This window comes from Hirundo rustica, chromosome 5, assembly GCF_015227805.2.
Source record: "Hirundo rustica isolate bHirRus1 chromosome 5, bHirRus1.pri.v3, whole genome shotgun sequence".
NCBI classification, from domain to species: domain Eukaryota; kingdom Metazoa; phylum Chordata; class Aves; order Passeriformes; family Hirundinidae; genus Hirundo; species Hirundo rustica.
In genome coordinates, this window is record NC_053454.1 from 32643003 (window position 1) to 32767990 (window position 124988).

Below are 124988 nucleotides of genomic sequence, written 5' to 3' on the forward strand. Positions count from 1 at the left end.
TGCTCTTCGTTATTAATACTCCTGTCTGAGCACAGATGTGTTTTCGTAGGATGTGTTTGGGTGCTACGTATGTGCTGATGACCAGTGCACCCAGGATCTTGCTGGGCACACTCAATTCTTAAGAGCATCATGTCCTAAAAACTTGATTGTACACCAAGATGTGAAGCCCTTCCATGTTTCCAAATGCCCTGGTAGAGTGGTGTTAGGAGCAATAGCAAGCAGGCTTTTCTGTAGGTGAACGTAGTGTATGGATTGAAGAGCAACAGTGTTGGTTGAGCCCATGGGATGTGTACAGCTCCATTTTCGGAGGCATGCATGTCCTGTGGGTCTAGCAGTGGGCATGAGGTTACAAACCAGGCACAGAGAAGAGGAGATGTGTTTGTCAAAGCAATTGAATTAGGCTTTCTTCACATTCAGGCATGTATTGCTGTGTTTGGTGATCTAAAACTGAAAGCACTGATTTGGATGAAATTGCAGGATTCCATAAGCTGGCATTCTAGGCATGAATCTACTCTGCCTGTACTATCAGCCCGCTGCTTTTATTTGCTGGTAAGGAAAGGAACAACGCTTGATTCTTTCCAGATGTGATGAAATTAATATTTTGCTAGACTAAAATATATTTGTGTGTATTTGCTACAATCTGAAGGGACCTGTTATCTTCCATCAGATGGCGAGGCAGTAAATTTCATTGATTCAAATTGTTTCTCACTGCTGGCAGCCTTCTGTGCCTTACAGATCTGTTTTTGCTGAGACCATTTCTAATGTTCAAAAGTTGGAAGCAGTTTTAATCTGCTTGTTTAAAAGCTGTCAGAGAGCTGACAGAATGAATGTTTACTTGAAGTAGCCCCAGGCTTCCCATCTGATCATGGGCTGTGCTTCTGGTAGGAATGGGGACCCAACTTATGACGAGAGAAAGTTGAGGCAAGTGTTCCTACTCTAGCACAGCATCTAGTTTTATTGTGCACTGGTTGGAGTCCCAGTGAACTTTGGCAATATTAAATGTGGCTTTTTCATCAGGCCCTCAGGGAAGCTATTACAGGAGACTTTAATATATTAATTTTTTTTTTAAGTCCTTAGGGTCAGGCACTAACGCTTTGTATGCTGTCGTAGCATGTCAAAGCACTGCTGCATTTGTGTGTGGGATCACTGAGCAGTCATATCATGAAAGGGAAAACAAATGGTGAATTACTCTCAATTGCTTTTGGTTGTGCCAGCTGCACTAAGGTATTTGTTTAAATGAAAACTTTCAGCATAAATAGCTATGCATACAGAAAGCAATTCAAGTTTTGAGAGTTCTACCTAAAATTTCTGTTTGCTTCCGTAACAGCTGTAAAGATGAAATAAACAGAATAGTCTGACAGGAGCCATATGCCCCTTCTAATGTTAGAGCTATAACCATCAGCTCATGGCACATTATTGCACTAGCAACAAAATGTTTGCAAGCTACGTAAAAGGTGTTCAGATGTTGGTGTCTCAGATGCTGAAGTCAAGCTGCATTTAATTGAAAATCTTTGAAAACACTCAGCTCAGGTCATGACATGAGAGAAACTGTAATGTAGAAGTATAATGTTAATATCAGTTGTAACTTTCTCTGAGGTATGTAGCCATTTGGTTTGGTTTATGAATACGTATAAACTGTATCTGGAAATAGCCCCCTAACTGTCTCTTATTTAAGCAGATAGGAAACCTATTTGTAGGCAAACCACCTGGAATGGTTGTTCATCACTTTACTACTGATAGATCATAGTTCTGCAGAAATATGCCTTTACACTTTGCTTATTCAAATATGTAGTAACAGAAAACATTGGGTATGTGAATGATGTTTTTATGTGATTGGTTTAAAAGAACAAGCCCTCTTTGAGAAGAAGTAAATCTGGCTAGTCAGGGCTTGTTCATGGTATACTAAATTATTCCAGCCTTCCTGAAAATGAATATCTGGAGATGATAACAACATTAGCATAAACCCCCAATGCTACAGTTATAATAAGCTCAAAGATGTTACCGCATCTTTGCCCTTTGCAGCACAAACATTTTTAGTTTTGAACTTCTAACATAATTTAGATGACTGTCAGATCTGACTTGTAGGAATTTAGGTAATGGCAAATATAACAAATTCTAAGTTCTGTTGCCATATATGTAAGCAGAAAAGGGTTCTACTACAGCTTTACAGAAGTGAGAAAGAGGAAATAGAGACGTAGCAGGAGGTAGTTTAGTTTTGCTTCACTTGCATTTAGTTCTTCAGGCTTATGTTTCTCATTTTATCTGGCTTCTGGGTTATGCCTGGCATTGTAGCATAAGTATAAACTTTATACAATTCTCAGAGCTTGTTCCTAAGTAATCTTTTAGAGACAAGGATTTTCTTAATTGATTTTTTTTCCCCACAATCCTGTTAGGATTATAAAATGGAGGCAGCTATTCTTTACCTGAAGACATATCAACCTAGTGGCATTTGCCTTCAGATTAGGAATATAAAGTAGTAGGAAACTGATTAAAGCAAAATCTTGTATCCTTGCAAATATTACTGCTGTCATGTCCTTTTAAGTTCTGGTTTGTGTTGAAATTGACCTTGGGTGCTTCAGCAGTACCTGAGTCAGAGAGAGAGATGGCTATTACTATTATTAATCAATGCTTACAGAGGAGCATCTGGGACCAATTATGATGTACTCTAAAGGGACAATCAGGACTATGTGGAATAGAATAAATATTGGCAATATTACTTTATGGGAAGGAAGAAAGTGCAGAGTGCTTAGCCCTCTATATCTAGTTGAGATGTTGCTGCTGTAATAGAAGTTCTGATCTATTTTTTTTTTTTTCCCCTTTTTTTCCCCCTACCTGGAGATCTTGTTTACAGAGAGTGATGTTTGATGACAGGGTTACAGCTGAAGTTGACACCAAAAGGTGTAATTTCATTTGGAATTGCTTATTTTGGCACAAAAATAAAATAAAAATTAATGCAATTTTAAAAACGCAATTTTAAAAAAATCTTTAGGATTCAAAGATAGGGGATAGGTAACAATGACTGTGATTATGGGGCTTGAGATTCATAGCTCACTAGTTATTTACTCTCTGGGATGCTATTGGGATCCCAGAGCTATATATTACTGGAATTTATGGGCAAATGGCAATGTAGCAACATGCTGAGTTGTTAGAAATGTTCATATTTGCAGTGTTTTGATGGAAGACTCTGTGGAAATTAATTTTGTAATTTGGTTTGGTTTCTTTGATGCTAGCAGATTCCTTGTGAGGTTATGCAAAATAATTTTGTAGTTCCTGCTAGAAAATACAGAATGGCTAGGTACGTTGGAATGTAAGAAATTAGTATTTTTAATCTTCTGTGTGTGAGACTAAACATAGGCAGCGTAAGGGGAAAATGAATTGTCCATGAAGGTGTGTCCACCAGAGATTCTAAAAATCCAGTCCTATTATGCCACATGTTCTTTTGGAGACCTACGAGCAATAAAGCAACACATTTTTCTACAAAGTAAAAGGTATATCCTTTATATACAGATAAAATATATATATTTCTGGGATGAATCCTGTTGCATTGTGTTCTTGAAATTTGTGCACAACATAGTTTTGATTTATTAATAGGCATTGGATACCCCTCTGAGCTGACAGTGCTTGGTCAGAGATGAGTGGGAAAGATATAAGAAACAAAACACATATCCCTTGTTTTTCCTTTTTATATTTGCCTCACCTGGAATCCTGAAAAAAATCTGGCGTCAATAGGTGATCAAAACCCTAGACCATTGTATGTCTATTACGGAAAATATTTGAGCTGCTGTGTACTTTTCATCTATTCACTGGCAGTTACAGCAGGGTCACTGTTTAGATCCTTCTTGGTTTATACCCCAGATAACTTAATTTGGTACAGTTAAGTATTGAGCTATATGCTTCCTAAATTACAGATACTTGCTATCCTCGTGTAGGTTTGATTTTTTTTATTCATTAGTGGATTGTATTTGTGGCATGTTCTTGCTCTTTCTTGATTTATAATGGATCTCTTTATTGCATTATTGAGCAAAACTTTTAAATAAAACATCAAATAATTCTTTTCTACTATCAGTTCTCCTATAGTCATTAGATGTATCTACCCTTAGGACCACTTTCCTCATCAGAATACTGATACTGCTATACTTATTGCTAAATGTACTGTGCACTGAAATGTTCATCCAATATAGCCTTTTTTCTTTAGGAAGTGAAATTATTTGCCTTATAAATATGCAGAATTAGTTTTCTTCTTGTGAAAGTATTTTCTGCAGTAACTGTTTTGTTCTTTGTTCTTTGTGGCCACCTTAAATGTGCAGTAGTTTTCAAAGGTGAAGAAAAACAAAGTACTTGCAGAAAATGTAGTTAAATTGCTTCTTTAAAGTATGTCCATTATCAGAGTTAAGAAAAAGACTGGAGTTTATCTTCCAGCCATTGGTCATCTTCCATGTTCTGTTTATTACATACTGCCTTCCTTGGTCTGTAGACTCACTGAATCCAGACTGTGAATTGTGATTGTTTCTCAGCAGTCCAGTTTGTCTGGAGGTCCAGACAACTTAAATTCAGGTCTTCTCATTGCAAATTGTGTAAACTCTACTTGTTCATGCTACTTTTACTTATTTACTTATTTATATCTTTGTTTATATATGTTTATTTATATTTTTCCATGCATTAAGACTGACTTGACTTTATGCTTCTGATTTCCATTATACAATAACTTGATGCTACCTTTGAGCTTCTTGTCACTTCAATAGAAGCAGTAAGTCAGTCTTTTTGCCTGGAGGGGGATTAGTGTTTACTTTGCTCATAAATGAAGTACCAGAAGGAATATGCATGTTTATGTGGGCATTGTTTAAATATATATTTCTGTCAGCTCACTATTTTTGTGGAAGTTAGAATAGTCTTGCTAGGATATCTGAACTAGGAAGCCCTCCTATATTTTCTTCTTGTCTAATATATTTTAGTCCGTCAAAGGGAAATAAGCAGAAAAACTTATTTAGGAGCTTGTTTTAAAAGATGTTGAAGGGACCTTCACCCTTTTAACACTTCTACAGGCAAGAGTTTTTTTGTAGTGTTGGCCTGAGATAAGTTTCTTTGTAGTTAGACATGATTTCAGTAAGTGCTTGGACAGTTGATGAGCAAGCTCTTGAATGCAAAGACCTGACCTCCAGACTTAGGAAGCCCTGACCTGCATTTATATGAAAGCTGGAAAAGGTATTGAGGGTATATTATAGCATTATTTCCTTACCCTGTTGTTCTTCCAGTCCCTGACAGAAATAGGATACTGGGTAAGCAGTGCTTTGATGTATGGCTGTAATGTGTGCTCTTAATGCACCTTCTTGGGTTTGGCCCCACCCATGTGTGTCTGGGTAGCAGAAGACTTTTCTTACTGCTTGGGGCTGTCAGTATGTTTTCAGTTGAAACCCTTTGAGCTCTTGATTCTCCAACCCAAACCCTTGGTCCCCATTTAAAACCAAAGTAAAGCAAGGTACTCAGAGGCAGTTCAAGATGTAGATATAAACTGCATTATGAATCTTGTGACAACCCCCATCCTTAACTGCTTCTCATACCAATTTCTAGCACCAGTGTTTCTTTGCTTTATGATCTAATTTTTTTTTTTTTTTTCCTCCAGGGCCCTAGATATGTCTCTATAAATTAGGTTTTTATCTGCATCAGAGGTGCATGGCATTGCAGAATCTCAAGTTTTCTATATTAATTGTCTAATGCTTCATATACATAGCATTTTAAAGATGTTTTTATGCTTTAGTTTGCAGCATTTCTGTGAGGCACATTCCCAAAGACAGCTTCTTGTCCCAGTTTGCCCAGCTGATTGTAAATCTTCCTTTATTGATGAAATGTTAGTAGGCTGCTCTCAGCAGCTCTTAGCTTTCTATCAGTTATTGCTTCTTCTCTGAGCTGTTGGGAACTCCCAAATTATGCATTTGTCATTTCTGTTTCATTTCCAAGAGTCATTCATTTCTGCCTTTAATTCCTGTTCCAACTGGCAGTGGGGATTGTGGCAGTCCCAGGCTGTGCTGCAGTACCTGACACTAGATCCATCTACTGAAACTTGAGTATCTTCAATCACACTCAAAGATCTTTTTCTGTTACTGGTTGCTTAAGTCACTTACCAGGCTCTATCAGTGTATTTTTAGTCCTGCTGTTCTCTGATAGAAAGCTAAATCATGCAAAAGACAAAAGAGACAGGGTTTTTGTTATCTTTTTTTGCCATGGGAACATGAAAACTTTTCCCTGGCTCACTTCTGGTCTTGTACAAATAATGTAGCTCTGTAGTCAGTGTGTCAGAAGATCCTGTTGCATTGGGAGTTCAGGGCTGTGATGCAGCATGATTGCTGTACTCTGATAAAAGCTGTTCCCTCTTGACTGGTTTCATTGCAGCTGCTCTCCTCAGCCCTGTGAGGATTGCTGGCTTTGCAGTTTGGGCTACCCTAGATGGGTTGGAGGTAAAACCATGTTTTCCTGTGCAAGCCAGAGAAGTTTATTTGCTGTATTTTGTGGTATGCGATGGGACAACAAGAAAGGTAAATGTTCTGTGTGGTAGCTGTGAGATCATTTGAGCACATTAAGGTTTATTGTGCTCTAGAAAATAATCAAAGAGATGTGACTGCTCTGTTATTAAGTGGGAAAAAGTGCCATAGCTACACACTGATGCATCTTTTCTTCTCATAGTTACTATGCTTCACATGGGCACAGTATTTAGGAACTCAGCTCCAGATCTTTAATACGATGTTTCGAGGCTATATCTTTCCACAATTTGGACATAGTTTGATTCTGATTCAGAAGAGCCTGGCATTTGTGGAGATAAGAGTTCAACAGGGAGCTCAGTGATCAAACATTTCTAAAAGCAGGACCACTTGCAGAGGTGAGAGACAAAGGCTTTTCTGACATTGGTACATGGAAGGATACTAGCCGGGAGTAGAGGAAGGGTAATGATTGTTAGTCCCTGTCTTCCACACGTCCGCTAGGAGTTGGGAAAGGGTTTTGTCTTATCAACATCATCAGAGGATGCGAATGTGCTGCAAGAAATGGGAATATTACACAAGAACTAAAAATTACAGCAAATCATAAACTGATTATGATTTAATGGTGACAACAAAAGTTCTACTTTCTTTAATGGATTGCAACAAGATGAAAGGTGTTTGTGAGAGAGCAGACAGGCCCCATCTCTTTGACACGTGGTGTGATCCTCCGTGTTGTTCTGTGCAGGGCCAGAACCTGGACTCGATGATCCTTGTGGACATTCTTGGATATTCACCACTAGATGCTGTTGCTTAAGAAAAGAGGACCAAATGTGAGAACATGGACATAGCCTTAGGAAATACAGTCCATAATCCAGTGCTTTGTTAGAACAGGTTTCTTAGGGATGATGTGTTTATTCTGTCAGCAGACATTTCTTTTTTTAAGGAAAGCTAAGTAACTGTCTGTTAGTTGTCATTTGCTAAATTTTGTAAGACAGAGGTGGACAAAAGTGACTTCTACTGTTTCTTTGAATTTGTATGGAAGCTAGATGTGATATAATTTATATTTCTGGGGAAACTCCCCTGGTTAAAAACATTTCAGCACCCTGCTGTCAGTGGTGTTCCTGTGGGTTACAGTCTGTATAACTGGACATATGGGTCACTTGCACTCTTGGAGGGATATAATGCCCCATTTTCCCATTTACCACAATAGCAGAAAGTTCTGTTATTGTTGTCCTGTGGAGAAGTGATAATTAGATGAAGAGAAGCATAATAATATGCTGTCATATAAAGGGGTTTAAATGAGTACACATGTATTGCTCCTAACCACTGAACCTATACTTTATGAAAGTCATCACACACTTGATGCAAGGAGCACTTTCCTCATCTCACGCCATCTGTGCATCTGGCAGAATATTACAGAAAACTCATTTGTAGATTCACTTGGGAGTGTATTCCTCCCATTAAGAAAAAAACTGAGTGATTTTTAGATCATCTCTTACAATGAAAGATACTAGATTTCAAGCAGACCACTGTTGAGATTATTCACTTTTTTCCCATTTTATTTCTAGGGCTAGAGTTCTTGTTGCAAAAGTGTAGATGCCAAAAATGCTGACACCAAAAAGCCAATATACCAACAAGATCTGGTGTTCACAATATTTTCAACCTCAGGGAAGATTTTAACAAAACTTCTGTCCTAAAGTTAGGCTTAAATTCTAGACTCAGAGATTTTTACACTGTAGAATGGAGACAACAGGCAACCTATCCTTACCGTATTTCATATTCTTTTCCTGCTGGGCTAGATAAAGTTTTGCTTTATCCTAGCATTGTACTGCTGTTCTTGTATGAGTGAATGTAGCTTTGCAGGTGTATACCAAGCTCAGTAATGTCTTTGTCTTTGCACAGTCCTTTAACTCATGCAGCTACTTCCTTTTTCTACATGGACTTTTGTACAAATAATACAAAGACTTGAGTATATTTCAAAATAGTCACTTTCTCAGTATCTCTTCCTAGGTACCATGTAAATTAAAAGTAGACTCTTGTGACAGGCCAAAGAATGAGAAGCAATGTCTGCTCAAGTGAACACAAGTTATCTTCATATTGGGGAATACCAATTCTAATAATTTTCACAATTGTTTTCCCACAGTCAGAGCCTAAGCTTCTTCACTGACTTTCATTTAGGATGAAGCATTTTCTGTTTAAATATTTGAGTCCTTGGATGGAAGTAGCCCTCACCTCTATGTAAACATATTTGGAAAATGTGTGATACTTTGCAGCAGGTGCTTAGTACCTTTCCAAGATACAGTCATGACTAATTAGTAAAAGCAGAAACAACTATCACATAACCATTGCAGAGGCATGATATTAGAAGTCTCCAGGATTTCTCTCTTTTTGGGTTGATATGAAACGTGGGCAGACATTGTCTCAATCTCCCCATGCAGCATTCATTGGAACTCCTGCACTCTTGCTGGTCTCATCTATACCAAGTTTTGCAGTACATGGAACATTACACGTGCTGGTGGTTTCTGTGTATCACCCCTTTCACCTCTGGGGGCAGTTTGTGGTGTCTGAGGGTGCTACTGGGTGGCCACAATTGGTGAAGTGAAGGGAGGAAGCTGCTGTCTGCCTTCCCTCCTGTATCCATTCTTTCCTCCAGAGAAGCCATGGGCACCTTGGCTTGACCCCCTCGTCACTGCCCTGCTGAAGGAACCTGACTAGATAGTGGCCTTTCAGCTTTTCTTGATGTAAAGTAGGGAAGGTGGGAGGGAGTAGAGAGAAGGGGTGAGGATGAACATGGCAGAGGACAAAGTCAAGTGTACTTTAACTAACAGGTGTAGCTTTAACTAATACTGAAAATGTTAGTGCTTTAATTTGTTAATGACAGGATGTCATGAACTCTTTAAAGTATAGGTTTGCTTAGATTTCATTACTGGGGGGATACTTAAATTCTAATTAAATCCTGTGAGGGAAGAAAGGGAAGAATAGCTGTTTTTTTTGGTTGGTTGAGTTTTTTGGGGTATTTTTTTGACTGAAAAGGTATTGCAATGTGAGAGAAAAATTTCTTGCTATGAAAGATCTTCCCTTTCTGCATTTCCTGGCTTTCTGAACCTTAAAAGGTGAAGAGCAAAACCAATTTAATCCACTAGAATCTAACGAGCAATCATATCTCAAACAACCGTAAATTTATTCAGCTTCTTTCCTCCCTTCCCCCCAGATCCCCCCAGATCTCAATATGGAGATGCGCAAAATGCCATAGATGCCCTGCACTTTCTTCACCTACAGTTTATGTTACATTCTGGCTAGATTGCTATTAAAAGGTGTGTGCAGTCTTCTAATTTATGGCTAGCAAGTCTGCATCACCTTTGTAGTTCCAACTGTTGTGCAATAACAATTCCTATGTAGGTTCAACTGGGAACTGCAAATAATTTCTCATAAGTTTACTACTAATAAGAAACATATCTTAAGGAATGAGAGAAAGTTTATTATAATAATTGTCTGCAGATGTGAAATGAAAAGCATTATAGAAATATATATCTGTAACACTCTGTTAAGCCAGAATGTCCCAATGAGGGATGCATAGTGATAAAGAAGCCCATGCATTTCACAGCTCAGAAATTAGTTTCTTAGACTTCCATCATTCAAGGAAATCACATTCCAATCACTGCTCAAGTGACATGAGTTTTCATACTTACAGTAATCTCCTGTATTGACAGTATTTCAAAAACAGTTCCCTGAAGAAAAAGGCTAATTTTCTAACCCAGTCAACCCTCACTTTGAAGTCTGGATTGGGATGGTGATGGAAAAGTTTTGCAAAGGTTGAAGTACTGAACCTTAAAGCTTTCTTTATTCTTCCAGTATAATGATGGCAAATCTACCCTCTCTCATTTCAATGTTTTGAATAAGTCCCTAAAGCAAAAATCAGCAGTTTCAGGTTGCTGTGCTTGACTCTTTCAGTGCCTTTCCCTTCTAGATTTTGTGCAGCTACCATTATTTCTGCATGACACCCTATTTCAGGCTTTTGATTGATCTTACAGAAGTGAAACTCTTAGCAAGGTCTTTCAGTCACAGAAGTACATTTCTTTTGCACGTGTTAACAGGCTCTTACTAAAGTTGCTTAATGAATTACATCCAGTGTTTGAAGAGGGAAGGTATGCAGGCTTGGGCAGTCCCTGCAATACCTAAAAGCCCCTTTGAAATCAGGACAGTGATGGCTGTATCCTTTTCCCAGTCGAGAGGGTTCTGCAGCCCCTTCCTAGCTTTCCTGAAGGCACTGAGTCCTCAGCTTCTCCTGCTGTTCTCAGCCCAGCTCTGCCCAGCTGTCTCTGTGCTGGCCTGGCACACCTGCAGTGTGGAACTGTCTGCAGGGGCTGCACTGATGTGCTGTCCTCGCTGCCTACACTGCTGGCTGGATCAGAAGAGGTGTTGTGGCCTTTGTGATTATTTTCTTTTCTTTGTCTGCTGGACTGTCCCATTATGCTCTAACTTCTCCACAAAATATTCTGTTGTTTGGGCTTGTGATTTTGCTCTAGCAGTGTCCTAGCATTCACTGAGGGGCAGTGCCTTCAGATATAATATAGAAACAAATAACGTAGTCTTATAAATCATTACCTCTAAATATTAAGTTCTGTTTTTAATGAAAGTGTAATGACACTGTGAGCTAACTGTGTGTGTTTAAAGTTACTCTCTTTTCCCTTTTCAAGATGGAAGTTGTCATTATCTTCTTTACTGGCATACCCCTCTCCATATTGCCTCTTACCTGCTTTCAAAATGGCCTCTAAGTGCCCATAATTAAAGGTTGCTGTTGTGGATTGCATTAGAGTTCAAGAAGTGTAACAAGTGCCACTCGTACATTGGAGCGGGGAGTACTAATGGACATTGTGTTGCTTTGATTCACTGAACTTCTCACATGAGCACTACATTTACCCTTCCAGCTCTGTGTGAGGCTGTGTCTAACTTGCTACTGTAATTTCAGAGAAGGAAACTAAGAGGAACTCAAACAGAAGAACCACCACAGTAACTTCAGGAATAAACAAGTAAAATTTAGACTAGTCCACATCATTAGGAGGTCAAAAAGTATCTGCTGTCACTCTCTTGGTGAAGTTTATCACTCTCAAGATTTGGAGACACACAAATGTATACTCAGAGAGAAGTCAGCTTCTGTAATGTGATGTTCTCTGAAACACCTTGAATCCTTAAGCCTTACCAATACAAATACTTTTTTGTCAAATCTCACTTAAATGCAGACTAGAGTAAGTCAATGTGGATAACAATATGGGTTGTGTTCTTTGCTTGGTGTTTCTGTGGTTTCACTGAAGAGCACATTGGCTGTGTAAACCCAAAAGATGCTCCAGCTTCACAAAGAAATGGATTCTTAGTTGAGTAAGGAAATGCTAACTCTCACGACTTCCAGTTCAAGCAATAAGGTGAAAAGCAAAATACTGCCAAGCTGAATGAATTAAGTCACTTGTAGTAAGGTGCTGAAGACACTACCTTGCCAGCTTCTGACAGGGGCTGTTTTATTGGCTGTAACTAAGATTCTGCCATAGAAAATCTATACACCAGCTCTTATTTCCATCTTTTGCAAATATGTCTATAAGATGGGAATCTGAAATGGAGAGACCTGTGAATGATTAATGAAAATACTTGATATTTAAATTAGGGGGAAAAAAAAAAATCAGGGAACTCCAGGACTATCTTCAAATTAGCAAAACACCAGCAGTGTCTGGGCAATGCTGTTGGGGACAATCGTGCTTCACAGATGAACGCACTTTTTGGACCACTGGAGGAGAATAAATAAGCCAACAACATAAACATGCTTTACAAAGGAACTAATAGTGTAGGAAAAAGCCAGTCTCATAATTCTGCTTTTGGGGGATTAAATTGCCTAATTACATCCCAAAGTGCTGAACCTGGTATTTCTTTCCACTTACATTGACTATTAAATATTGGGATAATAGTGTGGGCTGCAGAGCTGTGTAAAGACAACAATTCTCTACTACTCTTTTCAGGGGGAAAAGTATATCTATCTCTGGTTGTGGAGGTTCCCAGAAGAGTTAGTGTAGCTTTTAAAGAGAATATGTATCACTTGCAGTGAGATTCAAAATCCTCTTGTTCAGCCTGAAATGGTTTTGTGAGGAGTAAATTTTTAATGCACTTAACTGCATAAAATGATACGCACACTGACCACCCCAGTTCTCCTTTAGTTTAGTCAAAATCAATTTGCAAAATGATGCTTGGAGCTAGTTTGAATGAATGATGTGATCTCCAATGCTTGAAAAGGATTACTGAACCTGTGTGAACTTGCTCATGTCCTGTGCTATATTCCTCACAGGCATTATTTAACCTGCATAGGCCTCTGTAGGCTGGTATCCCTGTAGGTACCTCAGACTTTAAAGCCTATATGGAAAAAGGAATGCTCTAAACCCAGTCAAAACTGTCTCTAAATCCATCCTCACCTTCCTTACCTGAAAGCACATTGGTCAGTGATAGCTGTGCGTGCTCTTCCTTTTCTTCTTGCCAAGCCTGTGTTGCACAAGCACAGTGCTTGTTGCAGAGGCTGACAAGGGGAGCAGGGGCAAAGAGAAGGGGCAGAGTTGTCCTGGAGCAGCTCTCTTGTGCATGAGTTGCTTGCCACTGGCTGCAGTTTCCTGGCAGGCACCTTCCCTGGCCTGGGAGCTGTCTTTCAGTGGCCGTCTCCACTGAAACTCCCTCAGCTGATCTGTTGTTTCAGGCTGTGCAGATGCTGGCAGAAGTTTGTTGTCATGGCAGTGTAACAGTAAATCCTGGGCTTATGTTTCCAATTGCCCTGAGCAGAAACTGATGGGAGCCCAATTCTAGCCCTTTAGGCTTTGTAGTAATTCTGACACATTGCCTTCTGCGTAGGAACAAGTCCACCAAATAGAATTATTCTGAGACTCAGATGTTTTTAGGTGTAGAGAAAAGAAGTAACAGTGGGGAGGAAAAGTGTGAAAGAAGGACAAGGGAGATAAAGACAAAGACAGTGACTGACCTGAGAATGTACATAGTTCAGCTGTGATTTTTCATAAGATCAGTAACTTCCGAGTAAAGGCATTTCAGACCGTGTTATTATCCTAGTGCCAAGGCAAGTGTTACCTTCTCTTCCCCTCCAAAAGAACAAGGATTGCATATAATCTTATCCAGAATAGTGTAAGGAAGCTTTTCTTACTCTTAGCTAGTGCATTGTTAATAGTAAGTTGCAAACTTAACTGGCAGATCTTAATAATGCAGCAGTCCCAGTGCTTCTGATGGCTATAATTTAAAGGCTGATACACTGTGCCCATTGTAGTCAACACTTGCAAAATGAATGGACTTCACAGACCTGATGCTGTGCTCTCAGACTGTATTGACTGTTGGAATTAAGAACAGAGAAGAAAAACATTAAATGTTCACAGTTAAGTGCAACTGGCTTCTGTAATAGTCTTTCAGTAACTGATTTTGAAGTCAGATAAGCATGTAGCCCCTGAAGCAGCAGAATCACTTCTAAATCGTTGTTTATCTTAAAAATTATTCAAATGGTATTATGGAGATTCTCATTGAAAGTCACAAGGATTTCCAGAACTAGCATTCCTGCTTTGAACAGAGAAAGGGGGGAGAAATAACGCTGCCAAATATGATAATACAGTCTGGAGAATGAATGAATGAACGCAGGATTGAGCTGTCTCTTTTTTTTTTGCCCTGTGGATGGCCAAAGTTACAGGCTAGCTTGCAACACTTTGTTGCCAGTGTTGTCAGTTATATCCTTGGTGATTTCTGGTCTTGTGCATAGAAATTTTCTGATCAAGTATAAGCTGTTGAACTAATGGGTTGGTACACAAGAAAAAGTGAGATAGATCATCTATACTTCTGGGTTGTTGGGGGGGGGGGGGGTTTGTTTTGTTGTTTTTGGTTTTGTTTTTTTTTTTTTCACAGCTTGTTACAGGAAAAAAATGTGGGTTTAAAATTAAGACTCTGTATAAAAAATGAGGAAGAAGGGATCATCTCACAGTGACAGTTCTTAATTAGACCCTTAATGATACCCATGATAATAATTCAGGATTTTGGAAACCTTCGAAATCAGTGTTATGTTTTCCCATCACATAACCCATTTTGAGCAACTGAGAATTAAAATATACAGATAAATAAATTATCACATCTAGGAAATTAAATTAAGAAAGACTGGAAAACATCTCTGGATCATATTCATGTGGATGTGTTTGTGCTACTCAGCTCCTTCCCAGACAGGCTGTGCTGTGTGGGCAGGGAAACAGCAAACAGATGTTCTCATTCTGACTCCGTAGACAGGCACAAGGTTAGCTGACATGAGAGCAGGAAAAAGCAGGTTTTCCTAATGGGATAATGGCATAATGGTATCTTGCTTTGATCAGAAATGTGTACTAGGCATTCCTGACCCTGGGAACATTGAGTGCCAAATGTTGTTAGTTACTAAGTAAATACACTGTGCCACCTGGGACATGGGCTTTAGGAAAGGGGACACTGAGCTGGTGTAAGCTGCTACTGTGGTGTTCCTGAAGTCCTGGGGCAGGTAAAGTTTACGCTGGCTGATGAGCTGCCCATGTTCATTATGGTGGAGGGGATGTCTAGGATTTCATTTTCTAGGTACTTTGACCATACCCGTCTCCTTTTCCCCTTAAGAGTCAGTCAAAACAAAGCCCATTTTAAATGAAATGAATGTAGAAAATGTGAAACATAAGGATCTTTTACAAAGTGTCTTTTACAGTGCTGGGGACATAAAACAGGGCAGTGGAAGATAAGCCATTATGTATGTTGAGGAAGCCTAAGAATAAAGATTATAGGCAAACAGTCTACCTTTCTTTACAAGGCCTTGATTTACATCCTTGAAATCTCAAATTTAGCTATTACAATGAAGTCCTGTTGCACACAGAGCTGCCTTTTTATCACCACTTAAAATCTAATTAATCCGTATTGAAGCACAAAGATTTCTGTTGTGTTTTAGGGTGAGGGGTCATAGAGCCCTCTTTGTTCATCCTCAGGCTTGTAATCATCGGGCATTGGGATATAATTTTACCAAGCAAATTGGAAGGTAACAGATCAAATCCTTATCGGAAAGCCTAACTCGTGGTTTAGTGAAGTCCTTCGTCCTTTATGTGAAACTTTATATTCGTGAAGAACAAAAAAGTGTTTCAGAGCTTGCAAAGGGTTAATAGCAAGGGCTTATATTTGGGGCAGCAGAGACCTAAAATCATCACAGCTTCCACCATCACTCAAGGTAGCAGTTGGTACAGAACTGCTGGGGAGACCTTTCTCCTCAAGCTTTCAGGACTCCACTCTCACAATGGCCTTAGTCTATCAACCAGTGATGCAATTAAGTGGCATATTGGTCTCTCTGTTGGGATGGGTCCTGTCCTGTCTCACCACCTATCTACCCCAGTGGAAAAACCTTAACTTGGAACTAAATGAACTGGAGATCTGGACCATGGGACTCTGGCAAGCTTGTGTTGTCCAGGAAGAAGGTGGAATGCAATGCAAGGACTTTGATTCTTTCCTAGCTTTGCCTCCAGAGCTCAGGATTTCTAGGATTTTGATGTTTTTTTCCAATGGATCAGGGCTTTTGGGCCTTTTGCTCTCAGGATTTGGGTTGGACTGTTTGAAAATTGGTGAAAGACAACAGGAACAAAAGAAACGGTTGTTGCTGTTTGGAGGAATGCTCTTCTGGATATCGGGGATTACAGCTATTGTCCCAGTTTCCTGGGTTGCCCATTCCACAGTCCAGGAATTTTGGGATGAGAATATACCAGATATTGTTCCCAGGTGGGATTTTGGGGAAGCATTGTTTGTTGGCTGGCTTGCTGGATTTTGTCTTATATTAGGAGGATCCCTACTTAATTGCACAATCTGTTCTACTGAAGTCCATCCTTCTTCAGTCCATTATGCAGTAGCAGAACAGCAGGATCAGTGTCAATGCTTGGAAACTGAAACAAGGCCTTAAAATGGGAGGTTTTAAGCAGTACAGCAATCCTGCCCTGTCTTTTCCAAACCCTAGTGCAAGCCAGAAGCTTGTTCCCGTAGTAATTCAAAGGACTCTTTGTTATCCAGCCGATTTCCTAAATTTACATCTGTTTTCTCCATAAACTGGTATTGGAAGGTGGTGTGTTTTCTCACCTGTGGAACTGCTTAAAACTGTTTTGCAGCAAAATACTGAAGTGTTCACAGACTGCACAGGAAAGGTGCTTTTGCTTTCTTAAATGAACTGTAAAATCCTGAAAATGAATATGCATGTTCTCTTAGAGCTTGGACTTTAACCAAAATGTGCTTCCTTTTTTTATGCAACCAATGAAATAAGCCCCAAAGTTGGACTCCCTGTTGCAATTTTCCACTTGACTGATGCAGTGGCATATGAACTTAGAGATTTCTGATCCTAAACAGTCTGAATACCTGCATTGCATGGAATGGTTTTTCTGTGTATTTGGAAATAGTAGGTTTCTGAAGTTGTAGGCAGCTTTGCAACTGTCTTTTTATGCATGGGGTGTGATGGTGTGGGTGTTTAAACCTAGCAAGCTGTGTTTTTCCGGTCTGCCCCATTAAACTGCCCATACAAGTTATTTTAAGTGTTTCTGGCACCTGCATACTTTATGCACCAAAAATAGGCTGAGAAATGCTGCTTTAAAAACCAGTGTAACTATCTTCCTCTGACACAGGTCTTGTGTCATTATGCATCCTATCCAAGGTCCCTTAAGTTCCAATCACTCATGTTTGGAACATGTTGCTGCATATTTGACATTAAACATATGACATGTAACTGGCCACAAAGCAGACAGTGTCATTTGCTCTAAGGGGGAAGTGTATCAATGTGATATTGGAACTTAAAAACAAACTGTGAGATGCCAAAATCAGCAAAACTGCTGTAAAGCTTTAGCTGATTGATGGAAAACAAAGCATATTCTTTTTCTTAAAAAAACCCCCCCAAAACTAATGAAAAATGAGCCCAACTGTGGCCACACCATTCTGCTACTGCTTTACCACACCACCTCCCAGTCCCCCAAACACTGCACATGGGACCAGGCAACAAGGCAACACAAAGCAGGAGGGAGGGGGGAAGTATTTCTTGCTTCATAGAGCATTGTTTTAACTTGTGCTTTTGTATGACAAAGAACTGAACAGTGCCTGCAAAAGCCAATGGTTTGGTGCTTCTGTGACTGCAAAAAATGAACTTGGCAAATAGACACAGGCTACTGTTACTTGGATTTCTGTTGTCTGTGCTAGGAAGGATTTTAACTGGTACTTGTAACTATTTACCAGGCTGGAAAAATCTCAATTTAGACATTTGCACCAGACCTTTGGAGCACAGGACTCTGGCAAATGATGTAGGAACAGTGTAAAGATTTTTATTCTTTCCTAGAATTCAAGATTTCCATGATTTTAGTAGCTACATAAAATGGACTAGGAGTTCTGAGCCTCGTGCTCTCTGGTCCTGGTTTAGACTGCCTATCTTCTGGAGTGCAGAAGATAAAAAAAGCAGTTACTGCTTGGAGGAATACTCCAGGTGATGTCTGAAAACCCTGGCCCTTTCTTACACTGTAATCCAGGAGATCTGGATGACGGCAACCCAGAGATTCTGCCCAGATAGGAAATATGGAATGCATTGTTCAGTGCTCCATTTGGTGGATTTTTTCTAATTCTAGGGGGATCTCTACTCTTCCCCACAATCTGCTTATCACCTGACCATCACTTAAGAGAGCAGTATGCAATGGCAGATGTACAAGATGCCCATCAGCATCTGGAAATTGGAATCAGAGGACTTAGAAAACCTGATACCTGCCCTTTTCAGACTTCTTGCTTACATTACAGTAAGAGAGAAAGATCTGCTGAACAGACAGGTTACTGTTTACAAGAGCAGGGATGGGATTCCTTCTTACAGAGTAGTTCCTTTAATCACTACTTACTTCCACTTTTAATTACATGAATTGATGAGCTATGGCAATCTAAGCCATCACTGTATTTCTCCCAAGTCTGATTAATGGCAAATTTTGTTTTTTGTGGTATGACTTGGGGGAGTCAGTATAAAACTTTTCATCTCCAGGCCCGCATGGAGACTTGACTCTATTTTAAATGGCAGAACTTCTAATGGGGCTGCTTTAGACAATGTATTTTTTACAAAAGAATATTAGTTGAAGGCTGAAAGAGTTTGTAGCACCAGTTCACCATGCATTACAAAAATCTAATGCAGTTCAACCTTGAATGAAGGTTGCTGGGCCTGTATAATTTACAGTAAACTAAATGTTCTGACATTATGTAACATAATACAAGATTCTCTGTGGTGAGAGAGAATATGACCACCTCCATCCCTGCCCAGTCTCTCTCTCCCTAAGGAAAGCCAGTATTTCTGGGCAATAATGAGCTGTTGTCTGGAAGACTCAACTGTGCTCATTACTGGTGCAGTTTTTATTTCATGAATGTGAAGAACTAACTTCAAGTATATGAATTAGTTTCCATATAACTTATCCTTAGAGCTGTCAGTGATTAATGTGAACTTTCTATAAATTGCCGTGATTTTACATTGACAAAGCTGTAGCAGCCACCTGTTTCCACAAAGACCATATAAAGAGCTAGAAGAGCAATGAAAGAATTAAATAAAACACTGGTCTGGAAAAGAGCTTTGTTAAAAAAAATGTATTTTCCAATCACTGAAACACATGAAAAGTGCAGAGACAAATTAATCTATGTAATGTACTTGCATACTCTTACAGACAAAATTACAACAGAAACACATTCAGAATATAACCTGATTAAATATTTAGTTCAGTCCTGAGTGTTTGATATTTAATACAGTATAAACATAGCAATAGTAAAAAGAAAAATACTCTTAAAATTATTTGATTTATGTTCTATTACAATTTCTGCTAAACTTTCCTCATTTGGCTAAATATTCTTGTACCAGTAATATTTACATTTTGATATATGCAACTGCAGTAACATTGGTACCTGGCAATAGAACTAATTACATTTGTTATACCCTGCTGTGCAGGGTAAATTTCACTTCAAGAGTAAAATTTATCACTTTAAACTGATGGGAGTTTATTTGTATGCATTTTTGTAGCTTATTCTATTCACTGTTTCAAGTGTGACATGCTGAATTAGTAAAATAACCCCCAAACTCCAAACCCAGAATTGTTAGAAGCTGCCTATAACTATGTTCAACGTTACCAATCTAGAAAATGAAGAGCATGAATATGTCTGAGTCTTTCATTTTTAAAGGAGTTTTGTAAGCTGAAGCCACCAATACTTAAGCTTTGACTTCACTTGGGCAAGAATTTAGACACCTCTAAGTATTTTTCACAATAGCATCCTTAATGACAAATATTTTTATGGCCAGAACTGAACTATATTAAACAGAACATAAATAAGACTGTAAATAAATAAAAGAAAAATCATAAAGTAGACCTCTTCTACAAACACCTTATATAATCAAATCAAGAAGTTGAAACTGTCAACCTTCATTTCACCTCTACATTAAATAATTCCAGATTTTTTTTAAATTGACCTTTCAAACATGAATGTTATCTCAAACCCAAGACACAACAAACAAATGGGGCATTCATAAAGGATGTTTGATCAGTCATCTTTCTCAAAATAGCATGCTTGGCTCTGTATTTCAGTGAACTGATGTATTTTGTGCATAAGAAAACCCTTGGGTGTTACACAGACCTGTCATTACTGAATTGTCAATCTGAATCTAAGACAGCTGCTGCCATAGTGTGGTTATATTGTTTCCATTTGCTCACCAAGTAATTACATCATTTCTGCAAGATGAAGTGCATGCAATGTGGCTTGTTGCTCGGGGAAGAAAACCGTAGCCAGTGAATGAAATACATCTGAGTGCAACATACTAAGTAGAAAATGAATTATTTCTGTTCCCTGCAATATCCACCTACTTCCACAGTACCCACAGAAGGTGACCCCAACTGCTTTACCAAGACAGGACTGCTTGAACACCTACATCCAATGTTCTGAACTTACAGAAGGCATCCACGTTGCCTTCTGATGAAGCAGCCTGCTCGGAAGAAGCATGCAAGACATATTTGAAACGAGCCTTTCACATCTATTCATTAAACCTGTGCATCGCCAGCTGCATACAAGGTCACCTGTATATTTTAAAAATGGTTACTTCTTGTACCAAAATTTGTGCAGACTTCTAATAAGGGGCTTTTCTTTTTCAGAAAGGGTTTACCTTACCAACAGGACTTCTGATATCCGAGTTAGCATGTGAGAGATTTTTTTCTGGTACAAATACTTTAATGAATCTTCAGATCTGTAAACCCAGCACAATACAAATCTGTATTCCTAGCTGGCAATCAGACAGCCCCCAAGGACAAACAATTAACAGAGAAAAACTGTTTTAAGAGCACAGTGGGTATAACTATTTCAATGTTGGTATTATGAATTTGATTCATCCTGTTCAGAAAGCAGCTGCCCCTTTTGGTAGTCTCAAAATAAGTTTTTAGGGTTACTTGTCTGCCTTGCCTTTCTCACTCTCCCGCAGATGCAAGAAACCTTTTAGTGCAGGTTAAAGTACTGTACATTCACAAAACTAAACTCTGAACTCTGTATCTTCCTACAAAGTATTAAAAAACAAAACCAGAAGAAATTATTTTCAGAAACAAAATTACATTGTGGGTGATGAATCTAATCAGCAGCTGTTGTGAGGCAGCCTGGATATTTTGGAAAGGAGCTTATGCTTGTCGTTAACTTTAGACTATAAAAGTTATACTCTTGTACAGAAGTGCATGGCAGAACAGCCATTTTCACAGTCTCCTCACAGGAAAATAGTGAAAAGATAAACACCATGTCTGTTGAACATCATTTTTTTCAACACAGTGCAGTTCAACAGGATCCATGCTTAGTACAGCCTTTGTTCCTTTGTTCCATCTTTACAAAAGAAAAACACAGATGAGATACACACAAACTGTACAAAATCAGCATCAATATACCAAAATTAATCTACTTTGGTTTTCTGTTTGTTGGAGTTTTTTTGCCATTTTTTAAGCTTACAACAATTCAGTTCATTATATTTTACAAACAAACATATCAATAGTGAATGTAAAATAGAAGATCTTTGAAAGCACAGCACTGGAACTACAAAGCTCATCTGAAAAGAGATGAACAAGTGGAAAAACACTTCAATGAAAATGCATAATTATACATCATCAGCTGGAAGGGCTGGTATACTGATCTTTGCTCTTGTGAAGTATGCTATCTTCTCCCTGAAATTAGAAAAGAAAACGGGATTTTTTTTTTTACCATTTGTGGCATGACTCTACTATCCTCGGCTGTAGAGTTGCTAATATTAGAACACAGTTCTTTAAAACACAGGTTTGGAAAATACGCAGAAAATTTATTTACAATAAATGTGGCATTCTGACAGAATTACCTTCTTATGCAGATTAATGTAAAAAGCAGTTCCAATTTTTAAAACAGAGAATATAACAGTATTTCATTAATAACTGCAATGATAAGACTGAAATATTGTTCCAGTCACTGAATTTTCAATGATGATATTTTCAGCAGGGGGATGAGAAGGCAAAATAAATCATTTTGTCCTGACATGGGAAAAGGGCAAGGAGGGAATACTGATGTCTGGGCAAGACTCAGAGAAGCAGAATTGTCAACCCATTCTCCGGCTGCTTCCCCTGTGCCGTTTCTCTCACCTACGAACCGAGACATTACTGAAGCATAACAAGTTCACACAGGCTTGCCTAGCAGCAGGCGAGAAAGCAGAAGAGAAGTAGTGGGGGCTTAAAAATAAAAGCTCAGAAGAGTCATTCTTCTTGAGAGCTTTAAAAATGTGCCTCTGTGATTAGTCTGAGGCCACAGCACTGTAACAAGTCCAGCTAGCAGGGTATGTACAATTCAGCCTCTAGAGGTAAGTATTTATCCAGAAGGCTAAACCATATTTTCCACTGGTGAAGCTTGAGTTCCCATGAAAACCAGTAGCTCAGGTCAAAATCAACCTAAACTGGCTTTCTCTTCCTAGTTGTGTGGTGACTAGAAAATAAAGGGAAATGGAGCCTTTTGATACCCTTCTTGAGGCAGTATTACACATTCCTGTAAATTTAGGCAGTAGTCTGTCTGTGATGACTGTTAAATGACCAGCACCAACTAAAACCCTTTCTCAAGGCATACACAAAAAGTGAAATCTTTAGGATGCTCTGAATTTCAAACTGAAGATAAATAACTCAGCTGTAACATGTCTTAGCTGAGAAACCTCTTTCCTCTCTTGCTTTGATTCTGCATCACTTACAGCTGTGGTTTGCAATACATGCCTCACAGGCCCCTACTTGCTTACGGATTACTCCAACTGCTCACAAAAGATGGTTAAAAAAAAAAAAAAGTCTCACATTTATTAGTAGCTGACTTAAATTTCCTATAAAGGAATCCAAAATTCAAACTTTAAGAAGTGTATTAACTGACAAAACAAAACAAATTATCTTGCAGTACTGTTTCTATGTGCAAGACTTAGCAGTGTATCTTTCAATCAATAGATGTATATTTATTTTTATATAGAAGTGTGTACTCCAGGCTGCAAGCCCTGCCACTTACTAGCCAATCTTTTAGGAATTTAGAATTAAGGTTTAAGATAAATAGTGTTCATTCTGGCTTATGCTAAGCAAGAGCACTTCATTAATTGCTTCAAGTAATAGTTGCTTCACAACCAAAAGAAAAAGGGAAAAAAAGAGGAGGGATTGAAGATCTTTCAATACTAAGTCTTGAGCAAGGCAGTGGTTAATGAGTTGTAATGAGTTGATGAGCTGTATCCTGTCCTACTTCTCCTTGAGTGGCGATTAGTTTCAGGCCCTTGCCATCACTGGAAGAGCTCCCATGACTAAAAGCCCACTGTCAACCTACTGTGGGTGAGGCGAGCTACAGCGAGAGTCAGACGCATGCCTGTCTACAGCAGATGTCACACAGGGGTGTTACACTCAGCTTCCTCACCACCCTCTGAACTGCCACATGAGCAGGTCACCAAGGCTTGGCTCTCTGAAACTCCAACTTAGAGACATGTTAGAAATCTGTGATGTTTCTGGCAAGTCAAAGCCATGTGGACTTTTTACTAATACTACAGAGCATGTCAGATTATACCTAGAAACAGTTCATGTTACTTCACTACATTACAAAGAGCATGAAAAGCAGAACAGGCCATACCTGAATGACTGCACCTGCAGTGGCACTTTCTGGCTCTGCTCCCGTAGCCGGCACACATCCTTAGACGCTTTCCTCATCAATTTCTCAGCACTTAAGCCTTGTTTCTGCTCTTCTTTTGACCGTTCAGCCTGTATCAAGAAAAACAACAGCAGTTTTGCTGATAATGAACAACTACTCATTTCAAAGAAGTGAGAGATGCCTCTGTGTCAAGCAAAACACTTGGCAGTGTCAGGTGTACTGTTGGGCTCAATGATATTAAAGGTCTTTTCCAGCCTAAATGAACCTATGATAGTTTCTGTATAAAAGGTCAGCAAGATAAAAGACTGACAACACAAGCCTAAGTCATGGCCATGAAATAAGCTAATGGGGCTTTTTGTAAAAAAATAAATAGAGCAAATTCCATGCCATCACAGGTGGCTACTAGGTTTTGTAAATTCTAGTATTTCTTAGGGCTGTAGTTAGACAATACCTAAATTTGTACAAACACATGTCGTCTATCCAAGTGTCTTTTTAGAACTGCGAGCCACTGATTATCTTCCCGTATAAAATACTTTTATTTCCTGACAAAAGCTCTCAGGAAAGTTGCCTATACCTACTCTAAAGTGACTAACAGAAAAAAAATAGGGAAGGTGTGCTCTCAAAATACACTTTCAGGTTTTGTTGATCATGTTAGCAGGGAACATGAACTTTTGTGCCTTTATTCATGACACAGCACCTGTTTTGCACATGAGAATCACTTCTTTCATTTGCATTATAGAGACATAAAAGCCAAGGCAAGTGAACAGAACACCAGTGGTAACAAGAGATCAGAGGTCTTTCGTGAACAGTGCTGAGTAGTTACATACCCCACAGTAAGTTACTGAATTTCTGTACCTCAGTATTGCTGGCTCTATTACTTATGTCTTTACTAAGCATCAACAGGACAGCTGCAGCTATGCCATCCACCATTTCAGCAACAAGACTGCTATTAATAGCTGTGCTTTGGCTTTAACCCTTTATCAAGGGTTTCTGAATATCCAGTAATTTGAACAGTAACTCCTTTTAGGTGGGCAGTCACCTGAAATTCTTAGATAAATGACCCCCATTCATACATAGGAGAGTTCTGTAACACATGGTGTGAGCAGTGTTTTTATTTCTAGACCGTAGAGGCTGTCAGACAAATGTTATTTATTGTATTTTGAATTTTGTCAGCCATCAAAATTCAATAGAAGCAGTTCACATTCTTAAACAATTATAAAGTTGTAGAGAGTTCAGTTTTTTATTCTTTAGAGATGTGAAAAAGCTGTTCATTATCTCAAATTAAAATACATTTGCAAGTCTGAAGCAGCAATCTTCAAAGCTAGCTTGTGACTTGTAAGTTCACATCCCAGTTCTGAATTCAACCCAGTAGACTCCTAAACAACAAAACCAACTAATTCAAAAGAGCTAGTCCATACTATCAGTTTCATACTGGGTAGTTATAAGAAAGCTGCTCACAGCAGGATAGTGGTACCCTCTGTCTGTTGAAACACACTCTGGTTTCTGTATGAAAGTGTTTTACATGAAAGAGCACCACCCTTTCAAAAACTCACTCAAAATCCAGTCAGCTTGTACTGCTGTTAACTTCTTCAGTCCCCAACTCCAAAACAGCTATGATTTTTAAATGAAGTTAGTCTATAAATATTGTTTTCTTTATTGGTTAGTGAACATAAATTCACAATCTACAACTGGTAATGTTTTAATCAATCTTATGTATGTCACTGGCCATATATTTTACCAGCTCCCCTAATTAATATTTATCATCAAAGCATTAAACATACAATATTTCAAAATTTTCTAATTTTATCCTTTCCCTAACTATGCATGAGATTCTTGTGATTACTGCATTTCATGGTTAAGAGCATAGATGACTTGTTTTCATACTCTCTATTACCATGTATCCCTTTTTCATTTTTGAATCTGTTTATTTTTTCAGGATTCTCTAAGAGAAACCTGGATTTCAGCCCAACGTCTCTAGGAATATGCATGTGAGAAGGTATGTACATGACCAGGCTTATTTCATGTTTCTTCATGAAATGTTTCATCATGTTTCTTGAGTGCTTTACATAAAATACAGAAAATCACACTAACACAATGGCCCAAAATCTGGCCCCCCACTCTGGCAGCACTATGATCTCAGATTCTTTAAGTGACCTTAAAACACTCATTCACGACTATCTAGCAAATATAAGTGTCAGATACGAATCTCTGTATCTGGGTTTAGCTTAAGTTCAAGGTAGTTTAAGATGACAAAGAAGAAACACTATCAAAATTATAACTGAAACACTATTTCCTGTCTTGTTCTTCTGTGGGTTTCATATAGAAAAAACTGAATCCAAAGAAAAACTAACTATGCTAAACACCAAATTACTGGGACAAGGACATACTTACTGGTATAAATGACATAATGACATATTACCTCAACATAAATGATGTACTAAAAAGAAATAAAGTAGATTTTTACAGGAATCTTTTCTGGATATAAACAGCAGTAGTACTTCAGAGGATACTAGGTGTCTGGAAACTTACTTGTTTGAGAATTTAAGACTCAAACTTTGAAATACTGCATGATTTCTCACAAACATCCAATCTAAATGAGAAAATGCTTCTGGTGCACAAAATTATCTCTGTTTTCTGATCTGCAGGTATTAGTGGGCATTACATACTTGCTGCACTTAGGAAGGTGTGGAAGGAATGGGAGGGAAGGTATGGAGTCTGTGGATTTGGCTTCAAGCAGAGTAACTGCGTGCCAGCAAGCAGCCACTGATTTTCAACATCCCCCACATCTGTGGTTTCATTTTTCACTTGAGACTCACTCAATTTCTCTGGCATTTCCAGCTGCTGCATTAGTCTGTGCCATTATAATGCCTGCAGGATCTAAGAAATAATCTATGACAATGTTCTTTAGGTTGCTGTGTTTTGCTAACCCAAGGGAAAACACTGACAACACAGTACAGTGCTCTCAGGGTTGTTTTGTTCTGCAGGGGAAGGCTGCAATGATTTTAAGGGTAGAAGTGTTTCTGTCTGTAAGCACTCTTCAAAAAGGTGGACTGACTGTGATCATTGCTCTGACTTTTACCTTGGGAAGGAGGACTTAAATGCTGTACTACTGCCTGTGTATATTTTAGGAATGCGTATTATTACCCTTATTCCTCACCAGAGTGTGTGTAATGGTGTTGATCACTGACACCAGCCATACAAAATGTGACAAACCTACCTCCTGCCTTGGAAGAGTCAGCTGGAATAAAACACAAATCCAAAGGATTCATAATATGAAATGTTGCAGAGGCATACTCTGTTCTAGAGAGAATGGCTTTAGAATGGGAGTAGTTTTTAATTTAACACTCAGAAATTATAATTTCTGTCCTGCATCCAGCATTAGATATAAACTATGTACTTCCACATAAATTTAGCTATGCTTCTTTCCTTTAAGCTACTATTTTTATGGGTTAAAATTTAGATCAAATTCATGTAATGAATTCACATGGTAAAAACCAACACAGTTACACTATGCTTAAACACTGCACTATCTTCCCCCATTTTGGCCAATGTTTTTCAGAACACTTATCAATGTTCACCCTTATAAACTCTGCTAGTGTTTTATAGTCGTTTAGTACTAACTATAGCCAACAGCAGATGCCAAAAGAGGGACCAGAAGACACAACAGGACATAAATGTAGAACTGGGGAGAAGATGCTGGGGAAAAGTTTTATTGCCTAAGGTATCAGTCAAGGACTTCTTGAAATATGTGGTGTCATTACATGCATTTTTCTAACATAAATTTAGAAAATCAATAAATTCGTTATTTTTTGAACCTATGCAAACTAGCAGCACTCAGTGTTTTATTGAAAATATTTTTACAGTTTCTGAATGTCATGCTATGTTGGCTTGCATTTTACCTGCCATCTGTTCAATTTTCTACTTCTTGGAGAATACAAGACCATGATTAATTGCTCTCTTCCACCTCACTCATGGTTGTACGGACTTCAGCTGTAGCTACTTAGCTGTTCCTAACACGGAAGTTGTTCCCTCCCTTGACTATCGTTGTTGACCCTCTGTAGTTTTATCATCCACTTTGAAAAGGGAAACCAAAAATGAACTATTTTTATAGTACAGGCATAATATTATTTTGATCTTAAAGCAATGAAAGGTTTTGTTCCAAGTACTTTTCTTAGCAATTCCTGTCTTATTTGTTTTTTGACATCTGCTGATCTGTGATGTTTTTGTTTGTTTTTTTCTCTTACACTTGGAGTATCTCATTCCTAACATTTAATTCAGAGCTCAGCTTCGTAAATGTAAATATTAGGATCATCCTTTTCTCTTCTACTCAAGGCTATTTATTGACATTTAGCTTTAAAAAAATGAAAACAAGGCCAACAACAATTGCTTACATGAGAGAAGGGCCTCTGCACCTCGTTAAAACTTCCTATTTTTACTACTCTGAATAACCTGGTGTATCAAAACACTAGTCTCAACCAACCATAAAGAACTAAAGAGCATTGATCCCTCCTACCTGTCACTCACAACCTCCCCTCATTGAAAACTGATGGATATTGACTGACTTAGATGGGAAGGGGGCTCTAGAAGGTGTCTACTCCAACCTCCTGCTCACAGTAGGTGATGCCAGAGCTGAGTAGTCAGGGTCTTGACCAGTTAGGTTTAGAATACCTCCAACTGTGCAGGTTGGGTGGGTTTGTTTTGCCTTTTTTACTTGGTTGGGTTTTTAACTCCTCCAGTAACCTCTCCAGGGCCCTGTTCCAGTCAATGATCTCTCTAACGGTGTGAAAAACCAAACAACCTCCCAAATAAATAGAAACCCCACAACATCTAACTTACTAATGTATCTTGTTGGAATTTTTCATACCCCAACTTCTCACTGTTGTATCTCATTCTTCTGTCCTGTTTTTTGTCTTTTAATCATGTGGGGTCATCCCACTACCTTATGGCAGTGCATATATACTAGAACTGTTCAAGAGACCATCATGGAGAGAACAGGATTTGGCTTCCCTTTGCCAAAACTAGAACAAGTATGTCCTGCATGAAGAAATAAGCCACTGCCTTTTCCCCATGCCCCCACCACTCTAAGTGGTTGTAATTGCTCCTTCTACCTGTTACACGAATCTTTTGACTGAAAGTTCCGTGCAGATTGCAAAGCAACCAATGCTGAGGAATGAAAAGCACATGCAAGGCTGTAAAAGCATGGCTGGGATGTGAGAATTCTAAACTAACTTTTAAGTAAATGCTATTTTACTACACCAATCATAACTATTACTCCAAATAATGGTTTCTAATCTAACCAAAAACCTATCCACACAAACCTATCCCATATCAAAGTATTTAGAGGGCACTAGGAAAATGTTACCTCAAATTCTACGTTTAAAGTTGTAGTATTGATCAATAAAGAAACAGTTTACACTATGTAATTCAGAGATGTAATTAGTCAAATGTGAGCTTCTGTAAAAACCTTTTAACATCACTGACCAAATTCTTTAACAAATTCATAGCAAAGGTAGGGGCATATTTGCTCACACATATGTGAATGCTGCTCATACCTGCTTCTCAGCTTGTTTCAAGAGTTTCTGGAAACGTTCATCCTCTAGGACACACAGAGGAAGCTCTGCCTCTCCTCTACCTTTCATTTCCTCGAGCTTTTGTTTAAGGTCCCTCAAGGCCTGGAGCTCATCGTTCAGACGACTCTGTCTTGTGCGTGACGCCTGGAGGTCCAGCTCCAAGTCCAGGGAAGTGCGTACAGGGCACTCCTGCGCAGCTCTTCGCATGATCACCTGGCAAACAGGCTGAGTCGTTTGGGAGACAGAACAGTAAAAATTAATACCTAGAGAGGCTGGTGGAGAGTTTGACATACTGCAGTCAGAAAAGCTCAAATATCTGGGGGGAGAAGGGGTTTACCAGTCATTTCTTCTGACATCAAAAAATTCACCTATCCTGGAATTTTTTTTTAGTCACTAGTAAAAAATAAATGCTCCAACCAAGTGCACAATGGTAGATTTACAGGTTAAAAACAAAAAACCCATTCTGATCCCTGGGATGACACTGCTGGGAGGCATAACACTACGCAGAGCTCCTCACAGATTTCAACTACATTATTTATTTTTGTAAATATTTGCTTTTTCAAGGCCTAACCAAACACATAATGTTACGAACTCTGTAAATGTGCACTTCTTCAGCATATTTCACATTATTTACAGTCCCTTCACAGTGACTTTATGCATGAGGAAGTCAGGCAGGAGAAGCCATCTCAGGCTATTCGGTATCCCAGACTTTTCTTTCTTATGCAAAATGTATCCTGCTACTTGGTAATAAGGCTTCCAAAGGACTATTTTTCTAGATACAATTAAGATTAAAATATAACTCTCTAAATTAATGTAAGAATTAATTTCATGCAAGAGGATCTTACTCTCTTGTCCTTCAATCCTTTTGCTACTTGAATATTTTTGGTGGAGAGTAAATTTCCTTTAAAAGGACATCTAAATCCTTGAAATCTTAACCAAAGTTTGCTCAAGATATATGCTGCTGGTGTTGAATTTTGTGGACCACAGGCCGCTTTGTGTCACTTCATAATATTCACGTTCTTTAACCCAGATCCCTTTGACAGTAAGTCAAGTTCAACAATAAGCTCAAATTCAACAAGAAATGCCATGATGCTGAGCATCAGTGTCTTGCTGCTGGCTTCAGCCACGGCTAAAACAACACAGGCTTTGTTGGAGGGGAGATGACATTGGCCTGAGACCACTATGTTGGTATTTCAGCATGAAACTACAGGACAGAACTGTGGTGCTTCTGTTGCTTTTGCTGAAATACTTGAAATAAACTGTATCCTTTATGTCATTTGGTATTCCGTGTGTTCCCATCCTTCATAGCACTTACCTGTTTAACTCTCAGGCTCCGTCGTTCTGTGGCGTTTCTCACAAAGAGAGACTTCTTGGCTAGTGTGGAGCTGTCGCTGTCGCTGCGATTCAACTGCCAAAATGTACATAACAAACAGATATAAAGCACCTTCATATGCAAATACACCTGCACTGGTAGAACCAGTCAGGGAACTTCAGCGTTTATATACATGTAGGTCATATTCTTAGAATAAAGTTAACAAGTTTGCAACTGGAATAAGCATCTACTCTAAAATTATAATCCTACACCACGACAACCATTGTTCTTACTGAATGAACAGTAAGACTCTTTAGGAACGCAAGGAAGGTAACTATGGTTATGAAGTACTGACAAATGACTGTCTGGCTGCAGATACAAACTATGGATTTCACTTACCTGGGGCAGGATTTTAAAACATTTACTACAGGGAAGGTAAATTACTGTAGACATGCACCTGTCCAACAAGCAGTGTTTTTTTGTATTGTTATTAATTGTTACAAGCAAAGGTGTGCCTACAGCTTCCTTCAGAAGCACCTCCTGCTTCTTAAAATTATGTGCCACAGCTCGGCAGTAGCTTCTCCACAACTTTAGCATTATTTCATACACATCAGTGCAGAATGATTGTTAGGGGCATCAGCATCAACAGGTGGTCAGAAGTACCTCCCTGCAGAATATGTATTTCACCTCTTCAGGAAAGGACAAAAAAAAGGAATCATTCTGCTAACATTTCAGTAAGCAAAGCCAGGGCCCTAAGGTGTGCTTACACAGGGCTGACTGGGAGCTGGGGGTCAGAAATACAACAGCTTGCAATACAAAGTACACTCTTGAGAGACAAATCTGTCTTTTCACCGTGACCCACTGCTGGGAGTTCACTCCTTGATACAGAGAGGTGGCCATCATCACTAATATTCTTTAGGCACTTTTCAAGGGACGTTTTCCAAGGCACCAACAGAATTTGCTTCAGTCCATTAGGCCTCAAAGATCTCTCTTTTCTGTAACATCATAGGTGCTCTCTTAAAGCCAGGCCATCTCTTCTGATTAGAGAGCAGCTGGCATTTCACCAGAGTGTATCCACCAGGCACTTTCCTCTTGCAGAGCACCGTAGTGCAAGAAGGGCTGGATATGCTCGTGCTGCAAGCTAGGGAGACCCCAGCTCTTCAGCTCTCTTTGTGAACTTGGATGCAGCTACAGAGCCCACTCTGGAGCCCCCAGCAGTGGGCAACAAGTGCTTCTGACACTGCAAAAGATATATCTGCAAACATGTTCATTTCACAGGGTACTTTGCTTCCAGGCAATACCATACACAGTGAGAAACAGAATGGTTTATTCAAGGTAAGGGCTTTTTTGATTCGGGCTCTTAGAGGCAAGTATGTAGCAATGTTCAAAACTACAAAAGCCCTATACTTTTCCAGATGCAAAAACCTCAGAAGTTTACACTAACTAAATTACTAAAACAACTAGTTTTACTTCCTGTCGAAGACCTACATAGGCACCAAGCTAGAGGTGATATTTTTTTCACCAATACTACTAATTTCCATTTAGGAATTAAGTTCCAGCACAGGAATTTACATGAAGGCTAGCTTCTGAATTCAGCCAATAATCTAGCGAAATTATGTAAAGATTGTTAGAAAACAATCTGCTATATTTCATTCTGGAGGGTATTAGGAACAATTATTTAAGTACAAAGGGATGGACTAAAGATTTTTTTTTTTTTAGGCCAATGAGAATCACAAGAAGTGATGAACTTCAATGCTCCCAAATGATTAAGGCAAATGCCTCTAACTGAACTAGAGAATTAAAGCATAAGTATTACTTTTTTTAAAAAAGGACGTACTTGTAAGAGTAACCTGTAGAAACTACAGATCAAAATAAAATACCTTTTCTAGGGTATCTGTAATTAAAATCTATAGAGCTGGTAGTCCACACTTTAAACACATAATTTTCATAGTTAGTTTAGCAGCAGCAAGACTCACAATTTAAATATTTTTTTCCTTTTTCCATGCTACCATAGATCTGGAGAGACTGGAGAACTTAGCTGCCAAAGCCATGTTTAAAACCCAGCCCCGAGGCAGCGCTTGCACATCTTTCAAAGATGCAATTACAGCAGGATTTGGGCTGCCCAGATTTAAAACCAGTTGAGATACAAAGCGAGATTTAAAATTGATGACTGAGCTCTTTCCACACTGTTACCCTTAAATGGTTGCATTATTAAAATATGGTAATGCAATGGCATTTTACAGTGAATTTTATTTCATGTTGTAACAAATTGTTTTGCTGCGAGAGTGCTGGAGTTGCTGACGTGCAGGGAAACACTTTTTGCAGACAGCCAGCAAGGGCTGTGTTATTTCTCTCCAAGAGGATGTATTTTTGCCCTAGTAGAGGTGTTTTGCAAGAGTATGCAACTCTGCTGAAAGTCAATTCTACTATGCATCAGCTCAGATAGGGAAAGGCTCCAGAGAAAGCACAGGCTCTGCCTCTCACAGGGAAAATTGGTACATGACTCAGTGTCATTAATGCTTCATTCCCAAGAAGTTAAATGACTCTTTGGTTAATAGCTCTTCCTTCCAAGTGTTTTTCCTCTTACCCTGCAGATGTATTGGTTCCGCTCGCCTGGTGAGAAGGTTTGGGAGCGCACTATCATGCTGTTTCTGACAAAGGGACGCTGTCTGGAGCTCCAGCTGGCTCTGTCCTTGGGTCGGACTGCCGTGCTCTCGTTAACCAATTCCTCGGTGTTAGTCTCTTTATCAACCTATGAAAAGGAATTTAATGTATAAGACTTAATATAACCAGATACATGCCCCCACATAGTTTTTGCGCCTTCGGATTTTACAAGCATTCTCGTTATGTTGCAGTGGATGGAAAAAGACCAGTGGCAAAAAGCACCGTGCATTTTCAGAGAAATAAAGAAATTCTAAGTATTTAAGTAAAGTATTCTAAGTAAAAAAATACAAAGTTCCCAAGAGGCTTAAGAGTGTGTGGAGAGGCTTTGTAGGTACTCTTTGTAGCCAGTAAAGCCGAAGCTTTGGCAGAAAGGCCTTTGCTGCTCGGCAAATGGTTTGATGCAAATACAGTGCAAGAAATGTTTTGCTTTGCCATTTGCAGACTTTATGATTATTACATGTTTATATTTACTTTGTTTGGCATTTGCAGAAGAGCAAGGTTCTGCCAAGCCAGAGATGGTGTCTGTGCACACTGAAAGGGGGCAGCTGGGAAAGTTACACTGCCCAGGTCCTTCCAGACATACTGCCACACATCTACATGCCTCAGCAGCAGGGCTACTTTATGACAGTCTCCAGAGCTTCAACAGCCTTAGGAACCCAGGGAAAAGACGTTGCTGGCTGCTGTCCCTCAGCACAGCCTGCTGCCTCCTAGAGTTGTCCCTCAAGTGCCCCCGTCCCCATGGGTGGCACAGCCTGTGCTTACTTCCATGCTGCAATCATCCTGGCTGCTAGGTCAGACAAAGCTCTGCAGCAGCTGGAACATCCAATATTACTGATGTGCACTGGGGCTTTTTCTTCAGCTTGGGTAATTTAATGAGGTTTGTGGTTTTCACAGTGCAGGTGATAAATACAGTGACCTAAACTGCACAACCAGCAACCCTGAGAGGATGTGGCATACAGAGATCTATGCTGTGGCTTGCTCTGCAGTGGAGTCTGCTGTGTTTCACTCATTGTCTGGTTCCCCCCGGCCCAGGCTTAGCAAAGCACTTGCGTGTCAGTGTCACCTTCACGTGTTGTCCTTGCTGCCTCCCCTAGCCGAGTTAGGGCTTTGATCTATATTCACTTCCTACCCAGTAGGCTGTCAGTCTTTTTAATACCACAGCCTTAGCTCATTTGGCATCTTGCCACATTAATTGGAAGTTAATTACAATTTCCAGCAAGTCCACTGAGATGTTAAACTTTTGTATTGTCACAAAGTTGAAGGAAAGATGTCACGCTTCGTCTTTTCACCTCTGCCATTTTATAGAACTTGTGGATTTAAAACTTGTGTTTTTATTAAGATGCAGAATGATTCTAAAAATTTTATTTCTGAGAGCATGCTACTGCATCAGGGATATGTTTACTAAACATTTACTAGAAGTGCTTTCAAGAAAGTGGAATATAATTTAAAAAACAACAGTTACCAAGAAGATGGAATTAGAATTTGCTTTAGGCAGTCTGTGTGTACAAGAGTACCCTCAATAGCTCAATAGTATACACAGTTTTAATACACATTTTGGAATTTTCTGTTCATTAATCTTTTGTCCTTTTTTTTCTGTTAAGATAGTTCTTATATTTCATGCCCAAAAATAAAGGGGAAAAAAAATAAGGAAATCTCTGCATTGGTTTAAAGATTTTGACCATTGTCATGCATTTTTCCCTGTTTAGTAGATGAATTAAAAAAAAAAAAAAATGAAACAGATGTGCAGAAATATTTGAAATAGGTACAAGCTAAAGCTACCGAACTACTCTTGTATTTTGAATGTTCTCTATTTGCAACAAAAAAAATGAAGATAGAGAGCCTTGGTTAATTGTCCTGGCCTTAGAAGTCTTGCCTAGCATGTCTGTCTGATGTCCTCCTCATAGTTCAGAAGTGACTACACCAATTTTGTTACACGTACATACTGAAAAGTGCTACAGCCAGCAAAGGCCACATCAAACTGTAAATCCATAGATGCAGCAGACTTCTATATTAATTGCTCAGAAATAGATTTTTAGACACAGTAAGATACTGCAGGAATGTGAATTTTAAGATATTCACCAGTGTCAGAATTACAGCAGCTTGCTGGCTTTCCTGGGCCTCATCACCATTCTCTATGTTCTTGCCTTCATTCATTTCTTGTGCATCCACGAGTAACTCCACGTCGTCATTACAGTCATCCTCTACTTCCAGCTTGATGCCATCTTCCTCTTCATCCACAATTTCATCAGAGGCCTCTGCAAGCATCTCTAGCCTGTATGAACAGAAGTAGCCCAGGCTTATTCTGAAACTGAAAAAGCGCACCAGAGAAAGACACCAGAAAGCCCAGACCTGCACACACGCATGTGTAAGGCATGCATTTTCCTGACAGGGAAAACAACTATCATCCAAATGCTTCCATTAAGTTGATATGAAGGCCCATTTCATTGCTGCCACCAGCAAAACCCAGCAAACATTACTATAGTTCACCCTTGAAGTCGTTATGACAGCACTGACCTATATTCAATAGCTGTAATGTTCATAATGTTGAAGGACTTTCATTATAAATTCGTAAAACAAAAAGCCACTACACCCTTCCCCCAATAAAGCATGTATTTTTTTTTCTACACTGCAGCTAAGAAATAGCACAATAGCAGAACAGGAAAGCTCACAATTTCTTCAAAAACAAGACCATCAATGGAAGCACACCCACACTGACTTTGTCAGACAGCAGCTCTCTTTTCAAATCCTACTGCTTGCCTGTTCCAATTAATCAAACTATAATATTTGGTATTTTGCTACACTTCCAGTGGCTTCACAGCCCAAGTGGTTTCACAGGAAGATGTAGATAGAATAGAGGAGCATTGGCAGTAGGAGATCATAGAGCAGCCCAGATGCTTGTAAACCTAAAAGAACATGGATGAATTGACCACACAAGAGAGCAAGATACTCCACTTTCAAGTGATGGTGAGGCACTGGAACAGGCTGTCCAGAGAAGCTATAGATGTCCTGTCCTTGGATATGTTCAAGGCCAGGTCAGATGGATTGTTGAGCAACCTGGTCTAGTGGAAGGTGTTCTTGCCCATGGCAGCAGCATTAGATTGGATAACCTTTAAGGATCCCTTCCAACCCATACCATTCCACGAGTCTATGATCTCTAAAAGTGCAGCCCTTTCGTTTGTCCAAGAAAAGGAAGAATGAGCTGAATCCTTCAGGTATGAACAGTGAGGGAGAAAAAGTCTCTTTACCAGTCTTCCTCAGAGGCTCTTTGCTCTTGTTCCTTCTCCTCATCTTCAGCCAGCTCTTGTTCTACTGCTTCCAGCTCAGCAGATGTCCTCTCCAGCAAAGCTGACACAGCATCCTGCTCAAAAGGGAAAAGATGAAACCAGATTTGAATGGTACATAATAGGTAGGAAAATGACAACTCTTGGAAGAGCTGCATTACCCTACTGCTCCATGATGTCAGCAGAAACCAATGACCCCCAGATGACAAGGTTAAGGGGTTTGAATTGTCAGTGTATAGCACACTGAATGATTACTTTTATATAGAGTAAATCTCAATAAAAAAACAATGGGTTTTAAAAAGACAATGGAATCAAATATGCTCCTTCCATCCTTCACTGTCTTGCCTCACCTTCCCTCTCATACTTGTAATGTTCTTAGGTGAAAAAAAGGGTGCTCTTCAAAGCTACATTTTCTATGCAGTTCTCTTAAGAAGGGATTAAAGCAGAAAAGCTTATTTAACTAGAAGAGTTAGTTTGTTTTGCATAAACAGCATGTTCAATGCAATAGCTTTGAGTATGCAGATTCAAATAGTTAATAAATAGCAATTTTTAATGTGTGCATATGAAAATAAATGACACACTTAAGGAAGCTCTTCAATAACATTCTTTCTAAAAGGAACAGAGCTGAAAGGTTTCAAATTGGAAATGCAATCCTGTATCTAGCAAAAAGCATCTGCCATATCCCCACTCCCATCTGAGACCCCATATAGGCCCTACTTACGCAAAGTCACCCTAGACAAAAATGCCTGCAAAACAGGGCCTTGGACCTTCAGAGGAGGGCAGTTCACACATTCAAATGACTACAATGCAATGGCACAGCTGGAGTGTCTGGCTTTTTTCTTGTTATCACAGTAATAGCCAACACCGTTGCTCACCAAGTCCAGTGAGTCCAGTGACTGTGATTGCTTGCTTAACAGACACACATATTCATCATTTTGTTCCCTGGGTTTTTTGCCAGGACTCTGCTTGCAAGGCAACATGTTGTACCACAGAGTGCAGGTCTCATCAGAAAGTGATAAATCTGCCAGGCTGATCTGAGTCCCAGCCTGCGCAAAATAGGAAAAGGAAAAAAAAATTTATTTAAATTTGTTCTGTTTCCTACAAAGCATTCTACTTTACTCATCATGCAAAATAGGCAGCGCAAAATTGAAATGAACCTTAATTCCTTTTTTAACTGTACAGTTTTCTATTTCCCTCCACTTCCAGTTAAAATAGACAAATAGAAGAACATGGAAATGCCCTCCATATTGTCCACTCTGCCATCTCTTATTTCAGTCTGCAGAAATGTCTCCTCACATGCACACCCCACCCCATACCACGGTATTGCACACACCAGCTCTAGGGCATTCAATACCGAAAACCTGTGAAGCACCAGAATCACATGATTTTTCAGCTGTCCTACCACAAAAATAACACATATGGCAAATAATGGATGACCTTGCTTGCTCTAACCAGGGGAGAAGGAAATGAAAAGCCAGTAAAAGAGATTAAGAAACCCTTTCATTTGGACAGGCACTGACATCCACTGAGTTGGTACTCTGGGAAAACTTCTGAAGTACTCTTGTTTGGGCTGTGCCTTGGAGATTAAAATCCTCTGTTCTTTGGCAAAGCATATTATCTCCACAGCACACATAGCTCTTGCCAAGACTCTGGTCGTGTTGTCCAGGGCTTTCTGCTGGGGATGGTACTCCCAACTCTTTCATTTGATCTTGCAAATAACCCTTGTCTTCACTGGGGATTTTTGTTATTTTTGAGTCCTTTCTTCACCTTTGTATCCTGCCTGAGGTTGTACCTTTGTTCTGTTGTTCTTTCATTTCCTCAGGGGAAAATGCTTACATACTGAAAAAGACCAACACATTCCCCAGGAATTAACTTCTACATTCTGAAAATGAGGCTGTTTCACAGTAGTTGGAGCCGATGAACCCCAGCAGATTCCAGCATCTCTTCAGTGTGTTGTAACTGAAAAAATCACCCTGTGCTACTAAAATCCCTCTCATGGTGAAAAACTAGACTTGAGTTGTACCAGGTTGTGCAAAAGCAATTTGAAAGTAAATGAAGCATCACTGATTCGGTGATGACTACGATTAACAACAAAATTTGAAGTGACAGCTTCCAATGGGCTGATCTATAAATGTCATGCTTTTTTATTTCAACAGATCATAAAGACCAAAAATGTGTCTGTCATATAATCTAAAATAACGTCCAGAACGTAATTTATTTTGTTCTTTGTGACAAGTTGTGATAATTAGGGTTTGCTCTTTTTTTTTTTTACTGTGGCTCTTCTTCAGTTTTTGCTTTAAAACCTAACGTTAAAGTAATGTTGCACTGCAGTTTGTATGGGTTTTATGTATACAATGGCAAAGATGGAATATCAATTGTAATTAAAGGGTTAAAGTAGTGTTAGAATTATCAAAACACCTTCCATCCAGGATTAGATTCTTTACCAGGAGTTTCAGAGAAAGGCAGTATTCTAGGTGCTATAGCAACAACTAAGTTATGCTTCAGACTTTGTCTCCAAGTGCTGTGGAATTTTAGCAGCCTTGACCATCAAAGTAAGAGGGAATACTATAAATAAATGCATGCCAAAAAAGCACCAGAAATAAAACCGCATACCAAGCATTCTTCCCGACGACTTCTACTGACAGCACAAACATCTACCCTCAGTGTCTTCTGTAGCAGTGTTACTTGAGAAATGGCTACTCTGAATATCTCGTTGAATAAAATGGTTTCCATGGCAGGATGAACTTTAGTGCGGAACAGACAGCTGATATCAGTGGAGGATGGAAGGACTGCTACTCTAATATACCTGCCAGAAACAAAACAAAATCTTTACCTCTGTTGAAACTGGCACTTGCTGGTGATGCATGAGAGAAGTTCACCCCATCAACTTAAGGACTGCATGGCAACAAAATGGAAGTAACTGATCAGTGAAATGGAAAAGAGGTGACAAAGATAAGTGAGAAACTTCTCTTGTCCTTTGCAGAAACATTTCCCAAAAAGAAATTTTTGTGCCTGGTAAGGTAGCGGTAGCAAGAGAGGTAGCAGTTTCTGACTCTATCCAAGCTTAGTACTGTAAACAATGATGATCGTGTCACAGGTGGGAGGAAACATGTCCTTAATGTTGATTTTTAAAAAATGAGAAAAACTGGGGTGGATGTAAAAATTAAATTCTTAAAATAATGCAAGCAGCACTGAAAAGCAGTGATGTCTTTTTATCTTTTAAGGAAACAAACAAAATTTCCAAAGAAAGCAGAAAACTAAGGAAAGCAAGAAAATAGCTAGGGCCATAGATGCTTAAGATCAATTCATCACGTATTAAGTGGAACTTTGAAGAATGCATCTTGCAAGCCTAAATTTAAGTACATAGAGTAACTCAAAATTGTTACAAAGCTGCATTCCTTTAATAAAACCAGTGGAATGGATATTATGTGGACAGAACTTGTACTAGCTAACTTGTAGGTCTCACTTTGGCAGCAGTTTGACAGAGTAAAGAGATTTTTAATGCAATTTGTACATGCTATTTACCTGTTGCAGTTTCTCATACACATGAATGAGCATAGTAGTAGTTTTAAATATAAATGGTATTCACTGGAGAGTAGAACGCAGTGAAACTGGCTAAAGCAACAAGAAATGGTGGGCCAATGTAAATAATTCTGAAAAATACTTTTATAGTATAGTATATATTTATAGTACTGCTGCTATAATTTTGACCTCATGCATAGTTTCATTAATTTTATTAAAAACTTAATTTTACATTAGTTAAATCAACAGAAATTAGGTCTGTGAAAAATACAATTTTTTTACTTTAATTTCCCAGTTATGTCAAACTTCTCGGAATAGAGAGCAAAATCTAGGTTGTTTGGCTCACATGTATAGCTGGATAGCAGGTATCTGGCATTTTGACATGCCAGTCCCAAGGTGAAGTGGTAGCAAATTGTAACTCCAGTAATGCTGCTGCTGTATTCATATAACTGTAGGTGAGCAATTGGCATGCTCTACTGAAAACAGCTATTTTAATAGACTAGGCAATTTAAAACATTTATAAAAGATGAAGGAATAGAAGATAAAGTGTATCAAAAATATGTTTAAAAGATGGTTCATTGGAACTTTCTGTTAATAACTGTTTGCCAATTTATTGACATCAGACCAAATGAAGGGTAAACAAAGAAGTGAAAGAAATTGTTCTCTCACTTCATTGTACAGGAGTGGTTGCTTTCATTTTAATTAATAGTCAATCGATGAATCAGATTTTACTGTGACAAACCTATGACTTCTCAACTGATGAAGAAGTGACCCTGACGTGGTAGCTCTTCAACTATGCTCTCTACCTAGGCTAAAAGTGAGCAGTTTTTACAGTATCAGTAACACCTCATGTCAAATCTATTTCTTCATGTGTAAAAGTTCAGCAAACTACTAATTTATCTAACTGATATTGTGTAAAAGTTCAGTAAAGTACTAATTTATTTGATATTCTAGGAAATGCAGCTGTAATGTACCATTTTTTTCCAGACCAAATTTTTATTACTGTATGTACCTGTACAGATTATACATACATGCACACAAGTGCAAGTGACAGAAAAAAATACTATTTGCAAAGACCTGCCTTTACCCTGCCCCTTCTTCCTCCTTGTTCCGTGTAGCTTTTATTCCATCAAATCTCTTTTAGCAGCAGCAGGTCTAGACTTCTTGACTATTAGTTACAACTTCACACTTTAATTCCAAAAAAGCTGCCTGCTCTGACCTAGCCTTATGTTACTGAACATCTTTTTGCCATTCTACGTTATCTGATTTTCCTCTCACCTGTGTTAATTTCTTCTTCTATACTTTTTCTGTTTTCTTGTGCTAAATGTTAGTGGACTTGGAAGGTTAGCAGAGGAAAGGCTAGTTCAGAGACGGAAGGATAGCAGTAGAACAACCATCTATTATTAACAAAAACAAACAAAAATCCAGCAAGCACCCTTTATCTATCTTCCAAGAGGCCTCTATCCTTAATGTATCCTTTCCATACCCACTGGCTTCCTATTTATCTGCCAATCAAATTTAAGGCAATGCGATACAAAGGGAAAAGAACCAGCAAGAGAACCAAATTTTTCAAGGATTGATTATATCCTACTCCAATCTTATAAAGCTTTTCAACAGTTTAAGGTAGTCTTACAGTCTGTCAAAAATCTCACTCAAGTACAAGTTCCCCCAAGGCAACCTGTACTTACTTATACAGATGAGAATTTTGGATTAGAAACTCAGTGGTAATGTATTCAGGTTTTTCTGTTTATTTTCTATGCATGATTTACATTGTAATTTACTTTTAGACTTTGCATGTTGGTCCAGTTTGACTCAGGAACTAATTCTTAACAGACCCCCAAGGCCTAGTTGTTAGGGATGGTGCATCTGAATGTGGCTGTGCTTATTGACTTGCAATTTATTAAATTATCCCTTTCCTCACTTAAAAGACAAATACTGTTTTAAATACCATTTTACGTCAAAAAGACAGATAAATGTGTCTTTGATGCTGAAGTATCAAAAGAATGTTTTTAGTAACTACAGCGTAGCTGTTTTGCACTCACGAAACTAGAATGTTTAGAAGCTGTAGATAACACCATTTAAAAATCTTTTTTATTCCAGTTTAGTGGAATGTGCAGATTTCCTGATAACATCTTATTCTTGCAGCATTGCTGGAATGTGCAACAGTTTTCAAAGTCTTCAAGTTCACATATTTCAGTGCTTTTAAGCCATAAATCAACCGATTCCTTTAGAGAGTTTTTAGAATTTATTATTATACCCTTATATTTCAACAGTACTTCTCGGTGATTGTTTGACTTACACCTTAGAGCCAAGGGGGACAGAAAACGCTGGAAGGTTTCTAAGCCGTGCTATGATTATCACGAAACTGGAATTGCTGTGGTCATATCTGTTAAAGAAAGGACAACAAAAGGGAAGTTTACTATTCGCATTTATGGATCAACAGAACTATTCCCTTTGCTGGTCACTCACCTGAGTCCTATTTGTACCTGAGCAGCCTCTAGAGGTGTTGCATCATCTTCACTATATACAATGTCCTCAGTTTCATTTGGTCTAGGAAAACCAGCAAATACTCAAATTTTGGAAAACTATAGTTAGAGTTCAGCAATTATTAAGATATGCATACACAGAACAGATATCCATTCTCTTAAACATGCTGATTTAATTGAAGTATGCACTCCAAAAAAGAATTTCAAAACCTACACAACAACAGTGCTTGTTTTAGGGACAGTTGCTGCTGGAACAGTTTGACAACTGCACAATGATTCAGAAAGGCCTGAGGCTGATTGCTGAAGATTAGAGGCAATACTATATAAACTAGTATGAAAAATTCTATATAAGTTGTCTGGTCAAAAAATAACAGCAAATATGTTTCTTATATCCTGATCACCGCAGTGAACATTAGGCCTCAACCTGGATTATTTTAATACCAATATTACAACAGAGGGGGTCTTTTGTCTTTTCTATAACCTCTTTTTAAAAATAAAAACATTCCCAAAAAATTGCTATTCAATCTTAAAAATCCTTAACAGAACAAGAAGTAAAAACCAGCAACTCTGAGTATTGTCAATAGAGTCACATGGCAGAACCTGCATAGTTTAAATCAAGCTTTTCTCTTGGGAACACTCCTAGCAGGAATAAAACCCCAAGATTATAAAGAAGTATATTAATGCTATTCAACCAAGTTATACAAGCACAAAAATTAACCTGAATCAAACATTGTTTGGTAAATATACCTTCCTTTCCATTTGAAAGTACAAATTATTTCTAGAAAATGCAGGGCTGATTAACAACTTCTGCTGGTACTGTGTAACTGATCATAGATATATTTAAATTTTTAGTGGAAAGACTTGCATGATTTCTCAAACCTACTGTTTCACAGAAGCTTCATATACACCACTATCTCCAGCTACAGACTCATCAGACACAGCAGCAGATACACAAGCTGTTTTCTCCTCAAGCAGAGGACTAGCTGTTCTTCCTGGTAAATCACCACCTACAAAAACAAAAAAGAATGAAAATTAGTCCAAGAGATTAATATTCAGAAAGAGAGATGAGCATACCTTAGAAAGTTGTCAAGTTGAAAGCGGTGACCCTTAGCTGAGCAGCACAGAGTAGTTTTGTTCCATATCATTAAACATTCTGAGGCTGTACTGCTGTTACCACATACTCCAGCTACAGATATAACCAGACTGATGAATTTGAAAATGTACTCTTATTCTTTCCCAGAGACACAGAGTCCTATGATCACCCTTATGCATTGAGCTAGTTATTATCATTAGCAACCTTCATTTTCCTGATCTTTAAACCGGTGTTTGCCATGTTCGCATTCAGCAATGCGGTTACACTGCAGCTACAGGCCAAGTGCTTGCCTACTGTTTATTAAATATTCAAAAGTCAGACAGGCACCCTCTCCCCAGTGATATAACTGCTGGAAATAAAATTCTCTCTGGTTTACTATCATCAAAAACTTTCTATGCTACAGGCTCTCAATGACTACTTAGCTTTAATCTTCAACTTGCATTCATATGCGAGTGTCATGCCGTGAAGCCACATCCTGCAGCACAGTAAGCGGAGGGCCTGTGCGGTCCTGTTATCTGCCAAGGGGTGAGGATGTTGGTATGCATTACCATCCCCATCTGAATCGTGACTTTACATCCTGTTAAGATGTTACAATTTAAGGCTCTAGATTAGATGATTGATTGCTGCATTTGTGCTTTTATTTATGGCATTAGGAATGCTTTTTCCTTGATGATGAAGTGCTCTTTCCCTTCCCCCTTACCATGTGAGGGGTGAAGGTGATGGCATGATTTATTGATTACCCTTAAGGATTACCACGGCAGCCTGAATTGACTTTGACAATGACAGAGACTGACTGTGAAAGAACTACAAGATATTCCAGCTTGGTTTCTGACAGCAGGGACACGTGCAGAGGAACAAATATCTCTATGGTTTACCTGTACAGAAAAGTCAGAGACAGCCAGAGAAGCAGGTAAACACTGCAACTAGAGAGCCAGTGCAGATTACATGATGATAGGAGCTGCACTACCTTGGAGTCTTTGCCTATGCCGAAGTTAAGATTTAGCAGTATTCAGATCTGTAGTCCCGTAAAAACCTAAGCGTGTGGGCTGAAATTTTCTAATGCAGGTTTAGTGCCTCCAGCTGTGTTTTTTCAAACCTTCCCATTCAGCATCACAGCAGTTTCAAGAATGAAACTGGAGTAGAAACACTGAACAAACCCCAGGTCTGTGTCTCACTGTTAATTACTGAAGTCTCACCATGAGGCCCATTTTACTGTGGAAACCAGAGGTATTGAAGTGTAATTAGTGTAACCTGGCTATTCAAAATTCAAATACTTGTTTTAGCAGCCTTAATACAAGTTTAAAGACAAATTGTATTATGCATATGGTACTACATGAGGAAGTATCAGTATGAAGAATCACAGAATGAATTTACATTTTAAAATTGTAACTACTTATATACAGACTTAAAAGGCGACCTGACAATATCCAGAATTAATGGTCCTCGAAAAGTCAAAAAATGTTATAGAACCACACAACACCTTTGAAAATAATGATCTATAAAAATAATTTAAAAAAAAAAATCTGATTCCACTCAGCCCAAAGTGTTCCCAAATTCCAAGCCATTTTGAATACAGTGCTCTGACTATTTGAGCTGCAGCCAGATTGCAAAGACAGACTGAAAATTGTTGTTAATTTGGAAAGGATATGCTGTTGAAATACAGACAGGAAAATTAATTATTGTTCCAATCTTTTATAATATGGCTCTAAAGTAAAATAATTACTATGCTACGCTATCCTGAAAAGACAAAGGACAAAAAGAACCCCTCCCCCCAAATTCCCTTCCCATGTTGTTTCAACTTTGCATTTCACAGGTTCAGACCATTAGGACATCAGTCAATTTCTTGTGTTCCTTCTGAACAGTGAAACAGAGTGGGGCCTGCCAGCTTGTACTAAGCACCCCATATCTTTCTCTTCTGGTGCCACATTGCTCTGGCCAACAATGAAATTACTACAGTACTGCAGTAAGCTAATCTAATTTGACAACAGATGTTACAACAATTCCTTGAAATAATAATAATAAAAAAAAAAAAAGAAGCAAATTACTCATTGAAATATATAACTGTATGAATATGACAAGGTACTTCTAGTAAAAATTGGAAAACTCCTACCATAGGGATTCAAACTTGGTAGCATCTGGACAATGCTCAAGAGCTAGGCTGTATTTATTCTAAAATATCAAACTCCTTAGTTAGCAGCTTCCCTATCAGCTCAGAAATACAGTTGGAAATGCCAGGTCCTGACCAGGTTTCAAACAGGGCTGCCAGTGCTCAGCCCTACTACTGGAAATCTGTCTCGCTCAGTTCTTCCTTGAGAAAACAGGGTGTAACACAAACATGAATGATTTGCAACATACTTGAAGACAATGACACAGAATGACACTAGAAAAGAATAAATGTGCAGAGAGAGCACAATATACTATCAGCCCTAACAAAAGGCAGCAAAGTGAGCACTCTAAGTCTAGAGCACAAGCCATCAATTCTTGACAGCTGGGATTTTTGAAATTCTGGCTCTGCCAAAGGTTTTGACAATATCGGATGATTAAATATGTTGCATGGCTTTTGCTACAGACCAGAAGTGGAATTCATCACACCTAATTCAGCCACCTCAAAGTTAAAGTTAACTAGTAACTAAGGATACCCTGGTAACTCACAGTCATTCATCCCTTAAAGGGAAGTATGCTTTAGGACGTCTCATTCTTTTGGAGTTTACCCACAGACTGCAGGGGGAGCCTAGACTCACACAGGAGCTCTGTTCTAACTTGGATAAAAAGCTAAAAGCTATGAAATCCATGTTAAAAAGGGGGAAATTCTCACTGTAACTTAGACAACATGTAGTCTTTCTCAATTCAAAATGAACTGCAGATCTTTCAGTGACAGCAGGCTCAAATAATTAGATACACATAACACAGAATTCTCAGTGCAGAAGTCTCTTTTACTGAGGATGTCAGTTTGTAACTGTGTTCAATGAGTAACAAAGTATCTGATTTCAAGTAATCAAAAAACCAGCAGAGGGCATTTGCTCTATATCCATACATTCTGAGAAAACTTAGGAACACCATGCATCCTCCATGCTTTCAAAATCCAGCTTCAGTTTTTTGTGTTATTCTTTTCATGACAGATCACAATACATGAACTTACTTTCTAAAATAGTTATTGAAAAATGTGGACAGAATCAGGGTGGCAGTTCTCTGCAGCCAAAACTAGAAGTCAGGTAATGTACCTCGCAACATGCAAGTGCATGCTGAGCATGATACTCTTCAGTTACACAAGGTACCTCCTCATTTCAAAAGCCAGCTGTTAATTTTCATGGTGCATACACATTTGGCATTAGATTTTTTTTTTTTTTTAAATTACCTGAACTTCCTTCATGTAGGGAAGGCAGAGGCTGCATAACATTTAGATCTTTGTCATCTGTAGGAATCTGAGATCCTGCTCTGGCTTCAGAGTCCAATAATATTTGGTTCTCGCAGAAGCTAATGCCTGCAAAATCACCTGAAAGGTCAGAGTCTTCAAAGTCCGTAGTGAGGTGATGCAGAGGGGAATTTTGAACTGACACTGAAAATGCAGCTTCTAAAATCGAAGGGGAGCCAGGGGGGGACAAGGAGGAGAGTGAGGATCTGGAAGACAGTGATGTCACAGATTTGGGAGGTTCAGTCGACTTGGGATGGTCCGCAGCTGAAGGAGAGTCACTGTAACCAAGTCTCCCATGGGAACTGACCACTTCATTTTCATGAATAGTAGTGATAGGCCCCGAAGGAACGTAACTAGCTTTTTCGTGCAATATGAAATCAAGTTTGTACTGATAGTCCAAATCTGTAACTTGGTCGCCTTGGTTATAGTAGAGATCCGCGGAGCTGAGCGAGTTGAGCGACCCTCTGCTTGATGTGTTCAGAGATCCCCGGCTGGATGCCAGGGACCCCAGACTGCTCCCTGAAGACACAGATAACGTACTAGCTGAGAGGCTGCAAAGGAAGCACAAACACACACTGATGTTACTAAAGCAGCACAAAGCAGAGCAAAGACAGGGAAGCTTGACTGAAACTGCCTTGTAACAGATTACAACCAAAAAGCTGCTTGGGATTTATGGTCTTTTAAGCACCCATACCTGGCTTAGCTCAGTGTGCACTGCACACTACCAGGGCAGTTTACCCATCTTATGGCCGCCTGCCTAAAGCCCTTTTCTTCTGGAGAAGGCTGTAGATTTGACAAACTGGTCTGGCAATAACAGCAGCCTTCTCAGCTGCTATATCCCATCAGAAACCTGCTCCACTCTCATGTGGGTGCTTGTATGGTCAATGTGACAGCACAGGGATCCCCAAGATGGAGCTTATGACAGCAGAGGAATGTTGCCACCTCTAGAGCAATTCATGCAGTCTACCCTATGCCCAAGCACCTGGGAGAGACGCCAGATAGACAACTTATAGCAGAACTACTTCCCATCTGTGTGACAGCACGCGCTCCACGTGCACAGTAAATCCAACTATGTAAATTATGTCAAAGGCTGTAACATGCAATCTTGTCCTGTTAATAACAGGAGACAGGGAGTCCTGCCAGAAACTGAGAAATGGAGTGTCACTGCCTCAGTTCTTGAGGACTGCTGGGAAAAAATGTCAGGAAAAATAATTCAAGCAGACCTTCTTAACACTTAAAATATATTTACTGAAAAATAACAGAACTATTAACTTAGAAAATTTGCTGAAATTATAAAAGTACACCAGGTTTGCAAGGTGACAAAATGCTTGAAGCTCTTACATTTGCATTTTCTTACTTAAATAAATTTTGCTGAGCTTCCAGCTAAGAGAAAAGCCTAAGAATGAAGTTGAGACATCCAGGTCCACTATAAAACAGGTTTTAAGTCATGCAGTACAACCTCACCTCCTAAGCTGTGAATGCAAATAAGTAGTTAACTTTGTAGTTTCTTCAAGTTTCTGTACCAACTCTTTTCTTCTTTCCTCCAATTTTAATCTGCAAAAAGAGATGTACACGTTAGTTCAGGAAAGCATTACAGAATAGGCTAGAACATTTTATAGATAAAAAAGAAACAAAGAGAGGATCCCTCTTTTTTTGAATCAGGTTGCCAGTGACTAAAATCCAAAATACCGTGTTAGCTCTCAGCCTGATCATAAACCCCTAACTGCTTCAGTAGAGTGACTTTACCTGCAGAATACCAAGCACTGTAACAAACCTGCTGAGTGTACAAGCAAGCACAGGGTTGGGACATTCACACTGTACCAAGGGGAACATGCACTCAATAAAAGAGTAACAGATGAGCACTGGGAAAATAGCTGCAACTTCAGGATAATAACATTTACACTCATACAGTTTTTAAAAGCCATGCTGCAGACTCCCTCCTAACTTAATATAGTTCAGGGGAAAAAAAAAAACAAAAACCCAAAACAAACCACGAAACAATAAAACCAGGAAAGCACCACTGAAACAAACAAACCAAAAGAACACTAATACCAGCAATAATTTTGTTATTTTGAAGTTTAAAATCAAAGCACTCCCTTTAATTTCAGAATCTTTATATAGAGATAAAGCACAGCAAATCAAAGCAGCATTCAGTGAAAGGTTCTGAGATTACAGACCGTGTTTAGGAGTCCTTGGCAAAGATCTCTACATTCCCAACAGCTTTGTCAGCACCTCAGAGGCACACATCATTGTAATGCTCATCATCAAGTTCACCTTTATGAGAAAGCAGGATTTATTGCCTCCTGCTTTGTTACCTAGCACAGTTCTAAAGCCACAAAATGGGGAACTCTCCTATATTCCTCTTGGCTAGGAGAAATGACTCACTAACTTTCTCCCCCCTCTTTTAATTCCCTTTTATCACTCCATTTACACTAAATAAATTGTTTTCTCTCAGTGGATTCAGCTAAAATCCTCCTGTAGTTGTGGATTACTATATCCTCCTCTAGGCCTTGCTCAGTCAACTGATACATGTCACAAGCTCTCAAGCAACTAATCTGAGAAACAAGAAACATCAACCATGCTTTTTTACACAAAGTGAATTAACTGAATAAGAAACTCAAGAGTGCCCAGAATTCACTCCCCTTTGAACATCAGATACCAGCAAAAAGACATTAAGTCCCTGATTCAGCAAGGCATGAAAAGCACTTGCTTACCCCCATGCTTATCCAGTGAGCAAATCTGGGTTATGCAGAGGTGAACAAGTTACCCTGAGGTGAGCCAGGGTGTGACTTCCACTCCACTGCCCACACCACTGTGCTCTCACATTGCAGCGATGTGTTCATCTGCCAATACCTGCTAAGGCTGTTAAAAGCATACACAGTATTTCATTCTTTGCTCAGGAAGACATACACACAGGTTTCCACACCAAGCATTATGTTCACCTATAGTATCAGACACTCTTTCCTATCATTTTACTATTTATCCATGCCTTCTGTCTTATTTTAAAGCTTAATCTATTCTGCTTTTCCTGAGCAAGAGTGCTCTTCACTAGCTCTTTTGTGGCTTTTCAGTAGTGAACTACGATTTTTTTTTCTCAAGGAAGAGGCATAGAAATTGCTCTGTATTCAACTACTAATGATGGAAGACAAGAAAGAAAATAAAAGCTTAGGAATTTCTCTGACTGAAGTCCTCAAAAGACACACCTACAGCCACCTCAAGAGAGATACTATAGCAACTGAATTTGTACTACTGAACTAAAAAGTTTCATTGTTTTTTGTCTCATAAGCAGAATTAACAGTTTGTTTTCTTTTACTCTCTTAAGGAGGTTGATAAACATAATTTATCCCTTATAATTTAGCAGCTAAAAAAAATTTCTTTCCTAAAAGTAATTTGATCTACTAGTAATTAAATACAATTGTTAATACCTGTAGACTAATGTAAGAAAGATGCTAGTCACAAAACACAAACACAAGGCAAGTAATGAATCACTTGTGGAAGCTTGAGGAAATGAAGGAAGTAATTTTATTATCTCACAATGAATTGAGATTCAGGGAAAGTTTTTTCATTCTATATCAGGCCAAATGGGAAAAAAACCCAAAACAACCCCACCTACAAAACTTTCAGACAATAAACCTTCCCTCTTTATAGCACAAGCAGGAACTATAACATCAAAAAACCCTGTGTAAACACCTACACAACCATTGTGTTAGCTGTTCTGACATGGGCCTCTCTTGGTCTCTCCTGCTGGCACCCCTTCTATTTAAATTAACCTATTACCCCTTGCAGGAGGGACTTCAGTGTTAGTGAGACATCTTTCTCTTTTGAGCTTAAATTGTAACATCGCTGAGAGGGGCAGAGAATCTTTAAAGAAAATACATTAAAAAGTGAAAGTGCACATACCTAACCTTTCAATGCAAACTTAGGTGGACGTGTTGGTGACAGGCACAACAGCAGGTGCCAGTTTTGCAGGGAACAGCACAATCGAGTACTTAGATCATGGACCTGTTCAAATGGCTGTGTTTACTTGGGAGATACTGCCAAGGATTAAAGCAATAATGGAACTCAGAGGCAAGAAAGCAGCAAGTAGTTTTCAACAGTTCTACAATCCAGTTATTTCTACACAGTTGCTTTAAGGCTTCTTAAAGCAGTCAGAGTATGCCCTGTCTCTGCCTTTTTGAAGTTGATATGTTATGATCTACACCCTCTTCCAGTAAATTGAATCCACGTACATCTACTAGTGGCAATTTCAGCATCCCGCTCCAAAATAACCCAGGGCTATGCTATAATGTTTTTGTTTTAAGTCAGAGCACATCTCCTGTTTCTTTTCCCTTTAGAAATAAAACCAAATCACTAAACCAAATGAAAGGACCCTCATTGCATTAAGTTCTGGCACAATCTACAGCTACTTATGCTGCTGTTTCATTATCAGAACCTGTGAAAACACTGCAAACTGAAGGCATCCATGAAACCTCATAGAAGAAAATGGAAATGCAACAACAGTACAGTATTTTGAAGATAGCATGGCTCCTCCACTTATAACAGAGAAGAGAATCTCCCTCATCTCCAAGAAACAAAAATTTGCCGATTGATCTGATACAATTAAATGTATTTTTTAAATTAACATTTCAGAAAGTTTCATCATCTGAATTCTTCTGGAAAAAAATTACTTTATGTTTATAGTAGACAAATCAGAAATAATCCTCAAAATAGCCTCATGTGAAGGAATTTATATACTCTGAAGTCAGCAAAGAAGACAGTTTTAATATAAAGAGTTGAAGCTAGAAATTCACTGGAAGAACAAAAAGGCAACCCAGAAGCCACCATAACTGCTACCTCAACCAGCAGTGCACAACATACCTTACATTAACCTCGGGGAAAAAAAAGCCCAAACACTCCATATTTTCAGGATTAAAAATCAAAGGAAAAAAGTTAGAGGAAATGAGGGGGGATGGAAAGGAAGCTCTAACAACTCATTCTGTCACTATACATGGAAAATTCATTTCTTCTTGACAATGGGGGACAATTTTACTTGCCCATGGTACTCCAAGTTTGGCATCTGACATGTATGGAAGAACACTCAGGTGCAGAACTTACTCTGGCATGAAAGCAAATCCAGACACCAGCTACCTACTTATAGCTTGAGTTGAGACTTAGCTATACAACAACATATTATCAAAATCTTAGATTCAGATTACTTATTAGTGAATGTGATTTTATTATTGACTCCTTATTCTCCATTTATTAATGGCAGTCGAAGAGCAACATTTCCATGGTACTTTAGGTACTACTAGCACAGACAGCTTCTCCTGTAAAAATGTAGTTCCCTTCTTCTAAAACATATTTGAAATATTAATATATAATGCAATTTAAACTATTATAAAGTGTACAAATGTAAAAAAAATCTTGCTTAATACACACATTTGTACTTTGTAAACAAAGAAATTTCCTTGTTACTCAGCTACAATTTAGCACTCAGCCTCTAATCCTATGACAAAAATTTGGCCATACAACACACTGGAGCAACAGCAGGTGTTTCCTAGCAGAGGGAAGTAAGAAAGCCACACAATGCCGATTGTATTACTTCAGTAAGGCATACTACACTGATACACACAATGACATTTTGTGTTTATTGCATTTTGTGTGGGCTAGAGGTGCCCCTAAATTTATTTCCACTTAGAGCTGAAGAAGAGTCCATCTGTGACAGTCAGCTTTGATTTTCTCAAACTCTGAATATGGCTAAAAACAATTTACTGTGAGAGTAGCTTCACTTACTAGTTAGGCAGCTGCAAGTTAGGAAAGTTTTGCAGCAATTATCCTTCTCATCTGAACTTTTTGGGGTTTTACCCTTTTGGTTGCATTTTTGTGTGCAATAAAACCCAGAGTGAAAGGCTTCAGATGTTACAACAATCAAGATAATCTTTGTAACCTGAGTTCACACAGTTCACAGCTATTATCAGAAACGAGTGAATGATGTATTGCCTTCCCTGCTGGCGTGTTGACATTCCTCAGTTATTTAACATCTGTCACAGGCGTTTTCATGCTGGTAACAAACACAGAGCAACTGATACTGCAGAGCTGATACAGGGTGTTCACATTCTCTCACAGTACTGAAGACTTGTTTGTTTTTCTGTCCATTGGGCTAATAACAAATTTAATTAAGATCTATATAGAACAGTCACTGAAGGAAAACAGCACATCAAGGTATAGTTCAGGGTCTGCAATGTATACAAAGGTTAGATTGCAGAAAGCAACATTTAATATTAGCAAAAGACAAGCCCTTACCTTTCAGCAAGTGCTTGACTGGGTGTGCTTTTCACAGACACCAGCTCTTCCTCAAGCCTCTTCCTTTTTGCTTCTAGCTGCTCTAGCTCATCTTGAGTACGTTTGCGTGGTGTAATAAACTGAAGCTCCTTTAAAAGCTCTTCTTTTTCATTGATTAACATCAGTTTTTCCTTTTCCACATCCAGCGCTCCAGGCCAGGCTTCACTATCTAGCTTAGAGAGTTCAATCTTCAAATTAGCCATGCTAAAATAAAACAAAGCAGTTTTACCTGAGTCCAGCACAGCACATAAAGCCCAGAAAAGAGAGAAGTGATACATTATTTTGAAACATAACAAGATATAATGACATTTTATACTCAAGGCCCTAATTTTAGTTTTGTTTCACAAGAATGCAGACTATTCCAGAGAATCAGGCCACATATCGAGGCTAGCAACAACATGCATATGCATTAAAAATTAGTTGCTCCTATTCCAGTTCAAGTAGAAGTCACAATGTTATTAAAAGCTTTATTGAAAGCAATCTGGTAGCATAGCAGTGGCACCATGCTTTACTCGTTCATGAGTATGGTGGATTTCCACTGCGCTGTTGGGAGGCTGACGGCTCCTCAGAAACAGACATGGCCATGGTGAAAGAATGTGCACCACAGCAAGGTGCTCACTTCAGCAAATCTTAAGACAAAAGCATTGCTCCTCTTTGCAATTAAAGAAAAAGACAATACAACAGCAGCTACCTAAAGAGAAAAGAGATGAACTCAACAGTCTGAATTTGTGCAACTGCTGTTCCCATTGCAGCAGGGGGTAATCAAGAGCACCAAAACTCCTGACGCCCTCAACCCATTTCCAGAGAGGTCTGGAAGAAGAGACTGCTCATGATAGCTAATTTGCATAGAAAGTGAGAAACGTACCTCCAGGGCAAGGAAAGCTTGGCTATAAACAGGTACTCCCACAGGTGCCCCAGGACCCCGCACAGCCTGTCAGATGGATAGATGCTGGAGCCAGGACTAGTGATATTTGTTTCCTTGCTATCTTCCTTCTTTTCTCTCCCTTTCCAATTTCATCCTATCCCCTAATCAAAATCCATCACCACTTGTTTATACTTGGAGGTCAGGGAGTGAAATCCCAATTTCCATGCTGTGTGTATAATTTACTAATACAAGTTTGTAAGTTTTTGCTGTCTCTTTGATTCTTGCAATTTCTTTTTGACCATGGACATCTGTGAATCTTGGGTGCTCCTTTCCCCTTAAGAGTGGGATGCCACAACAGGCCAAAAAGGAAGATTAGCCAGATCTTTACCATATCAGGATAGGATTGTCAGCATGCTATATCAGATCCTTTTCAATAACAACTGCAACTGAATTCAAAGCATAGTTACGAGCACTCCACATCTTCAAGACATTCTGCTGGCTAAGTAATGTAAAATCTGCAATGTACAAAATTATCTGATCATTTTCAAGTAGAGTTATTCACTTAAAAGATCCTCTCTTCATCTTAGCTATTTCACCACAAAATAATTGAGAATTTGCACATTTAGTATTTCAGAGAAGATAGTCAACACTTATTAAATTACAGTGATGGTTACAGTGGCCACAATACTTGGGGGAGGGGTATAACTAGGTACTGAACTTCATGTGCAAACTGGTATGTATCTTCATTGTTCCAAGTTACATACATTGAAATTTCGACCCATGTTCTTGGCTAAATAATTTGTGAGAAAGAAAGATCCTGCTCTGCAGTACTCCATACTCTGAGCACTGTACTGCTTCTTTTTTCTCTCTTCCCCCCCACCCCAAGATAAAAATGGCAAACTGACTTACTTCAAGGAAGTTTTTTATTCCTACAAAAGACAGATAAAATGGAACGTTGGGACTTCTTGGTATCAAGACAAAGCCAAAACAGAGAGTGATCAGCTTTTGGATCAATTATGCCTGAGAAACAATGCCACCTACCTGCATCTAAGTGACCACCTGACAATTAACATTATGTATGTGATGATTCTGAGCCAAAATCATACATGTTCAATATTGAACAAACACAACAGCCATGGTGTTCTTTGATGAATGCATTGATTATACAATGAGGTTTTATAGTCCATGAAGAGCATATTAAGGATTACTGCTTTTATTGGTAAGGACAGTAGCTACTACTCTGTAGGAGGAAGTATACATTTGAAATTAGGCAAAAAAACCCCAGTCATGCAGACTCCTGCCTTTAAAACCTAAAAGCAACTAAGCAGTTACTTGGTACTTCTAAGTCGCAAATTTATTTTTGTGGTTTTTTAAATGATCCTGCCACAGTTTTCCAACTGAAATAATATTTAAATCTCAGATTAAATGGCATTCTAGGCACAGTTTTCATCTGGAGAAAAATGCTATTTTTTTATTTTGTTGCCTTGTTTAGCTCTTCATATTTTAACAAAACCCCAAAACTTTGGGTATGGAATAGTGCTTAGATTTCTATCTCCCTTAAATTACAAAGAACCTCCACAACCAAAACAACAAGGCTTCTGCATAGCTGACAAATAATTTGCCGACAAGTATTAGAAAATAATACCACACTAGAGTACTATCCCAATAGAAAATCTTGTCCCAGTATTAATGCAGCACTTCTGGTGCACCAGATATCGTTTGAACCCTGAATGTTCTGCATTCTGATGCCCATTTTTCAGTGCTGTGGCAATTCATCAAGATGGCACCACTTTCATGGGCACGCACCACAGAACTTTATTTGATGAATTCCACATTCATCAGCAGAGCAGCTCCTGACTTCTTTTCTCCTCACGTTAAACTAATGAAAAGAAAAGCCAACTCATAGTGATAACAAGTTTTTAAATTATCTAAAGTCCCAAGGGAAAAGGAACTAATTAAGCCTACTAAATCTGTGCTGGAAGTCTGAAGCAACTCCAAAACTGACAAGCCTTCCGTGGTATAGTAAAGTGAAATTATGATCCCTAAGAAGGATATAATGGACATAAATAACCTGGCGACTGCTTTCCTCAGAAAGCCAACTCACTCTACTCCCTTAATCCTGGAACCGCCAGTAATTTGTCAGTGTTTTAATTTAGTTTCGCAACACACCGGGTTTAGCACTCAGCAACAGCCGCAGCCCCCGCTGGATGTCGCTGCGAGCACGGCCTTGGATGGAGCCGCGGGCACCGAGAGCTTCCCCGGCCCCGGGAGCTTCCCCGGCCCCGGGAGCTTCCCCAGCCTCGGGAGCTTCCCCGGCCCCGGGAGCTTCCCCAGCCTCGGGAGCTTCCCCGGCCCCGGGAGCTTCCCCGGCCCCGGGAGCTTCCCCGGCCCCGGGAGCTTCCCCGGCCCCGGGAGCTTCCCCGGCACCGAGAGCTTCCCCAGCCTCGGGAGCTTCCCCAGCCCCGAGAGCTTCCCCGGCCCCGGGAGCTTCCCCAGCCTCGGGAGCTTCCCCGGCCCCGGGAGCTTCCCCAGCCTCGGGAGCTTCCCCGGCCCCGGGAGCTTCCCCAGCCTCGGGAGCTTCCCCGGCCCCGGGAGCTTCCCCGGCCCCGGGAGCTTCCCCAGCCTCGGGAGCTTCCCCGGCCCCGGGAGCTTCCCCGGCCCCGGGAGCTTCCCCGGCCTCGGGAGCTTCCCCGGCCCCGGGAGCTTCCCCGGCCTCGGGAGCTTCCCCGGCCCCGGGAGCTTCCCCGGCCTCGGGAGCTTCCCCGGCCCCGGGAGCTTCCCCGGCCCCGGGAGCTTCCCCGGCCCCGAGAGCTTCCCCGGCCCCGGGAGCTTCCCCGGCCTCGGGAGCTTCCCCGGCCCCGAGAGCTTCCCCGGCCCCGGGAGCTCCCCGGCCCCGCGCTCCCACCGAGCCCCTTACCTTCGCTTGGCCTCTTCGTACTGCAGGCTCAGCCTGACCTTCTCTGCCAAATTCCATCTACTTCTTGCTCCAATCTGTTGAGGGGGGAAAAAAAGAAAGAAAAAAGAAATTAAAAAAGGAGGAAAAAAAAGAAAAAAAGTAGCCTCGTTAGTGTGCAAAGCTTTTAAATGAACCAACAAAACCTAGACAGAGGCTAGAAACATTACAACTTAAAGAAAAATAAAACTACCCCCAGACCCTGCAGCCAGCCTCACACTTGCTGTTAAATGCCTAGTTAAGATCTCATTCTACTCAGCTGTACAAAACAGTGCTGTTTTCTTCTAAGCCACTTCATACATTTTTAGCTACTGTACTACCAAGTGCCAAATCCACCACAGTAAAGGGAGAGCATTTTTAAAGAATTCTTGCAGTGACTGCACCAAAAATTTTGATCTCCTACCACGAATTCTGTTGAACTCAGAATTTAGAATTATGTCAGTGCATTGCAAAGTTAGACTTTAATAAATTTGTTACAAAACAGAAAAGCTCTTTGTCTGAAAAACTTTGTACACTCTCTTTCTTACAAACTTAGCTTGCAGAACTTCAAAAAAGGTATCAAAATTAAACAGCCTTCTGTGTATGTAAAATATAACACCAGTGAAATAAAGTTTTACTAAATCACTGAATAAGTAGTTCCAAGAAGAATTTTTAAGCTGTGTGAAATGAAATTGTGCATTTAAATTCTGTGATCTTTTTACCTGAAATTTAAAAAAAAAAAAAAGAATCTTCATATTTAATTAGCTCTGTATAGTGAAACATATCCTATAGACAGATCAAAATAAATACTATCCAATTCTGATCTTCACTGTACTGGAACCATTTAACTAAATCAGATTGTCATAAATGCTTCATGACAAATGTATAAAGTTCATCTGAATCTTGATTTAAAAATCAAGCACAAAAAAACAGAAAAGTAATTCTAGTGTGAGTGATTCTAAGTAATTCTGTGAAACAAGTATACATATATATGCTATCTGCAACAGCAAACAGCCATTTGATTCCAATTCCATTAACAGCAGCATTCTCCTTCAATTTCTCTTTACACTGGACAAAATGGAAAAAAGCTCACCTCACCAGAAATGTCAGTCTGAGACCCTGTATCCAGAGTTTGTCTAGGAAAACACAGCTGGGAGTTTACAGAGCTGGAACTCAAGTCTGGATCAGATGTTTCAGTGGCATGGTCAACATTGAATTTCTCCCTCAGCTTTGCAAGGCTCTGTCCAGGAATTAGGGAAGGAAATGGCATTAAAGTTCCTTTGCACTTTACCATGTTTATACCAGTTTATCTCCAAAAGATATATACATAAAAGATTCTGATGAAAATTCTGGGTTTATTTCATATTAAGCAACCCATTCTTTTAATCAAGCCATTGGTAAGTGACACTAAGGGTGACCAACACCTGTGAAAATGTAAAAGCTACTCATTTGGGTTTGTGTCTGTTTTGGGACTTTCTGTTTTTTAATTTATCAACCAATTATGAATTTTGCTGAAAAAAAAAGAAACAAAAAGGAAATATGCTTTCAGAAATGGAAATAGAACAATTTAGATTAGGAAAACTTTCACTGACTTGCAAAATGGTCAAGCATCTCAGAATATATCAATTTTGTCCACTTAATATTCTAAATTACACTTTAGAGGTAACATATGCGTTGTACTTTACATCCAAGTTCTGAAAAAAAATCTATATTCCCTGACACAGAGCAGCTTTTTGAACTAGGAATGTCATAGGCTTCAGTTTCTACATTAAAATTAATTTTAATACTAGTTTGGCTCGAAGAGTTTTGAGAATCCCTTAAAAGTATAAAATGCATTTATCACTCAGGAAGTGAGTCATGTTAAAACAAATGCACACAAAACTTCCATTAACCAATCAAAATACCTTCATTAAATCTTGTTTTTCTCTCTCGCCTGAACTGATCGCCTTTCTGATGGACTTCAGCTCCTTCAGGATGGCTTTGGCCTCACACAGTTCATACCCACTCTGGCCTCCAGACATTTTTTGGTCAATTCTGTGGGAAGAGACAATATTAACAGCAGATAGAGAAAATCATACAAATGTCTCTTCTGTTCTACTTCAGGCAAAAGCAGAGTTAGGGAACAGAAAGGAAGGAGGTAAGAAAACAGACATGGAAAGGAAAAATGACATTGAAATCTCCATTCAAATACAATTTAATCCTTGGCAAAAAATGTCAAGGAGCGCAGAGTTATTGCTGTCAATACTGTCAAAATTCCCATTCCCACCATAACTCTCTGCAGCATAAAGCAGCTCTTGGGTACACCTTTCATACTAATAACTGTGTTCCTTACAGAAGCAGAATTTCTTTCCAGTAGTATCCTTCCACCCAAACCCACACCGGGACATGGGCAGACAGGCAGGCTTCTTGGTACTAATCAGCCTTTCTGAGCAGAAACATCACCAGCACCATTCTTGTCCCAGCTTCCCTCTAGTTCACCCTAATCCTGGGCATTAACTGTCTGGAACAGCTGTTCTGCTCAGCCAGACACCAGGCTCTCTTTATTCACAAAATCTCTGGATAATTAATACCATATACCATAGATTGGACAATTCATTAAATTCCTGAACTACCAACGATTTTAGAAACCGTAACCTGAACATAATAAAACAAGGCTACCCTAAACTTAGAGATAAAAAGATGATTCATTTTAGTATTTCCATATTTCCTTCGAGAAATATGAAAACACATTTCTAAATTTCTAAACACATTTTCCTGGTCTCTAGTTTAACAGAGGTATTTCATAGCATCATGAAAATGATTGCAGCTGTGCTTCAAAAACTAAAACCAACGAACAGCCATCTTGATAAAAATCAAGCATTTAGTAGAGAATATATTCTTTTATAATACAATTGGTTTTCTGTTTTTTATCATCATCCATTATCTTTGCTGGAAGTTAACAGCCTTGTGAGTGAGGAGTGAACAAATCAGAAGTGATCACAAGCATCCCCCAGCAAGAACAGCAACTTGCACAAAACACCTGTAACTGTATTATATTTTTCTTCAAGTTTTGGCCACAAAAATATCAAAGTTCTAAAGCAGTATGTAAAGCTGTGAGCATGTCTGTTCTCCTTTCTCTGCATCCCAGTTTTGGTACAAACTAAACTGCATTTGTATAAGGAAATGACCTCTGTGTCTTGGCAATCATTCCTATTCAAGGATATATTTATTTCAGCTTGAAAGTTCCTCAAACTCTTTCATAGGCAGGCACTTGCTGTCTGACAACTCTCAATTTTTGGTAACTTACCAGGTTGCTAAGGTCAAGCAGATAGAGGATACACCAACAATTGGGATCATGAATGAACAGTTGGTAATACACCACATGCTGTCTAGTAATACAACATGTCATATTCAAATTGCAACTGCTTTATTCTGTATATAATTAATATAGACAAGAAGGATCTCTGATATATAAGATATTCCATCATCCTGTTTTAAATTAATGGGATTAGTACTCTTTGAAAGTGGCTGACTGAATTTTAAAAACAAACGCCCATTGTGTTTCTGTGGAATGCTGTTGACAGTTTCTGAAACATGCTTTGGATTCCTATCAAAATGGCTTGTGAGCAAGCTGCTTTAAAACAATACTTCATTGTTGAATTAATATAATAAAACCAGCATGATTGGCTAACCTTTAATCCTGGGACAGCAGCATGAGTTTTTATTACCTTAAGCTTTAGAATCAATATGTCTTTCTTCTTCTAAATTTTACTACAAGTGAGATCTGATTCATAGTTAAATTCAGTCAACTATCCTTGCTGGGGTTTATATATTAAAATAGCAGACAAATCTTACATTTCTGTTTTAGTCAAAATGAACGAGAATAGAGACTTAACTGGCATCCTCCTAATGTGCTGAGGATTGCTTCTGCTCCTGGTACCAAGAGCAAACAGCTCAGCATTTTACTGTGGAAATGTATTCCTAATGTATGGGTACATACCACAATGGGGAAAACAGCTAGCATTAATAAATTTCTCATCACATAAGTCAAGAGAACATACTTGTTAGCAAGGTTTCCTGTGCAGCAAGCCCTTTATGGTGACAGTTCCAGTACCATTTAATATTTTAGGGCCTAATTTTGTAAGGCAGGAGCAGCAGGGAGTTCTTAGACTGAAAAAAATTCATTCCCTAGTAATCCATCTGGTTAAATACCCAGAAAGCTCACCCGGTTCAGCATCAGCCCTTTGGACACCAGGCATCCCAGCAACTGGAACAAAGAAAGGCAAGTCTCTAATCCTCAAATTGTGACTAATTTCCAACCCTGCAGAGTTGTGTACTATTCATACCTCCAAGAACAGCACCTTTCTCTTTCTTTTGAGCTCATAGGTGGGGAAGGAGGAAAGAAAGACCTAAGTACCTTTTCAAAAATTTTTTTTAAAAAATTTAAATCGGACACACAAAGCAGCTAATTTTGTCCTTGGGACCCCTGACCACTCCTCTTCTTTCTGTCTCTTTGCAACACAAGCTACCCCATGAAAAAAAAAGAGGGGAGACAAATTTCTTAAGTTAACAGTTCCACAAAAAGGTTGTCATTTCCTAACTACAGCAGAGTTATTAGATTCTCGCTTTCCTTCACAATAATCCTCTCAGATAATACAGATTCAATTCCATGCGAAAGAAAAGAAATCACGTGATTGAATTAAGTCAATTTCTGCTATTTTCATTTACTCACTGTTGCAGTGTTTCAAAGCCCTGCTCCTTGTACAGCAGCTCTTGCTTCATCTGAGAGAGTTCTCTCTTCAGCTTCTTAACCTTGTGTGTTAAATCAAAGCACGAGTTAGAAAATTCCTCTTGTTAAACGATGTAACACACGGCTTTGAACAATTAAAGTATGCACTATATCTGATGAGAGAAAAGGAGTAAATTGCTCTACTGACACACATTAAAAAAGGATCTTATCTCTTCCTGATGTCTATGGGCAACATGCTTTAGTATTAAAGGGACGCAAGCAGATTAAATCACATTCCTTATTTGTATTGATACCACACTGTGTTATTAAACCTGAGAGAACTTTAACAAGTAATTTACTTCTCACTTGTTAAGCATGCATTCCAACTGTCCTACAGGGACATGTCTGTTTACTTTTAGTTTTATTATATTTTTACTTTTTAATTCCTGGAAACTGTTCAGTCATTTGCACTGTAAAAGACAAAATGGACTCTTTTTTCCATAGGTACCATCCATTCTTATAAAGCTTTACAGACACTGGATTCCTGAATATATAATTCACACTTCTTTAATCCAAAGATAACAATCACTAAAGACATGCAAATCACAAATATACGTGTCTATTTAATAAATATATATTTGGAAAAATATTCCCTACTCTCCCTAAATTTGCATGGTCAATTGCTTCTTAACCTTAACATTGCTATTTGAGACGTCGGCAGATATAAGTGCACTACAAAATATTTATGAATCAAGATTAAATTAAAAAAATCTTCCATTTAATTTTTAATGTCATATTTCCCAAATGTATGAAACAAAGTTTTAAGAACCACCTAAAAATGAATGTACTTAAAACATAAATTAATCATCAGCATACCCATAGAGACAAATGACTCCTTGAAGTGTAGAGTCCAAGATTCTGGTATTTATATATCTACAGCTGGCTCGTTTGCACTCTACATACCAGCCAGATATTGTTAGGCTTTCTAATTTTCCAATCATTAAGGTGAAAAAAGGAAAAGCTAAAAGTCCGCTGCAAAATTCTTGCTTGTTTTTAAAGCTCCTCAGATATTCAACACTTGAAAGATTTATTATACTAATATCAAGAACTTAGACCACTTTAACTGAAATTAATTTCAAAACACGTCTCCAAGATATTTTGTAACCAAATCCCCTTAGACTTCCTACTTGCTGCCTGATAGCCTTCAAATAAATATAATTTAAAAGAATTTCTTAAAAGAAAAGTATGATTCCCAGCATGCCCGTAACTAAAAGCACTCAGCATCAGCAGCTGCTGCAGCTTTCCAAGAGACTTAAAATGCTTTACATTTCTAAAATAACTAATGATTTACACAGTCGTTGTAGGGGGTTGTGAATGATACTTAGACATTCCAGCTTGCAGTTTCTGGCTAATGTATTTTCTGTGACAGAAATAAAATGCTTTTAATCTCCATTTTCTTCAAAGCAAAGTGTGTTCTCTGGATGAGGGGTTATGTTCAGGCTTTTGGGAACTATCATATTATCATCACTAGTTGCTTTACTTGACAGAAAACTGTTTTTATTTTGACCATACTGAATCGTTAGCATGACAAATAGACAATTTCTCTAAGTATACATTCAGTGTTCCTCAGCTATTTTCTCCTTGACTAGTATGAAAACTCCAAGAATAATTTCTCAAGTGTTCTGATCAAGGTTAAGGAAAATTAACAGATACCATCTCTGTGTTCCAGCTAAAGTGATGGGTAAAATGAAACAAGTCTGTTTTTTTCTGAAAAATACAGAATGGCTAAACCCTTCCCTTTCAAAATCAAAACCATGTACTTAGATTAATAGCAGAAGGCACACTTGATTTCAGCCTAGAGGATTGGATCACTCAGAAACCCTTATATTTTTCCTCAAGATCATCTTCTGAGTGTCCTCTGCTGTACTTCATCATCATTTCATTATCAAGAAATGTGAGTTGGGTGCATTATCCTAGAAGGATGTGACCTACATCGTAATATAGCCTCTGTGTTTACGGCATCATCCCTGCATTAAACTATTCTTAGGCTCCTTGTCTTCTCCTTCAAAACTTTCATATAATTCCTGCTTTTTCACAACTCTTCACTTGTTCTAACATTCACCCCCTTCCTACTGCTTCTGCACGTTGTCGTCGGTCACCTGACAGATCTCTCTTTCCTACTCCTAACCGCACCTTCAAGCAGGCTCCTGTGCTAACCCCTTTCTATTCCCAGCACTCAAGTCCTAATGGAACACTGCAGCCACCCTCCCCAGCCCCTCCACCCCTTGTTATTTTATAGAGGTGCATTTCCTACTCACTTGCTGCATCTGCATAAAACTTACTGTGCTCACATATGCTTTGTGCTGTTTGAGTTAACTTGCTGATTGCTAATTAAGACCCCAAATGGCCCCACTCAAAGTCTACTGCAGGATGTGATCCCTCAGTTTTAGTCTGGTGACAGAAACATTTATTCTCCTTCTTATTTCATTTAACAGGTGTCTGATTTCTGTCATATTTTCTCCATGACCTATTGCACAACAGGCAGTTTGTGTATCCAGAAGGCTCCACACACATATATTACACACAGCTAACAAGGAAAAGGCCAAAGGCCAATTCAGAACTTCCTCAAATGCTGTTTCCCCCCTCCAGCCACCGTTAACCTGATGATACCAGCAAGCCTCAGATCCTGTGAGACAGAGAAACAGGTTTAGTACAACTGATCTAAAGAAGTGCAAAATCTAAATAGCTGGCTAGCAGCTTACTAATGACTTTGTTTCTCATTAAGTCCATGCATGCATATACTGCAAAATGCCCAAATCTGGCCTATTAGCAAGCATCTTCAAACATTCAAATAAGGGTAAACTGTGATAACAGCCATACCTCTCTTGCCATCTTCCATGACAACCACTTTCCAGCCCTAGCATCACAGGGTTCCACTTTTTCTTATCTCAGTTTTCATATCCAGTGGCTTTGGATGACCACACACTTTATGCTGACACAGATACTCTTGGACTGCACCCTTCTAAACTCTGCAGACAAGATTCAGGTCACCTATTTTAGGCACATATGCAGGACTATGCAATGCCAATAAATCAGGTGTTGGGAGCCAGCAGGATATTAGGCTCCCTGACTTCAAAAAACAATGAAGAGAAGAAAGCACCTCCAAAAAGTGAATTACTGTGATAAACATATCTAGCTCTCACCTTGGTGAGCAATTTGTAAATCTGCAGTCAATGGTAATAGGAAAAAGTGAGCACAGGACCGTGCCTGAATTTTTCCCTCTTGACAAGTAAATTACTATATTTAAATTTTGTCGTGTTTTGCTCTTCAACAACACTGTCAGTTCCTAAATATATTCGTGATGGCCTTTCCAAAGTAAACATCTGTTTCTGCTCCACTCATTTTAGAAAGAAACTACTGCCTTGTTTCTTCTTTCTTGTTCCTGATAGGGTCCTTACTGCCTTTGATTCCCCCTAAGCATACAAATTTTTTCTTCCCACCTCCAGCATTTGAGTAAGTTCCCTCACTAATCACCATCCCTTTGCCTTAATGGATAAGGGACTACAAATCGAGATTGGTAAGGATGCACAGGTGTAGTCAGGAGGGTAACATCCAGACACCAGTTTTAGAGTGCATTCCATCCCTGATTTATACTGGGTTTTAAAAGTTTAATGAGCTATTCCTCAGTTCCTTTCAGACATAAATTGTTTAGATTCCTAATCACAACTGTTACTCCAGGTGAAGGAGGATGTTACTCTCTGAGGCTTCTACGAGCGCTGCTCTGTGCACAGACCAGGAGAGGGCAATGGAAGAGCTGAGTAAATGCTGTCACTTGTGCTGCTTCTGCTCTCCTGGAGTCTGTGTTCCAGCCCGCATGGAGGAACCTCATGCTGCGAGGTGCTGTCTTTTTAACCTGCAGGCTTTGATGTAATTTTTTTAATTACTAACTACAGAAAGTGCAGGGTATCCATAAAGCATTATATGGCACAGCTGAAATAAATGAAACCCCTATAAATATTTTAAATGTGTTCCACACCATTTCTTCCTCATTCAAGATAAATTCACTAGGGACTAACCTGTGAATGAAAGTTCTTTATATGGAGTTTGTTACTGACCGTACTGAACATAACTGACCAAATCACGGATTGGTGTTCATTAGCAATTTCAAAATCCAAAATCCTTGATCTGAACTGTTCCATTTTGACATAACAGAGGGGTTTTGCATCATTATTGAAAAGTATTTTTCAAAACAACAGAAACTTCAGGCAGTTCAAGCAGCTAATGATGCTATTCTCACAGAAGAAAGGTTGTGTAGAAGCAGTCATCTAGCTGCAGCTCATCTTAGCCTCTTACTTTTCTATTTTTACTCTTCCTTTAGAAAACAAAGGCATACAACTGGAAATAATTATCATATTTATTTAAACCTACATCTAATTAGAATAGCTGTCAAAGTTTCCCAAAAAAGTGTTATCTGAAAGCACCAGAGACAGCTTTAAAAATTAATTTTAAACCTCTGAATGGTATCTAATTAGAATATTAGGAAGTTTCAGTACCAGGGTACAAGATATATCTGCTAGTTCAAGCTATGCTTATTCTATAATCATAAATTTGGCAGACAGAATCCAAATGAACATGAGTTAAGGACTCTCACCCTTAATCTTGTAGTGGAGATTTCAGCCTTCAGAATGTCAGGATCATACTTTGTGCTTGATGAAGAGCCTGAAAACACTTTTTAAAAAATATAAAAGAGACAAATATTTAAATACTTTTAAATCACTAATTAGTCCCTTCCTTGATGAATCCACATTGATCAAAACCCTAGAATGTGCTCAAAAACTTTTAATAATTTAAAAGCTAGCCTTTTATAAGGTAGTCATTATTGCAGCATGGCAATAATGACTGAATAATCAAAATTTTCCTCTTTTCCCACCTACCACTATATGGTCTCTCTCCACATTTACTTATCCCAGGATCCTTAAGTAGAACCTCATTCTCCCTGATTTCCAATTCCTTGCTTTCTGTTCCTATTCTTCTAGCTGAGCCATCTTGCAATCACTTTCTTCACGAAAGTTGTGATTTCTAAGATCTCAGGAAAGCAGATTTATTCAGAAGTCTCAGAGATCGGGCATCTTCCACAGATGTACATGCTCCTTTCATACATTGTCTACTTTTAAGAGAGGTGTTTGGCAATAACAGGCCTCTGACAGTGCTTTTCTAGATGCTGATTCCCTCCCCAGGACAACAGCCTGTATCTCTACTCCACCCCTGGGTCACAGCACACAGGCTACAAAATTACTGTCTGCTTTTCTATAAATCAGCAACATGTTCCTTTCTTGGTCTATTGCAGACACCTGTCAACACTGAAGGGTCATTTCAGCAGGCAGCCAGGAAGGAAAGAGATCCTATTCACTTTAAACGTAGATTTGGCATAATTTTGTCTCAACAACTGCGTGACAAAATAGATTTCAGAGCCAACTGCTCTAAATCGTGGCTCAAAGGAGTTCAATTGTACCGGAGAGAAGAGGATTCTCTCCAGCAGAATATTTTTTTCTCAAATAAATAAATAATGTAGGGATAACTCTAAAAAAGCCGGAGTACAAGGTGGTCCTAGCAAACCTTGAAAACTTTTCCTAAAGAAACAGGATCCCCTGCAAGGCAGAGATCAAAGAAGTTACACTGTATTCTCTACTGTACTTACAGCTTGTACGAGAGCTTGATTTTTCTTTGTAGGCACCATTCAACCGTACATACTCATCCAGTGCAAGTGCTAGTCTCTGTTCTTTCACCTGGTACAGTTCCTTCTGGGTACTGAGAGCATCCTGGGCTATTGTAAGATAATCTTTTAACATTCTCTCTTGTTCTTGCCGCCATTGTTTCCTGGGATCTTCTATTTGTGTTGTTTCTTTATAGGAGAAAAAGAAAAAGGATTTAAAGAGACCTCTCCTGAAACCCATTGACAGCTAAAATTGCTTCTTTGCCTGTAATTCACAGTTATAGTCTAAACCATAGTTTGCCTTTGGTTACTAAGCAGATGCTCCACTTCCTCCACCACCACAGTGTGTGTAAGAAACAGAATTCAAAGGATCAGTTGCAAAATTAGAAATTAAGAGTAAAAAAGGCAAATGCTTATGCAGATCATTCCCATGTTGTCAACCTTGAATTAACAACATACTAAAACTCAAAAAGAAAATAGTTTTTGCATCAGAGTATTTGGAAATAATAGGATCAAGTCTTTCAATGACATCTTAAAACAATGCATTTCTGAACAAAACCTAAAAGCAATCTTAGCTATTACATTTTTCAACTCCCTTCTTCCACACTTCATTATTTTTTACAGCCATATGTTATTCATGTTTTTAGTGGTTATCTCTCACCTTTCTCTCTATAAAAACAATTTTATCTTTCCCCCTGTAACTGAACTAATAGATCATTAACTCTCCAGCTCACCTCACCTACCCTATCCCTATGCTGCTAGACATCTGATCCAACACACACCTGTCTTTTATGGCCAATAGACAGAGAGGCTACCCTCAGAGGGCATTTCCATCTGTCAAAGACAGGTGTCCAAGGTATGTGGGACCAAACCACTTTTTTGAGATGTCTCCTTCTTTTCACCAACTACTCAGGTAATAAAAATGAGTAGGCTGGAACAGGCCCAGCAGCCACACACAACACAGACTTGCATAGAATACATAGACAGGAGGATCAAACATAACAGAGTGGTATATAAGATCAATCTAATTGAAGATTTTAAGATTTTATTTCTAATCCAAACATACAAAGAGGATTATATATGGTTGAATGTTCAAAATTATCAATACTTCCTGACTTAGTTCAGCACTTTTTAAAGCTGTACAATGAATATTCTTCCTTTAAAGCTCTACGAAGTACAAAAATACTCTCATAAGACGTAGTCATGAAAAATCTGAAATCTAAATGCAAATGTGCACCACTCTTCCTAAGTTACCTACTGTAAATCTGCATAGATCTACAGAGATTAAAAAGTAACATTCGGTACCAAAATATTTAAGCGCAAAGTATTCACTTCATAATTCACTGCAAAAGTAGGAGGCATGTTTATTCTCTGGGTTAGATATCTGCCACTTTAGTCCTCTGAACTGCTTTACTGTGGGAACCAATGCACAAGGGAAAACATGGGAACAAGTGGCTGAAGATGTGGAGAGAAAAAAGAACTGCAGCCAAACCAATGTGATTGCTCTAAACTGAAGTGCACTCTTGGGAGAAGGCACTCTTTCCACTCCATGTAAGAAAACAGATTTTGTAACAGCAAAAGCTGATAAGGACAGGATCTGGTTAATAACAGTTTCTAGTAGTGACTAAGTAGTAGTTTTTCAAAAGCATTTTCTCTTGTTAATATCACAGTATCTTGTTATTATCACAATAACGAAGACATACAAAGGAAAAGCAGCATCCCATAAAACAAACCCCATAGAATCCTAAACTGACAACCTCTATGGAACTACTGATGCATTTAAAAACAATTAAATACATAAACCCCCTCCCTCCACCATTTACAAATGTGACATTTCTACTTGGGAAAAGCATTTCTTGGATGTGCACAATGAATGCCTAGAGAGTATAACCCACATAAACCCAAGTGTGGTGCATAAAAGATTAAAGCAGAAAAGCTTTATACACAGTTGGTTTTCCAATAACCCCAACAGGAACACTCAAAAAACCCAAACTATAGCCACAGCACACATACACACATATCCGTGTTTATAGCCACCTGCTCTTTTACACAAAGATACTGGGCACACAAAGAAGCAAATCAATACCTTTTCTCTCCTAAATGGTCAACACATGTTCCTATCTGTGCCCACTTATTGTTGTTGTGCTTTAACACACTGCTCATTCACAGTTATTTAAACAAGATAAGAAGTGCTGGTTTCCAGAGTTGTCCTTTTTTGTGAAGCAGGTTGAAGAGCATGAAGTAGAATTCTCATGGGTCAATGATCAAATACGATAAATGCAGTTATGGTGGTTTTTTAGATGGATGTAATGATGTGATTGTGTTTTAAGAGTGCAACCAGCAGACACCAAATAATCTTACAAGATTGGAAGGTCTCATCTTCGAGCATGTGGTAGGTAATTGCTTTGTAGGTTTTAAGTGAGGATTGCTCAACGTGCAGTCCAAAGACCAAATGTAGCCCGCAGAGTTCTAAAACGTGCCCTACAGATGCCCTGTCCTTGTGACTGCAAGAGAAGGACAAAGCTGATCAACAGCAGATTATTTTGTATTGCTGACAAATACAATCAAACATTTCCTTTTTGTCTCTCCAAGCTGCAAAACAATACTATGATTATATGAGCTAGCATCGTTTATACTGATAATCATAAATGAGTTAAAGGTGACCCTGCATTTAAAAAAACTGCACACTAACTTCAGCATATCAACATTTGGGTATTTGCATGTGTAGGTACATTGGTTGGTCAAATTACTCTCAGTCAATTCTAACTGCATGTATTTATTCTGGAACAAATGCCCAGCTGTGAAAATACGTCACTGTGGAAAAAGCAAAGCAGTATGGAATGACTATCCTAGAATTGTTACTCAACTTCTACCAAACAGAGAAGACTCTGAAGAATTTTACTCTGTACTCTTCTTAAATAGTATGAATTTAAAAACCCCAAAAAACATACATCTTGTCTGGCAAGTTGTTCATATATATATATGTGTGTGTGTATACATATTTCTAAAAACATGTGCCTGTATAGCAGCACCATATGTTTGTTCATCTATACTTTTCAGTTATCTCTATTTTCATCAGGAGGTTTACTCAATAGAGGAAAAAAACCCAAAGACAGAACTATGGATGATATTTCTAGTTATGTAGCACTATATCTTGAAATGTTCATTTGAGCCCATATACCTTCCAGGAGACGATAATTTTTTTTAAAGCAGCATTCTTTCAAAAACAAATATTTATACTTCTCAGAGTAAAGCCTCAGGAAAGATAAGGATTTCTTTTTTCCTTGGACAAGAATGTTTCAAGTACCTGCTGTTAAGGTCAGACTTGTACACACAAGAATATTATTGGGATAGTTACATGCAAGTAATTGAGGGAAAAGTTTCTTGAGCATTTGAGAATGAGTTGTGAAGCCTTTTATGCTTAAACCAGAGTGACATTTAAACCACAAAGAACACTCAAACTTACTCCTACTGTTATTATTGAACAGCTCATTTCTTTTTTAAGGCAGATGAATGTTACCACTGGTGACTGCAACAGGATGCCTTATAACCCTTTCGGCAGCAGATACAAATAATGCAGCAGATTGCCAGCTAGCCAGATGGGGAGATGTTATTTCTGCTCCTCAGGTGAGGAGTAAGCACCGGTAATGAACACTAGACAGAGCTATAGAGCTGCATCGGTTCTAGAAAGTGCAAACTGGACTTCAGTCATCAACAGTGGAAAATGAAGAAACTATCTTCTCTCAGCAGGGCCTCTCCAACGTTTTCTGCATAAACTTAGGTATCAACTAAAGGAATCTGCTTCAAATGGAAGTAGGAGTTGCACATCAGGCTCTATGAAGACCACAACCTAGATTAAAAAAAAAACCCAAAAAACTGTGTATATCAACTTCCTCTGTCCAATCACAATGCAAAAATAATGATCCGTAGTAACAGAATGAAGACTGTGGCAGTGTGTGTAATACTCAGGTTACTTATTCCTAATTTGACTTGAATTTAGCATCACATAAGCAAAGGTTCTTGCAAAGCAAAGTTACTCAATTCTATTGAGATAGCTTAATTTAAAATCAATTCATTAAACTTGAAACGAATGACTGCAAGTGCATAGTTATAAATTTATTTTAAAACCCCAATAAACAAGCAGTTTATTTCCTCCTATTTTTAAAGAGCTGAGTGACTACCCACACTGGGGAGATAGTCTGTGGTCTCATCCAGCAAAACCACACAAATGGCAGGATGGCACGCTCCACCCAAGGACAATCCTCTCACTGAGATGGACAAAGCCCTGTAACATAGAAGAGGAAGGTATGCTGGCTTTAATCACACTGCTATTCATGAAATGCACTCTTCCTGGCTCACTGCCAGCCAAGTTTGATGCACTTAAATTCAGAGGGGGAGGAATAAAAAAAAAAAAAAAAAAGTCTGGCGAGAACAATAAGTCAAAATCAAAATGTCAGGACTGACTTTATGCCTTGGAAGTTCTATTTGTTCTTTTGGCAAGAACATGCTTCGAGGGCAGCAATGTTATGCATGTCTCTGTAATTATACATAGGATATATATTATATGTGGGATACAGATGATAGGCCAGGTTTTTTTAAAATTAGAAATTTTCACATGTTTTGTTTCTGTCTGCTATCAAGAAGTTCTGCCAATTTTTTAGTCTACTTGAACAGAAGGAAACTATTACTTTATCAGCAGTAGTTCCTATTTCCCTAAAATACATGGAATTAGAATCCCACTAGAAAATATCACTGTGAAGGGAATGTCTCCCTGACTCCCCACTGCTAGATGTAAGAGAATTGGACTTTTTACTACAGGATTAATAATACACGGAAGCAATAGTTTTCCAATATCTCCCCTTGCCAAACAAAATAATAGTGTCAGCTGGCTCTAGAACAGCCCATATGTAAATTGTGTTCAGTCAGAGACAGTTGCATTCAGGAAACACAGCTGGAGAATAAATACTTTCAAAAGGTCCCTCTAAAAAACAAGCCAGATGTGATAGATTGCTACTTGAGGAGGACACATACCAAGAAGACACAAAGTCATTACATACTTTTCATTCTGAAGACAGAACTCTCATCTGTTTAAACATATGCCCATATTATTTCAGTTTGTAACTGTTGCAGAATCACCATCTCAGAAGAGAAGCTATCCCAAGGGAAACTAGCTGACCTGCTAAGAAATGAAGACTAGTGACCTAAGATCTGTAGGAAGGAGGGCAGGGGAGAGTTGCATGCCACAGCTGGAGCTGTGTAATAGCTCTCTTTTTTGTCAGTGATGTTTCCTAGCATGTCACCTCAAACCCACACTCCCCACCATTAGACATTCACCTGTTCTCTTTACATAGTCTGGTACTTACTCAATCCAGCACAGTCTATCTGATGTACTAAGCCCACCCAAACACAACCTGTCTCCAGAAGATGACATGAAGGCAGACACATCATGTTCTAGCAGGTTAGGTGAGTTTTGACATGTTATCAGAGGTCCAATGAGCCAGTACAAAGTAGGAAGAACAACCCAGCTGGAGAAAGACCTTTTTTCTGGCAACAGTAAGCCTACTTACGCATCTGGTAATCCATTGCATTCTTAAATATGGATCTACTCCTCAATACTGTGTACCTTCTCCCTCATATAGTAACTGAAAAGAATATTCCCAAACCTGGAAACCTGGACTACCAGACTGGAGGCAACAAAACTGCAGTGGCTGAGCCCTGAAAAGGGTAGTTGTGACTGGTACAGAACTACTGCTCCATGTCATGGTTGAGCTTGATCCTCTGTGTCAAGGTGGCAGTTTGTCTGCCTGAAACAGTAAGTGATGAAAAGATAATTCCACTACACCTCACATCTCTGGTTATCTTGCATAATAATTGCAGGACTACCCCTTCCAGCCAAATGAACCCCACCTTTAAGAGAGTTATGCAGACCTCAAACCCCTAAACCCAACAGCTGGCTACATTCAGGATCCCAAATCACTGGAACTTCTTCTGAACCTAGCTGCTGAAGAGAGTGTGCAAGCTAAATACAGATTGGTTTTTCAACAGTCCTCAATACCTTTGCTTTGGCAGGATTACATCCTATTCCATGGAGGTAGTTTGAGAAGGAGGAGAAGTAACCTACTGCACACTGAGGGCAAGCTCCTGGTTAAGGGCTGCGGGCAAACCAAACTAGAGCCAGGCACAGCAAAGGAGAATCAAGATTTTTATGGTAACCTGCACAAAAGTGTCTCAGGATGGCACAAACAAAACCAAGAACAACTCTTTGACATATAATATCAGAAAAGGAAAAATGTTAGATTCCAACTACCACAGGAGAGTACGAGTTAGCTAAGTGGTGGTTGATGAAAGCAATTTTATCAACGACATTACGTCATCACTATGGATATGTTTATTCTACAAGTATATCCCACATTACTTGATAAACAAACTGCCTTTCAATCCTCCAGAACTTTTGCCTGCAATCAAACAAAAACACACTTAAGAAAAGAAAGTGCAAATATTACTTCATTGTACTTCAATGGGCATAACAGATCTTGCAGGCAACTGGGATGCCAGTCTAAATGTTTAGCAAAGGATCAAAAGCACTAGCGCTAGTTTTAGGGCGAAGAACCAAGTGTTACTAGGCTGTCTTAAGGAATGTACTTTATTGGTCATGTAGCATATGCTTTTTGAATTTTTTTCCTTATTCCTTTTTATTTCCCTGCTTTTTAAAATACTTGCAATTCAAACCCAAATGACAGTAAAAGCTATTTCTATTCAAAAATTTGTGGAAGGTTTCACAAGTAAATATTGCATCATTTCCTACTGACATTTTTGTTCAATAGGTACATAAAAATAAAGAATTGCACATTACAGAGACAGCAGTTTCATTAAGACCATGCAAGCCAAAAAGATGACATACTAAAAATGATCTACACATTGCTGGACACTCAAAGAAAATCACATTCTATCACATAATTAAATGGAATATGGGTTCTAAAGAGAGACATGGATGAAAACTAGATTATTTAGAGTATGTTCAAAACTGACCTCTCTACAGTTTGTTTCTTGCCATCAAACTTTCACACAAAAAGTGAGCCCTCTCTTCCAGACACTTTCTTCACTTTTCCAGAAAATAATTTTGTGCTTGAATTTGGGCAATGAGAGAAAATTGTAACTTTTTCCAACTATACTCTCCAAGCACGAGCAGATTTCCAAAAAATATTAATTCAAAGATTTTTATTATTAGTTTCCTCTAGAAATGGGGCAGAATTGCTCATCTATTTCAGAGTAGAAATTCTATATTATTAAGCAAGTAGGTGTTGTGCTTCTGCTAAGGCTAGCAGAACAAAGACATAAGAAAAAGATACAAGTATGATCTTTATATAAATGCCAGCAGGTAAAACCATCTCTAATCCAGAGCCTTCACTACTTGAGCCCTCCTTCTATAGCCAGCATGCGCCAGATTACTCTAATCCCTTCCTACAGCCAGAATGCAGAGACAATACCAACAAAAAAGATTCAAGGTAAGACATACTGCATTTGGGTTTCTGCCATGTGCATTTGCTGACAGTAAAGAGTCTTCACAACTGATTGCATGCTACCACTTGCTTAGAAGATGGCGGTAGGTCATGGGAACAAACAGGGCACATTTGTGATAATACACCATTTGACTCCCTAAAGCTATTAGTAATTGCAGACTGGTGGTGAGATTTTCAGATTCTTCCTTTTCTGAAAATCAATCTGGCCTGCTTTCATAGATGCAGATATACTAGACTCCCAGGCTGGAACAGCCTATCCACAAAAGTCCCTGTGTTAGATAAACCAGTTGCACAAGCATAAAGTAGCATGAAAGCCTTTAAGACTACAACAAGAAATAGAACTCTTGTAGTTAAGACGTCCTCTAAGTGTGAAACAATGTACGTAAATAGCTAGCCTTTTCACCTTTTTTTAGCATCACTGACTCAATTTGCCTTTTCTTTGTGGATGAAACAGTGATGGAAGGATGTTTTTGGGAAAGACACATCCGTGCTTCCAAAAGGGGCAGTTAAAATTAAGTAGGGAGGAACTGCAGAAGCAGAGAAGGTAGTTGTCTAACTCCATTTTGAAGAAAAATGCTGGGTGGAGTGCAGGGAGAACAAAATGCAGAATGGCAAAAAGAAAGTGATGTGATTGTCTGAAATTCTCTGGGACTAGGAAAAATTATTCCTTCCTATCATTATCTTTCAAATGCTGTCGCTCATTTCCATTCTGCTACCTTTGCCACCAAACATTACTAAGAGCAGAATATTTGTCGCCGTACGGGATTCCCTTAGACTATGCATGTCAAACCAAAATTTTCCTTTTCTTTCTGCCATTACCTCCACAACAGCTCATCTAAACATAGCATAGATTGATCCAGATCAGAAAACCTGAGAAGCCAGGGGAAGGGAGAGGAGGTGGAAAACAACTCACACCTCAGGAAGCAGAGTGCTTCCCTGTTGCCAAATTTATTGTATATCCTCATGCGGACACAGTGTGGGGACAGGAATCAGAGCAAGCAATGACTGCTACTTCAGCTGTTACCACCACCTGAGAAGTGCACCTGGAAATGAGCCTCAGAGTGAAAACTCTTTCCTGGCAAGCCTGCACATGGAACAGATGAAAATTCAAGGGCGCAATTTCAAAATGCCTTTAACCACTGCTACTAAGAAAAGTAGCTATCCTCCATCTCTTCCACCTGACTGTTCATTCATCCCCCCAGGTCACCTTCTTTTTCTTGCTTGCATAAATAGAGGTGTGGAAAGGAGAACAAATAGCAACTTCTTTTTTTTTTTTTTTTTTTTCCATACTAGATTAGTTTCAGCTTGAATCAGCTCCCTGATCTGATTCACTGTCTGGCCATGCAAATGCTCATGGCAGTATAAGCAAAAACATTGCAGGGACAGAACAAAAGGCCAGAGGTAGCAATAGAGCAGAATGAATACTTTCAAAGATTATATTAGCTTAAAGGTGTTTGCAAGACCAGTCTCTAAGAACATAAATGTTTGCATCTCAGACTCTTAATGCTTGATGTGGAAAACCCTACAGAAGAATTGGAAAAAAATTGAATGTGATGACTTTGCCTGAAGATATATGAAATAAAGTGGAGTTACAGTTATATGTTATTTTCAGTATTGCCTTGAGTTCCTAACCATGTTGTTTAGCAAAATTAGTAAATTAGCAAATTAGCTGAAGTAGATGAACACATGAGAACAGGTATGCAGTATTGATTATAGAAGTCAACAGCATAAGTCATAAAATCTTTGAACTCTCCCAAACCACACTAATAAGGATCCTGCACAAACCAAACTCCTCAGGTCCTGCCCACCAAATTATATTCTTTCAGTCATCCTCTAACAAAGGGTGCTACTGAAGCACAGGATAAGCATTCAAGTTCTTACAGTATTAGCTACCCACATCATATGCATGTTCTGCCTTGCCAGATGGCCTGTAATCTGGTCTCCCTTGAAGCTGAAAGCATCACATTAAAACTCCTAATTGAGGTAATATATTCATAAACTAATGACCTCAGTCAGTGCTTCTCAAACTGGGTTACATTATGCAAAAAGATCAAGAGAAAGCTCTAAGGCTGTTGAAAAACCCAAACCATATTTGGAGGCAAAAAAAATTAAATATAGGAAATACAGAAAATGTGAGATGATAATAAAACTAAATTATCCTAAAAACATATTGACACCAAAAAAATCTGAGGGATCATTCTGCATTTGCAGACTGCTCACAGACAACTTTTATACCTCTGCAGAAGAGCATGCTTTTCTCAGGTTTATGTAGAGAAGGGGAGGAAAAAGATCAAGACAAATAATTGCACAGATGAGGAAAATATTTTGAAAAAAATAGTACATATATTGACATAATTTTTGAAAGAAAATTGCTTTATAGAAATTCAGTAGAAGTTTTAGAAATTTGCAAAGTGCAGTCTAATACTGTTTTCTCTAAATTATTGGGAATTCTGTCAATATCCACTGCAGTAAGTAACTATTTGCTCATTAATGGAAATTCCATCCTTAACATTTTCAACCTCAAATTTTTAGAGAAAAGGAGGGAACAACAATGAGTAGCAACCTGCTTCTCATAGCTCACTGGACTGGTTTGAGAAGTGCAACAAAATTGGAGCCATCTTAGTAAAACTGGTCCAAGTCCTGTGGCCAACCTGAAACTTCACAGTTGGATCAAATGTAGCTTTGTAGAGGCACACAGTAGGAACAACACTAGAAAAACAAATGAGAAAAAGGACAGATAAGAAAGAAGCGTAAGAAGAATAATTATGGGATGCAAAAAGAGAGAATCAGTGGGCTTTCCCTCAAACATTTTGCTGAAATAAATCCAGCCAGACGGTGGTGAACATGAAGCATTGTTAGTCACCTCTCCCTGCCTAACACATGGGAGCAGATTTCATCCCAAGGTACTATCCCTCAAACTGCTGTTTATGAGTCCTGAAATACTACTTTATCCAACCTGTTTTTCAGGCATCTATCTGTTCTTCCTCCTAGCAGTAGTTACAGTTTTTCTCCCTCATTTGGTTTCTTTGTCTAGTAGCAGAGAGAATGAACAAAACTACTTTCAAAAGAGTGAAAGGGTCTTCCTTGTTCTAACATAGCCATTGTCCTGACAGGGAACTTCAACAGTTCAAATCTAAAAAGCATACTCAGCACTTCTGACTTATTACAAAACTAATGAAGCACTAAGCAGACACAAAAATTGTTTTCTAAAAAGGCTTTTCTCCACTAATTTCAAGTGACCTCCATACCTTAACAGCATCAAAACATTGCATGCACCCTAGTCAGATGAAATAGAAGTTATAATCTCCATATCTGGCACATCAAACAAATGACCTCTTGTAAGATTCTTAGGTAGTTTACCACTCAGCAACTGAAGAGTGCTGTCATCAAAACACTGCAAAATACAGTGTACAAAATACACCACTTTACAAAGTAAGTTTCACTGAAATTGCTACAAAGGAATACATATATTATAATAAGAGGAATCAAGTGCACTGCTGAACAAACAAGGGATAGAAACTACTTTTAAGTATACCAACAGTTCAAACTATGAATAGCTCCTAATATTCAGGAATTCACCTTCAGTGCACAGGAATAACATTTAAGAGAAAAGAAAGCATTTAAATTCTTTCTTAAAAAAACAGAGCAAAACAAACAAACAACCCCACAGGCAACAAAGCTACAAGAGGCTTTTAGAACTGATTAAAAATTTTGAACACGCATTAAATAAAAAGAGCACAATTGTTAGAGCACTCTGATCTGAAAGCACTCTCAAAACACCCAGAAATGCAACTGGCCTCTCAAACTTTTACAGGTGTATGCCCTATAATTTTGGTGAAAGCAGAAGTTAGAGACAAGTTTAAGCTGATAATTGCACTTAGATCCAGAAGAAAACCCTTTACTTTCTTCACCTTTTGAATTCAGTTAAGGAAGCTTGTATGTTTAAAAGTTCATGAGTGTCTAACACTATATCTAAGATCAGAGGACTTTCATTGCAAGGCAAGGCTGTCAGAGCACCATGAGGTTATTGGGTGGGATTCAGTTCAATATTAGCTGTCCATCTGCAGGTGCTCAACAGGCACAGCTGATATTTAATGTCCCGTTCTAGTTATCAGAGTTCTAGTCCAACCCAACCAAAGGAGGTTAAACCATCTCGTCTGCAAAGTACACACGCAGCCAGTCAGCAACATCACATTTTAAATTACACTGACTGTACCGACTAGAGAGCTATTGACCGCAAAAGCGGCTTGGACAAAGCACGGTGGATTCACTCGCCCACACATTTGAGATGCCATTCAGAAAGGACACTGGTCTCTTACTGTCCATGCCACATCTACTGACCTTGTGCAGTTGCCTAACTTTAAGCATCTGAAATGGTTGTAGATACCTTCTAATTTTTAGGTAAGTGTAGGTACTGCTAGCCCAGATGAAGATGTTGATCTCAAATAGAGTATTTGCTATTGCGCTGTTAAAGACTACTTCTGGGAAAATAGAAAAACGTATCAATAAGGAGTAATAAATGTATAAAGAGAAAAACAGAAATGCTTTCAGGAATATATTCATTTCAGTAGGTCTAAATAGCACTGTATTTCATATTTGCTAGTTTTTACATGGTTTAGAGATAATTACCATGCAATTAGAAATATACATAGAAACAGATGTAGCCATTTTATACCAGCAGATTTTCTTGTAAGCGTTTTCAAGGCAATAACAATTTACCCTTTGTTATAGCAAAGGGCAAATTTTCCCCAGTATTTTGATTCTAATCAAGAATTCTGAATCTAACCAAGATGAGTCGTCTTTTATAGTCAGCAAGGCAAACCAAAAAATACTTACGGTTTATGTGATCAATATAGTATACACCAATCTGAGGATCATACGCAGCTTCCCATCCCCATGGCAATTCATCCCCAACACAATCCGCGAATGACAAGGGCTTTGTTAACCTACAACAAGGAAACAATTCAGTGATATAGCTTTTCTCTCTTCCATATGTGTTTGTTATTCGTATTAATTCCTATTATGACAGAAGCTAAAGAAACAGCAGGGAGAAAGGAAAGCAAGTTGGTTTTTGTCCTACAACATATTATTGCAAACATTTTTCAGTACAGGGACTCAAGTGAGAAATCCACTGCAACACCCTTCACATTTGACAGTCTAAAATTAAACAACAAGCGAAGTATTAAATAAATAAATTATCTATATTCCTATTTGTCCCAGGAAAACTGGACCATTCAACCTCGAGTCAGTGAAGAGAGCACAAGATTTCAAGATCACTGTTTCTAATAACCACAGACAGGAAAGTCAGAAAAGAGAATACAGCCACCTAAGATGCAGTTAGCAGCACTTATCAGTCCCTGCGCTTGAATAAAACAAGCAGCAGTGTGCACAGAGTAGACATTTTACAAGTAACATTTAATGGGCCTTAGATGTTCACATGGTGCTTTTGTAGGAAGACAGACTATTAACATTTATCACTTTAATAATAGAGCACCTATTTGTTATAAGAACTAGAGTGATAAATGTAATACATGGGCTGTTTTCCAACTGAGGCTGAGCAAAGCTGTACATGATAATCTTTTGGTCCTCTTTATAAAAGGAAATTACTGTTGAGTTTCCTGTTGATAAATCCACAGATGAATGCCATCTCTAACATAGTGATATATTTAATAGGAAGAACAAGAGATTTAAGGTTTTACTGTTACCATAGTGACAATGAGATTAAGCAGATATCTAGAGTTTAAAAAAAATCCTCAGAATGACATGATGAAGAGCAGCTTGTGAGACACACAAGCAGCACTCCTTTGCTCACTGCTCACTAAGTTTCACCACCTGTTTTTTCATCTCACCATTAAAATTCTATACAAATAAAAAGCTAATTCACGTGTTTCAGGATTTTTTCAGTATTCATTCCTGACCAGAAGAAAGAGGTTTATTGACACTTTTGTGAGAAAAGACAAAAGAATAGTACATTTTACCTTTTACAAACTGAATTGGATTTTGTGTACAAAATACCAGATAGAAAGTACTCTACAAAAATATTGAATTATTTATGCAGCTAAAATAACGAATTTAAGCACAAATTTGATTTAAAAATCATTGCCGCACTATCATCTTTATTATTACCATCATCATCAATGGATATGATCCACCAATTCTTTAAGTTGAACAATATTCCTCCAAGCTAGGGTTGCAGAAATCACAAAGAATAAGGCTCTTAGGATTCCAAACGTTTTGGATATTGATTCTTCTTCAATTTGTTTTTTAAGTTGCAAGCATGAATCCACTTCCTCACATTTCTCCAAAGTCTACATCATAATCCTGTGAAGGTTACTAACATTTTATTTGAGGTTCTGAACAAATCTGCAAGTATAACACAAATTCACTAATTTATTGCCACTTATAAACTGCTATGTTAAACCACTAAACACACCAAAAACTATTATAAAATACAGATGAAATTACCAATGTGGAATTACATTTGGAACACTAGGATACAAAAATATGGATTATAAGTAGCACAAGTAGGCTGTCAACCCGCCAGTGATTTCCAGGGACAGAGGAGGTCTGCAGCAAGCCGAGCCTATGTACTGTATCCTCTCACACTGCTGACCTGCATTTCTAAATCCAGACACTGGCACAGCTCTGAGTGGAGCTGCTCCAAGGACTCTCCAGAAACCCCAGCTCTGACGTGTCACCTTGCTCCACCTCTCTGGGCACAGAAGCAGGGCTGGCATGGCCAGGATCCAGCTGTGGAGCTCAGCTGTGGAGCCAACAGCTGGCCCCTGGCTGCGGCTGGCTAATGCTGCCATACCAAGCACGCCTGCCCAAATGCTGCCTGCTTATAATAACCAGCACCACTTCGAAGATAACCATTTTGTTGTAAATAGCAATTGCTAGAGAGAAAGGGATGGCTCTTAGGGAAGCAGGAGAAGCCTTTCAAATCCAGGATAAACACAAGAACTGTTTCAGGTGGGCAGCATGCAGGAGCAGACAGAACACAGGGCATCCATGTCCAAGAGTTCCCAGGCCACTGATGCTCAGAGGAAGCATCAAGCACGTAAAAGCAACAGTGCTTTGGTGAGCCTGGTTAGTCACGTGAACAAGATGTGCCAACTACAAGGGCACATCTACCTGTGAAGGAAGTCTTTTCTCAAATGTGGTTACAAGTGTAGATGTTTGTGAAGCAAACTGAATAAAAAATGAACTTCAGTGTCATCCTTAGCCTTAACATTATAATATTAACTCAAAACTCCATTCATGTAGTTCAAGTAGAAAAAAATATTTGAAATGTCATATAGCAACATAGAAATCATAATATGAACTCAAGCTCATAAAAACACAGCCAGATGGTTTTTAATAAACATTCAATAGTTTCACCAAAGTTATACACTAGAGCTAGCAAGAGTCATGATGTGATCTTTGAATCACGTCTACAAGAGGGATACAAGCCCAGTACAACCCTGACTTTTCATCTGCACTCTACACCAATTTTATTTTTAATCAAATACTCACTTCTTACTATAAATAGCACTTTCTCTAGGTTAGACTGCAGTCAACTCTGATCATGCAAATGTTTTGTCCAGGTGTTCTCACCTGTCCAAAACCAGATACCACAGGAATGACATTCTATGGTATTCTATTCTAACAGCCATTCTCTCATTCCAGACACTCCATAAATTAAAGAGACACTAAAAACTGTGGAAAAGTACTTGACTGACCCACACTGGACCTTAAAATGAGAAGAGAGAGACAGAGGTCCAAAAAGACAGGCAGTACAGGACAATTTGTTTTATGAATCCTTCTCTGCTGGATCATGCTTGGACATTGCATCCTTAAGATCTGAACTATGTCGGAACTGTTCCAGAGTAGATTTTCAAAACATGAGATTTGTACATAAGAAGATCACAATTACTTAAGAGGGTAACATTCCCATGACTCCCTTTTTTTGTTCCAGAGTCTTTTAATAGCACACAACTTTTGAGCCTGATGTGTCATTTTACAATTGAACAGCAATCAGCACAAGGTGATTGATATTTGATTGCTTATGGCCCTCAGAACTGTCTCAACATAACCACTATTTACTTTCAAAATATGGATGAAATTAACACAACATGAAGCAAGAGAAATTTGAAATTAACACAACATGAAGCAGAGAATTATGAGATGTAATTGGACAGGAAATAATATCTAGGAACAAGGACTGGAGGAATCTTGTCTGTGTGAAGATCATTATCTGTGACATAGTAACCTATGATAGATGGACTGCTATTACATTCATTAAACCCAAACCAAGAAAAATGAGGTTTATTGCACCATAATAGAGGATTAAGTGCTGCATGTCTTGGGCAATGATATTCTGAGGTAGTTCATAATATTGCTTCAGTTTGTAACCATACATTTACATGTTCTTACAAGAATGCCAATATTATAAAAAGGATGAGTTCAAAGTCCACTTTTAGTATCCAATCAAGTTCAATTAGTTAAAAAAAGGCTTGGATTTCTTTAATGCATATCATTAAGCTCAAGTATTCTCAGCTAGGGGCACTTTTTTTTTTTTTTTTTAAACCTTAGTGAACAAGAGACAGGTGTGCATAAGGAGAAGTGGCTATTTTAAGGAAAACCAGGAGGCATTCTGCAATTCCATTATGTAAACAATGCATGATTATGTCAATCACTTCACGGATGCTTGGGGAAACTTAGGAGGCAAATACAGATTAAAAACTGAAAAGCTCTATTATCATATCAAATCCACATTTTTCTTTAAAGTTTTCAAAGTACAGAGTTAGCTAGCTAAGCTCTTAAAATGCAGATTCTGCAAAGATATATGTGCTATCGTTAACAGCTGTTCTTGCATCTACAGCCATACCTGTAAGAGTAGGTCTGCATATGCAGATAAAGTTAATAATGAATCACAGAACAAGAGCATATTCTGAGTTGGAAGGGACCCAACAAGGATCATCGATTCAACTCTTAAGGGGATGAACCCACAACCTTGGTATTAGGAGAACCACGCTCTAAAAAAAATGAGGCTGAATATACTGGAAAATGGAACCACAAGTACAGGCTGATGGACTGTCAGTGCAGAAATACTGCTTCATTTGGACAACTTTTTTATTTAATCTAAATCACATGTTGAGGTCCCCAGATCACAGAAATACGTAGAAGACAGGCTTCTTTCCAAGACTGGGGTCCACAAAAAATGTGACATTTATTACATATACCAGTAAAACTACCTTTCTGTCAAAATACAGACAGCCCATAATACTTCCCATTTCTGTGATCTGAGAATTACACACTACAAGAGAAATTCTGAATTCTACTGCAGTCCTTCTTGGACTCCTTTTTTCTACAAAATCCATTCAGGATTAAATAAACTGTAATACTGAAACCTAAGTTATACATATAATGATCAGTACTCTATCAATAGAAAAAAAGAAGAAGGTTACAGTAGGCAGATCTCAGAAAACGGCAGCAGAAGGCATGGGGAAAGAGACAGACATGAAAAATAACCCCACCCCACACAAACCTGAAATTACTCTTCCTCAGTTAGAAAGAAAGAAAACACAGGTTTGTAGGAGGTACACAAATACCTGAGAATTATTAACAGGTTCATCTTAATGCCTTTCAAAATTACTTCCAAGAACATCTCCTTTGCTGTGTGGTGCTTGACCTACAGTCAAGATTTGTAGTTCGGAATTCAGTTGTAACTAGGGTCAATGCTCAACTTCAATGTGCATTTGAGAACTCTCTCCAAACACCCAAAATGAACTCATATGCTTTGTTGTGTAGCAAGATCCTGTGTGACACTCATATGAAATTTCATTAAATTTCACATCCATTCATTTCTCATATAGAATTATGTATATTACAGGTTAATTATTTTATTTTAGAATGCAGTACTCGCTAGCAGTTTTTCCTGACCAAAATTGTTCTGAAAAATATACTTCTTCTCCAAACTCCAAGGAAATGAGAAGACAAAACATAAGCTGCTATTCAGGTGTGCAGGAATGGGCCATCTATTAAAATGTAAGAGAAGAAATCCAGTGATGGAAGAATTGCATGCACATTTATCTGGAAGCCATACACCATTACAGAAGGGTGTACAGATGGTTTACCCACAGTAATACCCACCAGTACAACAGTTTACAAAAAGTTTACTTCAAGAACTTTCAGTTAGCACAATTACACAGAACAGTAACATAAAATAAGCATCAACTGATTTTTTTATTGTGTAAAAGGATGAAAATATTTCATTCTTGTTTTGATCCCTAGCTTGAGAGAAGCAAATGTAAAATTTTAATCAACAAAAGGAATGTACAAACAGAAGAAGAAAAATGTTCTCAATTCTTCACCAAATCTCCTGAATTTAGTGTTCAATTCAGTTCTTACCCAACTTTCTAATGCCATAGGTTTTATTACTTTGAAGGGTGTATAAACATGCATTCTAATCCCATACTAAATATGCTTACAAACATGGATTTTACTCACTTCAGGCACTCAAGACAAATTTATTATATAAAACTCAGGGGTGCAATTACTCATTACCTTCAAAAAAAATCAGTTACCTAACCTGAATTCCTCCTTTAGGTTCCCTACAGAGGCAGATTCAGCACATCTGTTTAATACCTGAAGGTTCCCCTCTTTCCCTAGCGAGTACAGGATTCGGAGTGCAAGAATCCTTGGGTGGCTAAATTTAAGTGGGAGGAACTCTGTAGCAGGCAGCAGAGTGCGCACAGAATGGCAAAAGAGATCCAGCTGTTGCTCCACGTTGCAGGTCAGAGTTAAAGAGAGGCATTGCTGCGCCCTATGGCTGAGGTCACTAACAGCATGAAAATTATATTGCATCGGGAACACAATCTTCTCTTCTACAAATTACAGTGGCTGAAGCTGTAACAAAATGCATTTACTCTGTATCAATTATATTGCTGTCTCTGTCCTAACTTTAAAAAGTGGTAACTGGGCTGTTTATCTGTCAAAAGGGGCAGAATTGGCCCATATAAAACACCCTTTTGCCATATTCTTTGTCTATTCAATTCTATAAGTTATGAACTAGCAAATCCCCACACAAAATCTCTCTCAAAAAAGCTCATTCTTGAGTGTGTCGACGGGATTTCTGCTGCTAAACACCATGTTCTTAATACAGTAGTGCCTCCCATTCAGATCTTAGGCCAAGACATTATGTACAAACTTTGAATTGTTTAGGACCATTCTCTTTTAATAAGGGTATTATTAAGATATACTGCCACTTTATTACAGGTATTATTTTGAAAGAGGAACTAAGTGGACATCAATACCCGAGCAGAATAGATCAAACAAGGAGCAACATGGTAGCAATCCCAGCTTGAAACAGTGGTGTAAAATAAACAAATATGGTAAGGTCATGCATGTTTACCTTGTTCACAAGATGTGTGCAACCAAATGTCAACAAATGCCTGCGTTCAAAAGACAGCAAACATGCATGTTACCTTTTCTATGCCAAAATAGAATCACTAATAACTCAAACTAAACGTAACCCTTTCCTCAATGATTAAATGTTCTCAATAAGATTAAATTAAACTTCTTAATAGCACTAAATGTATGCCTGTGGACACTAGCATGTGAACCACTAATGTGTTTGCTTTGTATTACACATGTGCACAGAGTATAGGTTTACAGTCAAATATTCACAGCCACACTCCTGGCTAGAACGGATATGTAGAAGTCAACAGTACTGCACCGTCACCTTTTTGTACCGCTGTATACTCAAAAACTAATTGCAGAATTCACAGCAGTTATACACTTGCTGGAGACAAAGATTTATTAACTCCAGCAGCAAGTATTCCCTGGATACATTTAATGAATTTTCACTTGTTTTCCAGATTTCAGATAATTTTTGTTCCTGGTAATACAAAGACAGGTAAAACACTCAAATTTGTATAATAACAGAAACTTGAGATAAACACTGACTCTAGTTTTCTAAAACAAATACAGAGGTATAGTACCACTTTTAATAGCTTGCAATTTCTATCCTGCAATTCTTTTAAGTCCTTGAATACCTACAACAGACAGCAGGCCTTAAAGAAATATATTTATTGGTTTTACAGAGTTTCCTTGGTAAAGAAAAATGTACAAACATGCAGATGGAGAATTATACTAAGAGACATACATTATTTCACTACCTCACAGAGAATGTAGGGACATTACTTGAGTACATACTCCTGGGATAACAGGCTCTCACAACTATTTAACAACCTCAAAAACTTGGTTTCCAGTACTGAACTGATACTGACAGTGATTTACTATAACTCCTATTTATAAGTGAGCTGTGGGTTCATGTATATAGGACTATACCATATTCAGTGACGTTTCAGAGAATTCTAAGACTTTGAAAAATACACTTTCCATTATAAGACTCTTGTCTAGCTAGCCAGCAACCCTGGTAAACACAATATTGTATTCAGGAAGCACACAAGGATCAAGTAGAAACTAAAACCTAATATTTTTTCTGTCCTTGTAGGGTTTGGGATTTTTAAAAACCTTTTTAGAGTACTGAATAAGTAGTTTCTTCTCTGTAATTTAAGCAAAGTATTCAAGGTGGTTTTGAAATGCTTTGCTGAAAAGGGCAGTGTGCTGAACAGTGTCTCAGTTTGCAGTCAGCCTTCCAGAGAGACAGCTGCACTACCACTACCATGGGAAGTGGCAATATCAGCCCATCATCAGTTCTGACTGCTGCCTTCCTGCAGACTAGCTCAGAGTCTCCTATGCTGCAGCGCAGCTCGAACTGTTCAACACATTCAGCAAGTCCTGCTTAGAAATAACAAGTCAGCACCTCACCAATGATGGGGTTTGGAGACAAGCACTAACTACAGTAGCAAATTCTACTCCATTCCTCAAATGTTTCTAGCTCTTCTTGATTTAGTTAAACGTTAAACTGCCAGGGCAAAGACAAAAACAAACCAACAAACCTTACTGCAACTGCGCTACAACAAAAAGTCTTAAATTAACTATATTTATACATAACTTACTAAAATTGTACAACACAGGAAAAGCAGGAATCTTGACAAAAGTTCTTATTTTTCAATATCTATTACAAACATACCCAGTTTAAGCCAATACAACTATGAATTTTTACTACATTAGTTATATTGTACAGAGAGAGCGAGTTCTTTGAACCAGAAATATAACTGCAAAGTTTTTGAGTCCACGTATTTTAACAGCAGCACAAGTATTCAAAAGTAAAACCTGATAGCAAAAATAGCTGAACAACAAAACCCCTACAGAATGAATGCTATGGCTTTACACAAGTAAGGGACATATTCAAAGTGAAAGAAAGGAGGTTTTGGTTATATATTAGGAAAAAATTCTTTACTGTGAGGGTAGTGAGGCATTGGAATGGGTTGCTCAGGGAAATAGTGGATGCCTCATGCCTAGAAGTGCTCAAGGCCAAAGTGAACAGCAATCTGAGCAACCTGGTTTAGTAAAAGATTTCCCAGTCCATGGCAAGGGAGTTAGAACTGGATGATCTTTAAGGTCCTTAAGGTGTGTTTGCCAAAAAACACCTTTCTACTTCATTTAGCAGTTTTGCAAGTGTAATGTAAAAACATCAGAAGTTAAGTGCTTGCAATATATTAACAAAAATTAATACCCTTTTTATTTATTTATTTTAAAAGCCTAGTTCTCAATGCTCAAAAGTTCTACACATCCCCAAACTCCGTAGGCTTTATGCAATACAGAAAAGCTAAGGATGAAAATCTTCAGGGCATCCAAAGACTTTGCCTCCTTCTGCCATAGAAAAAAAAACCCACAGAAAATGGGCAACTGATGTCTTTCTCACCCACACATGCTCAAAAGGAAGGAAGCAGAGAACACACAAGTTAAGCTTTCAGTCCAGCAGGCAGCAGACAGGGGGAGGTGAGTGCAGAGGGAGTGAGCTGCCTCCCAGCTCGCCATGAGATGCTGTGTGCATGTTAATGACTGCCATAAAAATGTGCTACCAGCAAGGAATTCGAGCATAACTGCCTCCTCCCAGTTACAAAGCGATGGCATTAGCTCAATGTCAGCTCACTCTGTCCCCTCACAGGTGCTTCTGTGAAAAGGCACATGAACTGAATAGCTGAGAGCCAGAAAGGGAAGAATGCATTTGAGAAGGAAGGGACCCACACCCACTGGTTGCAGGACCAGGTCAAACTGCCTGCTGGCTTGTTTTTTGTTTCCTTTTCCTTTTGATTATGATAAACTGTTTTGGCTTTCCACTTCACAATTGCCATCAATGAAGAAAAAACCCCACGCTGAACTCAGCTATACATTTTGCCACATCATTTCATCATTGAAGGTAGTAAAACTGAAAAGGAGAACCAATATTTTCTAGCTTAGCATACCAGCTATTTGTTTCTGTAGGGCAAAGCTTCCAAACAAATCACTATTTGTAATTAATTTATCTGTTTAACGTTGCCAAGTTCAATGCAAAGATGACATTTTTAAAGGTATGGGGGGAAGGGGACCACAGAGAAGTGGGAATGGGTAATACCATGAATGTTTTCTCCAGCGTTTTTCTTTGACGCAGCAGTTGGTCCTGCACTGGCATGTAAGCACTATAATATTAGACACCTGGAATGTGAGGAATGTCTGATAACCATATCCTAGCACAGGGATAATTCCACAGCCATAAACCAATGATACGACCTTTGCACCTTCCCCCGGAAAGCTCAAATGCAGTAACATTACGAAAAGGCTATTATGTGCAGTGTAGCTGTAGATTATTTATATATACATGACTGTACACCGTTGTTAGAGGGAAAATGTTATCATCAATTGACAGCACGGTTAAGAAACTTGGCTATTAGTTTTAATTTAATTACATAAACACCATGCTGTTTTCCCAGCAGTTTTAAATGTTCCTGATCCTCCAATCTCTGGGTGCAAACTTGACCTCAAAATGTTTTCCTATACCTATCTTGTATCCCTCTGCTCTTCATTTTATATATTTACTAGCAAATATTCTTTTACAATAGTAAGATGTGCTCTTAAGAATACTCAAGGTAAGGAAAGAAAGAAAGAAACAAACAAACAACAACAACACACAACAAAACAAACAAAAAACCAAAAAAAAACCCAAAACAAACAAAAAACCCCCCAACCCAACCCAAAACCAAACAAACCACAACAAGTACACTCAAGCATTGGTTCATGAAATTCAAAAAATGGCACAAACTCTGCAGTGATTCCCACATGCAAATAGGAGGAACCAATCCATACCCAAAAGCTTACTGTTTGATAGAAGTACAATACAACAAACTACAGGTAGAAAATGTCTATAGATTGGAACACTTTATCATGAAATAATCAATGCAGATGCACTTATGATAGAAACATTTATTCCATTAATTATTAATTATAATATATAATATTATTATTATTCAATGATTTGTCATCTTGGCTGTCAGGCACAAAGTACCAAAATAAGTTCTTATGGCATATTGTTAGGGTTAAATTTAGGACATTTTTGTACTGTGATAATTAAATATGAGAAAGAGAAATGTATTTCAAATAAAAAACACAGTCAAAACCCAGAAAATGGTCATATTTAACATCAGTATTAAAAGATCTTCCCAATCTCTAACTTGTCCCCTCCCTCCTTTCTGTAATTTCATACACACTCTAGTCCAAAATGCCTCACTACTCACCTCATCAGCTTCAGAGAATGATTTTAAAAATTTTGTTCTGTAAACTCCAATTCTCCTGCAAAGAAACCCTTGCACTGTAAGTTGACCTTTGGATTTATAGAGAGGATATTTAAAGACTCTCCTCACCTAACTCTGCTCCCACTGAAGTCAGCAGGAGTGTTACCAATTTCAGTAGCAGGAAATCTAAATCTGTGACAAGCACTTTCAAAAAGTACTATCCATCTGAAGATCTCAGATAACTTCACAGACGTTTGACTTCAGCACTGTGAAGCCCTTCAGCCAAGTATACCAATCATTCCAGGAGCAGGGAAAAGGGATCTTCAGTTAATTTGCCCAATGTCTCTGCGATTCGGTTACAGACCTAAAAACTGCACCCAACAGGATAGAGCACCCCACTCTGTTATTCTCAATATTGAGTTCTTCGTGTCTAGATTCCGGCTTCTCATCCAACCACTTGTAACAATTCTCAATGCATACTTCATTAAACAGTCTGTGTCTTGCAGTACAATGCAGCTCCTGTTGCAGAAAGAGTGAGCTAGATCAGAGCTCAAATGGCACACAATCACTTGACCGATCTCTGGTCTCTGCTAAACTGTTTCCAGATGCTATTGGAGAAATCTTTAAAAATGTGCCAACAATTTTTTACATTGAAAATGAACAAACACAGCACTGATTTTATAAAACTGCAAGCAATGTAATACTGAAGAGAAAAAAGGACAATATATTTGTATTTTAATATTAGTATGAGATCATTAAAATGTCTGTCAACCCTTGGTGCAAATGGTTGAAAAAGAACCCTCAATCTCAGGTGCTCTCACAGATGAGAGCCTCTAGAAAAATCAGTCTTGAGAGCAGAGGGATGGAAGTCAGGGGCTGACATATAATAAAACTGCACAAAACTGAACTAACGAGTAAGGGCTGCAGCAAACATTTCCTTCATACAAATCTAACATTGAACTTAAAAGTGCAAGATAATGAAGTCAGGTACTGTAAGATCAAAGCAATGTAAAACTGTAATTATAAGAAGATTTCAGATATATGTTCTGGCCTACATTTAATCCCTTCCGCGAATAATTTTAATATGAAGACCTCTAGTTCATAACGCTTTTTTAAAACTACCTTTCTTTGTATACGCTGAGATACTCAGAAAATAGTGTTATATTAAACACAATCAATGCAGAGTACTTTCAGCTTCTCTACTTTTTTTACATTTCTTTATTCACAATATTAATTGACTTCAAGTTTTAGATCAAATTTATTCCCAGTGGCAGCAAGGTTTGAAGAATGGGAAATATGTAACAATTATCCAACAGGAAACGCCTAAGTTTGCTGTGATTTCCTTTGCACACACCCACTCCCAGAAACTGCCTGAAAAAACCACCCCAAAACCTGGAATGGAGGCAGTAAATTTTCTAGCAGTTCCTAGCAGAAATACAGCACAAACACAGTTTACTGACGCATGGCCTTCTTTTGGAAGAGAAAAAAAAAAAAAAAAAATCAGCTGCTGCTTCTCACATCAAACTGACTAAATCCCTTTCAGGTCAGCTATCGTTTTTGGTTTCCTTTCCCTGAACCCTTACAAGCCTTTCCTCTACCCCCAGCATATAATTGCTTATCACACATGCCTCTTTACCAAGTGTGGTTGGCACAGAGCTGTTTAGAGCAGGGGAAATACTTCCAAGGCAGTAATTTGCACAGATTGCTGAGGAATTATCTGAGACACTGTAAAAGGGAACCTGGAGTTTCCAGATGAGTTACTACTCTACTTACTGACGCGAATAGAGCTGCCTGCCTTTCCCAAACAGGAAAACGCACTCCCTTCAGCTTTATTAGCAGTTTGCATCCCTGATTTAAAAAGATTATTCTAAACCAGGTTAAATAATTACTGCAGAGAATATAGTACATATTAAAACCTCATCCCTATTTGTGGTTTCTAACAGCACAGAGTAAATTACCATTTCTTCAAATAAGCATAGGAACATCAAAGCAATATTAAAAAAAATCTGTGAGTAGGTAACAGCCATGTTTCACGAGTCCTCTCTTCAAAGCATATGTGAAAGCATATTGAGAAGGAGAAAGAAGATGAGACTACCACAATGAGGCTCTTCTGCACATTTTCAAATTCAATTTAAGTTAATGCTTAAAATTAAAAAAGGTGGTAGGTTTTTTACAAAGATCTGTGAGATTTTGTACCACTGTACTAGACTAAGAGACATCAGTTATTTTTGCCAATACCACTGAAGAAGTCATTCAGCTTCTCTTGGATGGCTCTTTGAATCAGCTGAATGTTTAGCAGAACTGAAAATACCAAAGAACTTACTTACAAGTTATGAGGAAACAAATATAAAACAAACCAAAAAGCACCATCATACAATTTATATAGAACTGTTTGTGATTACCTTTGAATACTGCATTCAGTTCTGGGAGCCCCTGCACAGAAGTACCATGACAACATGTTGAAAGTAAAACTACAGATCAACATACAGAGGAAAGTGGGCAGTGGCAATCAAGGTACAGAATGTAACATAACTGAACAGGTTAATGTCATTCATCTCGGTAGCTGCTTACAGAGTGCAAATACCAAACACATGAAAGGCACAGGCAGCATTTACTCTGTTTCTCACGCTACAAGAAGCATATGCAGAAAGTACAGAAGAGCAGGCTCAAAACTAAGTTCTGCACAAGGCAAAATCATTGCTGGACCTCACTGCCACTGCATTTTGTTGAGGTCAAAATCATAACTGCTTTCAAAAACTGATTTGACAAAAATTACAAAGAACAGTTTCACAGTGACAGTAAATATGATATTCCAGATCCAACCATTTTCCTGTTGGAGTCTGGTCTTGTGAACATACTTCAAACTGGACCTTATTAGAAAGTATTCTTAAAACTGTCTTACTACAGAGAATATTGTGAGCATTGTAACTCATAAGCAAAAATATCCTTGAAGTCCCTTCAGTGTATTCTTATTTAATAACCATTTAGCTATTGAACCCTTTATAACAAATCAAGTTTTGCTTTTTTTTTTTTTTGCTTGTGTTGAATTATAGTCACAGATTTTATCTTTTTTTAGAAGTATTTCTTCAAGTTGACCTTTCTTAGACTTACACGAATCCCATTTCTGAGTTATAATATATGGTCAAAATTGAATTTTACTAACAATGGAAAGCTAACTTAGTCGAGAGACTAGCAAGTTTGAGTTCCATCTTGAGTAAGAAAGAAGTCATAGCTAGTCTCAACTTTTGGTTAAAAACACAGTCCCAACTCTATTCATCTGTCCTAGTTTTGCAACAGCCGCCTGCACAACATAATTGACTTTCTTCAGACTGGTGGTCAACAGATTGTATTCTACCTGGAAGCCAGTAAAAACTGCACTACTGGAGGGACTGTTTAACATCTGTATTAATGATTTGGAAAAGGCATCAGGCTTGCATATGATACCATGCTGGGTGGGAACAGTCAAAGTCAAGACATGAACATCATTCAAATGGACTTGGGCTACAGGAATGGCCCAACACAAACCTTCAGAGACTCAGCATCAACAAATGCAAAGTCCTGCACCCAGGAAGCAAATGCCCCTTACAGCAATAGAGGCTGGGACTGACTGGGGAGCAGCTCTGGGGCTCTGGTGGACAGCGAGCTGTCAGTGAACCAGTGTCCTGGCTGCAGAGAAGGCCAACAGCCTACCTTGTAAGTAAGAGTGTGGCCGATAGATCAAGGAAAGTGCTTACCTCATCTATTCAGCACTCACTAGACTGCATCTCAATTACTGCACCCAGTTCTGATCTTCTACGGCAAGAAAAACATCAACAAACCTAGCTGGTGCAAGTCCAGGAGGAAGCCACCAGGATGCTTGGGAGATGAAGCCCCAAGCACCAAGCTGAAGTGAAGAGACTGAGGGGTGTTCAGCCTGGAGAAGAGGCAGCTTCAGAGGGATGCAGCACCAGCCTACCCCTACCTACAAGGAAGCTTTTAAGATGACTGTCAGGCTCTTTGCAAGGGTTAACGTGGTGGAAGGATAAGAGAAAACAGACATGAGCTGAAACAAGTTTAAGTTTAATATAAGGAAAAAAAATTCATCATGAGGATAGGCATGTGGTGGGACAAACTAAATGGAGTAGTTGTATGAGAGTAACTCTGATCTCATGGCTGACCATGTGTTTTGCATATAATTTTTAAATCTTTGTTATTGTCACATTTCCAAACCACATGCCCACATATAAACAGTTGTGTCCTGCATTGCCTTTGCTTCTTGGAGCTTAAAACTTCATCATTGTGTAAGCTGAGTAGAGAAAAATAATTTTGCACCATCCTAATGCCACACCAAATACTGCAGTTTCATACCAATTTAAATTGGTGTAACCTGGCTGCTACAGTTCTGCTTTTCCTCCATGCTATATGTTCATACCTTTTCTCTGGCATTCATATGACTCTATAGCACGTCAGTTCAAAGAAAAAACTATGAGGAAAAATTTAATTTTTAATTCTTTTTAACCAGTTTAGCTGCCTAACCAGTTCACTACCAGTAAAAAAGTCAATACAAGAAAAAGCGTGGAAGCATTTGCAGTCCAAATTCAGACTGGTGCGAATTGGTCATGAAACAACAGAGCTCCTAAAAGACACTGAAAACCTGGTTCTTGATGGAGATCGCAGGCAGTGCTGCAACATACGTGATTCCACCTCCTCCTCCTCCTCCTTTTGGTTTAGCTATTAGAACAAGACAGATAGGACTAAGCAAGCAAAATTGGAGAAGTGCTTACCTGCTTTGCAAAGTTTTCATGTGGTGAAAGTTAGGAGGCTGATTTTGGAAGGTTGAGGGTTTTTTGGACTAACAATGAATTTTAAGTGGTTGCTGTTGGATTATGAAATCAAATGCTTGGGCAGTTAGGAAAATTTCTATTTGTTCTCATACCTTAATCTACTGGCTGCTTGAATTTCAAATTAGAATAATGTAAATCAGTTAATTACCCAATCCTGCAAAGGATACAAAACTTCACAGAACAAACCAAGGAAATACCTACACTGAAGTCAAAGGCAGTCTTGCCTTGGACAAGGCTAGAAGCAAGCTTTGTATGTGTTTAATACTTCTTCATGTTTTTCAAAATAAAAAAAAATAAATTATTTCATCCTTCTCTGTGAGCCTTTACCTTAGTCATTTTGACTTTTTTTAAAATCGAAGCTAGTTCCTTTTTGAGGTGCTCATAAGGAGAGAGGTTAAAAATAACTGCTAATGGCACAAAAACCTACAATGCTGTCTCAAATACTGCGCAGAGGCACTTTCATAGAAAAACAACACCTAAGCATAAACAATTGATTTAATGGTAATCTCCACACTGTACACATCTTTTGTACTGTAAGGGGAAAGCTGCCACATAAGCAATGCTTCAATAAATTCAGCTGAACTAGGAAGCTGCAATTTTACAGACTTCTGGAATTTCTTAGACACAGTATTTTTAAATGAATACTTCATAAAAATCACTTTCAGTATTTTGTTAGATGTAAAGTTTTTATACAGTTTGAGTAATGAAAAAACCTCAGCATTAGCTCATACGGTGGAAATACAGTCACTCCTTGCCAAGATAACCATTACATCTCCATTTGCCATTTATTATTCTTTTAAACTGAATAGAGAAGATTGCTCTTAAGAGATAGTCCAGATACAAATCTCTACTATCCAATTACTTATGTACTCTCTTTCAATTTCTCAATGGAAGGCTCTTACTGTCTCTCATAAATCAACCTACATCAGTTGCTTTTGTGAAAAATCTTTAACATAAATATTAATGTTTTGAGCTACTATTTTTCCTGCAATTCTACATAATATCCTTAGGTTCCTTTAGGAAATTACTTCATGTATCATTCAAGCTTTTAAAATAAAATGTATCTTCTTGGAGGCTAGGCTTCTAACTCTCATCCTATAAACATCAGTCATGTAAAACAATTTCCAGAAGTACTGGAAAGTTTAAAAGTAGGCACACTGTAATTAAAAACAAGTCAAACTTCTAAGCTGTTGAAAATACCATTGGGTGTCAGCATGCATTTCAATGCTTTTCATTATGCTATGTACAGAAAACAAATACAAGGAAAATTAACATTCAGTCAGAATGTGTATGAGCATGGAGTTACACTAACAAAAGGACAGATTTCCAAGCTCGTGACAGTCCATGCAATTCTTTTTTAGCTTATCTGCAGGCACTCAGCACAGCTAAAGTTCTAATTTAGAAAGTATGTGGTTACAGAAGGTTGGGGAAAAAAGAGAGGAACGTGATTATTCACAGTCCAGCAAAAATCTGGTTCCTGAGTTTTAGACTTCAGGAATTCCCTAGTAAATTTAAGACAAGAAGTTGGAATTTCCTGATCTGGCAGATATTACCTAGGGTAGGGAAGTATAATTCTCAAAAGAGCTTTCAAAGGTGGGCTTTGAATTTTGCTGGACGGAATAATGATGGATTTAAATCAGCCATAAAAAAAGAGATCTGATCTTCTGTCGAGTTCTTGAAAAGGCAGAAGTTAATCATCAGCACCACATGCTTGCTTAAAGAAAACCCCATTCTTTTAAATTTGGTTCAAAATATTTTTAACCTGTGAGTTGATCAAATCATGCTTTGAGTTGTCAGTATAACAACCATCTCTTTCTGTACCATGCTATGAAGAACTAAACTTTTGTAGGTAAAAACAATAAGGAAGCAAGGCAGGGTCTGTAATAAAATTACATTTGCATCCCTTCTTAAAAACGATTTGCATAGCTCTTCACTAACTTTTTCCGTACATGGTAATTCATTCTCTCCCAGCCTGATGTGTTTCATCAGTTTTTTCCCCTGAAGAAATAATGGGAAAACTCTGGTCTTTACTAGAAGTCCAGGTGAAAGAGTCCAAGCCCTGTCTCTTTTTTCTGACTTCACTGCTTCATGCCACAGGTATACAAAAAGGATTTCATTTTGCCCATCACATTTTCTCTCCTTTACCATACTGCTTTCTCTATATTAAAGTCACTGTACTTCTATCATTTACATTTGCAATAAACAGATTGTAACAAGGTCTCTGGGTTGGTTTACATAAGCACCAATGGGAACTAGAGACTGCTACCAAATGGTGCCAGAGCAGTCTCCAGATAGAAACAGAACTGATCATTTTTAACATTACAGTACTTCAGTAATTATTAGCATTTCTGCATCTAAACATACAAGACATTCTGTCTCAGAGTGATTGCTGCTTTCAATAATCCATTCATACCAGCAGACATCTTTTATTTGGAATCCTAATAAATACAAAAAAAGCCCACCCAAACCCAAACACCACCATATGTAACTTCTGATAATGAAACCAATATTCTTGGACAAGAATCTGCAGAAAAAATGCGTGGCCTTGTGCAACAGAGAGTTTGCAAAGTATCTAGCCTTATCTTCTTGTTTTTCCATGACTGGATTATTCTTCCTGTTGTCTCCCTAAAGCCAGCTGCTAGGAGGTATACAAGGAAGCAGCAGTGCTTGGTGACCCTCACTGGCAGCCAAAGAATTAGTCTGGTTGATGGAGCATGGCAATCCACTGTGCCAGCTGAGAAAAGCAGGTTATGGCATTTTTTGATTCTGTCACTGCCTTTGGGAAGACAAAATCTCTTCCTTTCACAAACCTGACGAGGAAGCTTAATTGATGTCCAAAGGGCCTTTACTGTACTGACATTTCCTAAGCTTAAGCTGTAACCAAAGTCCTTTACAAATGGCTGCAATGGAGATCGTGCTGCAGAATGGATAAATGCAGGGACAGGAGGGACACATGGAGGAAGATTCATGTGGCCTGCTGCTGCTCCTGTGATACACACACTAGGCAGAAAAGCTGCTGAGCCCGTCTCTCAGAAGAGCAGAGTATTTTTTGCAGAGCATGATTTGCAGTCACTAGGTGCAGAATGAGGTAGAGAGGGGTCAGGGAAATCCCTCACCTGAGGTTAGGGGAGATGTTTGTAGCCTGCAAACTCTCCACTAAAACAATACAAACATTTAAACACCCCAGCCCTGACCTTTATGTCTTTGTTTCCTTCTGTTTTGCTGTTGTGGCCCAAATAGCAGAACTAACAAGAACCATACAGCACCAATCATACTCCTTCTGCCAGTCACTACCAATCTCAGTACTGTTGTTAAGCTGCCAACACACTAAAATGCATTGTGGATTTCAAAGCATGGAAAAATATTGCATTCTCCTGCTGCCATCACTCTTACCTACTTTTTATTTATTCCATACTACTCACGCAAACAGAATGATATATTCAAGCATGCTAAGACCCATGCTTTTCATCACACTCTTATCTTCTGCTTATTCACTCAAATTATTTCCTGAATAGCAAAGAAAAGATCAAATGCTAGGAACAGAGGGCACTCAGGATGTGACACCTGAAGCTGGGAACTGCAATTGGTAAAAATCTGAGAGGGATTTACATAGATCACAGAGAGTCCTTGATTGGTTAAATGTTTCTAGTGAGAGGCACACCTCTCAATGCTATCTAGGGGACAATGATTACTCCACAACAATTTTGACAACATTGTTTCTTTTTATTTATTTGTCTGCTTCCACACCCCACCCCCCCCGCTCAAGTTTTTCAAACTGATCCATTTTCAAAACTGAAAACTGGATCTTCCTGTTGCCTTGGGTAATGGCAGCTCAGGAAGCAGAACTGGTACCTGATGCACAGGTACCTCTTCCATCTCATTCATTTAGGGAAGGTGGCTTTTCAGTAGTCAGGAAAGGAATTGTAATCTGACTTTTTCACATTCCTGTCCACTACAATGGCTAACAAGCAATAAAAGATTCTCAGTTTTAACACTCCCAAAAGAGCCTGGCACAAATTTTTCATCAAAACAGAAGAATGGAATGTTTTATACAGACTTAGCAACACCATAACTGCTGAGGGGAAAAAAAAAAAAGTTTATTTAAATATGTTAACCAACTTCAGCTATCACTTTGTCTTCAGATATTCACTTTTTTCCTTTTTCTTCTGTCTGGCTTATTAGTGACAGTTCAATGAAATGTCCATCTAGCATGCAACAGCCTTATTGATATTTTCAACAAGCTAATAAAGCAGTTTTGCTTTTGTACACCACTGTTATGGATATCACTTGGAGCTATTCCTATAACAAATGTATCTCCTATAAATTTAAGTTTCCAGTCCATCAGCAGCTGTTAGTATAATAATTATTCATTATATAATTTATTACTTCCATTGAAAGAAAGATGCCAAATAAACAGCAACTATCATTTGCTAAATAAGCATTTCTGTACATCTGAGCTTGACATGACATTTTTTTAAAAACAAAAAATAAATTAAAGCTAGAATTACTATTCCTTCTAAAATTGCAAGAATTTAAGATACTAAACAAACCATGTAGTACAAAAAAAGATTAGAAAATGCCAGGATCATCAAGAACCCCATGTAATTTAAAGGCAACTTCAAAATACCCCTCAATCAAGGCAAATATGTAGCCAGCAGACCAATTCTTTCAAGTATTCATCCACAGGTAGTAATTTAAAAAACAATCACAGTGGTGAATAAAAGCTGTTATGATCTATGAAGTACAGCAAGGTGCCATTCAGGAGAGTTGTTTTCAATCATCCATCTTTCAAAGTGCCTTCTGGAACAAACTTTAAAATGCTGTCTCTTCCAAAGTCACATTTGAAGGAATGAGACAAAAAAATTGTAACAAGATGTTTCTAGTATATTTAGTAGTAACTTTAACATTGTGCTGCATAATGATGTAGCTCACACAGAGGTATCTTTAATAAGTCAGTCCTTAGATGTAATACGTATTTTCCTCATCAAATCCCAAAATTCAAATTATTATAAACACACAGTAACTCCAGGGTGTTAGAGATCTACACTGATATCAAACAGAGCAGAGTTGGTTTTTAAAGTGACCAAGAAATTTAATTTTATATTTTTGCTTGTAGAATTGATAGCTACAGCATCAATTGAAGCTTTAAATCTTTTTAGACACTACTGAATTGAACAATGGTTGAGTTACTTCATTATGCTGCTAAACAGCACTTAAAACCTCCAACCACCCTCATAATTCCCATTCCAATACAGCACATTTTAGTCTTCTTGTCCCACAGCTACTTGATCATGTAATTTGTCCTTTAAAGGCAGAGGTGTTTGGGATTATGACTTCATGTTGGGTAGGGTAAGAAATTTTTTGCTTGCATTAAACAGATTACATCAACACTTCACCTTGCCAAACTAGTATCTTTTTCCAAAATATGGTGTCTAGTTAATTAGATGATCTAACACTAATAAAGCTGCATTTACCCACATTGGCCTGGTAAAAAATTAAGGGAGGGAACATCTGGAGGTTGTCTGGTCCAACACACTGCCCAATGCAAGACAATTCTGAAACCAGACCAGGGTGCTATAATCTTTAATGGGACCTTTTTCATCTTCGTTCTTGCTGCTTTTAAACCCTTCTACTCTGATGAACAACAAATTTGCAGAAACAGATCTGCAGTATGACTGAAGAGGGGTGTCAAACAGAAGCAACATGTGAAAAAGGAAATACCTTCAACCTTTACTGGCACAAAATTTTACTCACAAACTCAAAACTTCAGAGTCTGCTACTATCAGTTCTCTCTTTCACAAAATTCATCAGACCACCCCAAACCAACAAGTGTCAGCTAAACACTGCCCCACAACCATTCTATTGTCTGAAAGAAACATATAAATGGCAAAAATCAAATGTATCTCAAGCAAACAAGTAGAAATGAAATACAGTAATGCACTAATGTGTTTCCCTGAAATACAACAGTAAACATGGATTTTGTAAAATTTTGTGCTTGCTTCTTTTTATATAAGAGAAATAATTACAAATAAAGACTGTTATTCATCATATAGACTCTCTGCCCGCTCCTGCCTTCCAACTTAATACTGGATTTCTATTACTGGGTATATTCTTAGGATTTTTCTACAGCAGATACAAAGATCTTAACACTAGAGGAAAAAAACTGTCCCCAAATTGTCTCACTTGGACCTTGATGAGTTTGTGTATAGCAGCAGGAAGCTTATTTATGTGCTTTGATTAGCTCAGAATTCTACAACTTCAGTGTAAACATTCTTGAAAAGACAAAACATCACACAGAGTATAGGAATGGGTACTTTGAAGGATTTTACCATTCCAATATTCCCTTTTCCCTTCATCATCAAGTGATGTCAGGCTGATTCACAGCCAAAGGAGATATTCCAAGGAGAAATAGAGGTAATGCTCTTTGGGTACATCCCAACTGGGAAAAGTGTGGTTTCAGAGTGCTTCCAACCTCCTGGGATGCTATACACTATAATGAAATGAAATTTGCTGAAGTACTGCTCCCATCTCTCCAGGCTAACTTCTAGATCAGCTGGCCCAAAAGAGACCTATGATCTGTTATGGTCAGGACTACAGTTCAAGTGACCATGGGACTAGATTTCCAGGGTATGTGCTCATACTTCTGTTTAGATGCAACCATTCTTAAGTCAGGACCCTTTAAGCTTCTTGCTCACCAAAATTTTTTTGCAAGTTTAAATTAAGTACTAAGTTATTATGTAATCAAAATACCCATCAGGACATCACCACCATCGAGGCCACACGAAACTTTCATGGTATCTGAATGTTACTGTGTTCATCATCAATGCAACATCAGCTTTAAACATTTATGCAAGTCTTAAACAGATGGGTACTTACCACACCTAAGTAAAAAGAGGGCATTCAGACAAAGTTCTAATACTGGCCATTTTAAAAAACTTCAAATACAATATTACAAAATAGCTATTTATGAGAGCTTATTCTCAAAAGATCTGTTAGAAACCTATTATCTTAATAAGCAATGAACTACTACCTCAAGAACTTCTGCCACAAGAAGGGTTCTTTAAATACTGTCATCCCTCAACATCAGACACCTGCAGTGAAAGTCTTTCAAGAACTTCAGGTAGCTGGATGAAGCTGCTTAACTAACTAGGACACCAGCCAAATTCAGAATAAAGTAAAAAAAAATAAAAAATTGATTTAATGATTAATCAAAAGTGTTGATTATGGGAACATTACTTCAGGGCATTTTATGAGTTTGTTTTATTGTTGCTGTTTCTTTTTCAAAATACTCTTCATACATTTTAAAAAATACTAGCCTCAGTAGGCAGCAAAACTTTGACCAGAAAGAAGATACATTACAATTTTTCAGGAAAACCTAGCTAGGGGAAGGAAAAAAAAAAAAAAAAAAAAGAGAGAGAGAGAGAGAAACGAAATATCAAATCTAGGAGGTTCTAAGGGTTTTGCTTTAAAAATCCCTATCTGTTCTACATTTGTCCTCCAAGCTCATTTTCTTCCCAAGATCTTGCCTGGAAAAAGAAAGCTTTGATGTCTTTCATGTATGAGCCAACAGGCCAGCCAGGTCCTGAATGCAAATCAGCAACCTGCTACAGCACAGAAGCCTGTGGCTCATTTTCCATCATTGTAAATCATACTAGCAAGTAAGCCAGGACAACCACCACATAAAGTAAACAAGAACTAAAGGAAGAATGAAAAATCAAAATCCATAACATTACAATGATTTCTTTTACTATCAGCAATTCATTCACCTTCTAGACCATAGCATCATTAATTTAGCTAACAGCTGCTTAATCAACAACCCCTTTGCAAACTTCAAACTTCAGTTCACTAACTTTCCCTCCAAGAGTAAACATAAAATGAGACCCTAGGGATTATCAGTAATACAGACAAAACAAACAAACAAAGGCAAAAAAAACAAACAAAAAAACCCCACCCCAAAAACATAAAAGAAAATGCAGAGTTCAGAAACTTGAACAGAATATCTGTTTATCATGTACTAAATAATCCTGCATAGTCAGCCTTACTTGCTGCAGTAGTAAACCACTGACCAGGCTAGCCTGACTAAAAGGCTTATGGTATTTGTATACTTTCCTGCATCCCATAATATCTCTAGTCATTTAAACACTATTTCAGGAATGTCTTGTAGAGGCTTCAGATGATTATTCACAGCCATAGCATTCTACTACTCATTAGAATGACTGTAAATGTGTTAGCAGTTAATTTCAAACATGGCAATACTCACAACCTGACAGAAAGAGGTCATGTCTCAATTCCTTGTCAGATTGCTGCCTCGAATTGCATTCTCTTATGTATGCCCATTTACTCCTCAATGCTTAAACCAAATATATTTTAAATATTTTATATCTCTCTTCCAAATGATCCTTCCTATAGCCCACTAAAGCACCATCTCAGCCTGCCACTTCTGCATAAAACATAGCTGCAAACTGCAAAAGAATGTGGGAAATATGAAAAACTTTGACAAAGCTCCTATTGGCCAGCAACATTAAACATAAAAACACAGAAAAAAAGACATTGATTTCTGGGGTTTCTCCACATGTCTACATTTCAAACCAATTAATTAATTAATCCACAAATTAAAGGAAACACTCTAACTTACTGAGGAAGGGTGAAATTCAATTCAGACTCTCAAAGATCACGCCATCTGAGGATTATCCCATTTTCTTAATCTTAATCCAACCCTATGGACATTCCAATGCTGGTTTTGTCAGTTTGTCACTGTTCATTCTGGAATGTAAAACTAAATCGTTTTGTGTCTTAAACTCATACCATAACTTATTTTGTAAATCTTTCTGAGAGAAGTCCATAGCATTCCAAACTAGAACTCATTTCCACTGTACAATTCCATCCAAACAATAAAGGGGAGCTATGTGCAAGCCTTTGCACTTCACAATAAAAGACTCAAGCAATAAAAGACCAAAAGTACCATTTGGGTTAGATCCTGCACACAATAAAATTTTCCATTACTGGGAATGTAACTAAAAAAAAAAAAAAAAAAAAAAAAAAGAAAAGAAAGTCACAAATAATATTTTCAAGGCCATAATTTAGAATTTATTACAAATAACTGTACAAGATGAGGACATGTTCAGATAGCACTAAGAGAATGAACTGAAAAGGTTTTTTCTTCTCTGTAACATGTGACTACACTAAATATACATTGTCTAGGTCTTGGGAATAGAGGGATCAGAATTGGATAGGGCTTAGGTACACATGGGAGTACATTCCCAAGAGTACACAAAACCATGATCAAGTCTCAGAGACCCTTTAGGCAGACCCTGACTTTTGTCACAGTTTAAACAATAATTAAGAACACAAGTAATGTGTTAATACATTTCTACTGAGAAAATGCTTCCTATATGAAATTTGAGCTCCAAAACTTCTGAAGTCTCCTGAGTTTCTCAGGAAAGAATATTTTTGCCATCTCTCCTCAAAAATAATTAAAAAATAACAGTAGATTATTTCATGCTCTACCAAGAAACAATGTATACAGAGATAACTCAAGCTGGGTATTCACAGTGCAAACCAGAACAGACAAAATGTCTTAAAATTTAAATCACATCCTAAGTAACAACACACATATGACACAGGAGTACACTTGAGTGGTGGATAATCTATGAAACAAAAATGTCACTTAGCTCACAAGAAAACTTGGTATCACTAGGATCTTTTACGAACCCACCAAAGACTAAGTCAAAGAAGCTTCTTATGCAGTAGTGACCACAGACTATTTCATAGAAGCAAAGTCCTTTAGGTATCACTGCATGTCCTCCTTTTCCCATTGCCTTCCCAAAACTAAGAAGAACATCCAAATACTCCCTCTCTGGTTCATTTCCCAGCTGTTTCAGCCTTCCTGCACTATAAATCTTTCTCCACTGACAACTGGTCTCTGTAGCATACTTTGCAGAACAGAATCCAAAACCAGCAACCCCTTGGTCAGGCTCTGCAAGAGTCAGACTACAGTTGGAATGGTTCAGGAACATGAATCAAACCACAGGATGACATTGTAATCACTTGCTAAATAACAGCATTTTAAAAATACAGTTATTTGGCTAATAACAGCATTTAAAAAATCTACCACATAAATCTGAATCACGTCTCTGACACAAACTGCTTTTTAACTGGTGAGTACAGGCTTACTTCTAAGAGGAATTAAGAGTTTTTGCAGAGACATTTTGTTAACATTGGTGAAGAGGCAAAAAGTTTAAAACTACATAGGCTTTTTTTGCATAATCAAGAAAATGTGCATTAAGAATAAAGGGATTAGGTGAGTAAGAGGACTCCTTGTAGATCAGATCATCATGGCCTCTCACGGGACAGACATTTCTGGGCTACACTGCAGTTTAACCATTAACAGTACTAGACAAAGGACAAACACCCATCCCATTGTTTCCATCAAGAATAAATAAACGTCTTCTCCTGACAATTTTCTGCAGTCCATCACAGACAGTGAGTAACGTTAAAATGCCCACATTTTTAGCCAAAGTGGGTCATACCTCCTCTTTTGGAAGCATTAAGAGAACGACATAGCAAATACTCTGCCCAGAAGTGTCCTAGCGAGTGACAGGCAGAAGAGACCAGAATTGTTCCTTCACAGTGTGATCCCAATAAAAACACTGCCATGCAGCTATACGACAGAGGACACCTGTGCTTTGGTCAAACCCATCTTGACAAGATGCTACTAAGACGTACGCCTGCCACTTAGCTAAAAGGCAGGCGACATTCATCATGCATTGGGCATATTTTCTGCCATATGGCATGATGTGCTTGTACACAATTTGCAGATTACCAAAAGTTCATCTGCCATATGATTAAAAACAGCTCCATTCCCAGACAGACATTGCCAGCTCTGTGAGGGAGGTAAGCTTTTATGAGCGAAGGGCCAGACACGGAAACAGAGTATGAATTTTTCACTGGTCAGATCTTAAAATAAGCTTATCTGGACAAGACTACAGTTTAGCACTTGAAAGTACTTTAAAAAGAAACAATAGGTGTGTAAAGTACTATTCCTTCCCTAGCAACAGGAGAAAGTTGCTAATATAAAAAGTTATCACAGAGTTTAGCTAAAATACGGATTCTCCTAGATCTTTCCCCCTGTACCAAAAGTCAAAAAATACCAGTATTTCTAGACACTGAAAGCATGATTACCAGATCAATCAGCATATTATGGAAGGCATTCCAGTAGGTTGTTCTTTTCATTTTTCAAATGAAGATTTAAGTTTTATTTCATTAATTGAGAAAAATAGCACAGACGTATCGAAGCAGGTCCAACTTGAAATATTGTATTGCACACAGCAAGAGTATACAGAAGTTCAAGTTTGCTTATCTTGTCCCAAGAAAATGTGCCTTTACATACCCACACAATTACTTTGAATACAATACGTATTCAGAGTTGATGAGATAAAGTTGCCTTTCTTCAAGTACAAACAGTATCCAAGTTCAAAGGACAGCATCCGATCTTGTTCTATAAGATGCGAATGATTGTTTCAGTCGACAGAATAAACTGACAGATTGATTCTAGTCCACAAGTCCTAACCAAAAAAAAAATTCCAAACGCAAATCAGCTTTTAAAAAATATGCTCAAACAAAGGGGGAAAGGAGCCTCTCCCCCAGGAAGCTCTTTTAAAAACAAGAGTCAGAGATTGACTTCATTACGAAAGAACTTCACCATCATTAACAGTTTTGCACAGAAAAAGTCACTGGGAAGAGCAACAGTATTCACCAATACCCAATATGTGCTATTTAAAAGACCCAAACCCTACATCCACAAAGCAAATCCCTTCAAATTACTGAGAAAACACAAAAGGGAAAACCATAACTACAGTACAACTCCCCTTTTCAGCCACTAGCTTCTTCCAAATGAAGGACAAGTCAAGTTGATGACAACCTCAAATGCATGAATGTATTTCACACAATAAGACACTAAAAATCTTGAATTACACCATCATTCTGGTGACACAGTTTGCACCAGAGCACAAAACACATTTTATGAATAATTAGGAACAAAAGAATTTCTTATCTACTTTCATAAACAGTAGAAATTAGCTACTCATAAGCATATTATCAACAGCAGCACAGTCCCAAAAAACAGCTTCTAATTCTGCAACCATGCAATGACAAAATTTCTCTTCAACACTAACTTCACAGCAACAAACATTTAAAAGGTCAGTAAAAGATTCTGCAACATCATAAAAGTTTCTTGGTGACAGAAAACATATTTAGTATCAGGACAACTGTGACAGTTACTGCTGGCTCACCCAGCAAAGATGAATACAAAGACATGCACAAGAAAACAATAACAGAAATGGAAACCTAAAACAATAGTTCCATGGCAACTAGGATTGATCATCTTGATTTCTACAGTACCATTTTTTTACCATTACAGTACCTTTTGCTTCCAGCTCTGGACTTGCCTCCTGGCTCACACTAGTGTTAGTACCTAGTCAGCGACATAACACTGATTCTGCTGGAAAACAACCCCAAGCACAATGTTTTAGGGGTTCATTTTAGCCAAATCATCTCCTGGGCTCCGTTTTGGTGGCAGAAGGAGGACATGTAAGCAGAACCATGCCAGTCTGGACTCAGTAGGCTGCATTATCCTCCTGGAATACTTTTCTAGTTCCAGGTTGCTTAAATTCATAAGAACTTAAACACCACAGCACAACAGTTGTGGAATCCTAGCACCATTTCTATTCAAGCCTTTCTGAAAGTGTATCACCGTGGAAATATTATTGTATGTAAATATTTGTTTGTCCATTTTCAATCTTTTCCATTGCTTCCAGGAGTACTAGTCCAGTTTGCAGTCACCTGTGTGATGTATAAATTATTAAATCACAGATACCTATAACACTTTTTTAGGCTAAAAAGAAGGTAGCAAGAAATCAAAGCAAAATCCTTTTCACAAAATTCAGCTTATCTCTTGATGTTACAAACATTAGTAAGTGGAAGTAGAGAAATCCTCTTATCTTATTAGAACAACCTTAGTATCATGTTCAAAGCACAGAATTTTAACCAAAGAGTTGAAGACTGGTTATTTAACTGGAAAAAAATCAAGAACTCCTAATGCAATCTGTACAAATCTCTAAAGCTATAAATAATTTTTCATATTTTATCTATATATTGACTCTCCTTATTTACCTTCACGTGTACAACTTCTCATTAAGTCTTACATTGTGCATGACAACTGTTGCAACACTATTTTGTAAGTCACGATAGGTTTTAATCAAAATAGCTCTAGTAGGCAAGTACTACAGACACAGGTCTGGATGAACCACAGCCTGTAACACTTGTCCCACTTCACATACCAGGTCACAATTCTTGGCTGTGACCAGCAGTACATACTTTGCACACATAAGCAAATACTCCGCAGCATTTCCTGACTTGTTAACTTCACACGCTCCGAGATGAAAGACACAGCACAGCTCTATCACTCCCAGAGAAATAAAGAATAAAAGCGTTATCTCGGAGTTACCATAGCCATTTTTACTAATGCTAAAATCAACAACACACAGCCCCATGCAAATGACAGACTGGCTAAAAAACTTACATACACAATCACTTTGTATTTTAACACTGTGTGATGCTATCACAGCTATAGTAGCACTGAAGTATTAGAATTCTACTTTACACTGGAGAAACAAATGGAGATGTCAGAACTTCAGACACAGCTAGTCTCTCATTGCATGTTCAGTACTTGCATCATGGGTTTTATTTTGAATAAATATAGATCAATTAAGTAAAAGCAGTCCTCAGCCTGTCACTGAAATCAGAATGAGATAGATACTAGACAGTTCCAAGGGGTGTGTGCACATTCCTGAGCAGACAAGGAGGCAGGAATAAATTAGGTGGAACTGGGATAAAAAACAGCAAATGATACTCCAGGATGAAACAGGGAAGAAAAAGATATTTGCAGGAAAAAATTGTTGCCATATCTCACTACAGGATTATTGCAAGCTGTACACCTTGGAGTGCCATCAAAGGATTCTCTACTAATTTTTCAAAAGAGCAAGTTGACCATTGCTTATTAAGGCTCAAATGTCATAACATATGTTTAAACAATCATTTAGCAGCTCCACACCATCAAAAACCTAAAAGCCTCACTCCCTCCTCAGTTACCAGCAAGCAAGGGAAGGGAAGATAGAAAGGGAGTGAGAAATGATGAGAGAAACCAGTGATAGTTTGCCATTAAATTCATTCTTAGCAAGCAGCCCAAAGAAGGGCCTTTATCAGGTGGCTGGCATAGTGGTAAATGATCAGTGTTGAGGTTAGTACTTAAAACAGAATTAAGATCAATCCCTTTCAAACTGTAATAACTAACACTTACTATTTTATTCATCTGTCACAGCACAGCTTTCTTACATGCATGAAAGAATTAATCCAAATGTATTTTTGAGTCTCTGATGATGCCTCTCACCATGTTATTTCATTTCTGCTTGCCTCTTATTTGCTGCCTTTAATGAGCCCAGTGTCTTATATGACTCCTATTTCTGCTGTGACTGAAAAGTCTTGTACCATGCACCCCTGAACTACTGCAATGACCAGGAAAGAGACAGGATGAAAATCTCCCTGCTTAAGTAACTTCGACTTCAGTATCTTCAGTCCTCACGGTCTCTGTTCATAAGACAAGAGAAAGCAAGTTCCAACGAGAAGGTAAGGAATAAACTGCCCGTCTTTTCTATGGAAACAGAGCAAATGACATTTAATTGCTGAAAACTAGTAAATTTTCTAATTCAGACAAATCTAGCACAAGTTACAGAATCCCGTGCTAAAAGCTGTAGTGTTTTCCTCTCCCCGAAAGATGAAAGCAGCAATGGAAACTGCATTCCCTGCTCACAAAGCAAACTCTTTCACAATCTCTTAACTTGTAAAGCTCTCTGGTTTTCTGCACATCCAATGCTTCTCAAGCACCTTCTTAGTTATACAGTTAGCAAGTACTCTTGAAACATTTTAGCAGAAGTATACTATAAACCATTTCAAATGTACAAATGTATTTTCCTCAGTGGAAAGTGAAGTGAGAACAGAAAGGATAGTTTTGTTTTCATAGCATCTCATTCCTTACCACTGACAGGAGTGGGACAGGAGTATAGATAAAGATTTAAATGAAGATCACTTGCAGCTTCAGAAATTGTCATGCAGAAGTCATTTTAGGCAAGCTATAAAAATCCCATCTGTTTTGAGTCAATGGTGCTCAGCAGTGTGCATTGGACTATTCATTATGTAGAAACCAAGATGAGAAGCCCTGAATTCATGGTAAGAAAACCAAGCATCATTCAACTGCTGAAAAATTCAGGTTACTGAGATTACTATCTCCCATTTCACTCCTCCTTGGTGCATTACTCTGTTGGTTCCATTAAGGAATACAATAAACATGAGGCCTACTTAAAATGTGTTGAATGATGGAAAAAAAAAAAAAAATCCTTTTCAAATTCCTATCCCGCCCCTAATAATTATCAGAAAAAAACCCCCAAAGCAATACTTTACAATAACTTAGTATTCCAAGAACTTGAAAGAGTTTCAAGGGAACTTCAAAAGAAAGTATGCATTCCTCTAACCCTTTCTCCCCTTTTCATCTGCTTTATTCTCTTCAGTCCATAGTTGTCTTTTAATATTTTCGTCAAGTAGCAGTAGGATAAAATTGATACTTTGGGCTATTTCCCTGCTACAATAAGCCAGTTCCAGAACTGGTCATGACCAGCAAGTTCACAGTTTGCTGTAGCCTGGGGGAGTCATGAACAAAGAAAGAGAGTGAAAATGAAATTTAGAGAATGAAAATGTTGCTACAATGCTCACATTCTTGCCTTTATGTCTCTCTGTCTACCCGAATTATAGATCTTAAAGTGCCCTCTCTTTTGGGCCACCAGTCTTCAAAACAAATCAGCACAGAACAGTAAGTGTCTGGAGAGAAAAATCACTGGTGAACAGTGCAAAACATTGCTCCTGAGCTTCCACAACACTCCTAAACACAAGCCAAGTCACTATTGCCCTTGAAAGTGCAAGACTCTCGCAACCCAAGCTTGAAGCTGATGTAAGTTGTTTTTTCCATGGCTGTACACAAGGCTATAATTGTATTAACAGACCTGCACCACCTAAGCAGTAATAAATACGTGTTCTAGAAAAGAACATGAAAAAAATATTAAAAAACACAACAATCACAAACACAACTTTCCAAGAAGCTTTCAAATATCACATTTTCAACTGCCCTCTTATTTCTAGATGTGACTATTTTAAACCAGTAAGAAGTTCCTAAATTGCTCAAACACACCTGGCAATTTACAAACATATGGCTAATGGCTCACAGCACTAGACTTCAGTATCTTCTGAAATCAAAGAGGATAAAAATTATTTTAGAACATCAAGCATGACTTATCTATGTAATCATCCAGGGAATGCAGTGTAACAACAGCAGAAGTAATATTGTCAGTAAAAACTTATCTATTTTACACTTGCTTTACCAATGAAACATTTTAGAAGCCTGTGTACTATAACATTCCAGAGGTACATCATGAAAACGTTATGATCTCTATGAGAGAAAATAGTTGGGGGAAATAAAGTCCTAAAGTATCACCAGACACGGCAACATTTTCAGTCATTCCTTAGAATCCATTACCTTAATTTTGACAATTTAATATAAGATTTAGAAACAGCATTAATCCAGATTTTATTGTATTGACAAACTTGGAAAATCACTGTTCAACTTTTCTGACAGCAATATCAAATAATGTCCTGTACAGTTTCCAAATGTACATACTCAAAATACATGGAAGATAAACTGAATTGAAAGCAAAATCATCACAAGACTTTCATGAAATTCTTATTAGTTTTTCCAAAACGGGTCACAAATATAAATACAGACTGCAAAATAGAAATATTGTAAATATGAATACTGCCAGTTGCACATCAGATGGGCTTGTCAGTCTCTATTCTGTGCAGGCAATTCAGCTTCACAACTGAGCCATGTACACTAAAGCATGGATTCTCTTAAGTACCTAGGGCAAAATCCCCTTTTGTTTGTTTTGCATGACTGACACAGGTTAACAATTATTTCAAACACTACTCTTCTGAAAAAGGTCTTTATAATCCGTAATGAGAACTAAGGAAGTAAAGTCTCAGGAGTCAGTTTCCCTTTCACCTGTAAAGTATTAATGAAACAATGTTTATCCTATCCCTATAGGATGGCAAACACACAAGTGTTATGTCACTGTCTATTCTGTTAATGAGAGTGAAGACTCAGATTTTACCATCAAATACTTTTCAGGACTACAGAATGTATGAAATCAAATTAGTAGTATACTCATTGAGGCACTATTACAATAAGTACATTCCATATCACATTTTGCTTTACCTCAGCCATTCTATCTGCTATTCTGCTTTGAAAACACACATTTAAGGCCTAAAACTAAACAACACTTCATATCCACTATTTCTAGAGACAGGAAAGACAGAAGTTTTATACTGCCTGCATCTTAAAAAACCCCATCACCCAAGAATGCCAGGTGTAATAAATAACACTGCCCTATATACCTTATCACTTCACTAATATTTACAAGGTAATTAACATGTTGTGAAGTACAGAGGAATTTAAGCATGAAGCTTGCCACTACTGGAATTTGCTGTTATAGCAAGTAAGACTGAGCAGTAGGCCTTACGCAGCACATGATGCTCGTCAAAACTTCCCTCTGCAACTTGCAGCCAGCAAACTTCATCACAACCACCTAAGTTCATCTGAGAAATATAAACCTAGGCCTTCATTTATAATTCAGTGCTGCTTGTTTCATACATTTATAATGTCCTTTAAAAGTTGGGGGGGGGTGTTTAAAAATAAGACTGCACTGTTTTCAATTGCAACATCTCATTTCACAATACGCACAAAGTTTTGGGGTTCCATTACTTTTCAGCACCACTTCGGACAAAAGACACGTTTTACACTGGGTATTGTGGGCGCCTGTGATCCAGCTATTAAAAGCAGTCATTGAAGCAGACGCACAGTGCCAGCAGCATCCGTGTCCAGCCGGCAGAGCTGCCCCGGTGGCTCCGGGACGAGCAGCCTCCGGCGGGGTGCCTCACTCGCTGGAGCACTTCCACAGGAGCTTCAGAGAGCTCAGCCCCGGCACCGGCAGCAAACGCGCCGGGGCCCGGCTGGCGGGGGCTGAGCGGATCTGGGCTCGCTGAGGCCTAGCGAGCACACGAGGCCTCCGGCAGCCCCGGCTCCTTCCCCGGCAGCCCCGCACACGGCTGCGGGCGGGCCGGGGGAGCGGGGCACACGGAGGGCCCGGCGCCCGGGATGCTCCGCCAGCCAGGAGCTGGGGGGCGGCCCCGCTCCGCAGCGCCCGGGAGTGAGGGAGGGCGAGGAGCCAGCGCCTCCGGTTTGGGAGGGACTCGCAAACTTTGGTACCTGTCGGGAACTCGCCAAATGCCAGCGACCCCCGGCCGCTCCGGGAAGAACTCCACAGGCTTCTCCCTCCCTCCCCGTCCCAACACCACCGCACGGCTCAGGCTTAGAAACGCGCCTGTGAGAAGGAGGGCACGGTGTGCCCGGCTGCAGGCAGGGGCTTCAGGCCCCGCTCCCCGTCCCCAGCGGGGACCCTCCGGCGCGCCCCCCGCCCGTCCCTGCGCTCCGAGCCCACCGCCCGCCCGGGCCTCGCCGCCTCCCTGCCCGCGCACCACCTGTCCCGGGGGTCGATCCAGCTCGTCTGCTTGGTGTTGTGGTCGATGTAGAAGACTTTGCCGTCGTAATCCCTCGCCTCCTCCCAGCCATCGGGTAAGGGAAGCTGCCCATTCCCCGCTTTCCTAGGCATGGTCGGGCGCCGGGGGTAGCTGCTCCATAGGGACAGAAAGAAAGACGGGAAGCGGGAAAAGCCCCGGGCCGGGGAAGGGGCCAGGAGCGGGGGCTCGCGGGAGCCCAGGGAAGCCCTCTGCCGCGGCCGGGTCTCAGTCCACCATGCCCGGGCCGCCGCCTCGCCCGCGCCGCGGCAGCGGGTCAGGGCTGCCGGCGGAGCCCAGCTGCCGTCTGGGCGCGGGGAGCCCGGCTGAGCCCCGGGCGGCCGCGGCCGCCGCTCATTAGCATGAGATTAGCATCCATCTCATCTGCATGCACATTCCTCCCGCCGCATTCCTCAGGGTTAACCCTGGCCGCGCTGCCCGCCGGGCTGGGCCGGGCGGACTCCGGCCGCGGAGCAGGCACGGAAGCGCCCGGCGGGGCAGCGCGTAGCGCACGACGGCCGGCAGGAGCGGGAGAAAGGCGGCGAGAGGGGCCCGCCTGCTTCCGTGGAGCTTTGCCCGGGGGCTCGGAAGGCGTGGGGGCAGGAGACAACCCCCGCGGGCGCTCCGGCCGCGTCCCCGCAGGCAGGCGGGGCCGGGAGCCCCGGTCACCGCGCCCCGCGGGGGACAGCAGCGCCCGGCAGGACTGGCACCGGCGCGTCCCACTCTTTGTCTGCGAACTTGCCGCGGCCCCGCTTCGGGTGGCGCAGGAGACATCGTCGCGGGGCATGTCCTGGCCCTGGCAGCGCGGGGAACGTGCCCCGGGAAAAGGCAGCTTTGCCGCCGCCTTTGTGCCCTGGGTCGGGGCGGTGCCGACTTCCCTCTCCCAGCCGTTCAGGTCCCCCTAACCTCCCTTCGCATCCCTGTGAACCCTCGGTAAAGTCCAGTAATGCTCAAGGGTTCCTAAAAAGGACCTTGATGTTTAAAATTTCAATACGAATGGGAGCCTCTTTAACCGTGGAAGTACCTAAACTTAGTGTCTTTAGTTTTGTTTTTGTGTGTTTGTTAGGGTTTGTTTGTTTGTTTTTAACAGAACTACCAGTGAAGAGTATGTGTATGCTATGAGCGCCCTGAAAAGCCAGCAGCTAAGTCGCATTAAGTATAGACACCAGGTGTGAGTTACTGAGAGTTTATCTCTCATTTGCCATAGGAGAAGAGTACCCCAGGCCGGTTACCATGGTTCAGCTGATAGAAGGTAACTTAATGAGCTCTAATAATTTGCATGTGTATCTGATTCCCAAGATCTGGCACCAGAAGTAGTGCATCAATGGGGGAATATGACTCTTTAGTTTAGCAGCTAGGATTCCTAGGTAAGTCAAGTCCCTGTTTCCTATAATGTTTTACTTCTTTTCATTTAAAGTTACTGGCTTTAAATAACAAGATGTTTCTGGGAGAGGAAATCTCAAACCCAGAACTGGTTGTTGTTTGGGGGTTTTTTTAATTTGTTTGGTTGGGTATTTTAATGTCTGTTTATCTTCTCCATTATAGCTTTCTAGAATTCAGCTCTCTAAATTATTATTCTTCTGGGGCAATTTACATTTATTAAGTATTGGACTGGTTCTGGACATAACAAGTTTTTGGATTCCACTTCAGAGGCTGCATATCAGACAGGCATTGAAGTAACTAATGTACAGCTATCTAAGTCCTGCTGTTGGCTCTGCTCCTAAATAGCAAAATGTACCAGCAAGATAATATTTCAATTTAGCTAATTGCCAGTCTGGTACAGATAAGATCTACATTCTACTTATTTTATTCTGCAATCTTGTTTCTAAATGACCCATATGCCTCCCTTCTCCAGACTCTCTTGAAGATTTTGGTGTCTGTTGTATTAAGGTAATATGCAGTGAAACTACATCCATGAAGTAAGGTCCTCATAGTTAACAGTGGAGATAAACTGAGCTGTCCTAACTTCTGTATATCCATAAGAGTTGAACCTCTTAGGGAATGCAGTACGATCATTGCCTATTAAAGAGGCAGATGAATTTATTTTCATTGAGAATATTTCAATGAGCTGATGGGTTTGTAAGGGCCAGTTTTCTTGTCCATCAGTTAAAAAAAAAAAAAAAAAAAATCCCCACTTTTACTAAGCACTTAGTTTGTGTCCTTTTAAACAGTTATTTCAATTTTATAATTGCCTTACAGTGAGAAATTACATGTGGCAGTTGTGGGACAGGATAAACTGAATTTCCTTTTCCATTTTAAAGTTCAGTTTGCATTGTCAATAAGATGTTTTGTTATGTAAGTTGATAAAAAATCTATAGAGGATATAATTTTTTTTTCTGAAACCAGCTGCCAGTTACTTATCTTTGGCATTAACCAGGAGCTTTTATCACAATATAGCCTTTTTTATCTTGAAAAAGTAGGCCTGTTATACAGCAGCACTCCTGTATTCCTAGTCACTAAATAATTCACACAAAAGAAACAATAAAATTAGAAAATCTCTAATACCAAGACAAAACTGGAACATCATTTGTGTCAATACTTCCTCTGAAGGTAGTCATGGCACCTGAGAGAATACTCAGTTCCTACTTTCTGTCACCACCAAGGTAGCCAGACCCACATCTTTGATTATTGGTCAGATGAGATCCATGTGGATGTGGATCTGAGTTAAAATCGTATTTACCAATGTAATACTTCTTATCAGAAGACCAATATTTTAATTTGCATGAATAAATGGAAATTGTAGTTCTTAAATTTTGGAAATAAATACACTGAAGTCATTGCATAATAGCCTAATTTTTATATATATGCTTGTGTGTCTATATATAGATGTGCTTACACTGAAGTATAAACTGCTGCATGGTGTTAGGCTCTCCTCTTCTTCCCTCTATTTTCCATTGTTTGAGTACTTTATTGTGTTTGCACCTGTAGTTAAGGTCTACAGTCCTGAATGCCAGTTTAGGACTACATGACAGTATTTAAAGTCAGATGGACAAAAAGTAGGTGTTATTTTTGTAAATAGACCTTTAATATTGCCAGTGAGAACATACAGTTTTTTGAAGGTATTTTTACAAGTATACCTCCTGCATTTCAACTCATAACTTGCCCAGCATGTTGAGCTGACATTGTCAGCTGACAGCATACCACAGATTGTTTAGCTGAATTGCATAAGACAGCATAGTTCAGAAGATGTAAGCATGCTTTATTCAAAACACAGAAAGGTTCATATGAAGGAGGTGTCCAAAAGCATGAAACAATGTAGCTATGGCATGATTTAAGTATCTATCAGAAAGTATGATAAATAGCAAGAGGTAATCAATGCAAAGATGCTAATAATTCCTATCTTTTGCTTTGTATATGCGTGTTTAACTGGCCTGAAGAAATTCCCGTGGTAAGTAGTGCATAGTTAAAGAACTGAGCTAAAGGGAATTAGAATCATAACTATTTTGTGTCAGCTAGAAGAAAAAATGGCTGGTGAAAGGTCAGAACACAAGTATAGAAATGGCTGTATCCAGAAAGGAGATCTTCAAAGGCCTATACTTGTATCCTGTCTCATAACAAGAAACATACCCACTCCAGTCTTTGCTAATGTAGTTAAACTCCTGATAATCTCTGTTTGCTGCTTCTTTCATAATAAATCTGTTCCTGGAACTGACTGTGATCAAAAAGCCTGTGTTTGTACCTTGTCCTTCCCTAATAGAAGAGTCCCTTTATTTGATGATCCACTAGTGTCATCCCTGATGAAGTGTACAGCTGTTACAACTCTAACCTGTACTATCCACAAATGGCTCTGAAGCAGTCTTCCTGAAAATAGAGCTGCAGCAGTCTCCCTGAAAATTTCTGTAGTTCAGCTTTCACTGCTTGCACACAGAATTTGAGTACAGAAATAATTAGGAAGTATGGTATCAGAATTAATATCTAGAAGCGTCTGACAACAATATTTGAAAACATATATTGGTCATGTTGGGGATTTTTTTTTAACACTTAAACCACCAAATATGTACAAGGAGTCTGACTTCTGTCACACGTAACTACTGTAGAACCCTAAAAAGTAGTCTGTATTTTCAGCATTATTAACATTTGTTTATTTAACAACAGTGAATTTTATCTGACAGCTATGTTTTCAAAGAAAAAAGTGCACACCAAAAATTTCTCCTATATGCACTGAGATTTTTAGTTTTAAAAAGTGTTCAAGAAGTCCTGCAAAGAAAAACTGTGTACATTCATGAGGGAGGAAAGAAGGAGTGCTGCTTTTACTGTTGTCAGCTTCTGATGTATGTAAACATCTGAGAGCAAAAGATCTTTGAATAATACTGTTTCTGGTTGAATTTATGATGAAGCTCTGCAGAATCGATGGAGACAGATACTGTTTATGCTCACCCGGCTTTTCTTATTATTCCAAAGCCTGCTCTCTCCACTTACATCCAATTGAACAGCTTGCTCCTTAGACAGTTCTACAAAGATTTCCCAGAGTATCAGTGAAAAAAGACTATACCAGGTTCTGCTTCAAATTAATATATATTAACTTTATATTTTTCCAGAATTTCATTTTTTTTGCTTTCAGGCATGCATGAAAGGGGGAAAGTACTGAGCAATTACATGTTTTGAGTCAAGACAAACTATGAATCTGAAACTAAGCACAGAGAATGATTTTAAATTAGTTTTAGTCTGATTAAAAGTTTAGAGTAGAAAATGAGAAGTTTAGAATGGAAATTATATGATATGAGCTTTGCCTCAAAGTCAGCTATGGAAATGTGAGCAACGTTTTCATGGTAAAATCTTCTCAAACTCACCCCAAGCCACTCATTAAACTGACTTTTCATTCAGTTCTGTTAAGTCTGATTCATACTGCTGAAATTTCTGTGGAAAAAGAAGATGGAGAATTTTGGTTGTTCCAAAACCCCTGGGACTGATGAGGTCCAAATTAGTGTCTGATGCATATTCACAAAAAATTCTTGATGCAGTCTTGCTATTAAATCTCCCATAGTAACAGTATCATTGTATCTTTGGTATATTTCTGATATTTGTACACATATTTAGGTTCCTACGTTTTGTCATATCTATGGAATTACACTGTCTATTCGCTGCTGCCTGATGGCTTTGGAAAACCACAAAGCACGGCTGGTTAGCCAGGAAGGTTCCCAAGAGCCTGGTCTTCTCCTTTGGCCACATGTGAGAAAGAAGCTGGCCAGCAATAGAGGGTTACTGCTCATTGGCATGAAGAGAAGAATGGAGGAATTTCTCAAGAACAGCTCCTTTGGTGGTGAACAGCAGTTAATTTCTTGAAGTATTTAAGATGTTTTATGAACTAGTATTCAAGGTCACAGGTTTACAGAGCCAATGCTTTTAACAGTCCCTCTCTACTGTTGCAGAGAGTTAAGTGTTTCCACCTCAGCCAGGAGAAAGCACTTAGTGCACGTTTGCTGTGTTGTGTCTAAGGGGGGAAACAGACATAAAAAGTCATGTTTCTTCTGAAATCTGCATCCTGAAGTACATTTCTTCTCTGTATTAGCCATGTACTTTCAGGAACCCTGTGCTGTGAATGAAGTAGACTAGACTAATAAGAGTATTTAACACCTGCATTACAAAAGAGAAAATGATTCTGTGACTGATGGAGAGGCTTAGGGAACCTTTCTTCTAACAAATGAAAAATTGTATATTAAATGCAAAGAAGTATGAACTTGCCAAACTCTAATATAAAAAACGTGCTTCTTTTCCCCTTTGCCCACTTTTCATCTCTTCTTTCCTCTCAAAAATACAGTTTCTTTGCATGAATCTGAAGTATTTTGATGTGTGGCCTAGCAAACAACAAAGGAACTTCAATCCTATCTTATTGCTAAGTGAGGCAAAAAACCATGCTGCAAAAATAAAATCAATCTGTGCAAATTTATAGCAAAAAAACGTGATGGCACTGATCCATCAGTATCCTGATTTAGCACTTCTAGGCTGGTAGAGATGTTGCTGAATTGTATGAATTGTTCCATGGCAATTTTCATTCTAGTCTGGTTATCCAAAACCCAGAATTCCAATGTTTGCACTTTTTTGAGGATTGAAACAATTTGAAGAACACAGCATTATATTATGTCCACTTTTCAGTGAACATCAAAAAAAGAATCATGTTAAGTGACATGATGGAGTAAAAAATACCTATATGGAATAGGATAGGTATTAGAATGTTGAGTACTTTCCGCTCCTGAACTGAATCTATTGAACGGAATTGTGTCAATTTTATTATTTCAATATGTGGTCTCAGAAATACTTGGGATACAATTTATTATGACAAGGAAAACATTATAATTCATAAAAAATTCTTTTTTTGGTATCTTATTCCCAGGTAAAATATGTATAAAAGTTATCAATTCTATATGATCAAGCATGTGTTATGAAATGCTTGTGTCCACATAAAAGACACATGACAATATTTCAACAGCTCTCTCCTTTGAATTTCCTTGTGGAAAAACATAAAAGCATAAATTGTAGTTAGCTGTACTTGTGTGTTCATAAATGAAACACGCTAATAAACAGCTTCCAACACCATAAAGAAGATTACACTGAGCAAGAATTTAAAAAAATCTTGAATCTAAGCAAAATGCAAAATTTAAGTATTAAATAATGCATAATCCTTGGAGTAGGAGAGGTCCGAGCTGTTGCTGATAATCAGCTGTTCTTTAAAGGTGAAAGCAAAAGGATATATAGTTGATGTTTATACCAAAGGAATCACGGGATTACGGGATGATGGAGGTTGGAAGGGTGTCATCTGGAGGTCGTCCTATTCAATCCGATTACACAGGGCCACCTAGAGACAATTGCCCAGGAACATGTCCGGGCATTCTCTTTAGATTCTCCAAGGATGGAGATTCCCCAGACTCTCAGGTCAACCTGCTCCACTGCTTGGTCACCCTCACAGGAAAAAGGTGTTTCATGATGTTCAGAGGGAAACTCCTTGTCTCAGCGCGTGCCCATTGCCTCTGATCCTGTCACGGAGCACCACTGAAAAGAGCCTGGCTTCATCTTCTTTGCATCCTTCCTTCAGGCATTTCTATACATTCATGAGATTCAAGTGAGCCTCCTCTTCGCCAGGCTCAAGAGTCCCATTCGCTCAGTCTTTACTCAGGGGCAAGGTACCCAAGTCCCGTAATCATCCTTGTGTGGTGCTTTGCTGGACTCTTGCAGGGAAGCCCATAACTGTACCCAGCATGCCAGATGTGACTAGTGCTGGGTGGGATCACCTTCCTCAATCACCTTGTATCACCCAGGATCACCTTGGCCTGGAGTGTGTCCTGGTGCATGAGGGTTTTTTTGTTGTTGTTTTGGTTGGTTGGTTGTTTTTTTTTTCGCCTCAACTTCATGAGATTCCCATTTGCTCATTTCCCCATGTCTTTAAAGGGTACAAAATGTTGCCTTATAAATCAAAAATGCCAAACCAAAGAAACTGCTGAACTGCAAACTGGCTTCTTGAGCTGTAGGCCAGAGGTGCCCTGGCAAGCAAGCAACTGGGTGTTTGCAATCAGTAGTGCTTTGCCTTTAGTCTGACAATCAGAACAAGTGATAAACTGTCTCGAGATTGTGGTCTCTGCAGCTGTCAGTGGTGTCGTGGACATCATCTCTCATAAAAGAACTTGGTTCTCCTACAGAAGCATTAATACTTGACTGTACAACTCAATATGCCACTTTTGGTCATTGAAACAAATTGAAGTGTGTGGGGGGGTTAAAATAAAGAAGAAAAGTAGTATTTTCTAATAGTGGTTCATAAACTCTCTGATCACTTAACATGGATGCCCAAATATAAATGTGAAACCAGTGCAATTCTTTTATGCAGCAGTGTGCTTCCCACTCCAGGAACACAGAAACAATAAATTTGGGCATTTCTTTTAGATTGCAGAATTAGGTAGTCCACCCCAAGGAAATAAAGTGGAGCATATCTTCAAAATACAGAAGGAGGTACAGCTTCCATTTAGTTTCACCGCTATACTTAAACCGGGATTCATGGTGATTTTTGATATATCACTGATGGTCACCGTGCCCTCCAATGTGCACTGTCACACCTATACCAACCTTGCTGCTCCCTTCTCTGGAGGATCCCCACCCCCCCACTTCTTGGAGGAGTCTTGTAAGTGGCCGTAATCTCTCTCTAGCTGTTGCTGTGCACAGGCGGCAAAGGACCATGCTGCCAACAGTGACATCTGCTGTTCGAGTCAGTGGCTGGGGTTGTCATTTAACCTATTCCACTCAGCCAGAAAAACAGTCCGAACCCAAACAGGAGAGCTTAGCCTGGCTTCTGCTCAGGAAGGGCTCCGGGTGAAGGGGAATACACTGCACGTCTTGCAGCGGCCTCAAAACAGCACCAAAAGCCACTCCAGCAGTGAGAGCTGGAAGAAGACTCTGTGCTTCCAGAGTCCAAGAAGCGTTTGGACAACACTCCCAGAGGCATTATGCGATTCTTTGGGTTGTCCTGTGCGGGGCCAGCAGCTGGAGTCAATGATCTTTGTGAGTCCCTTCCAACTCAGCTTATTCTGTGACTCGAAGGAGCAGCACCTGGAGATTGAGGGCTGTTGACACCCTTCCGATTGGTGTGCCTTCTACACAGGGAACGAGCTGTTCTCAAGCTCCGTGTAACATCACTAATCACAGGTGCCAAAATGCTGTTAAGAGAAAACAAAGATCTGTCTAATTAAAAACAGATTTTTAATTTTTGGATGGTTTTCATATATCATGGGCAATCTAACACAAGTTGGGGTTTTTTTGTTGGTTCTGTTTTGGTTTTGTTTTTTTGTTTGTTTGTTTGGTGTTTTTTTGGGGGGAAGAGGAGGCAAGGAAATGCCCGGAGGCAAGGAAGGAGAAGATAATGAGTTCTTTATGAATAGAGATTTTCTTGAATGAAGTAAATCCTTATATCATGTTTCAGAAAACAAAAAAATCAAAAAATAGCATAAAAATCTCAAAACCACATATTGCACATTTTTGTGTCCATAATATCACATGAAAGAGTAATGCTTTTATGTATTTATCTTTAAGAGCTCTTTTTTGATGTATCAACATAAATGAAGAAAAATTGAAAACTGATAAAACTTTTCCACTATAGTGACCTTGCAGTGCTGCTCCTGCCCACAATCCTGTAAAGCAAGGGTAAAGATAAGAAAAGATAGTGGTACACTGCCTTTTAATGTGTCAGAGTTTACAGTGACACATTCACAGTATTCCACATCTGTGCAATATACAGTCTCATTTTAATAATATATTCTAATCCATTAAACTCACTCTGGTGAGCTTGCAGTGAACTATGACATTTCCAAATCACAGTAAAAAAACAAAAACCAAACCAAACCAAACAAACAAAAAAAACCACAAAAAAACCCAAAAAGCAACCAGACTGCAGACCTAAGATTCTTTTTCATAACCTTTTACTTGTTTACAGAGGATTCATATGTTTAAATATACAAAACCATCATGACAGAATAATTATTATGTTTTGTCATGTCATATTTCTTGAAACCATGTCAAATACTGAAGGACCTGCAGAAAACTAAGAAATAGCAAAAGAAAATAAAACCAAAGCCAAGTTACGATGGATGAAAGACAAAGGATAATGAGCACATCAAACTTCGTTTTCTCTGCTGCTGTACCTGACAATTGATACTTCTGCAGGACCAAGCAAAGTCCTGCTAGTCCAGTGATTTCAATTCTTAACCTGATCCCGTATTCCAAATGGCATCCAACCTGAGTGCAGGACAAACAATGTCAATTCCAGGGTATGACAGGGCTTCTTCACCTCTGGAAAGCCTTGCTTTTCCTGACCAATGCTGGGACATAATCTGCTTGAAATGTTACAGATGATTTCTGAAATCTGAGATTATCTCATTGTGTAGTTAGGCTTATTCATATTTTTAATGTGTACCTGTAGAAGCAAATTGTTCTGGGACAAGTCACAGGAGCAGTTTCTTGAAAGCAAACCTATAGCCAGTAGGAAGAAAACTACATTGCTAAACTAAGCAAGGGTAATGGAATACTGAACCAAATAGAAAGATTGCCTTCAAATGATTCCAGGAAACCCAAAGAGCTGAATGTTAGTAACTGTTGAATTTTTAATTGAAGCAAGTCAAGCAGGGGATTTTTGCATCCTAAAACCTCCATAGATTTTAATTTATATATACCAGAATTAAGCACAGCTATACCATTTCCATCACAGAATTCTTCACTCTTGTATTTTATCAAATGTGTTTAAATCTCATCCTGAAAAAGTGGAAATGAATATTTCTATTTTGCAAGTGTACATCATATGATCAAATAACATCTTAATCTCTTCTTTAGTAAATTTTCCCTGTAATACCCACTTTCCAGTCACTTAATTTTCATTTCTCTCCTCTGACTCCACTCCAGTTAAAGGAGCCCTTTTTTCTTTGAAATGTCAGAAGGAGAACTAACTCCCCATCATTAGTCGCACTAATACCAGATATAGAGACGGGAAGCATCTATCCGCCTCTGCTACAGTTTCCATTTTACTTTGCCGTGTACTGGATTAACTCCTTCTGTTACACCACCTCATTGTGGCGAACTTGTGTCCAAGAATTGCTGCTGTGACTGAAGCTCCTCTTCTGAGACAGATTCCCAGAACCAATGGCACCCTTCTCTACTGATAACCTGCATACTTCTTCCATAGATAACACTTTTTTTTTTTTTTTTTTTTTTTTTTTTTTTTTTTTTTTTTTTTTTAA

The 124988-nt window shown here is 38.8% G+C and overlaps 2 protein-coding genes across 5 annotated transcripts; one reads left to right on the forward strand and one right to left on the reverse strand.

Moving 5' to 3' along the window:
• Positions 1 to 15780: 15780 nt before the first annotated feature.
• Positions 15781 to 16434, forward strand: CLDN22 (claudin 22). The gene has a single exon (XM_040065679.1). The coding sequence runs from the start codon at positions 15781 to 15783 to the stop codon at positions 16432 to 16434; it is 654 nt and encodes a 217-aa protein (XP_039921613.1).
• A 2801-nt stretch (positions 16435 to 19235) lies between these two features.
• Positions 19236 to 114508, reverse strand: WWC2 (WW and C2 domain containing 2). Of its 4 annotated transcripts, none has more exons than XM_040065671.1 (23): positions 114244 to 114508; positions 79899 to 80008; positions 67528 to 67731; positions 66481 to 66557; positions 61833 to 61912; positions 59026 to 59155; positions 58215 to 58361; positions 57107 to 57180; positions 53286 to 53528; positions 48468 to 48557; positions 46947 to 47554; positions 43382 to 43505; positions 42482 to 42562; positions 42312 to 42398; positions 39104 to 39296; positions 37366 to 37536; positions 36455 to 36567; positions 35289 to 35481; positions 33133 to 33297; positions 30549 to 30641; positions 29216 to 29458; positions 23646 to 23773; positions 19236 to 21706 (listed from the first exon to the last, which is right to left on the reverse strand). In XM_040065671.1, exons 1-23 carry the CDS (start codon positions 114372 to 114374, stop codon positions 21640 to 21642), a joined length of 3552 nt encoding a protein of 1183 aa, XP_039921605.1. In that variant the 5' UTR covers positions 114375 to 114508; the 3' UTR covers positions 19236 to 21639. The 4 variants fall into 4 exon arrangements, with proteins under 4 accessions (XP_039921605.1, XP_039921604.1, XP_039921608.1 ...); XM_040065670.1 differs by having other exon boundaries at positions 114241 to 114508; XM_040065674.1 differs by lacking the exon at positions 37366 to 37536 and having other exon boundaries at positions 114241 to 114508.
• Positions 114509 to 124988: the final 10480 nt, after the last annotated feature.

Excerpts from the sequence above, each read along its gene's own strand:
- WWC2 (XM_040065670.1), bottom strand. The coding sequence starts at position 114,374 with ATGCCTAGGAAAGCGGGGAATGGGCAGCTTCCCTTACCCGATGGCTGG. Across the intron at positions 58,362-59,025 it reads AAAAACAAGATTTAATGAAG|AGCCTTGCAAAGCTGAGGGA; the intron begins GTATTTTGATTG and ends ATTCCTGGACAG. Across the intron at positions 48,558-53,285 it reads AGTCAAGCACTTGCTGAAAG|ATTAAAATTGGAGGAAAGAA; the intron begins GTAAGGGCTTGT and ends CTCTTTTTGCAG.
- CLDN22 (XM_040065679.1), top strand. The coding sequence starts at position 15,781 with ATGGCCTTAGTCTATCAACCAGTGATGCAATTAAGTGGCATATTGGTC.